This window comes from Pinus tabuliformis, chromosome X (assembly GCF_031772625.1).
Source record: "Pinus tabuliformis cultivar Carrire ecotype Pingquan chromosome X, CPIR1, whole genome shotgun sequence".
NCBI lineage: Eukaryota > Viridiplantae > Streptophyta > Pinopsida > Pinales > Pinaceae > Pinus > Pinus tabuliformis.
This window is the reverse complement of record NC_142308.1, coordinates 1,659,863,655-1,660,007,833: the sequence shown is the minus strand read 5'-3', so window position 1 is coordinate 1,660,007,833 and position 144,179 is coordinate 1,659,863,655. Positions and strand designations below refer to the sequence as shown.

General features: G+C 39.2%; 1 protein-coding gene across 1 annotated transcript; it reads left to right on the top strand.

Annotated features, from left to right (window-relative positions):
* The first annotated feature begins 29,038 nt into the window (after positions 1-29,038).
* LOC149146376 (uncharacterized) lies at positions 29,039-142,062 on the top strand. The gene is made up of 5 exons (XM_089446729.1): positions 29,039-29,465; positions 122,616-122,743; positions 123,272-123,384; positions 141,239-141,430; positions 141,638-142,062. The coding sequence occupies exons 1-5, from the start codon at positions 29,164-29,166 to the stop codon at positions 141,665-141,667; spliced, it is 765 nt and encodes a 254-aa protein (XP_089302855.1). The 5' UTR covers positions 29,039-29,163; the 3' UTR covers positions 141,668-142,062.
* Positions 142,063-144,179: the final 2,117 nt, after the last annotated feature.

Sequence of the window (144,179 nt, the reverse complement as noted above, 5' to 3'; positions counted from 1 at the left end):
AGGTTAGGCTAATCCACTGTCCATCTAGGAAATCCTCCATGCCAATGACAGATCATGACCAAGAAACCATGCAACTCGGTACCTGCAAGCAAAACTCATTTTATTTGTTGATCCTGATGTCCTCTTGTGCTTTCCTTCTCTTCCTTTGCCTTTGTTCTCCAAAACTCCAAGTATGCCACACTCTCCAAGAGTGGTCCAAGAAGTGTCCAAGAGTATTAGGAAGAGAGAATAAAGAGAGAGCTCCAAAACTGAACTGGCCTTGCTTACATTGATCAAACCTACTCACTGATCCTTAGAAGCCTTTTTATTAATAAGGCCTCTATTTTCTTCATTTTCCATTATTTTCCTTCAATTTCCTCCTCACATGCAACATGTGACCTTTCACCTTCCTTTTCTCTTAATTTCCATTATTTTCATAAATAAATGTGTCAAAAATGCCATTTTTCCTTTCCAAAGCCTTAGCCATTGCCTTTGCTAATTTCCTTAGCCATTAATAAACCGATGAACACCCACTAGGATGCCTTCCCCACCATTCAGCTTGGAATATGTGTCCCATCACCGTGGCTTTATATATTTTTACATGGATTTTTAATAAGGGTTGTTACAGAACCTCCCCCCCCCCCCCCGGGGGAACACCGTCCTCGGTGTTCAATGACAATTATAACCAACAAGGCTGCTGAAAACAAAACATACTAACCATGGAGCTTTATAACACAGCTCTTTGCAATGACTGTATGCTAAAACATGACAAACATACCATTTACTGGAGCTTTATAACACAACTCATTATGGTATTGACAATAAAAACAACATATACTCATGCACATTTGCTTCACCCAAAAAATAATCATATTGTCTATGGAGCTTTATAAATCTAGCTTGATACAGTATTTACAATAATACACACATATACACATACACACATTTGCTAAACCAACAAATAAAAGGATATTATGCTTGCATCCGCAACAAGGGAATCCAGAGGCTCACACCTCCACCCTCAAAGAAAAAACAAGATTCACCTCCATCCCAGGAAATCCATAATCCATTGTCAAAGTCAAAGTTGCATCCAATGTCCAACGCTACAATCCTGCGCCACTTGTCCTCTCAGTGAACAATTACCGACTCATTATTCCAGGGCACACTCCCAATGTGCATATGATTACATATGGCAATGCTAATGACCAAAACAAATTCATCCCCGACTTTCCCTTCTCTACTACACAATCCCTCGGGCAATCTGGTCACCCCCTTACGTGTAGTCACACACCTTCCAAGTTTTGTGGCACCCCCATCCCGGGCAGTCCATCCTTTGGCAAGGTTTCCTCGCATCAGAAGATACAAAAACCAAGGCATATCCCTTACTTAAAACCATCATATCAGTCATAACATGCTCATGGCAATAAATGGACATTATTGGGTACCAATGTCCCATAATGGCCTTGCTCCTGAATACTTTACCAGCACACTGCTGCAATTTCCTATTCCTTTTGTTGTTGCAAATTCTTGTAGTCAATTTCAACCACCCAACTGGGCATGTTCATGCATTCCTATACCAAGCACATAATTTCCATTAGATTTAAAATAAATTGAAATAAATTCACATCATACCTCATTGGTAGCTCGTCAATAAGGTACACTTGCAATCATGTTTACTTCCTATCACAACAAGTCAAACTAGCATCTTTGACCAAATCAACATGTATAAAAATATCATATCATGTTAGCTCAAAACAAAACCATCATAGATCAAAATTATAAATCACATGTAACCATCATAAACCAGAATCATAGATCACATGTAATCATCATAGACTAGAATCATAAATCTCATGCATAATGAAACTGAAATAAAATATTGATACTTATCCTTTAATCAATCCTTAGATTTTACCTTTGTCCTTATTCTGTATGCGCATCGGATTGGTTGCAACACCAGATAAACACCCATTGCCTTATCCTCAACCATGTGCACATACACATAGTGTGCATCACACACATACAACCACACATGATATACAACACCATGCAATACATGCATCTACACCTGACACACAACGCAAACACAGACACCTAGTGTACAACGCAACACAATACATGCGCCTACACCGGTGTACACCACCGCACAATACATACACCTACACCCGATGTACAACACAATACATACATCTATACCCAATGTACAACCCCACACAATACATATACATACACATAGTACAACATAAAGAATACACATGCCACAATACCATGACTACACAATGCAAATGCATAGTACCGCATGCTCGCAACACAACATGTACGACATGCACACAATACCACATGTACACTTGTACCATAGGTACAACACGTACACAATACCACTTGTACAAAGCACCACTTGCACAACGTGTGCACAACATCACATGTACACAACACCACCTACACAACGCCACATGTACATCGTACCACCTATACAATGTGTATGCAACACCAGATGTACACAACACCACATGCACGATATGTACACAACACCACATGTAGAAAACACCATATGCATGACATGTACACATCACCACTTGCACACAACACCATATGTACAACATGTACACAACACCACATGTACAATCATGCACACAACACCATATGTACATAGTACCAAATGTACAACATGCACACAACACCATGTACATAGCACTGCATATAAAACATGTACATAACACTGATCCAGGTGGATATTGGTGGCCACCCGCTAATTCCACTTGGATCCCCTCTTGTGCTTCTTACAGTTTTTTTCAGTTTCCTTAATTATAGCACAGTTTACTATTTTTAGCAGTTTTTCGGGTCCTAAACTTCCGAAGCCGTTTTGAGGCCTTAAACGACATTTTTTGGGAAATCCACCGCCAGCGGTTTTTTTGATAAAAATCGTCTTTTCCGTCGTATTCCTCGGAGAGATCTTTCCAACGGGCTATCATGCACGTCAAACGGAGATAGTACGACCAATTCGCGACCCCGGGAAGTTGATGTACCAACTTACCCAAAAACGGGGCCCACAATTTGGCGTTTCATCTTCTAGGGTTAGGTTTTGGAATGTGAAGGGTTTTCCATTGTTTCTCAACAATAAATAGACCTTCGAGCCTCATTGTAAGACAGTTCAGAGGCATGTAGCCACCACATCTCTTCTTAGAGATAAGCTACCATCGCCCTAGCTGGTTTATTTCCATTTCTGTTTGTAAGCATATTTCAGTATTTTACAGTAATGAATTGAGGTATTATTTCCGTTGCATATCTGTCTTTATGGTTATCTCTGTATTTTATTGCGTTCCTGTTTAAATCCGGATCAAACACCCTATGTACACAACACCATATGCACACAACATCGCATATCCATCATGCGCACAGTACAATATGTACACAACACTGCATATCCAACATTTACATAGCACCATCTATACCCATCACTGCGTATGAAATATTCACACAGCACTATCTGTATCACCCTGTACATAACATTGCATAAACAACATGTACACACACTATATATACACAACACCACATGCGCACAACATCACATATGCAACATGTACAACATATACAACATACGCTTAACAATAGTACCACACATCCAAAACTACATTGTTTCTATCAAGAAACCTTGCTTCTAGTATCTTATATCCATGCTTGTCCCAACATGTCGCAGACCACACTGCTTTCATTTCACTGATGTATCCCTCGGTATAGCCTGCCCATAACATAGACATAATATAATCACATAATATCAACTCATAACCACATGATACTGACCTCATATATTTTTCAGGGCTACTCCTCCCAATTGATTCCTTGTAAGACCCAAAACCTCTTCATGCCATTCACCTACATAAGCAATGATTCTTCCACAAGAATGATCCCTGATGACCCCGTCGGACGGTGACATAGATACATGGATACATACGTGCATATACATAAACATTAGCATAAACAATCATGATCCTGTCAGACAACGATAAGCATGCATACACATACATACATATAAACATCAACATAAAATAATAATGATCTAGTTAGTCAATGACATACATAGATACATATGTACATATAAACATTAGCATAAAATAATCATTATCCATGATGACCCCGTCAGACATAACATACATACATACATGTATACACATATAAACATTAGCATAATCATGATCACAATGTAATTATTAGATATCATAAGGTAAAGGTTAAGAGAACTCCCTTTATGCGTGCAACACATGTGCAACATCGAGAACAACAGTTCCCAACATAGCCAAGGCATCTAACACCTCAGATCCATTTTGTTAGGTCCATATACTACTAGTGTAAACCCTTATTTTTATTAGTGCAACCCCCTTATTGTATTATTGTACCCATATAGTCCCCATGTTGTTATTATTGTACCCCATAGAAGCCCACAATTGTTATTGTTGTACCCCTACAATATTATTGTTATGTAGGCTTTGATTGTATTGGGACCGCTTAAACTCCTATATATAGAAAGGAGGTCTTTTCATTTGTATCATCCAAAAAAAATTCATTTGCATAATGTAAAGAAGGTTTCCCCATTAAAGATGTTGATTTCTAAGTCATTGATCTATCTTTTCTATCTTTTTGTGAGTTGGTTTCATAGCATTTGGTATTAGAGCTTTAGATTCTAGGGTTTCACTGCTCTAAAATAGGTCATCGTGGAATTTTCGCTATAACTTTTTTTTATGCGACGTTTCAGAAGCTAAAAAAACACATTTGATCTGAAATCTCGATGATCCTTGGGTCTGAATTTCAGATCTTGTCTCACTATATTTTCAGAGATATGATTTGAGGAAGTTATGGTTTTTGCAAGCTCCAAAATTCCATCCCAAACAGGCCATCGTGGAATTTTCGCCATAAGTTTTTTTCTACGAAGGTTCAAACACGAAAATTAAAACCCATTTGAGCTGAAATCTTAATTAAGCTCGGGTCTGAATTTTAGATCTTGTTTCGCTATATTTTTGAAGATATGGTTCAAGACATTTAGGGTTTTTGCAGGCTCCCGAATTACATCCCAAACAGGTGACCTTGGGAAAATCATCATAACTTTCTCTTTGAGTATCATATTGAAATTTTGTAAGAAGTTACAAATATAGGATGGACTGTAGTTTTCTGAGCATTTTTTTCAAGTCCGAAGGTTGAAACAATGACACATGACACTTCATACAAGTCCACTCTACTGAAAAAGTGTATAATCAGGTCATCTTGGGAGATTGGGCATAACACTTTCTTGGAGAATCAAATTTCGATCAGACTGGTGGTGTTGGAAATAGGACTCAGAGAGCTACCACAGTTCACAATTTCAAACCTTGGAGATCCGAAATTTCAGAGATACATTAGATTCAATATCGAGCTCCTACAAAGTGAAAAAAGGTGTGTAGTTTTTTCAAATTTTGCATAAGTCTGGTTTGAAAAATTAGTTTGAAGGAATTCAAAGGGCATATTGAAGCATAATTATCATTAATTGATGCCCCGAAGAAATAAAATGGAAACAACTAGTAAGCAACCTGAAAGCTCTAGCATGACTCATGAAGAAGAGGAAGAAATGCAACATGATATATCAAAATTACGAGACCAAGTGCAACAAATTTCACTCTCACAAAAAGTAACAAAAGTTAAGATGGATGGTTTAAAGAAAGATGTGGAAGATAATATGGATGGTTTAAAGAATGTGTGGAAGCTAAGATGGATGGTATGAAAGACAACATTGAAGATTGGAAGAAGGACATGGAAAGTTGGAAGGAAGGTTTGACAAAGTTGCTACAAGAAAGGTTTCCTAATGGCGAAAAGGTAGTAGAGAAAACTCAGAATGAGAACAAAATAAATGTTAATCATGATTCAAAGAATGACAACATTGAAGATTTGAAGAAAGACGTGGAAGGTTTGAAGGAAGGTTTGACAAATTTGCTACAAGAAAGGCTTCCTAATGGTGAAAAGGTAGTAGAGAAAACTCATGATGAGAACAAAATAAATGTTAATCATGATTTCATAGACTCTAACGTTGGAATAAAGACCCACCACATTCCAAATATTGATATGAGGAAGTTTGATGGCAAGGATCTCGTAACATGGATACTACAGATGGAACAATATTTCGATCTCCATAATGTGAAAAACACACAAAAGGTACGCATTGCAACTTTATATTTGGAACCCAATCAGTTTGTATGGTATCGATGGCTTTGCTCCCATAAACAAATTGTCACTTGGTCAATTTTTACGGACGAAATGATAGCACATTATGAGGATACAAAGAGAAACACCTTCTTTAGCCAATTGATAAATCTCAAACAAAAGGGTTCAGTGGAAGAGCACACTGGGGACTTCCAAAAATTGAATATAAGGTAAATGATATTCCAGAGAAGCAAAGGATTGATGTCTTCAGGGAATTTAAAGGATAACATTCAACATGAGGTTCGTCTTTCGGAACCTGATTGATTGGAGAAGGCATTCACGTTGGCGAGAAAAATGGAAAGCAAAATTTTGGCAATAAGGAAGCCTACCACTCACAACTATAAAGATGGAAGTGTTGTTGCCCCTAGCCTTCCACAACCTACAAGGTTGACACCAAAACAATTGGAAAGAAAAAAGAGCAAAAGGGCTTTGTTACAGTTGTGATAGCAAATACACTAAAGGTCATAAGTGTGCTGAGAATAAATTATTTTACATAGATTTTGCAGAGGAGGCAGAAAAGGAACAAGAAATGTCAAAGGAAGAGGATATACACCAGGAACAAACCCTAGAGAAAGAAGAAATGAATCCGACCATATCTTGTAATGCATTGGCCAGAATTACCACTCCTCAAACTATCAAGATAGAAGGAGATATCAAGAAGAAAAAGGTAATAGTGTTGATTGATTCGGGTAGTACCCATAATTTTATTCATTGTAAGATAGCCAAGGAATTGAACTGCTTCCTATATCCAGCACTAGAGTGTCAAGTGACGGTTGCAAGTGGAGGAACCATAAATTGCTTTGGAAAGTGCCATAATATCAAGCTATCCATGGGAGAATATGTATTGAATAGCCCAATGCTTTCCATTCCAATGGGTGGCGCTGATGTTGTACTAGGAGTCCAATGGCTACAGTCCTTGGGTACAATAACTTTTAATTTTCAAGAACTTTTCATGATTTTTTTCAAAAGGAAAGGAAGTTGAATTAAGGGGTATCGCACAGAAACTGGAAAGATAATCAGCTCTAATGGAATGACAAAGCTTCTAAACAAATAACAATGAGGCATAATTGCACAATTATGTTTGCTAGAGGTTCCCACATCGAAATCATCTATTTCTCTAGTTCTCCAAAAAGTCTTGGACAATCATTCCAAGGTATTTGAGACTCCCAAAGGCCTCCCACCTATTCGTGATCATGATCATGCTATTCATTTGATTCCAGGAAGTGTTCGTCCAAACGCTAGACCTTACGTAATGGGAAGACACTTCAAGGTAAAAATGGATCATGATAGTCTTAAATACTTTTTAGAACAAATATGATCTTTAGAATAACAACAAAAATGGGTCACAAAGATGTTGGGTTATGACTTTGAAATCATCTACAAAAAAGGGAAGCAAAATGTTGTTGTAGACGCACTCTCAAGAAAGGAAGAGGATGTGGAAGCATTGTTTTGTGCCATTTCTATTATCGAACGAGATTGGATAAATGAAGCAAAGGATGAATGGAATAATGAGGAAGAAGTGTGGGCACTCATTCAAAAGTTGTAGAAGGTCCCAGTTCAAACAATATTGCCAGAACTTGACGAAGAAGGAAAAATCATATTGGAACCCGAAGCAATCACAGAAACAAGGAATCGACGGTTACGGAATCGAGCAATTTCAGAGTATCTCATCAAGTGGAAGAACTGACCTACTGAAGATTCCTACATAAGCATCCAGAACTACTCAAGCGTTGAGGACAACATTTTTTGAAGGAGAGGGGCATGCTAGGTCCCTATACTACTAGTGTAAACCCTTATTGTTATTAGCGAAACCCCCTTATTGTATTATAGTGCCCATATAGTCCCCATGTTGTTATTATTGTACCCCATAGAATACCACTATTGTTATTGTTGTGCCCCTACAATATTATTGTTATGTAGGCTCTGATTGTATTAGGACCGCTTAGACTCATATATATATAAAATTTGTATCATCCAAGAATTGTTCATTTGTATAATGTAAAGGAGGTTTCCCCCTCGAAGAGGTTGATTTCTAAGTCGTTGATCTATATTTTCTATCTTTTTGTGAATTGGTTTCATAACACATCTACTTCACCTTTCTTGATAACCCTTCCCATGATTGTCTCGTCTTCGTATATTTACACCAATGGAGCCAACCAGTCCAACCGGTTGTCATACTCTTACCTTCAACTTCCTTTATACACGCACCGACTTCATCTGAGTCTTACATTGCCTACTGGATTTCATTAAGCTCTCTCTGAGCTCCATTAACTTCCTCATTCCCCAACCAATTCCCAAGACTCTCAAAACAATAAACGCAAGACTGAGAAGAAAACAAGAAGAAAACCATGGAAAACCAACAACAATACGACACCACAAACAAAGTGGCATGGCCATGCACAAGATGCAAACAAAACCGCAATCAAGCTCAACAAATCACAAAATACCAAAGGCACAAAACTAATAATAAACACCATGAATCAATCCCCATGGTTCCCAAGGAAAGATCAACCCGAGCCTTCTTCAAGATTTCATGGCAACCTCTCTTTTCCATGCAATCCCCTACGTCATATTACCATCAACACATAACTATCAGTGCTTAAATAAACATAACAATACATTGGTTACCTTACCTTGTTATGCCAAGCACGTTGCTTGCAACTAAACACATCCACACCATCTCTCAAGGGACTTAAATTCCCTTAACAGATCCTGTAACTAGAGACTAGCTATTATACTTGTGAAATACAAGTTCATGATTCTAGCACATATCCAGATAATGTCAAACAAAATCAAGGTTAAAAAGACTTCTGGTATGCAAAGCACTCATTCATTTGGAATTAGGGATTCCAATCATAGCTAAAGTAATTCTTGCCCAATTCATTTCTTTTACCTTTTTACCTTGAAGCAATTGAGGCTTACTAAGTACTATCACATCACCCAACCGTTAGTTATATAAACACATCAATTGTTACCTTGTCATGCTAATACCAAGCATGTTTCTTACAACTATTTACACATGTCAACCACATGTTCCAAATATCAAGACAATCATATCTATCGACTTGAAATCAACCTTTACCAAGACTAACAATCCTGTCATAATCCATAGTCAACTCATAATCTTTAGGCATAATGCTACAACTGTCACCTACTACACTCAAGTACATATCAACTGTCTCAACACATATGTGTTAGTACAATCATCTTAAAACGAGATCATTTGAACACACCCATATCATGTGATTAATAAAACATTCAAGAACAGATAGACAACATAATAGACACCAAATAAACGACATAATTAAACATTCAAGCACAAAGTAGACAGCATAAGCAAGCTCATACCTTAATGTATCTCAGGGGAGGCTATCTTGTATGCACAATTAATCTAGTTAGCATGATATAACTTTACAACAAATCAACTCAAACATAAATAAGGCCATGATATCCATAATAGTCACTAGCTAACATGTTCACATCATAAACTCATAAACAATTATCACTTATGCATAATAATGACATCTTCACAGTCAATCTATATTAGTATGACGTAATATCACAACATCTTAACTCATACCTAAATGTCACAACCCTAACCATTTGCATATACCAATCCAACTTAGTAAGATACATATAACATCAAGATCTTTGTAATAACCATAATCATCAAGTCACTAGCATATAACAACAACAAGTTAACCTATAACATACTTATCAACAACATATAACATAATCATCAAGTTATCTAACCTAAAACAACAATTGCAATGCATACAACCACAAGTTACTATCATTCATGACTATTCGACGCCTGTGCACATGACTACACAAATCAAATAACATCTATCATGTATATAACCATAACATCAATAGAATGAAAGGCACACACATAACCATAATGCATATAACAATGCTTAACCTACATACCTACATGCTCAACATACAACACGTATGAAAACATGCTCTTGCCTCAAGTTCCAATGCTGCAACTTCACTTTGATGGTCCGCATCTCCTACTCTATCTTAGTCAACACATCAACATCATAACATACAAATATCATCATGATGACCTAATTGCATGAAATGACTTCAAAATGTATGTCTAAACTACCATACAAGCATAACCATAACCACGACAATGGATGCATAACAAATGCATTTACAACGATACCCTCACGACGACACATTCCATAACAACACCATCAACCTTCACATGGCAACATCACTACAACCATGATCAACACCATGAAAATGTAACAAGCACATGGACTATAAGCATAAGGAACACATTTATGAAACCCACATGAATGCATGACCAACACACAACCCATCTAGTCTAAGGGGTGAAACATGCTCTGATACCACTCTGTAACACCCTCCTCCCACATCTACCCAAGCAACCGGCCAGCCAAGGTAAACACGCGATGAGAGGCCACTATGATATGGTTCGACCTCCTAAGTCACTTTAAGGAAGTGGAACCGACGGAAACACACCATACAGACCTTGAACATCAGCGTAGGACCCTGAGGAACCATCCTAGCCTTTCTGCCAACTAGCCCATGGGTCCCACTGAGATTTTGGAACATTTGACGCCTAGACGCTCCCATGCTATAGGACTACCAGTGACCAGAAGGCTCTAGAAACTCCCATGCTATAGGCACAACAACATCTAGGGACTATTTTTCTCAGTGTTGCGCCAACGTCCCCGAGATATGAGCCACTTTTTCAAGCCCAGCGCCCAGGTCACTAGCCAGAATTGAATGACAGCCTCAAAATAGTAAGATAACAGGGAAATGACAGTGCAAATGCAATTACTTTAATAAGACCTTGATTGGACCACTACTAGCCATGATAGACATTTCATCAAACATATCACGGATATGTAATCTACAGGTGTAAATGACAAATCTAAGCATAGGGGTCTCATACTTATCTGAGATTCACTACGAGGCATTGTTTCCTTATCACTTTAGCTACAGTTTCATCCATTAGGTCATAGATACATTGTTCATTCATTTACAAGTAAAAACATGATGAGAGACATACATAGCCACTGTCATAATACATATTTATAACCAGTGTAATAACAACATAAATACCAAGGAAACAAAAACCATGTAATCCACATATAAACCAGTCTAATCCTCATGAGATAATAAGGAGAAATAACCTCATATTTATGATGCAAAATCCAAACCCAGGATGGGACTTCCATGTTCCACCCAATTGTATAATGGCTGAGCCAAATCTCTCTTCAACCATTCATCTCCGTGCCATATTCCAAGCATGAATGTGGGATCTCATAGAACACATCAATCCAAAACCATTCAGGGCTTCCAGAGGCCAACCACCTCACCCCATAAAACAGTGATTCCACCTCAAGATCGGACATCACAAAAACATCATCAGATTGGTCTCTATCCAAGACTCCAGAGCGTTTGTTCCAAACTGAATTCCAAGACTAGTAACTCAACTCACGGCTGCTACAGGGCTCCAGAGCATTTGTCCAGCCAAGGCTCCAGGACTAGTAACTCAACCCAAGCTAATGGAAACATGAGAACCAACCAAAAAAACAAAGAAATAAACCCACAACAACATGACTATCAGATTTTTGGACTGAGAGCGCGACCAGGCTCCTGCTACGAGCCTCGGCTCCTGGACCTGCCCCCTGCGGGCCCTTATCCCAGCAATCCACCTCTTCTCTCGGCTCCTTGATCCAAGATCAGATCGGATCCTTGTTATCAGTTCTGATCGGATCTTGACTTCGCTGAGGAGAGCGTGCCCAGACTCCCGCTTCGAGCCTCGGCTCCTGGACCTGCCCCCTGCGGGCCCTTATCCCAGCGATCCTCCTTGATTCTTTGTCGGCTCCTCGACCTCAGATCGGATCGGATCCTGCCAGATTGATTCAGACCTGATCGGATCTTGAAAGTTAACCGTCCCTCTGGCTAGGGGGCGATCTCTGCTGCGCTGCCCCTGTGGCGGCCGGCTTCAAGTCTGATGGAGCCCCAGGGCCAAGATCCACCCCCCGGACCTACCGCTGAGGCTTTTAACCAGCTCCTAGCAGGCTTGCCACCGAAGAAAAGAAATGAAGCCTCCAGATTCGTCAAGAAAATAGATGAGATTCCAGAGATCTCTCTGCCCCCGGAGACTCCCATGCAGGTCGCTCTGTCACTGGCGGAGCGGGGTCTCATTGGCCAATTCACAGGACTGTGGCCATCCCCGAAAACTACAGAGCAATGGGTAAACAGGAACTGGGCACCTCTGATCAGCCAAAGCGTTACCTCTTACTTTCTAGGGCGAGGGTTTTTCCTTTTCGAATTCACCTCCAGAGAAGACAAAGACCTGATCTTTAGAAATGGACCGTATTTCATGGGTCCTCAGGGTCTCTACCTGAATAAATGGACACCGGATTTCGACCCAGCAGTAGATGTCCCCAAGGCTGTTCCAGTATGGGTTCGTCTCCCAAATCTGTCGGTTCACTGTTGGAACTGGGACTCCTTGAAACACATCGGCAACTCCCTCGGGAAATTCATTGATCGGGCAAGCAACAAGGATCAGTACGATTGTGCCAGGATCTGCGTGGAGGTAGATCTAGAGGAAGGCTTACCAGAAGCAGTCAAAATCAAAGTAGGCAGCTGGTCCCACGTGCAGATCTTGGATTATGAACAACTGCCTTTCAAATGCAGGAAATGTCATGTGTATGGGCACTTCGCTAGAAACTGCCCGACCAACCCAGAGCCAGAGAAAGGAAACGAAGAAGGATGGAATCAAGTAAGATGTACTAGAGCCAATCACAAGGGACAGAAGAAGGGTGGGCTAACCGGAAAATCTAATGCCCAGAAATCCCCTACAAAAAAGACGCAAGAAAACAAATTTATCCTCCTAAGCCAACCGACAGAAGACACTCCAGAGGCAGAGACCCAAAAGCCAGAATCCTCAAGGAAAATCTCACCTCCAACTTCTCCAAAAGAAGCTGAGAACCCCAAAGACACGGACCCAGAAGACGAAGAAGAAGATCAAGAAATATAGGAGTCAGAAGAAGAAGGCGAAATAGGAGATTCCCAAACCTCGGTAAGAAGATCAGCAAGAGGGCGCAAAACAGATAAAGAGAAAAGAGAGCAGCAGACCTACAAAGACAAGCTACAGGGCAGCCAACCAACGCTGGAAAAGCTCCTCGCTTCAAAGCCCAAAATGATGAAAAATCAGCCCCAAGGCTCCAAGGGAGCCCACCAGAAACATAAATAATGAAGGTCATCTCCTGGAACTGTAGAGGCATGGGGAGCAAAGTCAAGGAAGAAGCCATAAGAAATCTAGCAAGAACAGAAGCCCCAGACATACTTCTCATCCAGGAGACCAAACTGGAAGACAAACTCTTCCTGCAAATTAGCAAAAATTTATGGCCCAGAAGCGAAGCAAGAGCAATCTCAGCCAGGGGTGCTTCAGGAGGGATCAGAATTCTATGGAACCCCAACAAATATGCACTCAGCTATGAAGCAAGCAACACTCACTGGTTGATGCAAAAAATGCAGAATCTCGACACAAAGGAAATCATTACTCTCTTCAATGTATATTCTCCAGTCAACATAAGGGAGAAAAAGGAATGCTGGGAAACTATAAAACACCAGGCAGATCTGATAAGTATGGAAAATGTAATCATTGCTGGAGACCTCAATCTCACTCTCCACTCATCTGAGAAAAGGGGAGGAAGCATAGTTCGAGATCCGGCAAGAGAATGGGCGGAGGATCTTCTGCAAGATTGGGACTTGCTAGACATCAAACCCTCATCAGGTAAGTACTCTTGGTCTAACAAAAGAGTAGGTCCTGGACATATAGCTGCCAGACTTGATAGATTTTTCATCCAAAGCTCCTTTCTGCTACTTGGTCTAGAACCTAGAATGCATATTCTTCCTTGCAGCATCTTTGATCATAGGCCGGTAAAGCTAGAGCTGTTTGCCCACTCAGATCTGGGACCCATCCCCTTCCGATTCATCCCCCTCTGGGTAATGGAGCCCCTCTTCATGCAAACAATCAAAGACTGCTGGAGCCAACCAGTTAAAGGCTCACCTTCCTTCATTTGGGAGGAAAAACTCAAAAGGGTAAAAGGAGTCTTGAAACGCTGGGCAAAAACCCTTTCAAATCCAGCATCAAAAAGGAAAGTCATCAAATCCTCCCTTGCCTCTCATCAAACTTGCATGGAGAGCGCCATAATTACAAAGGAGATGATGGACCAGGAAATTAATCTTCAGCAGCGCTACCATAAAGCCTGCTTGGCCGAAGAAGAATATTGGAGACTAAAATCGCGGAACCTCTGGCTAAAAGCAGGAGATAGGAATACGAGCTTTTTCCATAAGCAAGCCCAAGCTAGGAAATGCTTCAACACTATTTCTGAGATCAAGGAAGATAATGATACGCACAAGGAATTTCCAGACATCAAAAGGGCTGCCTATTTACATTTCCAAAAGCTTTTTACAGAAGATCAGGAGCCGCTCCAGCACCAAGAGCTGCTAGGCATTATCCCGCAAGCAATCTCTCCTCGTATGAACAGGGTTCTAGAGGCCAAAATCACAAAAGAGGAAGTTAAAAAAGCCCTCTTTGACATGGAGCCGGACAAGGCCCCGGGGCCAGATGGCTTCTCAGCCAGATTTCTCCAAGTCTGCTGGCCAATTGTGGAAAAGGACCTTCTTAAAATGGTTCAAAAGTCTCAAAATTCTCAGAAAATAGGAGGCAGCACAAATTCCGCTTTCCTAGCACTCATACCAAAGGAAAAAGGAGCCAACAATTTCAGCAGATTTCGTCCGATCTCGCTTTGCAACATTGGGTACAAATTAATTACCAAGGTCATTGCAAACAGGCTGAAGCCCATCCTGCCAAAAATAATCCCGGAAAACCAAGGAGGCTTCATTCAGGGAAGGCAAATCGTGGACAACTACACACTCGTTCAAGAGGCAATACATTCAAGTCTCCACCGAAAGGAACAAGGTATGGTGATCAAACTCGACCTAGCAAATGCCTTTGATCGAGTCAATCATAGATTCCTATTGAAAGTCATGTATAAATTTGGTTTTGGGGAAAAATTTATAAAGTGGGTCCAGGCTGCCATTTCAGAGCCTTGGATTGCCCCCCTAGTAAACGGAAGAGCCACAGAATTTTTCAAAGCCTCGAGGGGCCTCAGGCAGGGATGCCCTCTCTCCCCCCTGCTCTTTGTCATCCAAGCCTCGGTCCTCAGTTTCCTGTTAGATAAAAAAATGCATGATCAAGAAATCAATGGCTTGTGTATAGCTAGAGGAGTCAAAAGTTTAAACCATGCCTTATTTGCTGATGATACCCTGCTGTTAGGCAGCGCCACCTTTTCCACCGCCTCCAAGTTCAAAGCTGCCCTGGATGTCTCCATCAAGGCCTCTGGCAGTGCCCTCAATAAGAATAAATGTCACATTTATAGCTGGAATACCCCGCCAAGGGTTCTCTCTGCTATATCTAGGTGTCTTGACTTTGCTGCCTCATCCTCCTGGACCTCTTTTAAATATCTGGGCCTTCCGGTCAGCCATAAAAGGCTCACTGTCAAAGACTGGCATCCACAGCTTGAAAATTTCAAAACTAAAATTCAATCCTGGGGCTTCCGCTGGCTCAACGCAGCTGGCAAGACTGTTCTAGTGAAATCTGTGCTCTCCAGTCTACCCATATTCCATTTTGCAGGTCTCATTGCCCCTCTAACCATTTTGAACAAGATGGAGGAGCTCATGCGCAAATTTTTCTGGAAGGGCGGAAAGCAAAATGAAAGGAAAATCCCCCTCATCAGCTGGGAAACAATAGCCAAGCCACTGTGGGAAGGTGGCCTGAATTTCAAAAGCATTGATCACCAGAACGTGGCCATGGCTACAAAGATCATTTGGAGGATCATTGCACCCAAACCAGGTTGGGCACAGATCGCCTTATGGAAGAAGTACTTCAGGGGATCTCGTCTAAGATGTCTAGAAAATGAATCTCACGCTCAAAACTCTCCTCTCATCAAACAGAACTCAACATTCCACAAAATTCTCGCTAAAGCAGGCCCCCTAATCAGAGAGCACTCTTATTGGGTCCCCGGAAACGGCAGAAGGATAAACATATGGACAGATCGGATTATGAATAAGGAGCCTCTGGAATTTAGGCTGGTCTCCAGGGAACTGCGCAGGTGGATGGAATACAACGGGCTGCGCACACTCTGGGATATCTCACGGTGGCAAGACGAGAACTGGGCGGGCTGGAAAAGTGAGACGGTGCCAGATCATCTACGAATAGATTGGAATGCGCTGACAGAGCACCTTCACGGTTTGGCCCCCACGCAGTTGAGCAGGCAGGATAAAAAGGGATGGGGGACGAACGACAAAGGGTACACAGTCGCCATTGGATACAGAAAATTACTTGAGAAACCTCATGTGCCGCCCGATCCAGCACCGTGGCATGGAGTATGGCGCACTCCCTCTTGGCCGAAGACTGATATATTTGCATGGCAGCTCTGCCATGAACGCATTCTCACGCAGGACATACTGCAAAGAAAAGGGATCTACGGTCCCTCTATTTGCCACCTATGCAAGGAAAATTCTGAGACAGCAGTGCATATAATGCTGGAATGTAAATTTGCCAAGCAAATCTGGAGCTCCTTCGTGCAGAACCTGAGCTGCACCTTCTTAATGCCAAACACCATTGTGGAGATGTTCTCAAAATGGACAGCCAGATATCCAGGTCAGCCGCCAAGAAACCAGGTAATTAAAACAGCCTGGGGCATTCTACCAAAGATAATTTGCTGGCAAATTTGGCTAGAACGAAATAGAAGATTATTCAGGGGCACAAACCAGAACAACAAGGTTATAGAGAGCAAAGTTAAAAGCCAAATTAAGGAATGCCTTGCTGACATTAAAGATGATTCAAATCTCAGTCTTCAAGATATCTCCTGGGGTTCAAACATTGGCTTACAATTTCATCCAGCGAACAGAGCTGCCCCACCTCACAAAAACTGGCATATAAGGAAATCAGAAGATGAATTTAAAGAATGGCTCAAAGCGATTTCAAGACATACCCTCTTCTTTGACGGGGCAGCAAAGGGAAACCCGGGCAAAGCTGGTGCAGGAGGAGTCATAGTAAACCCAAAAGGGGAAATAATTCACTCCTTCGCATGGGGGCTTGGTCATACAACCAGCGTGCAAGCTGAGGCTCTAGCTCTATACCAAGGCCTCAAGATCCTCCAAGACACAAGTATTGAGACAGCCAATGTAATCGGAGACTCCCAAGTTATAATAGATGCATTGAAAACCAGCACTAAAGTGAAGGATCTTAAACTTTCTAGACTGATAACCAGAATCAAGGGAATTGGAAAATGCTTCCAGAGTTTAGACTATTTTCATGTGCTAAGAGCCCTCAATAAAGAGGCGGACAAAGAGGCCAATAAGGCCACTCTCCTCTCAGCAGGAATCAAGCAGAAAGACAAAGAAGATTCATGGGATCCCATTCCCTAACCTGCAGGCTCCAATGTTTTATTGCCTTATTTTAAAGAAATTCGTCTGTATCTCCAAGTGGGGGAAAACAATAAAAATCATACACCCTAGATCAAGGAAGAACTTTGTAAGAATAAGATGCAGGCTTACTCACAAAAGTGACCCGCATCAGAATACAGGTGACCTCAATGTAATCAGTTTACTGGCTTTCAGTCCAACAGGAATATAAATATCCCATACTCGTTTTCGTAAAAAAAAAAAAAAACATGACTATCTAGGAAATGGCAAGGCTAGGCTAATCCACTGTCCATCAAGGAAATCCTCCATGCCAATGAAAGATCAGGACCAAGAGACCACTTTCATGTGCCATGCATGCCAAAACTACTGAGGAAAACATACATGCAACTCGATATCTGCAAGAAAAACCCGTTGTAGCTACTGATCCCAATGTCCTCTTGCGCTTTCCTGCTCTTCCTTTGTCTTCATTCTCCAAAACTCCAAGTATGCCACACCCTCCAAGAGTGTTCCAAGAAAACTCTAAGTGTCCAAGAGTATGAGAGAGAGAGCTCCAAAACTGAACTTACCAAGCTTACACTAATCAAACCTACCCACTGATCCTCAAAAGCCTTTTTATTAATGAGGTCTCTATTTTATTTGTTTTCCATTATTTTCCTTCAATTTCCTCCTCACATGCAACCTGTTACCTTTCACCTTCCTTTTCTCCTAATTTCCATTATTTTCATAAATAAATGTGCAAAAAATGGCATTTTGCCTTTCCAAAGCCTTAGCCATTGCATTTGCCAATTTCCTTAGCCATTAATAAACCAATGAACACTCGCTAGGATGTCTTCCCCACCATTCAACTTGGAATACATGTCCCATCACCGTGGCATTATATATTTTTACATGGATTTTTAACCAGGTTTGTTACACAAGCACATTCGCTGCAATGAACATACTAAGAAACCAATTCAAACTAAGATTCTAGAAGAATGCACTTAAACTAACTCTCATTTATTGTCCATCCTTCCAACCTATTTCTACTAATATCCTACCTTGCATGCAAAAAGGGACATAACTCAAGATGGGTGATAAATTCCACACTTCACAACCCAAAGCTTGTGTCCTTGAAAATTGTTTCCACCTCCTTGTATGTAATCCCTTCACATGCCAATCCACATGGTTTTTAATTACAATGCTACATGTCTCCAAGGTCTATTGAATGATAAACATTATAGATTGTGGATGAAGTTAGACCCCCTATTTTTTAGTATTATAAAATTCTATGTGTTAAATGGATATCTTCATTTGCTAATCCATCAACTAGCTCATTGTGTTCTTTTAACATAATATAGTATGAAACCTTAACAACAATTAAGCGACTTTGCTTATTCGAAAAATAATAAAGACTAGATAATTATCTCCTGAAAATGTGTGATAAACCCAAGTATTATTGATGACTCTAAAGTATAATAACACTGTTAAAACTTGAAGCAATGGATAAGTTTCAACTTCATTATTCATAAATACTCTAATTCCTTAAATAAAAGATGTTCATCTCAAGATAAAAAATGAATCCCTCCCTTTGTCGCCCAAAAGTAGTTCTTAACCATGTGAGCTAAAATGACCATAATTTCCTTATAGAGATACATTCTACTTAAACTTTGCTTAGACATGTACAACACATAAAAACCATGACTTTTTTAGATGTTTGCATATAATTGACAAAATGATTAAAAGATCAGAGTGTGTTGGTGATCTCAATTTAAAAAAGCAAAAAAATAACAAATGTAATATGCAACGTTGCTTCTTAGTACCTGCCTTTTATACAAAAAGTAATTGGTAACTAAGTTTTTGTATCTCATTTTCAGAATATTTATATATTCGAAAAATGAGATACTAAAACTTATTTACCAATCCAAAATGTGTGACGCAAGGGCCATTGCCAAGATCGGTGAAGTACGGGAATACGTTATTGCGTTGAACATAAGTCCACGAGATAATGGTCTGTTAAATATGGGAGTAGTTTATTGCACTTGGCATAAATCCACGAGATAGTTCTCCATGGGTACAAGCATTTAAAAACCTCTAGCACAAGGTTTAGGGTGTACATACATCCAGTACTAGCATTCCTCATATGTTCTTTAAGCCTTTGATTGTTTCTGATACAAGCATCCATGGTAGATTTTTTGGGGCTGTTTTTGATACAAGCATCCATGGTGGATTTTTTGGGGCTGTTTCTGGTACAAACATCCATGGTGGATTTTTTGGGGCTGTTTCTGATACAAACATCCATGGTGGATTTTTTGGGGCTGTTTCTGATACAAGCATCTATGGTGGATTTTCGGTCCCCAGAAGAGCTGCGGAGGATTGATTTCTTCCCCTTGTAAGAAAATTTCCCCTTTTAGTATTGGAAGCACTTTTATTTTTGTTATATTATGGTGGGAAAGCACTTTTATTTTTGTTATATTATGGTGGGAAAGGCTTCAAAGAGTTATAGAATGCCACTCTTGGCACGCAGGCCTTTTGTTACTTCTCAGCAAGTACAACTGACCTCAAAATGTTTCCATAGGTGGAAACATATAAGATTTAATCAATTACTATAGGTGAATGAGGTCAGTGAAAGCGGAAAGATGTTATGGTCTCCGCTAAGGTTTGGATGTACCTAAAAAAATATGTTTTCCAGAGCTTACGCCATCTCAGGGATGCGGGGAAGATGGGGCATTACTCTTAGGTATTTTTGCAGCAATTTTTTTTAGTTTAGTTTTAATATAAATCTTTGCTTCAAAGTAGTGATTCGGTTCTATTCCTTACTGCCTTTTGTGTTTTAGATTTCTGATTGAGGTATGATATCATGAAATTTATACTGTAAAGTACAAAAAGTTTAGACTGTAAAAGTACAAAAAATTACAAAAAAATAATAGTAAGATTCTAAGGTATTAAAAAAAAATTAATATAGTAAATTTACCAGTATATGCAGACAACGATGAGGAGTATGCAAACAAAGCTGAGGAGGCTTCAGTATATGCAGACAACAATGAGGAGTATGCAGACTGAGCTGAGGAGGCTTTAGATAGAGCTGAGGATGCAGACTGACTGAGGAATTAAAATAAAAATCTACTCCAAAATTGTGTTGGAGGAATTAGAATAAATGAGGAATATGGAAGGAGGAATTTGATGCAACCCTAAGGCTGCACAATCAATATAACTTATCGGGACTTAACTTTCCCTTATTAACAACCCTTTAAAGTTCTATGCCGCATATATGCATCGGAAGTGTTTTACAGGCATCCAGCCTTAAAACCTCCAAATGGATAAAAAATGATCCATCCAATCACCCTGCTGAACACCCATGTTCCTTTACAATTATGCCTTTTCATATCGGAAGTGAAAAGCCTTCGAAAAATCTTAAACCATGCCTTTTCCCTTTAGGGACCAAATACTCTTCAAAAGGCCGAAACAAAGCCTTTCTGCCTTTTTACACAGTTATGCGTGTTATCGCTGTAGATCTAGATTTGGCCAATCGGACGGCTCAAATTAGATCACAATATCGACAGTCAGGGTACTAATGGCCCATAACTATCGGCACTATTCCTTGCGGAGGTCCGATGCGATAAAGTTTATCGTTATCGCGATTGCAATATGCCCGGTTTACGATACACTGTCACCACTTCCAAGCCCCGATGCGATCTGTCGCAATGGGCAATCACAGAAGGTCGGGTCTAGGCCTTTGACATACACCGCTCCGATGGTGCTATGCGATTATGCATCCAGACCCGATAGGTTCCAAAACCCCTATGCATAGATTTTCACATCCGCTTCCTTGAATCGCTAAGTGTTAGCGTGATTATCCTTGTAAATGGCTTTCGATGATGCAACAAGGCAATACACAGGGCAATGCGATTTGGGGTTCCTACAAACCCAATAACACTAAAACTCCCATCTATAACAATTTGAAGTTCGGATGCTTCAATTTGACTATGGTTTTCGCAATACTTAGTGTATTTTGGGTTTCTTGCCTGCGAAGCCAGAACAATGGAATGCTCTCGCCCAACGATCCTTTAACACCCGGTCTCCATTAAAAAGCATGAAAAACCACAGGCCGACATCAATATTATCCTAATATATATAAAAACAAGCATTTAAGGTCTCCACGGCTGGTTATACAATTATGCATGCAACAATGGTTTTATTCGCAGTAAACAACTAATAGAGCCTTCGGCCTTGCCCAGATTACACTTTAAACACCTCTGTCACAAAAGCAATGCAATCCTTTACATAGTTCTACTCTCAAAATCAATTCTCTATGCAAAAATATAAATACAAAACTATATTTGAGGCTCTCACCCTTCTCTGGCCTGATTTCTCTAGTTACTGGGCTTTTCCTCCTATGGTGCCCGTAGGCTACAATTCGTCTTCAATCCTCTCCCTCTCTGTCTCTCCTCTCGTGTCTCCCTTTAGAAAATAAAGGAAATTTCATATATGTCATACCTAACAATTTCCTTCCACAAATGAAGGAATATACTATACATATAGAAACCAAATCCTATCCTAATCTAAACAAACTAGACTACTTGGCTTGATCTCCACGCGGGGAGGATCACTTGCCATTTAATTCCCAATTCTGTTTAGAATTAGGCAACAAATTAACCACTTACATAATTGAAATTAATAATAATTTAACAACCAAGTCTTCCTCCAAACTTGTATTAGCCACAACATGTGACCACTTCATCACATTGTTGGCTAGGTCTAGATGCTCCTGCATCAGACTCTCAAAGTTTAAATTAATCATGATCTCCTAATCATGCACTTCTGATCTGTGTCCTCCTGGATCCCATACTTGGTTTGGTAGTCTGTCCTTGATTACTGTTGTTGTTGTTTGTCCCTCAAGTCTCCATCCTTTATGTTGTAATGCCCCATTTGCTATGCTCTCACTGTTTGTTGCTATCCTTTTCACATATTTTGCTACTATTTTGCTCACTCTAATTCGCAGTTTTCCATTCCCTTCACCTGTACCATTCCTTCTAGCCAATCTTCCTTTCTTCTTTTGTCCTGTATTTGTTTTATTGGAATGTTGTTGTATGAGTTTCCACAACTCATCCAATTTTTTGTCCACTTCAATTCTCATATGTTGAATACTATTCTCCTGCATCTAATTGTGTTCTTGAATAAGAACATCATAATCTCTGTGTCCATAACCTTCCATATACATTTCTGAAATGTACAAATGCCTTCTCCATTTATTCTCTGCAATAATTCCAGGTCCTTCTTCTGGTTTCTCATTCATGACTTCATCATTCCTTACTTCAAATTCCAACATACCTGTAACTCCACAAATTTCTTGAAATCTCAGAATTTTTCTTACTTGTTTAGCTACTTGGAATATTTCTTCTTCCAGTAACTTCATTTATGCACTCTTAAGGATTATGGCATCATATTCGTCTACATCTGAAATGTCATCTTCAGCCTTTTCTCCATCAATAAATCCCTGTAGTATAATAGTAATTCTGTTACTATCATCTATTGACCTCATTTCTAGTTCAACACCCCCATACTGTAGATTCAACACCATTTCATTTTTCTGAGACGTTCTGATCTCGCCCTTCATTAATTTGATCTGTTCTTCAGAATTAACTTCTTGGTTCAAATTGACTTCACATTTCCTTTTTCCTGCATATAAATCTTCATCAGATTCAAGCAATTCATTAAACACAGATACTTTACCTTGCTTCCTCTTCAAAGGACTTGACTTATGCCACAAATCTGCCATCTCATCTGGAAGTTATCTCAAAAGTTCTACGCAATCTTCACTAACTGCATTGTCTGCAATATCTGTCTTTAATCCTTCTTTACTCTGGCTTCCTTCAAGCTCAATGATCTTCAATGACTGTTTAATATCTACATAGTTTACTACAGCTGTGTTTAACAGCTACTCTTCCCCCTCAATGTATCCTTTGATTTCAATAATTCTTTTTCCATCCTCCTTTTGACTTATCCTTTGGATGTCATCTGACTGGACATATTCCTACACTTGGTTGTAACTTCCCTCCTTATTCTGCATATGACTATGAGTATTCATCTCTCCACTTGTTAATATAACAGTTTCCAATAATTGCTTGTCTTTCCTCAAGTTTATATGACCTGCAAACACACAACAACTTTCAATTTTCAAGATACAATACCCTTGATTTTCTTTTGATACTTCAAGCACCAATCCTCCATCATAAATCTTTTGGATTTTAGCATATTCTTCTTGCTGTGACTCTATTTCTCTGAGTCCTTCCTCCTTTAACAAATCAATATGAATTTGTTCAAGTTCTTTGAACTCGTTTATCAGCTTGCCATTCCACCTCTGTTGCAATAGCTTCCACTTGACTCTTTTCTTCATTTTCCATATGTATCTTCGGTCTTCACTTGTTTTTCTTTGTATTGCAAGACTAATCTCTGGTTCTTCATTTTGCTGCCAGTTGCTATACTTATGCAATCTAATGCCTTCCTCAAATTCACTTTCATGTAGCTGATCATCCCTTTCAAGTTGCTGGTTCTTTCCATCTTCATCTTGCTGAATTAATACTTCTGTCTCCTTCATGTCTCTGAGGACATAACTTCCTTGTTGCTCTTGATCTTTCATCTCACCTTCAAATAATCTCTGCTCAATTTCCTTGATTTCAGCATCATATTTATTAATGCTGTCTTCCACACCTTTTTCTCCATCAGGTTTTGCAAGCTTCATTTCTCCTTCAGGTTCCTTGAGCAATCTCTCCAAGAATTCTATTTCCTTATGAAATCTCTCCAGTAGCTCATCACAATTTCCATTCTCAACTTCATTCTTTTCCTAGCAATCCTCCTGAGTTGTCCTGTTTTCTACACTATCATATTTCAAGCATCTTTCATCAATTCCATTAAACAAATTCATTGGTTTACCTTCTTGTAGTACCACTATGGCATTGTCATTAGACTTCTGGTCTATATCAACCTCATCTCACTGTTTCACACCAAACAGAATTTCATCTATGAACTCCTTCTGTTGCAATAGATCAACACCTTCTTCCTCTAAAAGGGATTCCCCATCATACTTCACCTTAGGAGCTTCATTCCTATTTGTGACAGTTTCACCAGACTGTCCATCATCCTCTGCATATCCTGCAAACATAGACAAACTATGAGAATTAAAATCACAAGGCTTCATTGCCTCATTTGCTTCCCTTGTCAACATATCTTCGAGTTGTTATGAACTATGCCAATAGTCCATGAGATCTTTAGTTGATCTCTCATTATCCTATTCACCCAACATTTCACCTTGTTTTGGTCTACAAATGGAAACTTCCATTTCTGCTTCTGCTTCTTTGAGTTCCTCTGATTCCTCTTGAGCACTGAATATCTGCTTAATCTTCCTCAACTCTTTTGCTATCTCTAAATTCACTTGCTGATTTCTCTTCTCTTGTAGCCTCTGCGACTTTACTCTCCTCCTCATGGTCCAACAATGCTTCTGGTCTTCAACACTTCTCTGCAACATCTCCATCAATATTCCAATTTGGAAATCTATCTCAACTTTCTCTCTGTCAAACTCTTCTTGACTCATCCTCATGCCATTTGCTTTGGCATCTTTCCTTCTATTGTGGCTTCTTTCTGAACCTCTGCTACGACTATCTGTAGTCATCTTCTTCTCCTCTCTTTCCATGAGCTCCTCACTCCTCTGCAACAAGCCTCTGCAACAACAAGTCCTCCTTACTGCAATCTTACCTCACTAAGCTCTCCTCACTCAGTCTTTTGGTAAGCATGGTCCTCTATCTAGAACCCCCTCTTGAGCAACACCTTTGCTCCTTCTAGGCTTATGCAATCTCTCAATCCCTCTTGAGAACACTTCAACTATCCTCTCTTTCCAATCTCTTGTTGGATTCTTCAGGTTCACTGCCACTTCAGGGTGCTTTCCTTGCTATGCTTTTAAGAACACATATGGTTCTCTTCTCACAACCTCTCTTGTTCTATTGTGCTGCAGTCTTCACACTTTCTTATGCTGTCACCTGTGTTTTGAATGGATTTCCTTTGTCTCTTGCATCTGCAAGTTCTGCTACAATCTCTAAGAACTTCTCAAAAGTTCTCTACAGTTTCACTGCTATAATTTGGTGCCAAACTTCATTCATTCAACATGCTGCTTTTTCCATACCTCTATAGTCTTAAATCTTCATAAGAAAACATCTCTTCGCAAGAAATTTCTTCCTTTTCCTGCTCTGATACCAAAAACGATGCAACCCTAACGCTGCACAATCAATATAACTTATCGGGACTTAACTTTCCCTTATTAACGACCCTTTAAAGTTCTATGCCACATATATGCATCAGAAGCGTTTTATAGGTATCTAGCCTTAAAACCTCCAAATGGATAAAAAATGATCCATCCAATCACCCCGCCAAACACCCCTGTTCCTTTACAACTATGCCTTTTCATATCGGAAGTGAAAAGCCTTCGAAAAAGCTTAAACCATGCCTTTTCCCTTTTGGGACCAAATACTCTTCAAAAGGCCAAAACAAAGCCTTTCTGCCTTTTTACACAGTTATGCGTGTTATTGCCGCAAATCTAGATTTGGCCGATCAGACGGCTCAGATTAGATTGCAATATCGGTGGTCGGGGTTCCAACGGCCCATAACTATCGGCGCTATTCCTTGTGGAGGTCCGATCCAATAAAGTTTATCGCTATCGCGATTGCGATATGCCCGGTTTACGACACACTGTCGCCACTTCCAAGCCCCGATGCGATATGTTGCAATCGGCAATCGCAGAAGGTCGGGTCTAGGCCTTTGACATACACCACTCCGATGGTGCGATGCGATTATGCATCCAGACCCGATAAGTTCCAAAACCCTTATGCATATATTTTCACATATGCTTCCTTGAATCCGCTAAGTGTTAGCGTGATTTTCCTTGTAAATGGATTTCGGTGATGCGACAAGGCAATACACGGGGCAATGCGATTTGGGGTTCCTACAGACCCGATAACACTAAAACTCCCGTCTATAACGATTTGAAGTCCAGATGCTTCAATTTGATTGTGGTTTTCGTAGTACTTAATGTATTTTAGGTTTCTTACCTGTGAAGCCAGAACGATGGAATGCTCTCGCCCAACAATCCTTTAACACCCAGTCTCCATTAAAAAGCACGAAAAACCATAGGCCGGCATCAATATTATCCTAATATATATAAAAACAAGCATTTAAGGTCTCCACGGTTGGTTATACAATTATGCATGCAACATTGGTTTTATTCGCAGTAAATAACTAACAGAGCCTTCAACCTTGCCCAAATTACACTTTAAACACCTCTGTCACAAAAGCAATGCAATCCTTTACATAGTTCTACTCTCAAAATCAATTCTCTGTGCACAAATATAAATACAAAACTATATTTGAGGCTCTCACCCTTCTCTAGCTTGATTTCTCTAGTTACTGGCCTTTTCGTCCTATGCTGCCCATAGGCTAGTTACTGGCCTTTTCATTTTCAATCCTCTCCCTCTCTGTCTCTCCTCTTGCATCTCCCTTTAGTAAACAAAGGAAATTGCATATATGTCATACCTAATAGTTTCCTTCCACAAATGAAGGAATAGACTATACATTTAGAAACCAAATCCTATCCTAATCTAAACAAACTAGACTACTTGGCTTGATCTCCACGCAGGGAGGATCACTTGCCATTTTATTCTCAATTCTGTTCAGAATTAGGCAACAAATTAACTACTTACGTAACTGAAATTAATAATAATTTAACAACCAAGTCTTCCTCCAAACTTGTATTAGCCACAACATGTGACCACTTCATCACATTGCTGGCTAGGTCTAGATGCTCTTGCATCAGAATTAAAGGAGCTGAAAAATTATGTCTCTACACATAGCGTAGAAAAGAAACTAGAACATGGAAAGATAAAGAGAACATGTTTCCAGGCAATTGAGAAGCCGCGTGTAATCATGCTATGAACGGGGGCATGCCCATGTAATCATGCTATAAACGTGTAATTTGGAAGATAAAGCCTCGTATAATCATGCTATGAACGTGTAATCTAGGAGACATTCCATATGTTATGAACGTGTAATCTAGTTGCTTGACAATATTTTTCTTTGGTATTTTAACCAAATATTTTGATCTAATATGGGCCTCTCGCCTTGAAAGGAGGCCAAATAAGAACACAAACTTATTCATTGGCTGCCAGAATGTGTTGTCAATCTCTTAGAGGGTGGACAAAAAGTGTTTGTATTAAAACTTTAGGTTTATGGCCTTTGATGTCTTGAGTACTAATATGAAAGACACACATTTCAAGGCAACCTGCATGCAGATGGTCTCATAACATTTAATTTCAACCCAGCATTACTCCATTATGCCATAAATAAAAAAAAAAAATCAATAAATCTCATTTTAAGCCAAAGTTTCGTGGTCGTCGACCTCGGGAAGAGGCCAAATAAGAACTCAAAACATTTGATTGGTTAACATAAAACAATCACAGTGTTTAATAGGCTGAGAAGAAGGCGAGGAAAAAGCGAGAAACACATGTACAACAAAAGTTTGGCTAATTTAAATTTAAACCTCAGTTTTTTTAATGTCTGCACATTTTCCAAAGCATTTCGATTACAAGAGTCCATGCTCGCGCTTTGGGCAGAGACTAAAAATAAGATAAATCATTCAGAAGATGAATAATTACACGGATCTTAACCTATTATCTAGACAATAAACCCTAAATAATTAATGTAAAATATTAATTTTTAATATATTTTTATTTCTAACAAAGAGTTTTCAACCTAAATAAAAATAATCATTGAATTGGGGTTGCTGTGATCCATATCAAGTTTATGAGAAAAAGTTTTTCGGTGTAAATCACATGATATTTCATTTGTTGACGCATTTCGAATCAACTTGTCCTCAGGATAAATCACACTGGTTGGTTCGAAACGCGTCGACAAATGAAATTTCATGTGATTTACGCCAAAATTTTTTTTCTCATAAAAAAAAAATCATATCAATTCACTTAACTGAAGAAAAAAAATGTAATAAATTTGAAAAAAATTAAAAAAATTATTTTTATAATTATTAAATATTCAATTTAATATATCTATTTTTTAAACCAACTAATTGATTTAATTACAATATAAAGGCAGATATAAAAATAGGATTAATTTGTTTTTGATGTAAGCGAATGCATGCTTTACTACTCGCTGCTCCCTCACACCCAAAAGTAGTACTTAATAGCTAAGTGACCCAAAAGACACGCATATGACCTTTATTTCCCTTAAGGATACTTTCTAAGCGAAAACTTTGATTAGACGCGTACAGCACGTAAAACCACGACTTTTCGAAGTTTCTGCAGCATTTGTGGACGAGCTTAATTCTTGGAAAAAACCCAAAATATTTTAGATATATATTTGTACATGTTGGATCGCAGGGGTTCTGTTTTTATTTTTTAATGTCATTAGCTACAAGGACGAAGTAGGGGGAAGATGTCAGCCAATGCGTGCTTTGCAGCCTTGCCACGCCACTCCTACCCCTCGCTGCATTCTTCCCATCAGCAGAGGTTACCCACTACAAAATTTAGAACAGGTTCTGTATCTATTAGCAGGCAAAATTCCACCAGAATTAACGGAATAGTCAGGGCAGTGGTGGATGGTGAAGTATCCGCTCAGAGGCGCCCTGTTGCCAAAGAGGAGAAGCCTTTACAGACTGTACCAGTTGAAGACGATGGAGTGCCCGTCGAGGGAGTCATTAAATTCGACAAATTCGATATTCCTCGGCCATATTGGAGGTAAAATTGTTGCATTAATTACAGGTTACGCAGGCTTGCAATATACTATATAGAATTTTCTTGAACTAAATGAATGCCTACATGAAGGTTTTATATTTTGGTGGGAAGATGTAACTCTTATTATTATTATTCTTTGGAGTTGTCTATAATGCGACTTTTTGGAGATTCTGGTGACGGAATCCGGCGGAAGAAATTGAGGTTAAATCTTGATTTGTTGCAGTTAAAATGGTTTTTTAACTGCATATTTGGATTCAGCACCCTGGAAAATCCCTGGGACGCTTTTATTGTGCAGAAACTAGCTATCAAACTTGCGATTCCAATAAATTCCTGCCGGATTTCGACCGGAAAAGCCCGCCGAAAAGGCTTTCAAAAAGTCGCGTTATAGACAACTGCTTATTCTTTCATTTGGCCGTGATGCTGGGTATGACATTTTGGTAAATGACCCATATCCCAGTGTGCCTGATTTTAGTTTCAAATTTTCCAGTGATTTCATACAGCTTATGGATGAAGGTCACTTCAACCCCAACCAAATAAAAAATAATGATGAGAATATTTCAGTTGGACGGTTATAAAAGACGAGAAATCGAAATGTAGGGGAGCCTTGGTATCATTACTTAGTTACTGGTCATCAAACCTGCCCTGAGGCGCTGCACTGTAAAAACGGGACTTTTTTCAGCTTAGGTGCTAGGTCTGAAGGGTATCTATGGGTATTTTTGGCTTAAATATTAGTTAACATCACCAGTGAACGCCAAGTTGATGCGATAGCATCTTACTTTAGCACCAGTATCACTTTGATATAATAACAATCACTCACTATAGAACTAGCATCTCTTTGATGTACTAAGTTCTAACATCTTCTCTTATTCTAGTACTAATATCTCTTTGGCGTGATAACATCTTTTCTCACTTTGGCATTTTAAAAAATCCACGAAATTCTGCAACTGCTAATATGAACAATCTGAAACTAATTTCTTTTCATATATACACATAATTTCTGTACTTATTTTGCAGCGGAATAGGAACAGAAATAAATCACAGTCACACAGTAGCAAAACACAATATTTTTCTAGGGAAGCCAACTGGGAAAACTCTCGCTTGCTTGAGAATATTATTGAAGAAGAATAAGCTACAAATCTCTGACAAATAACCCTACTCCAATAGAGAATAGAAACTTGCACTAGTCAAACTGCTTGTTGAACTTGTCCACATCACTGGAACTTGTACATGACTAAGGAGAACACAAATTCGATTCCTTGTATTAAGGCACAAATCCAGGAATCCATTCCTTCGCTATTTTTCAGCACTCCCTCTTAGCGAGGAAGGAATTTTGTACAACTCCCAACTTATCTCTAGGATGAACAAAATTGTTTCTTGCCAATGCCTTGGTCAAGATGTCTGCTCCCCTGCTCCCCTGTTGGAATGTATGATAGCTTCACTATTTGCTTCTGCACACAATCTCTAATATGATGATACCGGATCTCGATATGCTTTGAGCGATCATGAAACACTGGGTTCTCAGAGAGCTTAATGCAACTCTGATTATCACAATGTATCATGGTAGGCTCCATCCTCTGTCTGAAAAGTCCCACAAGCAACTTCCTCATCCAAATAGCCTTGCAAGCTGCTTGACTAGCAACCATGTACTCGACCTCTGTTGAACTGAGTGCAACTGATATTTGCTTCTTGCTGTACTAGGAAACAACTGCTGACCCAATGTTGAAGATGCCACATGAAGTACTCTTCCTGTCTGTGGAGCTCCCTGCTCAATCTGCATCTGTGAAGACCTCAAGCCTCACTCCATCAACCTGTCCGTACCACAATCCGTAGTCCGCTGTGCCTCTGAGATATCTCGATTCTCAACACATGCTTTATAGCAACCCAATGCACTCTGGTTAGTTCCACCATGAACTAACTCACTTGGTTGACATCAAAACAAATATCAGGTCATGTGTTGACCAAGTACATCCATGACCCAATGAGCTTCTTGTATACTATAGGATCCACTCGCTCTCCTCTGCTAGCATCCACCTTCCTCCAATTTGTGACTAGAGGCATGACCATGGGCCAACAATCCTGCATATGAGATCATCGGAGAATCTTTGCAGTGTACTTGCCCTGTCCCACAAAGATCTCATAGTCTCCCTACCAAACCTCCAAGCCAAGGAAATAGTGCATAAGCTCCATATCCTTCATCTCAAACTCCTTTGCAAGGTCTTCCTTGCAATCCTAGATCAAGCTCTCATGTCCAATCAGTATAAGGTCGCCGAGATAGAGAACTAAAATGAGCAGAAGTCCTCCAACCATGATGTAATACAGGTTGGCATCCGCCTCACTCTTAGTGAAGCCCAATCTTCGAAGGTAGTTGTCAATCCAAGTGTACCATGCTCTCGGCGCCTGCTTGAGCCCATAAAGAGCTCTCTTCAGCCTGCACACATGTGTGTCTTTCTGAACTGCTCAAATCCATCTGCCTGCTCCATATAGATCTCCTCCTCAACTACTCCATTGAGAAAGGCTGTCTTCATGTCCATTTGGTGGATCTTCCACCCCATCTGTGCTACAAGTGCTAGAATAGTCATGATGGATGAATACCGTGTTATTGGGGCAAAAGTATCCTCATTGTCTATGCCCTAAATCTATGAGAAGCCCTTGGCCACAAACTTGGCCTTGTACTTCTCCACACTCCCATCTGCTCCATGCTTCACCCTGTACACCCATTTGAACCCAACTACTGATTTCCCCTCTGGTTGTGGAACAATATCTCAGACATAATTCTTCATGATAGAGGAATGCTCCTCCACCATGCCATCCTGCCAAACCTGCTGAGAAGCTGCTTCCTTATAAGAAGGAGGCTCAATGTCCACCAACTATATCGTCAGTGCCATATAACCTATGTACCTCCGTGGTTGTTTACTCTGCCTAAACATGGTGCTAGGAGCCTCGACCTGCTCCTGAGCTTCCTGAATCAACCTCTTGGCCCACTTGGCCTTCTTCCTCTCTGTGGTGGGTGGCTGTGGCTGCCCTGTCTATTCTTGGCTTGGTTTTTCCTCCTCATCCTGTTGCGCTACCCTCTTGCCACTAGACTGTGACTGTGATTGTGGCTGACTCTGAGGTGCTGGCTATGTCCCCTGTTTGGGAGCGAGTAACTCCTCCTCAAGTATTGCAATCTGCTCACGCTCTAAGGAAACTCTCAGAGCGTGATCCTCCTGAAATCTCACATCTTGCCTGAGAATTGTTTTCCTGAGTCCTAGAGGATACACCCTGTACTCCTGAGCTGTCTCACTATATCGCACAAAAATTCACTTTTTTGCTGTGGGATCTAGCTTCTTCTTGTTAAAATTTGGGTGCCAGAGGACAAGTGGTTCCCTAAGGCTTTGATCTTTAGCCTAGGGAAAAGTGTCCAAATTTATTTTTTACTTTTTTCCTAAAGTGACTTTATAAGTGGTAAAGTCAATTTAATTTAAAAGTGATTTTATAAGTGGTAAAGTTGCTTTCTAATTTAAAAGTGATTTTATAAGTGGTAAAGTTACATTCTAATTTAAAGGTGATTTTATTAAAGTCAATGAAGAATTAGAAAGTGAAAAAATGACTATGGAAATAAAAGGCTAAGTGGGTCTTTATTTAAGTGGGTGAGTTAAAAAATGGAAAGTGAGAATTAAATGCACATTTATTCTCATCCCTAGATCTAAATGAATCTCAGCCATTAGATCTTAAGGTAACCCAAAAGGTCATTTAGAGAATAAAATGAGAAGAGAAGAGGAAAAATCAATTCATTATTTCATGAGCATTTGAGAGAAAGAGAAGAGAGAGCAAGGAGAAAATTTCTGAGTAGTGAGGAAGTGAAGGAGAGCAGCAAGAAGGCATTTCAGCGAATCTGGGAAGCAACATTTATTGGCACACATCCCAAGGCAAAACCGTACAGTAGGAGAAAGGCACAGAAATCGAGGAAGAGGGACAACAAAAAGGGCACGAATCTTGAGGCATCCGTACTGCTGAAATCCGTACGGTCCGTACAACAAGTTTTGGGCACGATTTTCGAGGCATACCGTACGACATTCAATGCTGTTTTATTGCTGGAAAATTTTTGTTTTGGCTGTTTGCTAATTGGCACGATTTTCAAGGTGGAGTTCAAGCACGAAAATCGAGATAAGTTGTAATTTGTGGTTGTTGGAATTTTTACTATGTATTTCAGTTTCTCTGTAAAATCATTTTCAGAAATAAAGAAGAGCTCTCAAACTGGTTTTCCGCAAGAGTTGTAGGGGGTTTTTCCAGGGTCACATTGACAAAAAATCACTTTGTTATTTTCTGTGTGTGGCTGTCATAATTTTACTGTGTTTTATTTCTGCAATTTCAACAGTTGTGAAATCTCTAAATTTGTGTTTTCAGAAAATATTGTCATTTCCAGATTTTAGAATTTTTATCATGCTTGGATTTAAAACTAAATGTATGGAGTGATAAGGAAAACTGATAACCGGAGTGGGGGTTGAAATTTCTTCATGGTATCAGAGCTTGGTTGGCTGAAAAGTGTAGTTTGGGACAACAAAGTGAAAATTACAGCAAGCTGATTTTTACACAGAAAATAGAAACCTTTACCATAGATTTGAAAATTTCAGTTTGGTAGAACAGTGAAATATATCTTTGGGTTTGAGAGTTGAAGACAGGTAGGAAGATCAAGATCCTCAGGGCAGACAATGGAGGGGAGTATACCCTTGGCGAGTTTGTTGATTTTTGTGCTGAGGCAGGCATTAGGAGGGAGTTCACAGTTCCTTACAACCTCCAACGGAATGGGGTTGCGGAGAGGAAGAACAAATCCATTGGAGGGGCTGCTAAAGCCATGCTTCATGATCAAGGGTTACCTTTATTTTTGTGGGTAGAGGCCTGCACCACTGCTGTGTACTTGCAGAACAGGAGTCCACATCGAGCCTTGGGGAGTGTGACGCCAGAGGAGGCTTTTTCTGGGAAGAAGCCTGATTTTGGGCACTTTCGTATCTTTGGGTGGCTTACATATTCCTATGTCCCCAAGGAGAACAGGACCAAGCTAGAGCCCACAACATACAAGGGCATCTTTGTGGGTTATAGCGAGACTTCGAAAGCTTATTGGATTTATATTCCTGCGTAGAGGAAAGTGGTTGTCAGGAGGGATGTGAAGTTCGAGGAGAGAGCTTTCGAGAGGTCATGGGAGTTAGAGTATCCAGAATCACCAGACCCTCAAGAGCAATTGAGTCAGTCACAGGGATCCAGTGGTCAGGGATCAGGAGGTACATCGATTACAGTGTTAGTTCCATCAATGAACAGTGGCTCTCAGAGTCAGTGGGTGGTTCTTCGGGCAGCATGCAGGGCAGTCCGCAGAGTAGTTCACAGGGTAGTCCACTAATGGACAGTTCGCACGGTAGTTCAACATCTACAGGCATAGATTCAGGCATGAGGTCAGTTGGCAGGCCTTCAGGAGTTCAGGCTTCTGATGGTGATGATGATTCTTTCACTTCGGTGGGAGAAGTATGTTCAGGGAAGAGGAAGCCCAAGTGGCTTCAAGATACCTTGCGCGAGGCCACATAAGTTGCTGGGCCAAAGAGATAGGGTAGAGAGAGTAAACCACCTGACCGATTCTGTAGTTACATGGCATTGGTAACAAGCATTGTTGACTCCGAGCCTTCTAGTTATGAGGAGGCAACCAGCCAGCAAGTCTGGAGAGAGGCCATGATGGAGGAGTATTCTTCTATTATGAAGAACGATGTTTGGGAGGTAGTGCCGAGGCCTGAAGGTAAATCAATTGTTACTTCCAGATGTCTCTACAAGATAAAGCATGTTGCAGATGGCAGCATCGAGAAGTTCAAGGCTCTATTTGTGGCGAGAGGGTTCTCACAGGTAGAGGGAGTTGACTATGAGGAGACCTTTGCTCCTGAAGCTCGGTATACATCTATTTGCTCCATTATATCGATTGCAACAGAGATGGGTTGGAAGATCCACCAGATGGATGTGAAGACCGCATTTCTCAGTGGCTTCATTCAGGAGGAGGTTTAAATTGAGCAGCCGCAGGGCTTTGAGGTGCATGGGAAGGAGTCACATGTATGCAGATTGAAAAAGGCACTCTATGGCTTGAAGCAAGCTCCTAGAGCTTGGTACTCGAGGATTGATACATACTTGCAGCAGTTGGGTTTCACAAAGAGTGAGGCTGATTCGAACCTATACTTCATTGTGGTGGGTGAGGAGCCTCTCATTCTGGTGTTGTATGTTGATGACTTGATCATCGCTGGTGTAGAGAGACTCATTGAGGGCTGCAAGAGAGATCTTGCTTCAGAGTTTGAGATGAAGGATATTGGCTTGATGCATTATTTTCTGGGATTGGAGGTGTGGCAGGAGGAGGGGCATTTCTTCCTAGGATAAGGGAAGTACATTGTGGATATTCTCAACAGATTTCACATGGAGGATTGCAAACCCATGTCTACACCTATGATCACTAACTAGAAGAAGCTTCATGCTTCTGATTAGGAGTTGGTGGATCCTACTCTATACCAATGTTCTAACAATCGGAACCGGTCGAACCGGGACTGGTCAGGTCTAAACGAACCGATTTTTCAAAAATACATTAAATAACTAATTTTTAATGAAAAGAAACTATTTTTAAGATTTAAAACCATGATTCCAAGCCAATAGAAACAAAATATGCAAGGTTTGCTCATCTATATACCATGTAAAGGTGAATATATCAAAATGGCATCGAGTGCAATACATATCCGAACAAAATACATAATCAATGAGGCTCTAAATGGCCTCTAGAGTCCGAAAACAATGCTCTAAGCTATGGGGTCACTAACCTACTACAAGTCTACATATCAATGATCAACAACATGATCACTCATCATGATCAAACTCATCCCCACTACTAGACAAGAGGTCATCAACATGAGCTACATAAATAATATGGCTCAGAGTTTGAGGACTCCTAAAGCTCCTCTACAACTTATATAGTGGTAGCAAAAATAGACATTAAAACTACAAATCACTGATCAACATGGTCACTCATGAAACTCATCATTGATTCAACGCTACTTGAAATACATAAACATCATCAATAAGAGATACATAAACATCATCTAGCTCAAAGTCTTTAGACTTGGATTGCTCAACCTTATAACATGATAGAAATTGAAAAAGGTTTAACATGCCTAACCAATGATTTTGGTTTGAGTGAAGGGTTCATCTTCTCAACCTTATAATGTGGTAGAAAAAGATTAACATGCCTAACCAGTTGTTTTCCTTTGAGTGAAGAGTGCATTCTTGTTAAGGACATGGTAGAGGAGTTCAACAATCAATACCACCAACATCAACAAAGTTCAACAATCAATGCCACCAACATCAAGGTTATTAAAGGGCTTCATGCTCTTGATCAAATGCCAATCTCAGACCCTCACGCATGATAGAATCAAATGGAAACATTGCAAACCCCCAAACTATGAAATCCTGAAAACCATTAAGTTTGCTGAATTTTGAGTGAAATCTAAAATTCTAGTTTCTCCATTTGAAATCCAATGAGGTGAAAACCACTCTCAAACATCCTGAGTCATTTCATGGTAATGTTAAAAATTTAAGTAAAATGATGAAAATGAAAATTAAAGGAAATGTCACTTTTACTTTAAGAATTTAACATTACCATTAATTGCCAACATTGCTAGGGTTGAGATGTGTTAGGAAAATGAGAGGGTAGGCATGTTTTTCTTGGAGGGACTATATTTGGAGGAAAACAAACCCAAATTTCTGTCAAAACAACTTCAAAACTAAAAAAAATGCATTTTGTGGGGTTTATGGTTGCCTTGGCAATAAACCGGCTGGTTTATGATGGAACCGGCCTGTTTGACCATAAACTGGTCGGTTCCATCGTAAATCAGTCGGTTAGGATTGGTTTTTCTAATTTTTTGGCGAAGGGAGGGGTCAAACCGGGTTTTTTTGCCGCGGTTTGACCCGGTGGGCTAGTGAATCAGCTGATTTGACCGGTTACCGGTTCAAACCGACAGGTTTTTAAAACATGCTCTATACAGACAGCTGATTGGCAAATTGATGTATTTGGTCAACACTCGACCAGATGTATGTTTTGCAGTTAACACTATGAGTCAGTTCACGTGTGAGCCCAGGAGAGTGCACTAGGTGGCTGCAAAACACATTCTTTGTTACTTGCAGGGGACTGTGGATTCTGGTCTGGATTATAGACAGGGTGATGGAGTGAGACTGGTAGGGTACACGAATTCAGATTGGGCAGGTTGTGCTTCTGATAGGAAGAGTACTTCCGGGTGCTGTTTTGGGTTGGGTTCGATAGTTGTGTCGTGGATCAGCTAGAAACAACAGTCAGTTGCATTGAGCTCAGTTGAGGCAGAGTATATGGCTGCTAGTTTGGCTAGTTGTGAGGCCATATGGCTTCGCAAGATGTTGTTTGGTCTATTTGGTCAGTGATTGAGACCTTCAGTAATTTACTGTGATAATCATAGTTGCATAAAACTCACGAAGAATCCAGTTTTTCATGACAGGTCAAAGCATATTGAGATCAAGCATCACTTCATTAGAGACTATGTCCAAAAGGGAACTGTCAAGCTTGAGTACATTTCCACAAATGAGCAGGTAGCGGACATTTTCATTAAAGCCTTACCACGGGGCAAGCATGTCTAATTCAGAGACAAGATGGGAGTGGTGAGGAACACTTTCCTCAGTAAGAGGGAGTGTTAAAATTTGGGTACCAGAGGACAAGTGGTTCCCTAAGGCTTTGATCTTTGGCCTAGGGAAAAGTGTCCAAATTTATTTTTTACTTTTCTCCTAAAGTGACTTTATAAGTGGTAAAGTCAGTTTAATTTAAAAGTGACTTTATAAATGGTAAAGTTACATTCTAATTTAAAGGTGACTTTATTAAAGTCAATGAAGAATTAGAAAGTGGAAAAGTGACTATGGAAATAAAAGGCTATGTGGGTCTTTATTTAAATGGGTGAGTTAAAAAATAGAAAGTGAGAATTAAATGCACATTTATTCTCATCCCTAGATCTAAATGAATATCAACCATTAGATTTTAGGGTAACCCAAAAAGTCATTTAGAGAATAAAATGAGAAGAGACGAGGAAAAGATCAATTCATTCTTTCATGAGCATTTAAGAGAAAGAGAAGAGAGAGCAAGGAGAAAATTTCTGAGTAGTGAGGAAGTGAAGGAGAGCAATAAGAAGACATTTCAACAAATTTGGGCAACAACATTTATTGGCACGCATCCCAAGGCAAAACCGTACAGTAGGAGAAAGACACAGAAATCGAGGAAGAGGGACAACCGAAAGGGCATGAATTTCGAGGCAGCCATACCGCTGAAATCCGTATGGTCCGTACAACAAGTTCCGGAAATGATTTTCGAGGCTAGCTGTACAACATTTAATGTTGTTTCATTGTTGGAAAATTTCTGTTTTGGCTATTTGCTAATTGGCACAATTTTCGAGGTGGAGTTCAAGCACAGAAATCGAGATAAGTTGTAATTTGTGGTTGCTGGAATTTTTACTGTGTATTTCAGTTTCTTTGTAAAAGCATTTTCAGAAATAAAGAAGAGCTCTCAAACTGGTTTTCTCCAAGAGTTGTAGGGGGGTTTTCCACGGTCACATTGACCAAAAATCATTGTGTTATTTTCTATGTGTGACTGTCATAATTTTGCTGTGTTTTATTTTTGCAATTTCAGCAGTTGTGAAATCTCTAAATTTGTGTTTTCAGAAAATATTGTCATTTCCAGATTTTAGAATTTTTATCATGCTTGGATTTAAAACTAAATGCATGGATTGATAAGGAAAACTGATAACCGAAGTGGGGGTTGAAATTTTTTCACTTCTTGCTATCCTTGGACAAATGATAGTAGATCTTTGTGCCAAAGATCCGGAAGTGTGAAACATCAGGCTTCTTGCTTGTGAAAGTCTCCTCTGGTGTAATTCGTCCAATCACCCTGTGTGGACTCATGTTCTGCAGAAATACTACAGCGTTGCATGCTTCTGCCCACAAAAACCTAGGCAGTTTTTGATCATGCAACATAGCCCTAGCTGCTTCAACAATGCTCCTGTTCTTCCTCTCAACGTTGAGGGTTATGAGGTGCTATAAACTCTCTCCTAATAATTTCATTTGCACAAAACTCCTTGAAGGCATTGGAGATATATTCTTCACTATTGTCACTTCTCACTGCCTTGGTTTTCTTCCCAGTCTGCTTCTGTACCAAGGCCTTAAACTCCATGAACCTGTCTAAGACCTCATTTTTCTTTTTCATGAAATAAATCCAAATTTTCTGAGAAAAATCATTAATGAAAGTAACATAATACTTGTGTTTCATTAGTGATGGAGAAGAAAAGGGCTCGCACACCTCTGAAGGCACCAACTCCAAAATCTCTTTGGCTATGATATCCTGGCCATGGAAAGAAGACTTGGCATACTTGCCAAGCGTGCACCCCTTGGACACTCCGCTCTTGTCAAGGCCACCTGCTAGTAATCCTGTGGCAATCTGCTGAAGAATCTTTAGTGCTCCATGATGCAAGTGTCCCGTGCGCCTGTGCCAATGTTCACCAACATCTGCACATCCTGCCTTGCTGCTAAAGGCTGCACAAGTCTCTACTTGCAATTTGTAAGGGTTCTTCATTCTCATACCTATCTGCTTCACTGATCCAGGAGGATCTCATCAGATCAGTTATATAGTCAGTGTCGTCGTCAGCATTCAGTCCGGTGTCGTTCAACTTCGACAGTGTTGGTTTTGGATTAGGTTGTTTAGGTGATGTTTATGGTTTTTCATGGTGTTCAGTTGATCTGAAATGATAATATGTTAAAACTGATGTAGAATTGATTAGTCATTATTGAATTGATTGTTAACTGAAAGTGCGGAAATTGAGGAAACTGCTTGAGAAGAAAGACTTTACGACAGCTGATTAAACATAAGTAAGATGCATAACAGAAATGAAAACAACAAATACACACGATACTAAACAACAAAATTGCTTACGGAGTTCGTTCCTGATGGACTACGTCTCCGGGTCCGCTTTCAAGATGGGCGACTGCTTTATTAGGATTGAAACATAAGAGGTCGATTACATAGAGATTTGACCAAACTGAATGTGCACGTAGGCACTTCTGGTCATTGTCAAAGGATAGCTCTCTGAACCAGCTTTCCAACGCTTGTCACGGTTCCCAATTCCGACTCCGGATGCTCCTGTTACACTGAAAACAAAACAACCTCTAACCTCCAGAATCTGCATACAAAAACCAAAATCACTCTCCCCCTGTTCAATGAACAAAAACTGCCTCTTATAGGCCTGCAGGTACATGTGAACTCCTTTGGACTAAACATGGCATGAATTTACTGAATTGAAGGGTTTTAGGTTTCGGTCTAACCATGAAATCACACTTAGGATCATTAGGCCATGGTCATCGAATTAATTTGTTTTAACAAACTTCGCAAAAAACCCAAATATAACCATACATTAAAAATATAACCACTGGTGGTTAGGTTGACTACGCACTGGCTAACTGTTTTCATGTGAACAGCTGGTTCTCTCGGCAGTCCACTGTCTAACTGCCACCTAGTGGCTTATCCGCCCGACGGTTACGGCTACCATCGCGGTCTTTCCGCAGCATGTGACAACTACCTCCGACCGTTGCGGTTCCAATGCAGTTAGGGATTGCGGTTATCTCCAAGCTGACGGTTAACTCCTTTACTCGCTCACATGTTGTGTTACTTTGCTGCGGTGAGGGCCCGCGGTTAACTCCAAGACAAGCGGCTAATCACATCCCTGCTCACATGTATACTCTGCGGTTTAGAACCCTGCGCGGTCAACCGATAGCGGTTAGGGACTGTTATGTATTTGTAATGTTTTGTTTGTAATTTGAATAGGCCGAGAGGGCAAAGAGCATAGGTTTAGGGTTTATGTGTTAAGTTTAACACATAGTTTGCAATACGATAGGTTTGATAGGTTAGAACATAGGGTTTAGGTCTAGAGCTTAGGTTTTAATGCAATTTTGAATGTTGCATTAGGTTGTAGGTTTAGGTTTGTATTAGGTTTAGGATTTAGGGTTTTAGGATTAGGTTTGGATTAGGTAAAAGAATAACTTTTTACATAAAATTGTCGTAGAGTGACATTTGCGACATTTGTCACATGATGACGACAACCAAACCCTATAATATGGACGAAATACCCACATCGACACAAAATCTTGTAAAGTGGACGACAAGCTCATGTCGACACCAAATCCTGCAAAGGTGAATGAATATCACATGTCGACACAAAAACTCTGCAAGACGAACGACAAACACATGTTGCCTACCAAATCCTGACGACAAACACATGTCGACAGCCAGGTACATAACCATATCAGCTGAACACCATGAAAAACCTGAACCATAAACAACATTGTCGAAACTGAATGACACCGGACTGAATTGCTGACGACGACACTGTACATTGACGATGAACCTGTGCAACTGATCTGACGAGATCCTCCTGGATCAATCCTCTCCACTTGAAAGATTTTGGACCACAAAAGTTTGCCTAAACAAATAGTCGATGAAGGTAGAGCTCCCTCATTTTCCACCTTGCCCTGATGATGTACCAACACCTGCAAGTGATGACCCTGATGATGCTGACCATGGCACATTTTGAATCGGTGACCTGTTCCATCCATCTGCAGTATGAACAACTTGCGACGATGGTCAAACAACCTGTTATGAACATGGCAATTGAATTCTTTCCACGACATACCATGAGTTAGTGATTCATAATCATCTTTGAAAACAGTCTCTATAGGATATTGTTCAATACCATTGACATGTATTAACAATCTATTTTGCGGAATAACAGAGACAATCAAAGATGTTTTTGACATCAAACCAGCTACTTGAGTTGACATACTTTCCTGCTTCCTGATTACTAAGTGAACTTGCTGCCATAAACCCATCAAACTGTAAGGTGAAAATTGCTGCAACTTAGTTTGTCTTTGAAAGTATTGAATTAGCTGTTGATTTGTTTGAATCACTTTTTCCTTATTCATTAAATGATGTTTCCATTGATTAGCACTTTCCCTTGATTTATTAGTTTCCATTAGATCCTTTGACACTGCTTTAGAAAAGGCTTTGATATGAAAACAAATAGGCTTCCTCTCCACTTGAAAAGAGATATCCAAACAGTTCGAAACATGAATTGGTGACATAATACAAGAGAAATTTAACACTGACTTTCCCCAATACTGACCTGTATCCCTGTAACTGTTAATTTCCAAACTTGAACTGAATTGATTCATTCTAACATTAGGAAGAGGAGCTTTAGGCACAAACTATAATTCATGTTGTATTCCCTGCTTATGAGTAAGATGTTTGGTTTTACATAGAACTGAAATAGTTTCTATCTCTTTGATCAAACTATCTTTAAGCTGAGTCTCATAACCTAAACAAGCATCATGTTGTTTCTTATGTTGTTCCTTTACACACATGATTACAAATCTCTTATTTGAACTTATTAATCGCTTCATTTGATTATCATTAATATTCAAATGATTTTTACTTTGATGTGCCTTGACAATAAATTCAACCCCATCTTTCTTAAAGTGATATTTATGCTCTCTCTTGTAAAATATTGCATCACGATCATAAAGATAAGGACTTCCTAAGACAACTCCACATATGTCTACTGGAACCACATCTAATTCCACTTCATCAATGTAATTAGTTGTAATGGCAAATCTTAATCGACACTGTTTTGTGACTTTTATCTGAGTTGATTTATTTAGCCATCCTAATGGGTAAGGTCTTGGATGATTCCGTGTTTGCAAACCCAAACTCTTAACTAAATATTTAGAGATTAAATTCGCCTGTGATCCATTGTCAAACATTGTATCTATCTTTGTATGCTTAGAAGTTATCCTTATGTTAAACAATTCAACTCTTTTATCCTCATTTAAAGGATTTATGTTTGATGAAGATGCAATAGTATTCAAACTTGAACCAGTGTCAGAAGTTTTACCTGTCGTAACCATAGCAGTTATCCTCCTTTCATCACCTGAATCTGAACCTAGATCTTGCTAGACTGCTGTAATTGCCTTCTTTTCATCCTTCTCCTTAAGGAACTTTTTGGGCTTAAGTTCTGGATGAAGTTTCCAACACTTAGATTCATCATGATCAATTCTTTGGCAATGAGAACAAGTAGGTCTTTCCTTCTGAGCTATCGTTGATTTCTTTCTCTTCGAATTGTTCTTCCCCTTACTGTCATTGGAATCTTTGATTTCCAACTCTTTGGATGATTGCGATGAAAACTTGAATGGTCTGCCACCTGATTCAATATGTATGGCCTGAACACACACTTCATCAAAATCATCAGGATTAAACATCAATAATGTATGCTGCAAATATGAATGTAAACTACCGATGTATTTTAATAAAGTTTCACGTGTATCCAATGAAATACCAAGCGCCAATGCTTTCTTTCTGAATTCCTGAGTAAACTCCTGAACACTCTGCCCTTTACCTTGCCTCAGATGCTGCCAATCAATAACAACTTGCTGCATGTATCCCAAAGGATAGAATTGTTTCCTAAGAGCTTTTAAAAACTTAGACCATGAAGAGATGACTTTTCCTTTCCGCTTTACATCTATCTGAGTTTTACTTTCCCACTAGATTAAAGTTGTTCCCCCCATTCTAAGTGTAGCTAACTGAATTTTTGTTTTATCGTCAGAAATGTTCTGAATGCGACAATACACTTCTAACTGCTTAATCCAGTTATCTAGCTTTTTAGGATTCATTTCGCCATCATAAATAGGTAACTCAAATTTTACATCAAGTTTCAAAGAGATGTTTTCTTAGGTTTCTTATCTGTTTCAGATTTTGCATTGGAAGAAGAAGAAGAAGAAGAAGAAGATGATGATAAAGATGATGGAGGTGAAGGTGGTTTATCAGCCTTGCCTTTACCTTTGTCCTTCTTCGATGTCTTTGAAGAAGAAGCTGCATCTCTCGCCTTCTTGTCTTCATAGAGTTCTCCCAACATCTGCTTCATAGCCAAGAATGCTTGCTGAAACTGTTCTTCACTCATCTTAGTTTCAGTGTTTTCACCTGCATCAGATCCTGTCATGGTTGACTTATGAATGACTCATCGTTTTCCAATCTCTGGATCAATCTGCTCAAGGATTCCTTCTCTTTGTTGCGACTTTCACCTGGTTAACATTCAATGGAAAATTCTACAAACGCAACTTGTTCTGATACCAAATTATATGATCTGAAATGATCATATGTTAAAATTGATGTAGAATTGATTAGTCATTATTGACTTGATTATTAAACATAAGTAAGATGCATAACAGAAATGAAAACAACAAATACACAGCGATACCAGACAATAAAATTGATTACGGAGTTCGTCCCTGATGGACTACGTCTCCGGGTCCGCTTTCAAGATGGGCAACCACTTTATTAGGATTGAAACAAAAGAGGTCGATTACACAGGGATTTGACCAAACTGAATGTGAACACAGGCACTTCTGGTCACTGTCAATGGATAGCTCTTTGAACCAGCTTTCCAATGCCCCCAATTCCGACTCTGGATGCTCCTGTTACTTTGAAAACAAAATCAACCTCTAACCTCTAGAATCTGCATACAAAAACCAAGATCACTCTCCCCCTGTTCAATGAACAAAAATTGCCTCTTATAGGCCTGCAGGTACATGTGAACTCCTTTGGACTAAACATGGCATGAATTTACTGAATTGAAGGGTTTTAGGTTTCGGTCTAACCATGAAATGACACTTAGGATCATTAGGCCATGGTCATTGAATTAATTTGTTTTAAGTTTTAACAAACTTCGCAAAAAACCCAAATATAACCATATATTAAAAATAGAACCGCTGGTGGTTAGGTTGACTGCGCGCTGGCTAATTGTTTCCATGTGAACAGCTGGTTCTCTTGGCGGTCGACTGTTTGACTGCCACCTAGTGGCTTATCCGCCCGACAGTTACGGCTACCATCGCAGTCTTTCCGCAGCATGTGACAATTACCACCGACCGTTGCGGTCCCAATGCAGTTAGGGAATGCGGTTATCTCCAAGCCGATGGTTAACTTCTTTACCCGCTCACATGTTGTGTTACTCCGCTGCGGTGAGGACCCACGGTTAACTCCAAGATAGGCGGCTAATGACATCTCCGCTCACATGTATACTTTGCGGTTTAGAACCCCGCGCTGTCAGTCGATAGCGGTTAGGGACTGTTATGTATTTGCAATGTTTTGTTTGTAATTTGAGTACGCCGAGAGGGTAAAGAGCATAAGTTTAGGGTTTATGTGTTAAGTTTAACACATAGTTTGCAATGCGATAGGTTTGATAGGTTAGAATATAGGGTTTAGGTCTAGAGCTTAGGTTTTAATGCAATTTTGAATGTTGCATTAGGTTGTAGGTTTAGGATTTAGGGTTTTAGGATTAGGTTTGGATTAGGTAAAAGAATAACTTTTTACATAAAATTGTCGTAGAGTGACATTTGCGACATTTGTCACATGATGACAACAACCAAACCCTATAATATGGACGAAAAGCCCACGTTGACACAAAATCCTGTAAAGTGGACGACAAACTCATGTCGACACCAAATCTTGCAAAGGTGAATGAATATCACATGTCGACACAAAAACTTTGCAAGACGAACGACAAACACATGTCGCCGACCAAATCCTGTCCTGTAAAGTGGACGACAAACTCATGTCGACACCAAATCCTGCAAAGGTGAATGAATATCACATGTCGACACAAAAACTTTGCAAGACGAACGACAAACACATGTCGCCGACCAAATCCTGACAACAAACACGTCGCCGACCAAATCCTGACGACAAACACATGTCGACAGCTAGGTACAGAACCATATCAACTGAACACCATGAAAAACCTGAACCATAAACAACATTGTCGAAACTGAACGGCACTGCACTGAATTGCTGACGACGACACTGTACATTGACGATGAACCTGTGCAACTGATCTGATGAGATCCTCTTGGATCATCAATTAATATGGTGTTGTACCTGGTTGTCGACAAGTGTTCATCGTCAGTTTCGCTAGGGTTGATCATCGACATGGGTGTGTCGTCCGTTGCAGGTGCTTGATATGGGTTTGTCGTCATATGATGTTTGTCGCAAATGTCACTTTGTGACAATTTGATGTAAGTGGTTGATGTGGTCTTCATGGTCGTCACGACCTTCTTCAGGTTCTTCTGACATGGTGATGGTTTTGGTTTTACAACATTATAATACACCTATTCTAAATGTTGGATCCTAAAATCTAAACCCTAGAACCTATGTCTAAAGACCTAAGACCTAACACATTAACTTAACACCTAATACATCAAATCTAAGTACTACACCATACATAAGTCCTACACCTATCAAAACCATGTATCAAATACATATACACCTAAGACCTAAACCTATATTACATTTCTATGTATTAAACACAAAAAACCTAAGTTGGAACAACTCTCGGCTGTATTGAAATCAATACAAAACATTGTAAAACAATATAAATAAACCATATCAGTCCTAACTGCGGTTAAGAGACTGCAGCGGGACTGTGGCTCATGTGAGCGGAGTTAGCCGGCGGGGTTAGCAATTAACCGTCGCATCAAACCTTAATCGTAGTGGCATCGAGACTGTGGTTATGTGACCAGTGTGTAAGCCGTAAGGGTTAGCGCTGGGAGTTTGACTGCAGCGGAACCGTCAGCGTCAACCGTGACATGTGAACCAGAACCGTCAGAGGTTATGCCACGGTGTCAGAACCGCCAGGGAAAGCCGCAACGGTCAGAGGTAACATGGTCATATGCAAAACCGTCGGAGCGTTGTTAGCCGGAACTATTGGAGGAAGACTGCAGAGGTGGCAACTTGCGGTTAGACTGCGGCAGTCACATGCTGACTGCCTCCCCTTCGCCTAGTCAACAACCCGTTTACGGTTTTGGTTTTAATGTAAAGTTATTTGTGGGTTTTTTTGGTTGCTATTTGACATTAAACTAATGCGATGACCAAACAAACTTATCCTAGGTGTCAAGACATGGTAAGACCGAGACTTAACCAAAACCTAATTTCAATCTATTCACTCCTACACTCAGCAGAAAGGAGTTAGAGTGTACCTAGAAGGCTATAAAGCTAGTTTTGTTCTCATTGAGAAAGGGGAGTGGTTTTGAGTTTCATGTGCAGGTTCTGGAGGGATAGAGGTTGTTTTGTTTTTAGTGTAACAGGAGCATCCGGAGTCAGAATTGGGAACCGTGACAGGTGTTGGAACGCTAGTTCAGAGATCTATCTTTTGACAGTGACCAGAAGTGCCTGTGTGCACATTCAGTTCGGTCAAATTGCTGTGTAATCGGCCTCCTTAGTTTCAATCCCAATAAAGCGGTCGCCCATCTTGAAAGCGGACCCGGAGACGTAGTCCATTAGGGACAAACTCCATAATCAATATTGCTGTTTGGTATCCTTGTGTATTAACTGTTTTCATTACTGTTTTGCATCTTATTTATGTTTTCTCATCTGTCGTAAAGTCTTCTTCTCGAGCAGTTCTCTTGGTTTCTGCACTTTCAGTTAACATTCTATTCATTAATGGCATAATCAATTCTACATCAGTTTTAACATATGATCATTTTAGATCATATAATTTGGTATTGGAGCAGGTTGCGTTTGTAGAATTTTCCATTGAATGTTAACCAGGTCAAAGTTGCAACGTGGAGAAGGAATCCTTGAGCAAATTGATCCAGAGATTGGAAAGCGACGAGTCATTCATAAGTCAACCATGACAGGATCTGATGCAGGTGAAAATACTGAAACTAAGATGAGTGATGAACAGTTTCAGCAAGCATTCTTGACTATGCAGCAGATGTTGGGAGAACTTTACAAAGACAAGAAGGCGAGAGATGTAACTTCTTCTTCAAAGACATCGAAGAAGGACAAAGGTAAAGGCAAGGCTGATAAACCACCTTCACCTCCATCATCTCCATCATCATCTTCTTTGTCCAGTGCAGAATCTGAAACAGAAAAGAAACCTAAGAAAACATCTCTTTTGAAACTTGATGTAAAATTTGAGTTACCTATTTATGATGGTGAAATGAATCTTGAAAAGCTAGATAACTGGATTAAGCAGTTAGAAGTGTATTGTCGTATTCAGAACATTTCTGATGATAAAACGAAAATTCAGTTAGTTACACTTAGAATGGGGGGAACAACTTTAATCTGGTGGGAAAGTAAAACTCAGATAGATGTAAAGCAGAAAGGTAAAGTCATCTCTTCATGGTCTAAGTTTTTAAAAGCTCTTAGGAAACAATTCTATCCTTTAGGATACATGTAACAAGCTGTTATTGATTGGCAGCATTTGAGGCAAGGTAAAGGGTAGAGTGTTAAGGAGTTTATTCAGGAGTTCAGAAAGAAATCATTGGCGCTTGGTATTTCATTGGATATACGTGAAACTTTATTAAAATATATCGACAGTTTACATTCATATTTGCAGCATACATTATTGATGTTTAATCCTGATGATTTTGATGAAGTGTGTGTTCAAGCCATACATATTGAATCAGGTGGCAGACCATTCAAGTTTTCACCGCAATCATCCAAAGAGTTGGAAATCAAAGATTTCAATGACAATAAGGGAAAGAACAATTCAAAGAGAAAGAAATCAGCGAAAGCTCAGAAGGAAAGACCTACTTGTTTTCATTGCCAAAGAATCAGTCATGATGAATCTAAGTGTTGGAAACTACATCCAGAACTTAAGCCCAAAAAGTTCCTTAAGGAGAAGGATGAAAAGAAGGCAATTGCAGCAATCCAACAAGATCTAGGTTCAGATTTAGGTGATGAAAGGAGGATCATGGTTACGACAGGTAAAACTTCTGACACTGGTTCAAGTATGAATACTATTGCATATTCATCAAACATAAATCCTTCAAATGAGGATAAAAGAGTTGAATTATTTAACATAAGGATAACTTCTAAGCACACAAAGATAGATACAATGTTTGATAGTGGATCACAGGCCAATTTAATATCTGAATATTTAGTTAAGAATTTGGGTTTGGAAACACCGAATCGTCCAAGACCTTACCCATTAGGATGGCTAAATAAATCAACTCATATAAAAGTCACAAAACAGTGTCGATTAAGATTTGCCATTACAACTAATTATATTGATGAAGTGGAATTAGATGTGGTTCCAGTAGACATGTGGAGTTGTCTTAGGAAGTCCTTATCTTTATGATCGTGATGCAGTATTTTACAGAAGAGAGCATAAATATCACCTTAAGAAAGATGGGGTTGAATTTATTGTCAGGGCACATCAAAAGAAAGATCACTTGAATTTTGTTGTTGCTAATCAGATGAAGTGATTAATAAGTTCAAATAAGAGATTTGTAATCATGTGTGTAAAGGAACAACATAAGAATCAACATGATGTTTGTTCAAGTTATGAGTCTCAGCTTAAAGATAATTTGATCAAAGATGTATAAACTTTTCCAGTTCTATTTAAAGAAACCAAACATCTTACTCATAAGCAGGGAATACAACATGAATTACAGTCTGTGCCTAAAGCTCTTCTTCCTAATGTTAGAATGAATCAATTCAGCCCAAGTTTGGAAAATTACAGTCACCGGGATGCAGGTCAGTATTGGGGAAAGTCAGTGTTAAATTTCTCTTGTATTTTGTCACCATTTCATGTTTCAAACAGTTTGGAAGCCTCTTTTCAAGTGGAGAGGAAGCCCATTTGTTTTCATATCAAAGCCTTTTCTAAAGCAGTGTCAAAGCATTTAAGGGAAACTTATGCATCAGGGGAAAGTGCTAATCAATGGAAACATCATTTAATGAATGAAGAAACCATTCAACAGCTAATTCAATACTTTCAAAGACAAACTAAGTTGCAACAGTTTTCACCTTATAGTTTGATGGGTTTATGGCAAGAAGTTCACTTAGTAATCAAGAATCAAGAAAGTATCACAAGTCAAGTAGCTGGTTTGATGTCAAAAACATCTTTGATTGTCTCTGTTATTCCGCAAAATAGATTGTTAATACATGTCAAAAGTATTGAACAATATCCTGTAGAGACTGTTTTCAAAGATGATTATGAATCACTAACTCATGGTATTTCATGGAAAGAAATCAATTGCCATGTTCATAACAGGTTGTTTGACCATCGTCGCAAGTTGTACATATTGCAGATGGAGGGAACAGGTCACCGATTCAAAATGTGCCATGGTCAACATCATCAAGGTCATCACTTGCAGGTGATTGATCGAATGTATTGGTACATCATAAGGGCAAGGTGGAAAATGAGGGAACTCTACCCTCATTGACTATTTGTTTAATCAAACTTTTGTGGTCCAAAAGCTTTCAAGTGGAGAGGATTGATTAAGGAGGATGTCGTCAGATCAGGGATACAGTCAGTGTCGTCGTCAGCGTTCAGTCCGATGTCGTTCAACTTCGACAGTGTTGGTTATGGATCAGGTTGTTCAAGTGATGTTTATGGTTTTTCATGGTGTTCAGTTGATATGGTGTTGTACCTGGTTGTCAAGTGTTCATCGTCAGTTCCGCCAGGGTTGATCATCGACATGGTCGTCCATTGCAGGGGTTTGATATGGGTTCGTCGTCATATGATGTTTGTCGCAAATGTCACTTTGTGACAATTTGATGTAAGTGGTTGATGTGGTCTTCATGGTCGTCACGACCTTCTTAAGGTTCTTCTGATATGGTGATAGTTCTGGTTTTACAACATTATAATACACCTATTCTAAATGTTGGATCCTAAAACCTAAACCCTAGATCCTATATCTAAAGACCTAAGACCTAACACATTAACCTAACACCTAATACATCAAACCTAAGTCTACACCATACATAAGTCCTACACCTATCAAAACCATGTATCAAATACATATACACCTAAGACCTTTTCTATGTATTAAACACATAAAACCTAAGCTGGAACAACTCTCGGCCATATTGAAATCAATACAAAAACATTGTAAAACAATATAAATAAACCATATTAGTCCTAACCGCGGTTAAGAGACCGTAGCGGGACCGTGACTCATGTGAGCGGAGTCAACCGGTGGGGTTAGCAATTAACCGTCGCATCAAACCTTAACTGTATTGGCATCGAGACTGTGGTTATGTGATTAGTGTATAAGCCGTGAGGGTTAGCGCCGGGAGTCTGACCGCAGCGGAACCGTCAGCATCAACAGTGACATGTGAACCAGAACCGCCGGAGGTTATGTCACCACATCGGAATCGCTAGGGAAAGCCGCAACGGTCGGAGGTAACATGGTCATATGCAAAATCGTCGGAGCGTTGTTAGCCAGAACTGCTGGATGAAGACTGTGGAGGTGGCAGCTTGCGGTTAGATCGCGACAGTCACATGCTAACTGCCTCCCCTCCGCACGGTCAACAAACCGTTTACGGTTTTGGTTTTTAATGTAAAGTTATTTGTGGGGTTTTTTGGTTGCTATTTGACATTAAACTAATGCGATGACCAAACAAACTTATCCTAGGTGTCAAGACATGGTAAGACTGTTATGAAACTAGCTCACAAAAAGATAGAAAAGATAGATGAACGCCTTAGAAATAAACCTCTTTGTGGGGGCAACCTCCTTTACATTACACAAATGAACAATTCTTTGATGATACAAATGAAAAGACCTCCTTTCTATATATAGGAGTCTAAGGGGTCATAATATAATCAGAGCCAACATAACAATAATAACAATAGTGGGCTTCTATGGGGCACAATAGTAACAATATGGGGACTACATGGGTACAACAATATAATAAGGGGGTTGTACTAATAATAATAAGGGGTTACACTAGTAGTATAGGGGCCTAAAGTGCCCCTCCTTCAAAAAGTGTTTTCCTCAACGCTTGAGTAGTTCTTGATGCTTCTGTATAAAATTCTTGTCCTTCCATGTGGAATCTTCAGCGGGTAAGTTCTTCCACTCGATGAGATACTCTGAAATTGATTGATTTCGTAGCTGTCAGGTTCTTGTTTCTGTGACTGCTCCAGGTTCCAATATGATTTTTCCTTCCTCTTCAAGTTGTGGCAATATTGTTTGAATTGGGATCTTCTGCAACTTTTGAATGAGTGGCCATACTTCTTCGTCCTTCTTCCATTCATCCCTTGCTTCGTTTATCCAATCTGGTTGGATAATAGAAATAGCACAAAACAATGCTTCCACATCCTCATCCTTTCTTGAGAGTGCATCTGCAACAAAAATTTGCTTCCCTTTTCTATAGATGATGTCAAAGTCATAACCCAACATATTTGTGACCCATTTTTTCTGTTCTTCTAAAGATAATAATTGTTCTAAAAAGTATTTAAGACTATCATGATCCATTTTTACCTTGAAGTGTCTTCCCATTCGGTAAGGTCACCATTTCTTAAGTGCATATAGTATTGCCAACGTTTCCTTCTCATAAATAGCTTGCTTGAGATGTAGCAGTAAAAATACCCAATCACCTACATCAAAACATTTTTCACTACGATGTTGATCTACCTGTTGTTTCATTCGATTTTTCACCAAAGTGGCGTTATCCTTTAAAATTTGGAGAACTTCTTGTTGATGCTCGATGTGATCTTTCACTGCTTGAACCTTTTTCTTCTTGATATGTCCTTCTATCTTGAGAGTTTGAGGAGTGGTAATTTCTAACAATAATTTACAAGATATGGTCGGATTCATTTCTTGATACTCTATGTAATCTTTCACTTCTTGAACATTTTTTTTCTTGATATGTCCTTCTATCTGGATAGTTTGAGGAGTGGTAATTCCGGCCAATGCATTACAAGATATGGTTGGATTCATTTCTTCTTTCTTGATGTGTTCTTTCACTTCTTGAACCTTTTTCTTCTTGATATGTCCTTCTATCTTGAGAGTTTGAGGAGTGGTAATTCTTGCCAATGCTTTACAAGATATGGTCGGATTCATTTCTTCTTTCTCTGGGGTTGGGTCCTGGCGTATATCCTCTTTTTTTGATGTTTCTTGATCATTTTTCTCCTCCTCTTCATACTCTATGTAAAATAATTTCTTCTCAGCACACTTATGACCTTTAGTGCATTTGCTATCATAATTGTAACAAAGACCTTTTTTTCTTTTTTCTTCCAATTGTGGTGGTGTAACCCTTGTAGGTTGTGGAAGGCTAGGAGAAACAACACTTCCATCTTTATAGTTGTGAGGGGTAGAATTCCTTGTTGCCATAATTTTGCTTTCCACTTTGTAACAAAACCCTTTTTCTCTTTTTTTCTTCCAATTGTTGTGGTATTGCTCTTTGTATTCTCATAATGTGCTATAATCTCCTCCGTGAAAATTGACCACGTAACAAGTTGTTTACGAGAACAAAGCCCTTTATACCATAAAAATTGATCTTGTTTTAAATATGAAGATGCAATACATTCCCTATTGTAATAGTGGTACACCATGTAGATCAAAATATTTCTTCATCTGTAGTATCCAATTTACCGGATCTTTGCCATCAAACTTCCTCATCTCGTCTTTTCTTGATTTTAAGAGCTCGATCTTGAAATGACTGTAACTCTGTACTTTCGGATCTTTAAGTTCTAAAATCGCGACCTCCAGTAGCCCTCTGCGTCCTCTTTCCAATGCCACCAGTCTGATCAAATTTAGATTCTCCAAGAAAGAGTTATGCACAATCTCCCAAGACGACCTGATTATATACCTTTTCAAAATAGCGAACTTGTGAAGTTCCACGTGTCACTGTTTTGACTTTAGGATCTGAAAAATATACAGGAAACTCCAGTTCGTCCTCTTTCTGTAACTTCTTATGAAATTTCAATTTAATGCTCAAAACAAAAGTTATGACTATTTTCCGTAGGTCACCTGTTTGGAATGTAATGCAGGAGTTTGCAAAAAGGCCAACTTCTTCAGATCATATCTCCGAAAATATAGCACAAAAAGCTCTGAAATTCGAACCCAAGGTTCAGAACGATTTCAACCCAAATGGGTTTTTTTTAAGCGTCTGAAACGTCGCATAAAAAAGGTTATAGGAAAATGCCACGATGACTTGTTTGGAGTAGCAAAACCTTAGAATCCAAAGCTCTGATACCAAATGTTATGAAACCAGCGCACAAAAAGATAGAAAAGATAGATGAACGCCTTAGAAATAAGCCTCTTCAAGGGGGCAACCTCCTTTACATTACACAAATGAACAATTATTTGATGATACAAATGAAAAGACCTCCTTTCTATATATAGGAGTCTAAGGGGTCATAATATAATTAGAGCTGACATAACAATAATAATATAAGGGCACAATAATAACAATAGTGGGCTTCTATGGGGCACAATAGTAACAATATGGGGACTACATGGGTACAACGATATAATAAGGGGGTTGTACTAATAACAATAAGGGGTTACACTAGTAGTATAGGAGCCTAACATGCCCCTCTCCTTCAAAAAGTGTTTTCCTCAACGCTTGAGTAGTTTTTGATGCTTCTGTATAAAATTCTTGTCCTCCCATGTGGAATTTTTAGCGGGTAAGTTCTTCCACTTGATGAGATACTCTGAAATTGATCGATTTCGTCGCTGTCAGGTTCTTGTTTCTGTGACTGCTCCCGGTTCCAATATGATTTTTCCTTCCTCTTCAAGTTCTGGCAATATTGTTTGAATTGGGATCTTCTACAACTTTTGAATGAGTGGCCATACTTCTTCGTCCTTCTTCCATTCATCCCTTGCTTTGTTTATCCAATCTGGTTGGATAATAGAAATAGCACAAAACAATGTTTCCACATCCTCATCCTTTCTTGAGAGTGCATCTGCAACAAAAATTTGCTTCCCTTTTCTATAGATGATGTCAAAGTCATAACCCAACATATTTGTGACCCATTTTTTCTGTTCTTCTAAAGATAATAGTTGTTCTAAAAAGTATTTAAGACTATCATGATCCATTTTTACCTTGAAGTGTCTTCCCATTCAGTAAGGTCGCCATTTCTTAAGTGCATGTAGTATTGCCAACATTTCCTTCTCATAAATAGCTTGCTTGAGATGTAGCAGTAAAAATACCCAATCACCTACATCAAAACATTTTTCACTACGATGTTGATTTACTTGTTGTTTCATTCAATTTTGCTCCGAAGTGGCATTATCCTTCAAAAGTTGGAGAACTTGTTGTTGATGCTCGATGTGATCTTTCACTGCTTGAACCTTTTTCTTCTTGATATGTCCTTCTATCTTGAGAGTTTGTGGAGTGGTAATTTCTAACAATAATTTACAAGATATGGTCGGATTCATTTCTTGATGCTCGATGTAATCTTTCACTTTGTGAACCTTTTTTCTTTGATATGTCTTTCTATCTGGATAGTTTGAGGAGTGGTAATTCCGGCCAATGCATTACAAGATATGGTTGAATTCATTTATTCTTTCTTGATGTGATCTTTCACTTCTTGAATCTTTTTCTTCTTGATATGTCCTTCTATCTTGAGAGTTTGAGGAGCGGTAATTCTTGCCAATGCTTTACAAGATATGGTCGGGTTCATTTCTTCTTTCTCTGGGGTTGGGTCCTGGCGTATATCCTCTTCTTTTGATGTTTCTTGATCATTTTCTTCTTCCTCTTCATACTCTATGTAAAATAATTTATTCTTAGCACACTTATGACCTTTAGTGCATTTTCTATCACAATTGTAACAAAACCCTTTTTCTCTTTTTTCTTCCAATTGTTGTGGTGTAACCCTTGTAGGTTGTGGAAGGCTAGGAGAAACAACACTTCCATCTTTATAGTTATGAGGGTAGAATTCTTGTTGCCATAATTTTGCTTTCCACTTTGTAACAAAGCCCTTTTTCTCTTTTTTCTTCCAATTGTTATGGTGTTGCTCTAAAGAAGGTGTTGCTCTTTGTATTCTCATAAGGTGCTATAATTTCCTCCGTGAAAATTGACCACGTAACAAGTTGTTTACGAGAACAAAGCCCTTTATACCATAAAAATTGATCTTGTTCTAAATATGAAGATGCAATACATACCTTTTGTAATAGTGGTACACCATGTAGATCAAAATATTTTTCCATCTGTTGTATCCAATTTACCGGATCCTTGCCATCAAACTTCCTTATCTCGCATTTTTTTGATTTTAGGAGCTTGATCTTGAAACGACTGTAACTCTGTACTTTCGGATATTTAAGTTCTAAAATTGCGACCTGCAGTAGCCCTCTGCGTCCTCTTTCCAATGCCACCAGTCTGATCGAATTTAGATTCTCCAAGAAAGAGTTATGAACAATCTCCCAAGATGACCTGATTATATACTCTTTCAAAAGAGCGAACTTGTATGAAGTTCCACGTGTCATTGTTTTGACCTTAGGATTTGAAAAATATACACAGGAAACTACAGTTCGTCCTCTTTCTGTAACTTCTTACGAAATTTCAATCTGATGCTCAAAACAAAAGTTATGACTATTTTCCCCAGGTCACCTGTTTGGAATGTAATTCGGGAGTTTGCAAAAAGGCCAACTTCCTCAGATCATATCTCTGAAAATATAGTACAAAAAGCTCTGAAATTCGAACCCAAGGTTCAGAACGATTTTAACCCAAATGGGTTTTTTTTAGCGTCTAAAACGTCGCATAAAAAAACGTATAGCGAAAATGCCACGATGACCCGTTTGGAGCAGCGAAACCCTAGAATCCAAAGCTTTAATACCAAATGTTATGAAACCGGCTCACAAAAAGATATAAAAGATAGATGAACGCCTTAGAAATAAGCCTCTTCAAGGGGGCAACCTCCTTTACATTACACAAATGAACAATTCTTTGATGATACAAATGAAAAAACCTCCTTTCTATAAATAGGAGTCTAAGGGGTCATAATATAATCAGAGCCTACATAACAATAATAATGTAAGGGCACAATAATAACAATAGTGGGCTTCTATGGGGCACAATAGTAACAGTATGGGGACTACATGGGTACAACAATATAATAAGGGGGTTGTACTAATAACAATAAGGGGTTACACTAGTAGTATAGGGGCCTAACAAAGACCGAGACTTAACCAAAACCTAATTTCAGCCTAGTCACTCCTACACTCAGCAGAAAGGAGTTAGAGTGTACTTGTAAGGCTATAAAGCCAGTTTTGTTCTCATTGAGAAAGGGGAGTGGTTTTGAGTTTCATGTGCAGGTTCTAGAGGGATAGAGGCTGTTTTTTTTTTTTCAGTTTAACAGGAGCATCTGGAGTCGGAATTGGGAACCGTGACAGGCGTTGGAAGGCTGGTTCAAAGAGCTATCTTTTGACAGTGACCAGAAGTGCCTGTGTGCACATTCAATTCGGTCAAATTGCTGTGTAATCGACCTCCTTGGTTTCAATCCTAATAAAGCAGTCGCCCATCTTGAAAGCGGACCCAGAGACGTAGTCCATTAGGGACGAACTCCGTAATCAATATTGTTGTCTGGTATCGCTGTGTATTTGCTGTTTTCATTACTGTTTTGCATATTAATTATGTTTTCTCATTTGTTGTAAAGTCTTCTTCTCGAGCAGTTCTCTTGGTTTCCGCACTTTCAGTTAACATTCTATTCATTAATGGCGTAATCAATTTTACATCAGTTTTAACATATGATCATTTCAGATCATTCACTGCTCCTGAAGCTAGATGCTTGAGGTAAGCCTTACCTCTACTGAAGATGACATCATATCCTTTATCCACAAGGAGAAGTATTGAAACCAGAGTCTCCTTTAGCCCTGGGACATAAAGAACATCTTTGAGATGAAGAGAATACTTGACTCCCTCTCAAAGCTGATAATACCAACTCCCTTGGTAGCATACTTTCCATTGTCTCCAAGCTCAATATTCACCTACATATCCTTCTCATCCAGCTCGTTGAAATACTCCCTGTTCCTAGTCATATGGAAAGAGGCTTCTGAATCAATATACCACATACTGCTCTCGAGTCTCCACTGAGCTTGCCATGCAAGTTATCAATGAAAAATCCTTCTCAAATTGAGAGGCAAACTCATCTACCTCAACCGTTGTAGCTACGTGCTCCTTATTCGACCCCTTCTTATTTCGGTTAGGACACTTAGAAGCATAGTTTCCAAAAAATTGGCAATGGAAGCATTTGATCTTACTTAGATCTGTCTTCTTCTTGTCACCCATTTGACTATTCTCGCTCTCCTCTTTGCCTTTCTTTCCTTTGATTTTGCCTGCAAGAGTAAGATTCTCCTCCTTCTCAACCATGGAACCCTTGCCACTGCTGTTAGAAGTCTCAACTAGTCTGAGCCTTAGCTCCTCCTGAGTGAAGTAACTCCATAGGCGTTCCCAATCTGGCAATTGCTCTCGTCCAGTAATACTTTGAACGAAGATATGTTAATATTTGGTAAAACCCATTCAGAGCCACATGCACTAGCTCTATGCCCGCTGACTTTTCTCCAACAACTGCTAACTCATCACGAACTTCCTGAATTTTGGTGAGATAGGCAATTACACTCACCCTTTTGCATATTGATTGTCCTCAACTTCTCTTTGAGGACCATCTTCCGATTCTCAAAAGGATTTTTGGTAGAGCTGGGCTAAGGCATCCCACATTTCCTTAGTTGTATCTTTACATGTAACATGTGGGACTACATGATCTCGAAGTCCATCCAGGATCATCCTCTTGGCTTGGCCATCTGCCTTTGGAAAAGCCTCAACTTGTCTGGATCTAAAGGTGCTGCAACATCTTTCTCAACGGATTCCTTTAGCCAAAACTCGTCAGCAAGAACAATATTCAGACCTTCCAAACACCAAAATTTGAGGCGCCATCCAGTCTATCCTGCTCTCGCAATCCTAATCTCGTGTGAGTTTTCATCTTTCAAACTTGAAGATTGTGTGCTTGTTGATTCCTGTTCAGAACTCTGATACCGTGTAGTAAATCCACGAAATTTTGTAGCTGCTAATATGAACAATCTTAAATAATTTCTTTTCATATAGACACATAATTTCTCTACTTATTTTGCAGCGAAATAAGAATAGAAATTGTTGTTGCACAGAATGTCTAGGCACCGCAACAACGACTCAGATTGGGGGCTGTCACCCTGATCCCCAATCTCTCTGTTTAAGTTGTCTCCCAACAACAGGCTAAGGGGGGTAGACCCTACAAAAATGGAATGAAGGAGAACTAGTTGGGGACCAACTAGTTTGAGAGACATAGTTAAGCGACCAAGTACTTGATTTAGATTTAGCAAGACATATAGGATTCGATTAGATTTAGACGATTGATACCAGTTCCTTATGAAGTCAACTATCTTGCTAGGAAATTTAGGACCAAGTAATTGATGAGCAACTGTTGCGTGGATGAATAACTATCTTTTATGAAATGCAAATCCTAAAACTAATATGAGATACAAGAATCTTGGTTAATTTTAGTTAAATGCGTATCTAAGTTTTAACCCTTCAATCCTTTCTATATCGAGCCTGATTTCGTAGTAAGTGGCAAAGAAAAGATAAGGTGAAACACACTAAGGTGTGATTAACGATACCTCTCCTGAAAATCTACCATACCCAGTGCCTCCAGCGTTGCAGAGAGCTGTGGCTCTGAGAACTGCAAGGTCACCGTTTTAAGTACTATTAAAACTAGGCTTCTCAGGGGAAGATGGATGGGTACCTATATTTCTATCGACTAAACTTATGCTTGGAAGTAAATTTTACTTATGCAAGACTAACTTAATATGCAAGTGCACAAGATGATTAAAAGATGGAGCGAGATGAAGTTAGATTCAAGGGGTGAAAGTGCTTATGCCACGATCTATTTCTGAATTATAAGCCAAAGACTTTAATCGCTCAAATAAATATTCACTTCACTATACAAAGACTAAAAGATAAACTTCTCAGCAATGATATCACAGTATAATGCCCAATTAAATCACAAGCTTAAATTCTTTCCAATGCAAACAAATTATTTCTGAGATAAGATTTTGCCCTCCAGGGCCTAGATTTGTCTTGGATCTTAAAAAATTTCCTTGAAAAACCTTCAGATCAACACCTGCAAAATGGGAAACAAAGATACCTAGATCCCGATATACAAAAATAAATTAAGCCCCAAGACCCCAAATTAGAAAAAAAAATCTCAGATCTATACAAAATATCTACAAATCTATGCACAAGAGTTGCGGATCTGTAAGATTTGAGGAGTATGAGTCCAACTCCGCTTCCGTATCTTAAGATCTAAGACTCTTAATAGGCAGAGCTATCAAAATTTCCACAAAATATTTAAAAGATAAATTTTGGTTTTTTTAAAGAGGTACTAGCTCAAAAACATTCTACAGAAAAAAATAATCGTTAGATAAATCCTGAAGCTTATATGAGGTAGGCTCTTAAAAAAATATGTGTTTAGAGTTGGCTGGTCCAACCGAGGACTATCCCCAAACACTCAATGAAAACCTGAGAGATATTTTGTAAACACTAGATCAACCATCAAACCAAGTAGAGAAATAGAATAACAATAAAATTATGAAGAAATAGAGATACTTGCTAATTCAATCAAAATTAAAAATGTTACCCTAGATCCAACAAACTGAATAAGATACCTGTATTTAGATTATTCTAAGAGAGCTATTGATTGATAGTTTTCACATAATATTAAGTAGAAATTAAAACAATGTTACCATAGATTCATGAAGAGGAACACCACCACAAGTTGAAACCCCAAAGACTTTTGCATTTATTCCAGAAAATAGACAAGAGAGCTTGAGAGCTTAGTACACGATTCAAAGATCGGATGAAAAATAGACTGACATTGACTTCTAATTTATAAATAATTTTTCCAACAACTAGTTCGCTTGATCCCTGTCAAAGTAATCTTGACTGTTGAAAATATTTGATTATCTTTTACTCTCGTCCGTCAAAATTATTTATTTTTTGAGGAATTTCGAATTTTTCATTTAATTCCTTTTTAATTAACTCAAAAATAATAATTTTGAGTTAATTACCTCAAAAAATTATTTTTGACTTAACTACCAAGGCCCAAGGGTCTAAAATTTCTTTATTTCTTCAATATTCCCTTGGCCGGGGACCTCCAAAAATTTTCTTCTTTAAAACCCACAAATTTCGCCATTTGAGAATTTAATTTTACCTAAGACACAAAATTAATTAAATTTCTGGCTTAGGATTTTAATTTAATTTTGCCAGAAAATTTAATTAATTGACTTATGAGGGGATTAATAATTTTCCCAACCCTCTAATATTTAGCCATGGTGTCTAATTATGAGGACCATGCACTAAATATTTTTTACATGAAGATTTTACAATTTAATACATGAAGGGGGAAAACCCATTCGTTATAGACCCTCAATTTTTACCCATTTCTGTGATACAAAATATAATCTAGTAGACCAAGTGACTTGTAATAAAATAATTTAGCCAATTGACTAAAATTATTCCCAAGTCATTTTTACAAAGACCCTATCTAAAACACTAGGACTCGCTTAAGATCTCGACGACAAAATCCACTAGGGTGAGAGTGGAGGGAAAAACTCTGCTGATCATTTGTGTCTAGAGACAGATGAATCAGTGAGACAAAAAATCTCCTAGAATGGAGATCGTCACCAAAACCATAGGTTTACCTAGGCTGTTACATACAGACGCGGTCATACTAGGATTATTACATTATACATATGCAAAATGGGTTGACATCTTTACAAAATTGCCGATTGATGATGAAATTTGTAAGGCGCGAACACTCAAACATGATAGATCCCTTTTGCAAAAAAAGGGGTGTATTGCTATGGGGTCATTGACATAGAGTGGTCAACAGAAATAAAGCACAATCATACAGTAGAAAAACACAATATTTTTCTAGGGAAGCCAATTGGGGAAACCCTCGCTTGCTTGAGAATATTATTGAAGAAGAATAAGCTACAGATCTCTTACAAATTACCTTGTTTCAATAGAGAATACAAACTGATCTCCCAGCCTTGAACTAGGCTTGAAACAAACATGCAAGAATGTTGATCAACTTCCCTCAACCAACCCACGCTAAGGCCCGAAATCCTTGCACATTCCTTATGAAATAGGCCCCTATTTCCTAGCACATTTGATCTCCTAAAAATAGGAATTTCCTCATATTTTTGTGCATACTTCCCAAGGGAAATTCTCCTCCAATAATTTGCACAAGGAAACCTTCTTGGCTTGTTCCTCTCACAAGCTCACAAACTCGTACTCAAGAATGAATACAAGGTGTGCCTTCAATCTCCTTATAAGCACTTCAAATAGGCTATTGTTAGTAAGTTCTATGTTTGGAAAGTCGAACTTGTGCTTTTCTAGTTAATAGTAGTTAACATAGTTGTTAACTAGTTCCTTTTAAAATTTAGGAGGCTAACTCCACAAATTCTTTTAGTTCCCAAACCAACTTAGACTAGAAGACAATTAACTCGGTCTTCCACAAACTCGCACTAGTCAAAGTGCTTCTTAAAGTTGTCCACATCATTGGAACTCGTACATGACTAAGGAGAACACAAATTCGATTCCTTGAATTAAGGCACAAATCAAGGAATCCATTCCCTTGCTACTTTTCAACAAGCACTAACATTGCTCTGAAGTAGTAGCATTTTCCCCAGTTCCATACTGACATCTTCCACCACTTCAGTTCTAACATTGCTTGCAAGTGCTTGTGTGCTTTGTGGCTCCCTTGCTTGTGATGTCTTTCAAAATGCAAGCTTAATAAATCACAACGGCATATCCCTTGTTCAACATTTCATTTCACATTAGTTAGACTGCTTCTTTCGTGAAAAATCAAATAAAAATAGAAAATGGTTTTTGCAAATTTAGAAGTTAGCTTTAGGGCACAATTCCCAAGGTTTAGTTGTAGCATCCTTATTTATTGGGGTACATGTTACCACTCAAACTAGCAAGGGACCTAAAGGGGATTCCTAAAGGGTCAAATGCTAGACCAAGGGCAACAAATGGAGACTTAGCCCACTGTCACCTTAGCTAAGGCTCCCTACTATTTACGGACTTTCACCGATGGGAGGAGACCCGATATATATGGAGTCACAAATGAAGGATAAATCAACAAGTGGATATAAAGTGACCCAAATAATCCCTTTCCAAAAGAGGTGGAGCTTGCTTGCTTTCTAATCAAGGTACAATATCTTCTAGGAGAAGGATGTGGGGATTTAAGGGCTAGGTTTATGGGATATGAATTGTGAAGGAGTTTCCCAATCCCTAAAATCCTTATTGAAATGGTATCCCAGATGGTTCTTAAATAATTTTCCTTTCAAAGGAGTGGGACCATACGAGACCCGGTGGGCCCAACCTAGGTCAATAGGCAAGGATTTAGCAACAAATGATGTTCTTAGCCCATACAAGGAGGGGGGAAGGATCATAGAAAGAATTTTCACTTAAAGGTGTTGAATTGATCCTATGAGAGACTAGCCTTGAGGATACTAGGGCAAAGTTCGATCTCAGAGCTAGGGTTTGGCTTTTCTCACAACTCCACCGTTGGAATGGCCTCAAAATTGGAGGAGGCCTAGAAGACACACCAACGCAACAGAGTCTAGGAGATCGAACTTTTTGGAGGGTTACTTTTCCGGGAAAATGATACCCTAGGTGACCCAACTTGGCTAAACCTAGGAAAAGGTGAAAAGGAGTTAAGTTTTGAGTGTCCACCTCTTGGTAGATCAGTGCCTTAATCTTGGGAGAATGTAGTCTATGATAGATATGAATGAGGACCTTGTTTCTTAGTCAAGGAGGCCTTAAGACTACCTTGCTAGCCTTCTAAGGCAAAAGGGAAGCAACCTTATAGCTTTTATACTTTGACTTGGAAAAGGTGATGGCTTATCAAAATGAATTCGTTGATAGATTTATCCCTAGGAAATTTTATTCAAATTACATGGCCCATACATTGAGAGATGCTAATATAGAGACAAAATTCCACAATTTAAGCAGTAAATGCATGCAACAGTTAGCCCTAAAAATAGTGAAAATCCCAATCCAATGTAAATGACAAAGTAAAACAAGAATAACATTAAAAACTGTTAGGCCAGGAGGTAACTCCTCAAAAACTAATTGCTTATTTATTAAGATTACTCATGGTTATATACAGGAGGGAGAGACTCTTGGGCTTCACCTCCCGATGTCTCTTCATTTTCCATTATTTACTATTTACATTATTTACAAATGTTCACCCAATCCCAATGATTAGGTGTCAACATCCCCCCCCTAATTTGAAGGGATGTTGGTGAGTCCAAACATCGATTTGAATCTTTCGAACTTTTCTCTTCTAAGGGCTTTGGTGAAGATGTCCACAATTTGCTCATTAGTGGAATAATGGCGTAGATGGATTGTCTTGGCCTCAATATGATGTTGAATCAGATGGTATTTTGTATTGATGTGCTTCGTTCGATCATGGAACTTTGGGTTCTTGGCCAACTTTATTGCAGAGGTGTTGTCAATCATGAGTGGAGTTGAATGTACTTGTTTTACCTACATATCTTCCAGAATTTTCCTAAGCAACACAATTTCTTTTGTTGCCTCAGCTGCTGCCACATATTCTGCTTCTGTTGTGGAATCTATTGGAACTGATTGTTTTTGTGATCTCCAGGAGACAGCTCCTGACCCAAAACTCCTAGCATAACTTGAAGTAGATACCCCAGTTTCTTTGTCTCCATCGAAGTTTGAATCAGAGTATCTGATCAAGCTGAAGTCGCCTACCTGTGTATGCTTGAGTCCAAAGTCTTGGGTTCCCTTCAAGTAATTTAGAACTCTTTTTGCAACAGACCAATGTCCCTCACAAGGATTTTGCATAAACCTGGAGAGGGTTCCAACAACAAATGAAATATCCGGTCTAGTAGTAGTCAGGTAGTTGAGACTTCCTACAAGCTGTCTATACCTTGTTGCACCTTCAAATTCTTTTCCTTAAATGGATGTGAGTTTTAAGTTCTGTTCCATTGGAGTAGTCAAAAGATTGCACTCAACCATGCCAAACCTGTTTAACAGATCTCCAATGTACTTCTTTTGAGAGAGGAATATATACTTCGGAAGTTGAGTTACTTCAATACCAAGATAGTAGTGAACGTAGCCCAAGTCAGTCATTTCAAAACCTTTCCTTAATTCCTTCTTTATGGATGCAATGTGGCTCTCATTGTTTCCTGTCATCAAAAGATCATCTACATATACCACAATATATACAACTGTTTTGCCAACTTTTTTGGCAAACAAAGTTGCATCATCAAGATCATAATGTTTGAAGTTGAGTTTCAGAAGATGCTCAATTAACTTTTCATACCAGGCTCCTGGTGTTTGCTTGAGGCCATACAAGGATTTCACAAGTTTGCATATTTTATGTTCATGTCCCTTCACAACAAATCCTTCTGGTTGGGACATAAAAACATTTTCTTTCAGATTTCCATTCAAGAAAGCAATTTTTACATCCATTTGATGGACTTTCCAATCGTTCTGAGCTGCCAAGGCAAAGAGTGTCCGGATGGTAGCCCATTTTGCTGTGGGGGCAAAAGTCTCCTCTTAATCGACCCCTTCCTTCTGTGCAAAACCTTTTGCCACAAGCTTGGCTTTGTGTTTGTCAAACGAGCCATCAACTTTATACTTGTTCTTGTAGACCCACTTGCAATCAATTGGTTTGGTTCCCAATGGAGGATCAACCAGCTTCCAAGTGCCATTCTTTATCAAGGCATCATACTCCTTTTGCATCGCTTCTTTCCATTCATCATGAGAAGTGACTTCTTTGAAGGAAGTTGGTTCAAAATATGTAGACAAATTCAGTTCACAATCATAAGAAACATCCATATCAACAGGTGAGTCAGAATCATCTACATCACCTCCATTTTGCCTGGTTGAATTTCTTGTTCCTGTCTTTCCAACCTCATTAGGATGAACACTTTCAAGTGTCTTTGTTAGCCATTTTGGAGGACCTTTCTGAGATGGTCTAGGTTGCTCAGTTGACTGAGTTGGGATTGAATCAAGATTGAGTCTCCTAATTCTGTCAATCACATCACTCAAGTATCATCAGTGGTTGGAGCTTCATGTGGGGGAGAGAGTGCTTCAGAAGAAGATTCCACAAATTGATCCAGTATAGGAGTCCCCCCTTAAAGTTGTTGAATGTGATTATCAAAATGATTTTTGCATGTTCGAATCTATCCAAGCGATCAAGCTACTGCTCAACAACATTGTCAACTTTGGAAGATTTAAGAAAGATTACATCTCTAGATACAACAAACTTCTTATTAACTTCATCATAGAGACTGTATGCTTTGGAGGTATTTGAATACCCCAAGAAGATACACTTACGACTCCTTGCACCAAGTTTGTTTCTTTGTACCTTTGGTATCAAGGCATAACAGGTGGAACCAAAGACCCTGAGATGCTTTACTGAAGGAACATGGCCATACCACATTTCATAAGGAGTCTTGTTTCTAATAAAATTAGATGGACATCTATTCTTTACATATACAACACATAGAACTGCATCAACCCAAAACATCAATTTTACATTCTTGAAAAACATCATGGAATGTACCATATTTAAGATTGCCCTATTCATTCTTTTAGCTACTTCGTTCTATTGGGGATTATAAGGCACAATTATTTGATGTTTGATCCCATGCCGACAAAGATAATTTTCAAATTCATTTGAAGTGTATTCTTTCCCATTATCAATGCGAATAGAGCCAATATGAGATTGTGCATCATTTTCCATCCATGTACGAAAGTTCTTGAATGTTTGAAAAGCATTAGATTTTTTCTTCAATGAATAAACCCAACACATTCTGGTGTAGTCATCAATAAATGTCATCATATATTTATTTCCATTTGCAAAAGGAACAAGCATTGGACCACATAAATCTGAATGAATGAGTTCAAGTTTTCTATGTGCTCTGGAATGTGAATCATGAAAAGACCATTTTCTATGCTTTCCTAGAATACAAGCATCACATTGCTTAAGTTTCCTAGGAATTGTAGGCAAACCAGTGACACCATTTTTCTTCAACAAGGGAAGGCTGTCATAGTTCAAGTGTCTAAATCTAGCATGCCAAAAAAGACTTCGTGGAAATGAACCTTCATCATAATGAGAACTGTATGAGAATTTTTGTGCAACAGAGGTACCTTGCAGCTTCAGAAGTCTTTCTTCTTCTATCTCCATCATGACAAGTGAGTGATCTGATGCTTTTCTGACCTCAACCTTGCCATCAAACATATGAATGGAGTGTCCTCGCTGGCAGATGTGGACCAAGGACAACAAGTTTCTCCTCGGCTGTGGTAGATATAAAACATCATGCAGAAGAAAGTCTGGAAGACCAGGCAGTTTGAGCCTAATTATGCCAAGCCCTGATGGCTTGAGTTTTGATTTGTCTGCAAAGTATATTGCTCCATCAATATTTTCAGTAAATTCTTCAAAACAATGTCTTCTAAAAGTCATGTGGCAAGTTTCTCTTGAATCAAACAACCAATCATTTTTCCAAAAAGCAAGTGAAGCATTAAACAAGTCTTCAGTTACTCCAATATTACAATGTGCCACAACATAGTGAGCGGATTCAGGTGCTTTACCTTTCACTTTGTCATTGGTTTTAACTTTGGCTTGATTTCTTTCCTGCTCAATTTGGTCCCGAGGCAACTTGCATGTGGATGCATCATGTGATCCATCTCTATTGCAACGTATGCAATGAAGATCATATTTTTCTCCTTGAGAGTGTCTGCTTCGCCTCCCTTTGAAATTTCTTCTTCCTCTTCCTCTTCGACCACCTCTTCCTTTGGAAGAATCTTGAGCATGATTCTTCTCTCTATGCGCAAGACACACAACTCCTTCAGAAGATTGAGGAGTTGTCTTCTTCCAAAAAACTTTCTCTCTCTCCACAAATTTCTTCACGAGGGAGTCAAAGGTAATCTCTTTGAGGTTTCCATTTGCTTGTAATGACTCAAGATAATTTGAATAAGTAGGATAAAGTGCCTTGACAATAGCTATAAGAAGAATGTCTAGTTCAACATTAGTGACTTTGATATCATGCATAATAGATCTTACTTCAACATTAGTGACTTTGATATCATGCATAATAGATCTTACTTCTGATGCTAGAACAAGAGGATCATCATTTTGTAATTCAAGATTGAACAATTTAATTATTAGTCGGACAACTTCAAGTTCAGAGTGTAAGTCATAGAGTTCCTTCAACTTCTGTAAGGCTTCAAAAGCATTTGAAAATGGTGAAATATGACGACTCACCTCTTCATTTACAGATGCTGCGATCAGGGCATAAGCCTTGTTGTTTTTTTTCCCAATTGGTGAACTCCTTATCTGAAGTGGGCTTTACGGGTGCATCGTCTCCTACACCTTGACAGACTCGTTTCCACAACTCATTAAAAATGAGAGTGTGTTTGATCTTCCGAGACCACTCAAGATAGTTCTCCTTGCCTGTGAGAACCACTCCCACGATAGATATCAATGAATGCATTTTAAAATCCTTGTACTTAAAAAAAATGTACTTCTGCTGGCAAAAATGCACTTCTGGTGGTAATGTGTAAAAAAATACAATTTTGGTTTACATATATGACAAAATTACTATTTGGGGAAGATGTTATATGGGGAGGGTGTATGTGGGTAAATGGGTTGGGGGGGTGGTATATATGGGGGAGGGGTTTTATATGGAGGAGTCAACGTATGATCGGTGCGTTGTTTAAGACAACGGAGGGGAGGTGGTATTCGCTGTGCGGGATTATGGAGCGGTATTCGGGTCCAGTGGAGCAGTGTGATGCCACACCACAATATCGCAACACGGGAGGCGAATACATAGTCACGTGGTATCGCAGTGGTATAGCGGATGGGTTGGTAACCAGGAGTCTCGTTGTTTGCAGAGTGTGGTATGGCAGGTGATACCATATGGTTCTGTTGCGCAGTGGAGAGGAGTTTAAAACTGGTGAGGCAGTATGGGAACATAATACATGAGGGCGATGCAAAGCCAACGTTCCACAAGTCGACAATTCGAACTCGGATTTCACAATAATGGCTAATGAACAGTCAATTTACCAACACAAACACAGTCACTCCAGCATACATGCCATTCAATCGACTATCAAAAAAACTTTATGCATTCACCATATATGCCATTGACCATCAATCTTCTTCAATGTATGAACTTGTTAATGGATTCCAATCATTGAAATCACTTACCAAATGCCATCAGTATTTGAACGCAGTCGACACAAAATGCACATTGCAGTCTCACTATTCAACGCAACACCTCCAGGTTTCGACCAAGCTCACAGTCTTTTAATGCACAGGTTCCATCTCTCAGCACCAAGGCTTCAACGACTGTTTGCAGGTCCGCTCCAAACAACTTCTATGAGAGTTATTCAGCTAGAGGTTAACTCAGCAATCCTTGCAATCATCACAAAGATAATTCAAAAACGCATTCAGCTAGAGGTTAACTCAACAATCCTTGCAATCATCGCAAAGATAATTCAAAAACGCATTGAATGCAGAGGATGGTCTGTCCAAATGCAGAGATTTGACAGAGAACAGAGGCAGAGGGCAGGAAACTGACAAGAGTTACAATGCGGAAAAATAAAAATAGAGGTTGGTTCTGTTACCATCTCAGGGCAGGAGGTAACTCCTCAAAAACGAATGGTTTATTCATTAAGATTACTCATGGTTATATATAGGAGGGAGAGACTCTTCACCTCCCGATGTTTCTTCATTTTTCATTATTTACTATTTACAATATTTACAAATGTTCACCTAATCCCAATGATTAGGTGTCAACAAAAGCATGTACTTACATGTAATAGAACATATCCAACCATCCACAATTTGACAATAGAGAAGCTCCAAGATAAGATAAACCAAATCTAAACATCAAAATTCATCCATAAAGCTCCAATTCACCCTCCAAGAAAAAGTGCGAAATTCTCAAGAGAGAGAAGAGATCCAATCCAAAGTGATTATGAGCAAATGAACTCATCTCACTTGTATTTATACACTAATGAGGAGTTCGAATTAGTCTCCTAGGCCTACATAAGCCGCAAAAATAAAATAATGCGCTAATAATCTAACTTTTGGTGACAAGCCCACCAAACTAGCTCACAAATGAAATAATAAGCCTCTTAAGAGGCTAGATGATGAATAACACATGTCGTAGGGCCCTCCAAGTGGCCTGATGAGGTCCACAGGTGCCATAATGAAGAATAGGACCCTCAAAAGTGATGGACAAGGGGTTGACCCCTTGTTCTCCAAACAATAGATTTGTGGTGCTCCTAGTGGGTGTGGGGGCACAATAATAACCTCATGGGTCTCCATGTGAGTCAAAGATGCCTATAGATCATCTGCAAGGGCTCTAATAATGGTGTAGGGGATGCCACATCATACTACAAGTCTTGGGTTAGCTGCCATGTGTTTGGTACATCTGTGGGGTCCGCTGGGCAAAGGTGAGCCGAGCACATCTTCCTCATCCAATAGGTGAACCTCGAGCATCTTTGAACATCCTCGGGGATCCATGGAGTGCTATTTACTACTGTGGAGGCCCATGGTTCTCAACACACAACTTATATGTGCCAATGTAGCCCTCTGGAGGATTAGGGCTTCGTATAGGGAGACCAAACCCAAGATGGAGACCATCTGCAATCCCACATAAGATCCAATACATCCCCTAGCTTTCCAATACAATAAGTCATTAGAGAAATCAAGTAAATGAGCTTACCAAACCATGGACCACAGGTGGGGATTTCATAATGGCCTGCCCTTCCATAATGGGCTTTGGGATATGCCAATGTCTCACAAACTCCATATGGGGTTAACCAAGTATCCTATTAAGTGGTTTCTACTTCTAAAAGGGATAATATGCTCAAGGTACATCCTTTAAAAAGGTGATGGTATGTGATAGATAGGGAGTGAAGTAGGGGATGAGAAGGGGCAACCCTGGGCCACACGCTGAGGTGCAAGGGTAGCTAATAAAAGGGGAGCCCACACTTGGGTTTATAATGTATAGGAGGGAGCAATCTTGGTGCATGAGGTGCCCCGACCTTGATTTTTCCACCCTTCTTATATGCCTTTTGCCTTTTTATGATTTTTCTTTGATTTACTACTCGGGGCTCAAGGGTTAAGAGCATGATGTGTGAAATGTAGTAGTGGATACCCCCTTTTAAGGTAGGGCGGTTCATTTCCCACCAGGGGTTGGGACAATCATGGGTTCCTATATGATGAAGGAGGTTCATAGAACCTGTAGGAACCAGGGTGATGGCCATGATGATGGGGTAGAGCTCATGTATTGGCTTTTGCCCACTTGCTAAATGTGTTTGCCCCGACCATCTTTTGCAATTTATTGTGCATTTTCCTGTTGAATGTGGCCAATTATGCTTTTATCTTTCTTTTTCGCTGCATCAACCTTTGGGGCATCATTCCAGGCTTGACCCAAGGTGTGGGCGAGGGGAAAGGGTGAGCTAGCCCTATGTGGACTCAGGTGGGAGAACTGATGAATGGGGAAATAATGAATGGAAAGGGGGTAGTACATGCGGATAAGGGAGTGTGACCATGCAACCAAAATTAGGGTTTCCTATGAAATACCATCCCTAAAGCCAAATGGTCAATAAAAGAGATCCCATGGGACTAGAATCCAAGGTTAATATCCAAAAGGGGTCTAGGGGACAAGAACACAGACCTAGCCTATTTATTCCGCCGATTCACTCCATTAATCCATGTCCAGAAGTGTCCATGATAAGCAAACTACAATACTCAAATACCAAATGACAAGGCATACCTTTAGGTTCGAGAGGCCCACCTTCAAACATATGATCATGGCGGATGGGTGAGGGACCACATGGCTGGATCAGGTGGCAGAGAAATGGCACAATGAGCTAGCTAGTGGCTGCAAGGGGCTGCTGGCAGCAGCTGGCTGCCGGTTGAGGACCATCACGGAGAAAAAATTTCTCCTAGGGATATCACCCACAAAATGGTGGGTAACAGTACGAACATCACTTAGAGGTGCCTATGTGCTTTTTGGCTCCCCTGGATTGTGGTTGTATCTTGGTGATATCTTAGATGTAAGCTTAGTAAATCATAGTGGCATATCCCTCTAAGATTTTGTTCCATGTTGATATGACTGCTTCTTCCTATGTAAATAATCAAGTGAAATGAAACAAAAGTGTGATTGTGAGTGTAACAACTCCACATCAGCAACCATTGTAAGACAATGGTAGTTTATGAAAGTGTTGCACACACCAAAAGCTTCATCAACCAGGGAGTTAGCTTTGGCATTTTTTTAATACTTTTGTGTTGACAAAGCTCAAGATACCAATGTAACTCCTTGCTTACCCCCCCCATCCACATCATACCGACCTCTTACAGATATTTGATCATTGTGATTCACTTGCTTACGGTTTCAGTCACAGTAGTCCCGATTATCCAGGGAACTCTCCAAATCACCTCCCTTAAGGAGGGGGTGATCAATAAATCCTATTAGTTTGCCTCTATGTGTTGATGTTTGTATCTTAGGTAGGTACTTCTGCACAGGACTAAGTGACAAGGCATGTGGAAGTCACCTAATTGACTATTAACCTTAGAAATTACTATTAAAGTAGTTTCTTTTTATGAGAAAAGTGAGTTAATCTAATGAAATACCAATGTTATTTGCATTAGTGAATTAGATAAACTCTAATTGTTGATCTAAATTACAGTTGAGATTTATTTTCAACCATTAACCACTTTGGAGATTAGGGTTGTTGATTTAGTCCTAACTCAAACTTATAAAAAGAATGTTAGGCTAAGGGAGAAGACATATCAGTGAGCACATGACACAATGAGAGAATGAGGATCTCAGTGATTGAGTGGAGTACATTAAGCCAGAGAAAGAAAACAAGGAGCAACGAGAGAAAGAGAAATATTCAACAAGTGATTTTGCAGCAGAGAGGCACATGTGAGCTGAAGATCGAACCCAGGAGGCCATACAATGTAGGCAGGGACAGGAAATAGTTTGGGCATGTCTATAGCAGCAAAAAAGGCATGGTACAGACCACACGTGCACAGGCAGGAGGCTGTACAAGGTTGTACGGTCTGCACTGTGTGTAGGCAGGCTCAACAAATCACCCATATTTCCTCACACATGCGTGGGCATACTGTAATAGTGCCCGGGTACGCAGAAAGGAGGCTCAGGCAGCAAGCTGTACAGTTGCAGAATTCAGGGCTGAAGAGAATATTCTTAGCTCGAAGTTTCCAAGTTTTGCTGTGTGTGATATTTTCCTCGGGTCATTTATTTTCCTTGTTGGGAAAGCCCTTGGAAGAAATCTGAATGAAAAGCTGAATTTTGAAGGGCAAGTATCACTGTATTTTCTGTCAAAATTGGCTGTCTTTGTTTCCGCTATTTTATTTATTTATCAGTTAAAAATTCCTATGGTAGTTTTTATTCAACAAAGCTGAAAATTTAATTAAAACCAGCAAGGAAGTTTACTAGGAAATAATCACACGTTTATTGGGGTTAGAAAATTTAACACTAAGTGCATTGAGGAGAATGAAGGCCCTACTTGTTAGATTGAAAGTCCCCATGTCAATATGACAACACTTCAATACTAACATTGCTTGAAGTTGCCTGTGTGTTTTGTGGCTTCCTTCTTAAATGCGAACTTAGTTGCTTACAATGGCATATCTCTTGTTGATTGGTTTTGGTGGCTTCCTTCTTAAATGCGAACTTAGTTGCTTACAATGGCATATCTCTTGTTGATTGGTTTTGGTATATAATTCTTATTTTTTACATAAATCACTTCCAATTGCATTTCTCAGTATTACTTGTAAAAGTTTGTTGAATTTTGTCTCTGGGCAATGGTTACCAACAGCCTTAGAATTAGTGCAAAACTTGAATATGTTATATCAATATGTAGAAAGTAAACACACAAAACATTCAAATGGTTATAAGAAGATAACATATTATTTCTTAAAGCCAGTTTCTAGAAATGGCTATTTGCTATATGGTATAGAGTTACTTAGTAATAGTTTGTAAACATAACCTCTAGGATTAGATTATATCTCATATTTGCCAAGGAAGTATATGCTAATTGTGTGACCAAGAAGACAAGTTAAACAACTTGTTTTTCCAACAAGTTATTTTTCAAAAGATTCATTGAGAATAATAATTGTCTGAGGAAAATATAATTGTTGAAGATGGCTAGGAGAAATCTCTAAGGGCAATATAATCAAGTTGTGACCTAACAAGCATCAAAATACACAAGTAAAATTATCTTAGATCTAGTTTAGGTCTATCCCGAAGTGGACATCTTCTATTGGAGGCAAATAATCCCTGTTTGAAGCAGATCCACTTAACTAGTATCATTTCCAATGAATAGTTGATGCCAGTGAATAAAGTTGAGGTGTATTTCATCCCACACCTAATTGGATTGGTCTGTAGGGGTTCAAAGTCAAGTAGGGTCAGCCCAAGGTCCTAAATAGTTTTGATGGTCAGTTTGTTATACATACAAAATCTCACACATTTTTTACTTACCAAATTTTGCTACTTTCTTTTGCATATGTACAATTAAAGTCTTCAAAGTACAACTAGTTAAGAATGTGTTAATTTTAGGTATGTTCTATGCTAGAGCAATTTATTTCAATTTCTTTTCTACATTAGCAATCACATCAGCATAAAGTAAACTGCAGATGGAACATAAATATAAATCGCAGAAGACAAGCCAAGACAAGAGGACACAAGATGTGGCGCTAGCCAGGGACAAACCCCACAATGTGGGGAAACCCTTGATCAATTCTCCTTTTATGTTCTTCAAAGTTCATCAGAGAAAGTGAGAGAGATAGTACATTTACAATAGAAGTCAATCACTTTGACTTTTGATATCGGCATGAGATCAGTTGAAGACATATTATTCAATTGATTCTCTAAGGTGACTCGTTCACCTATCATAGCGCTACATCTCGTCTATTTGCTGCACATTACCGTGTGACACCTTGCTGTACTGTCACATGTGTTGAACCTTGATGACTGAGCTGCTCTCATCTTCATGCTGCTCATCCTGCGGCATCTTCCATGGTCTTATTCATCATCAAGCTGCCCATGCTCATGATCTCATTCATCATTATGCTGCCCATACTCATATCATCATGCATCATTATGCTGCCCATGCTCATATCATCATGCTGCCCATGATCTCATACATCATGCTGCCTTCCTTCGGAGACAGATGCTCCGGTTGTTTCGGCAGTTCCCGGTAGTTCCGGCTTTTCTGGCAGTTCCGACATTTTCGACATTTCCCGCTTTTTTGGCATTTCCGACTTTTCCGGCAGTTCCAGCTTTTCCGGCTATTCCGGCTTTTTCATCAGTTCCGGCAGTTCCGACTTTTCCGGTAGTTCTGGCTTTTCTGGCTTTTCCTTAGGATCTCTCCTCCTACTAAAACCCAAAGACAAGTAGAGAGAGGAAGAGATCCAAGTGTGTGTAGAAATGACTTGAAGTCCTCTTCTATTTATACTAAAACGTAGAGGTTTAATAGACATGACTGTTGGGCTTCTGAGCCTACATAAGTTGCTGGCCGACTTAACAATTTGTCCATAACATAAATAAATTCATAACTTCATAAATACTTATCGGAATCGGATGATCTTTAGATCAATACTACACCTCTCAATGAGAGGGATCCAATAAAAATATCAGCTGCCATAAATAATATGACCCACATGGAGTTTGGCCCTACTTGCCAATTTTAACAGAATCCCATGTTTAGAGTTGCTAGTTAAGTAAGAGAATTTCCTAATGAAGGTGTGCACATGTCAATGGCACATACTTCAAAATATTTGTGAGATAAGATGGAACTTAAGGAGAGCGGGTGCTTTGCATGTCCTTCATTAATGTTGCTACCTTTTCAAAATTCATATCCTTGTAGTCCTTATCCATAATAATTGGTTGTACTTGTAGGCCAAAGTTCCCTTGTCTTTTGGAACCATGGCTTTTAATTAGGATCACACCTTGCACGTTGTTGGAGGCCTTGAGGATAATGGTGCTCTTGGACTCTTGAAGCAATCAAGTATGTTTGATGTGAAGGTGTATTGCAGGGTGGCGATTTTGAATTTAATGTTGAGCTTCTAAAAGTTGTAAGAGTTAATGATCTGATGCGGTGTGTTCTAACTTCTAAGTTCTAACTTTTGAAACTAATCTAATTTTATTTGCTTGTATACTTGTGAGTTACGTTCCCTTAAAAATATGATTAGGACCTAGCTTAAGAGTTCTTCGGGCCTTACGGTTGGTTCATCAAAGGAATCCAAAACTTGACTATTGGCTTTTCTTTGTTCACTTTTTGCAATACCAATACTTGTTTGGAATTCATTAGTGGCAATTTGTGTGTATGCCTAAATGTTGATTGGGTTGCACTATTTGGTCTAGCTTGAATTTCTAGGCATGCCCATTCAACTCCACTTTTCTTGGATTGGTTAAGTAATCCAAACTTATAGGCAACTTTTTGTGCCATGATCTCGTTGTTGCAAAATCTAGTAGACCTTGTGGAGGGGTAACCTTCAAGGCAGTCACTAGACCAAGTGACAACAATAAGGTAGTAGCCCATTGTCACCATAGCTACTACCCCCTGCTCTTTATGGATTTTCCTCAATGGGAGTAGTCCTAGTATATAGGTCACCTAAGTGATATTCTAGGTTTATAGGTATAGTGTGATGCAAAAGGCTTCTAAGGGATGACACAACTTAGGAACAAGGCTTAGGAAATATCAGAGAGGCAATTCACATCCCTTGGAGAGGCCAAACTAGGGCACACTAGACCTAGGGTTTGAGGAATAACGTGGAATATGGAATGTTCCGAGGTCAAGGTGCAAAGAAAAGGTTCCCGACTATGAATTCCAACAAGGCAAAGACACATGAACCATCAACAAGCCCTCAAGTTGAAGCTTTAACCAAGCTACGGTTCCTCCTAGGGCAAATACATTAGGGAAGGAGAAATTATGGAGGAAAACGGAAAATTAGCCACAAAGAGGAATGATTTTGAGGCAACCACTACAACCCTTAATGTTGAATCCTTCTAGGGCCCAAAATTCCCCTTCCAAGTAAATTTGCACTTAGCCCTAATTGGGCCACTTGGCCTTAAGAGGGCTGAAATAGAGAAGAGAGAGAAAGTGGAATTCAATTTGTGGATAAAAATGACTTGATCATCAAAAGACATGGAAAGTGCCTATTCCTAGGGTTGGAGTCTATGGATTCTTAAAATTGGCTAAAATTTGCAAAGGAGTAAGGATGTCTTGATGCCCTAGCAACAAAACCCTAACTATTACCTTTGTGAGGGATCAAAATTCACTTGGGAGAGCTAATGTAAGATTCACCAAGGGGATTATCATTCACATATCATACATGAGTAATGCATGCAATAATGAGACCTAGCTTCCATACAATTTATCTTCAATAACAATAGTGCAATAGAAAACCCTAGATCATCAATTTATTCCATACATTAGACATAAAATCAGAAATTTTCAATAGTAAAGCACTTACAAGACAATATGCATGAACAATCCAATTATTGATCCAAGGAAACTTCTCCAAAGATAAGAATATAACTCCAATACACAAAATTCTCCATAGATCACATCTCTCCAAAGGTACAAGAAGGCCGAAATTCTCCAAGAGAGGTTAAATTGTCACAAGTGATGTTGATGAATAACAATGGTCCTCTCCTCTATTTATATGAGGAGGATGAGTTCTAATTATTAGCCTACAAGCCCTAGTAACAAGTAAAATCACAAAAATGCCTTGGGTTACAAGCCAACCCACTAGCTTTTGACATAAATGCTAAGAAAATCCCACACGCATGAGTCATGAGGCTTCTAAAATCGACGTCATCCATGAAAGAGGCTCCAAAAGCCAAGTGTTAGTGCTACAAGGTGCCAAATGTGATGTAGTAGCATCCTAAAGTCATGATTTGAGGGTTGATCCTCAAATCAACCTCAATATCTCTCTGTGGTCCCAAAATCTAGTTGGGGCACCACAAAGGGGTCTCCATGGGTCTCCAACTACTCATAATGTCCATCTCTGCTCCAACGTTGAGGGCTTTCTAGGTGCTACTAGCCCTACCAAGTCTCTGAAGGTGAGACCATCCTCATTTGAGCCCTGGATTAACTGCCATCCCTTGTATGGTGCTAACGCTGACCTCGGGGCATGCTGAGTCCAGGTGTATCATTCTAAAAACTCATCAAATGAAGTGCAAAGTGGCAAAACGTCGTGGGTGTAGGAAGTGCCCAGGGTCATGTATGATGTAGTACTGTTACTTGGAGGCCTAAGGCTCTCAACGCTTCACTTGTGAGTGCCAAAATACTTCTCTAATGGCCTGGGTACCTATGGGTAAGGTACCCAAGACATGGGATGCTGAACCCACCTGACAATCACAACATAAGGTCTAGTGAAAGCAACCAGTCATTAGGGACAATAATCATTGTTGCATCTTAGTGAACCAAGCTTGAATGTAATGGGATATTTAACACTTCAAATAAGGATTCCCTTCCAAAATCATGGTCTTGAGCTCGTAATGTGTTTCCTCCCTAGGTAGGAGTGGCTAAAGGACAATGTTATTAGGTGTTTCCAGTCCCTAAGGGGAAGTAATATTTCCTTAGTCCACCCTTCAATTGATAAGTGTTAGTGAATAATAGTGATGGAATGAAGGGGAGAAGACTTCATGGCCAAGTGACATGGTCAAAGGGACCAACATGATGGGAATCCACATCCTGAGTGTATAGATGTCAGGAGGGAGCAATCGAGGATGCATGAGTTACCAACTTGGCCTTTGGTTTTCCATCCCTCTTGTGTGCCTTTTACTTTTGCTTGATTTTTGTTTATATTACTTCTCATAGATCAAAGTGTTAGAGCTTGCTTGGAATGATGATGCAGTTGTATTACCCCTTAAGGATGAGTCATTTCATTGCTCATCGGGGTTGGGACATGCAAAGGTTCCTTTTTATGTTGTAAGGGAGCAACATGTGCTTAGGAATCGGGTGATGGCCATAAGGAGTAAGGTAGAGCTCATGCTAGGCTTTTGCCCATGTGCTAATGTGTATGCCCTGACCATCTTTTGCATTTTGATATTCTTTCCTTTGATTTTGTTTTGTGGCCATGATATGCTCTTTTCTTTTTCTTTTAGCTGCATCAACCTCCTAGGGCAAAGTTCTTGGCCCTACCTAGGTATGAGGATTTATGGGTGCTAAATCTTAGAGAACCAATGGTCAGTTGAACTTGAAGAATGGACGTGAGGTAAGGGCTTGTAATGTAGGATGGAAAGTGGTAAATATGGGATAGGGATAGATGGAACTATGCTATCTCAATTTAGGCTTTCCAAGTAGTGCCTCTCCTATACTCATGGGGCCATTATGGGAGGTCCCATTGGACTAGGATCAAGATTAACCCCCCATTTAAGGTGAGGGAACAAGATCACGATCAACACTCCTCTTTCTTCCAGTTCACCCCATAATCCATATCAAATGCCCAAATACAAACAAGCGTAAGGACCTGATCACAAATGAATAAAGTACCTTTTGATTAGAAGCCCACCTTCGTCCATGCGCTCTTACTAAATGGGTGAGAAGCATATTCCTGATATAGGTGGCAGAGATATAATGGCATGTCATCAGCTAGTGGTGGCTATTAGGGGCTGTATAGATGGCCAAATGGATGTGATCAATAGGAGAAAAGTTTTCTCCTATGGGGTTACCCATTTTGGTGGGTAATAGAGGCTAAGAGGAATTTTCAACTCTAAGTTGCAAGAGAGATTATATTTGTAGGTTGACTGGTCTAACGACTTGGAAGATTTCATTAACATCCACATTTATGTTAATTTTTTTGTTAATATGTCTGATATAAAAATCTCCTCAATACTTGCTTTTGATGTAAAAGGCTCGATCATAGGATTAGGTACTATCCACCTTTTTGTTTTGTTTTGATGATTTATAAAGAGTGAATGTTTATTTATAAACACACAAGAGCATGGTCAACGAGGGATTGGTTGGTTGATAAATTAGGGATGTTGTTGTTTCCCCTAATAAGGTTGAAATCCACCTAGAGACATGTTCACCCCATGGCCATCTTACCTGTGTAAACAGGTGTTACCGGTGTTATCAAAGCTAGTCGGTTTGACTGGTTTGGAGGAAAAACCGGTCTGAATCAGTGGTTGAATCAGGGATATTGGGATAAAGGTCTGCCCATTGGTTATGTCTAGTGCTGCTTTGGAATGTCTCAGAAAATTTCGGTTTGTCACATCTTGGTCTACCTCATTATCACCTTAGTCTACCTCAGATACATTTTGGCCTACCTCAGTATAACTCGCTCTTCCTTAGATCAGTTCAGTTTGCAATTTGCCTCAGGAATTCATCCTTCTTCATCACCAAAACAACACCTTAGAAAACACACCCCTCTTCATTAGATATTCGACCTTCTTCTTCAACAGGAATGTACCTCATCAACAACATCTTTGTTGAAGCTTACCTTATCAATGTCAGTATCAACCAACTTGTCAGCCTTATGAGTGTCACTGCACCTTGTAATCATCAACTTCTTTCTCTTTGGTTCTAACTTGGTTCTTTCTCAGCTAGAATCCAAGTGTAGGCAGTGTGTTGCAAAATCTAGCAAGTCTTGGAGAGGGAAACCCTACAAAGCTTAAGCTAGACCAAGAAGCAACAATGGGGTGGTGGTCCACTATCACCACAGCCAAAACCCCTTGCTCTTTACAAATTTTCACAGATGGGAGTAGTCCTAGTAGGAGAGGGATCACTTATAATAGATATTTTATGGTTAATGTGTGAAATGATCTCGCTAGGAGCTCGTCAAGAAAGACACAATTTAGGTTCAAGGTTTCATAAGGAAGCAATTCACACTTTATGATGAGACCTAGAAAAGAGGACACAAGGCCTAGTGTTTGATAAACTTGACGAGTGTGGAGTAACCAAAGGTCAAGGCTAGGAGAAAACGTTTCTTACAATGTATACCAGCTATGCCAAGGTTCATGAAACCTTCACGGTCATGCAACCTTCAAGGAAGCCCTTATGTTGAAGGAAGGAGAACTAAGGTTTCCCTCTTAGGCAAACAACTAGGGTAAGGACATTTATGGATGAAATTGAAGTTGATGCCCATTGCCCACCAGAAGGATAAATTTGGTTGAAAATACTATCCTCTTGATGTTTATGCTCTCCGACCATAGAAATTTCTCTTGCTTAGGGATTCACACCAAGCCCTACTTTCGTAACTTAGCCTTGAAGTTGAAAGGGCTGAATTTAGGGAGATAAAATATGGATAAAATTTGAGAATGATCACCAACTAATTAGACCAGTGGCTGGTCCCTTGGTAATATGGAGTCCTGGACAATGTTGCACGAAGCGAGGACGAAGCGGGGATGTTTTTTGGGAGCAGATCCCTGGAAGTGTTCTTTCCCAAAAATCTAGGAAGTGAAGCATCTACTATATATATATATATATATATTTGCATTTATATTAAAAAAGCTTCTAAAATACCAAATTAGTTGTAGAAGATATGGAAACATGCATATTTGTACATAAATCAAGATAGAGATGACATCCATTTTATATTAATGATTAATTATTCGAGCATCAACCATCTAGAATCTAGATTCTTCTCCTCTTGTCTTGCCTTTGCCTCTACCTCGATTGTCTAGGGATATTAGTCAACATTGCCCAATTTTGATCAAACTACCTAATCCAAGCCTTAAAATATGGTAGAAAAAGCTCAACATGCTTGATCGATGATTTTGACTTGATTGAAAGGCAATTTTTTGCTAAGGGCCTAACAAAGGAGTTCAACAATTAACACCACCAACACTAGGCTACATATAGGGCTTGGTGATCTTGATTAAATGCCAATCACATACCATAATACATGATATAATCTAATGAAATGCCACAATGCCATTGATCCCGAATTCCTGAAAACTATAAAGTCTGCTGAATTTTTAATAGAATATGAAATTTTATTTTCTCCTTATGAAGTCTGATGAGGCTGGAACCACTCTCAAACATCCTGAGTCATTTCACGGTAATTATCTTTCATTTTTATCCTTTTACTTTAAGAATTTAACATTTTACCATGAGGGAGCATCAAGGGAGCACCTTGGGAGTGTCCGAGAAGCCCCAACCCAACTTAAGTCAAAGTAAAAATAAAATAAAAATTTAGAACCCTGTGGAACCGCCTATCTCCCTTCGGATCCACTTGGGATCCGTCATGGATCCGTTGTCGGATCCGCGTATTGGGCCGACACAGTTTCGAATTTCCAGGAACAGTCTTTGCCAGCCTGATCCACGATTCCAGATTTCCAAACCGTGGATTCGACGATGGATCACCCACGAAACTGTACGAGATGCGGTTCTCGGTTTGGAACCTTCAAGGGGGGTTAGGGCATTTCCTGCAATTATGGTCTAGGATGTCAAAGATTAGATAAAATTGTTCCTAAGGAGGGTGAAATTTGATGCCCTAGCAATCAAATTTCAAGCATTTACCCACTCAATGGAAAAATGGAGTTTTATGGGAGAGCTACTAGGAGTTCACCACTAGGACAATTCATTACATGTTATGTATGAGTAATGCATGCAATATTCATCTAGATAGCAAATTAATTAATCTTCAACAAATTAGGGCACAATTTAACATAACCTAGAATCAATAATTCCATACATTAGACATCAAGAAATAGATATTCAACAATAGAGTGCACTTACAAGATAACATGCAAGATTTCCATCCATTAGACCAAAGAATAGCTCCAAAGAATATCCAAGATCAACTCCAAATATCAAAATGCATCCAAAGATCTCCAAACATCCACAAGAAAGCAAGTGCGAGTTCCTCTAAAGAGGCCGAAATTCCAATGTGTGATGATGAGAGATCACAATGACATGATCTCTAATTTATATGTGTCCTACTAAGGCCTATTTTAGCCTACAATCCCCTCAAATAATAAAATAATGGGCAAACTACAAGCAAGGTCACAAGTTGACCTTGTAGCTCTCAATAAAACATAAAAATCTCCACACGTGTGAACCAAAGTGAGGTAATTGCTGATGTCATGCTAGCAAATTGTCCTTCTAGGGCTTGCGTTGCAGGCCTTGAGTGCCATGACAAGTGTAGAGGCCCTCTAAAATCATGCTATAGGGGTTGACTGCTATATCTCTAGTAAAATCCTCCATGGGCACTAGTTTTGGGCTTGGGGCACAAACATGGGTCTCCAAGTGGTAAATATGCTCGGCTCTGCTCTAACTTTGAGGGCATTGAAGATAGTGCTAGCCCTCCCATGTCTCAAGACATGAGACAAACCTCATCTGGGCCCTGGATCAACTGCTTGACCCTGTAGGATTGCTAAGCCGGCCGGGGGCATGCTGGTCTAGGTGCCTCATTCCACGAATAATAAAGAAAAATGCAGGAACGCTGTGGGTGCTAAAGGTTCCCATGAATAGAAATGATGCTCTACAATTGTCCGGAGTCCCATGGCTCTCAATGCATCACCTGTGGGTGTCAATATGTCCCTCTAGAGGACCTGAACCCCAGTTAAGTTGCCCAAACCTATAGATGGAACCACTTGCCAATTACACATAATATTTAGTGCTGCAACTTTCACCATTAGGTACATTAATCATTATTGCATCTAAGTGAACCAAGCTTGAAAGAAATGGGCAAATTAACACTTCATATAAGGCTTCTCTTCCAAAATTGGGACCTTGGTCACGTAATGGTGTTACCTCCCTAGGTAGGAATGGTTAATAGACTATCCTATTAGGTGTTCTCAACCCCCACGGGTAGTTGACATGTCCTTGGTTCATCCTTCAATTGATAGGTGCCACGTGAATAACGATGGAACAGAGGGGAAAAGACTTCATGGCCAAGTGCCATGGTCAAAGGGATCGACTATGATAGAGTACCTCATCTTGGGTGTATAGATGTGAGGAGGGAGCAATCGTGGATGCATGAGTTACCTCAGCCTTTGTTTTTCCACCCCTCTAAATGCCTTTTACTTTTTCTTGATTTTTTCCTTGTAATTACTACTTGTAGCTCAAGGAACGAGAGGTTGTGTTTGTATGATGTATAGCAATTATTACCCCCTTAAGGATGGGGCAATTCATCGCCCATCAGGGGTTGGCATAATGGTTCCATGTCTTCTATGAGATAGGGCAACACTGGCCCAAGACCCGGGTGATGGCTGTTGAAGTTTGTAGCTAGGGTCGATCTTCATATTGAAATGTTATCATTGTTGTACATGTAAAGCATGATTTTCATGCTCTTTTGTAAAACCAAAATTGTTTTTATCTATTAAAAGTGAAAATTAAATTTTATTTGGAGCCCCAAGTGTCCAAGTCGACTCTCTTATCCTCAAGTCGGCTCAATGTCCTTTGGCACCTATTTGACCTCTTGATTGACTATAAATTGAATTCATTCGTCCTCCTCTCACAAGTCAATTCATTTGAGCATACATAAGACTATTCTTGGGCACATGAATTAAGTTTAGAGGCAGATCAAAGTGACATATTATTCAATGATTTGTTTCTTGGAGAAAGATCCAAACTATGTGACATATTGCCTATGCAAAAGAGATTCGACCTGTGGATGAGTATGAATAGAAGACCGAACCTGTGGATGTCTATAATCCGAGCCTGTGGATGAGTATGAACAGGAGACAAAACTTGTGGATGTCTATAATTCGAGCTTGTGGATAAGTGTGATAGAAGAGCGAATCTTGTGATGTATGACCTGTGTAAGTGAGCCAAGTTTTGTCATTAATACACTGTGCTAGAAGCTGAAAATTGTGATTCGTTTTTGATAAGAAAGGTCTTAATCCCGTGGATCATAACCTAACCAAGGATGCCGAAGTTTGTGATTTGCTCGTGGCAGAGGTCCGAACTTCTGAGGTCTACACTTGTGACAAAGGGCCGAAATCTCTGAGATACATCTCTGTGGAGGAGATAGTTAAGTCTTCTATGAATTATGAGGAAGATTATTGATTATAGCACTTGTTTGCGTATTCACTTCGAATCTCATTAAGCCATTCGGGAATAACCACTGACATTGCGAGTAACAATGGTTCTTCGTCTCTCCTCGACAAGGCATCGACTACTACGTTATCTTTCCCTTTCTTGTGTAATATATCCATGTCAAAGGTAGCAATTTTTTCTATCCATTTTTGTTGTTTTGTAGATAGCGTTTTCTGCTGGAGGAGATGTTGAAGACTATTATGATCAGTTCGTATTAAGAACTTACTTCCCAAAAGATATTGTTTCCATTTGGCTAATGCGTGCATAATAGCAAGCATTTCCTTGTTGTATGTAGACTTGAGACGTTCATGCTTATTGAGCTTTCTGCTTTTGAACGCGATTGGATGACCATCCTGCATTAGTACTGCTCCTATGCCAAAACCCAAAGCATCACATTCAATTACAAATGGTTTTGAGAAGTTTGGAGTTGCTAATACAGGGGCATTAGACATAACTTCCTTCAAATCTTCAAAACACTTTCTTGCTTCATCATTCCATCAAAATGAGTTCTTCTTTAGAAGGTTTGATAGGGGTGCGGTTATATGGGTGTAGTTTTTAATAAATCTTCGATAATATCCGGTCAACCCTAAGAATCCTCTTAGCTTGGAGATATTAGCTGGTTTGGGCCACTCCCTTATAGCCTTGATCTTGTTAGGATCTACTTTAACTCCTTTGGATATTATATGTCTGAGATATTCTACTTCTTCCTTCCCAAAGGTACATTTGGACTTCTTGGCATAGAACTGATGCTCTTCCAATAATGTAAGAACTTTCTCCAAATGTTGTAGGTGCTCTTTCCAAGTTTTACTATAAATTAAAATGTCATCAAAAAACACTAACACGAACTTCCTTAGATATGGACGGAATAACTCGTTCATAGTGGCTTGGAATGTAGCTGGTGCATTGGTTAACCCAAAAGGCATTACTTTAAATTTGTAGTGACCTTCATGTGTTCAGAATGTAGTTTTTGATATGTCTCCCAACCTTATTCTGATTTGATAATACCCTGACCTTAAGTCCAATTTTGAGAATTATTTAGCGCCATGTAGTTCATCCAACATTTCATTGATGAAGGGAATTGGAACTTGTTTTTAATTGTTATTTTGTTTAGTCCTCGATAATCGATGCATAACCTAAACGATCCATCTTTCTTCCACACCAATACAACTGGAGCAGCATACAAACTTTTACTTTTTGAGATGATGCCACTTTAAAGGATTGTGGAGTAATCTCTCAATTTCCGTTTTTTGATGATGTGGATATCGATACGATTTGATGTTGACGAGGTTTGATCCTGCTTTGACTTCTATTGTATGCCCGATTTCTCTATTAGGAGGCATTTTCATGGGCAGGTCTTGGAATACTTTTTCGTGCTTCTGAATTAGCTCATTTACTTCTGGTGCTTCTTTGCTGATCAATTTTGAAGTTAACATTTCTAATTGGTGACGTTGTACTACATAGGCTGGTGCTCCTCTTCGAACCATTTTCATCATTTGGGATGATGATATGATTTGATTCTCAGGTGCTTGGAATCCATATAACTTGTATTTTTGCCCTTCCCATTTAAATTTTATAAACTGTTTTTGATGGTTGGCAGAGTAAGTATCTAGGGTTTGTAACCATTGGATACCTAAGACCACATCTACTCCTAATGGTCCAATGTAGAACGAAGATTCTAAATTAAAGTTTTGAATCTACAATTCGACTTTACGGCATTTCCCTACCTTTTCAATCTTCTTACTGTCGGCTACCATCACCTTCATGTTGGGCATGGGAAATGTGAAAATGTTGAGTCCGTTCGCCATGGTTGAGTCCAAAAAATTGTGGGTGCTACTGGTGTTGATGAGAACCATTACATTGTTCTTCTTGATATGTCCTTTTAATTTTAATGATTGTGATATACCTGTCATAGCCAATAGTGACTTGCGGAATGCTTTCGTCGTCTATTTATGGAGAGAATTTTGGGGCATCTTTGATTTCTTCTACGTCTGATTCATCACTGTCTGAATCATCAATTGCTTCATAGCTATACAGATTCTTGGTCTCTTTTCTTTTAGCACACCTATGTTTAGGGTCCCACTTTTCGCCACAATGTTTGCACTTGCCTTCTCTCATCCTTTGCATTTCCACGTTAGGTTTTTCTCCTTCACGAAGATGTGGTGGAACATATTTTGTCTTATCCGTATTCGTAGACTGGGGAAATCTTCGTCTCGAATATATTTTTTCAGCCTTTGACCACAACATCTTTTCAAATTTCTTTTCAGCAGATTTTTCTTTTTGTCTTGCTATTTCTATCGACATAATGTCATGAAGCTCAAGTTCTGCCGTAGATGGGTTTTAAGTTCGGAGGTGTATGATTGGATTAGACGAGTTTATGATAATCCAGGTACTCGTGTTGCTAAAGTCTCCCATTCTCGAGTGTATTTATCCACATCTCCTTTTTGTCGTAATCTGGTGAGTGTTGAGAAGAACTCATCTTCCTTGACACCTTGGAACCTTTTAAAGAACGCATCTTTAAATTTCCTCCAAATGATAGCAAGTGTCGTCTTCTTCCACCACATATACCAATTATATGCTTCGCCTTCCATTTTCATGGATGTCAATATCATAAATCTCGAAATATTCTTTTGCTTTATTGAGCCAAGCAATGCTGCATTTTTTGTTACTGTCAAATTTGGGTAGCTCGATTTTTGCTCTTCATTGATATGTCGCTAACGGTGGAGCGAAAAAGGGGTATTGATTTGAAAACGACATATTGGTGAATGGATTCCAGAGCTGCTTATTTTGAAAGTTTGTGTTACTATTTTCTTGATTAAGCGTGGAAGATGTCTTCAGAGATTCGGGTTTCTCATGTGCGTCTGATGATTTTGACGAATCTGGAGAATTGAGATGTTGAGTAGCCTCATTATTTTGGAGCATTTGATCGGGTGTAATCTTCAGGCTGGTACAAATACAACCCAACATCACCATAGCTTGATCCACCTTAACTGAAAGGTCTGCCTGATCCTTTTTAAATTCATTCTTGTTCTCCTCGAGCTGACTCTTTATTCCATTTGTTGTGTCCTGCAGTGTCTCGATTTTGTCGCCATGTTCGGTCACCTTAGCCTCAAGTTCTATCAATTTTTTTATTGAAATCGACCATCGACATTGATGCAACCATTGATCTGGTATGCGATGGAATATACTTATCTAGCGTAATTTTTTTTTGGAACTAAGAATTATAATTAATGTATAATGACTAATAATTAATTTAATAATTACAAACTTACTGTAACGAATCACTAAGGTTTACGAATTAAACAAATGATTGATTAAACTAATGGTCGGGTTAGAAAGGAAAATGTGAAAGTCGATAGTGTCATGGTAGTGGAGCGGGCAGGGTGTCTGATTGTCGAGAATGGCAACAAGAAGCGGTGGTTGGTTGGGAAGAATGGTAGCGGGGATACGAATGAGAGTAGAGACAATGGAAGACAACGAAGATGGCAGTAAGGAATTAGACGGCAACAACGGTAATAAGACGTAAGACGGTGAAAGTTCACTGCATTGTCAAGGATTGAGGGAGATACCAAACTTGGCGTCGGTGAGGGCAGCGATACAGGGAGTAACAAAAGCGTAGGTGTGATGGTCAAAGAACAATACAATGACTCAGGTGAAGAATAAGACGACTAATGACACAACAGGGACAACGTGTGGGGAAGCGTGAGACAGTCAAACGAGGTGTATGGAAGGTTGGAAATCATGACAGTACAAACTCTGTATAAGTTGAACATGAGAGGATGCCCAACACGGCTTCGATACCAGATGGAGTAGACTAACTTAGAAATTTATCATAAGATATAATAATAATAATAATAATAATAATAATAATGAATGTAGGATGATTTACAAAGTGAGAGGCTCAGGCTTAAATACAGCCCTACGTGCCTCTTGGTGAATGGGCATGATCTTTGATCATGCTCTATGCCCTAATTAACTAATAGTTTTACTGAATACTAATTTTTTTATATAACAGAAATTGAGAAATAAGACTATTTGGACCATAAATCAAAATTTTATGCACTTTTTCAAGCAATTCTGTATGGATCCTGTCTGATTGCATTGTTTTACGTTATGGTTGTTTCATACAACATCTGAAAATGATGGCTGAAAACAATGATTGAAAAGCATTGTATGGTGGTTGAAATAAAAATAAAAGTAAAAATAAAATAAAAATAAATAAATAAAGTAACCTTGCTTCGAAGAAAAGAAACAATACTTGGTTTCAATGAAACCCTTTTGGTTCTTTAATGTGCTTTGCTCGCCGTCCCTCGAACCATCTCTGCTGGCAACAGTCCCTAGGTCTTCACACTCTCACACACATCAATCTAATCCTTTTCTGATTCTTTGGATCATCATACTATGCAAGAGAGGAGGATACTTGGCAAATTAAATTGGCTCTCAAAAAGAGTTCTTCGTATTGTATTTATAAATGAGAAAGGCTTTCCCGTATAGGGCTACAATCAAATAGAGTTGATCCACTTTATGAATGTGGGACAAACTAAGAAAGTGAAATAAGACATAAAAGCATAAATTAATCTAAAGTCGAATTGATTTTATTAATGACTAAGTTTAATTTCCAATTGACCATTTTAAACTAACATTTAGTTTATAATATACCACTGTATCATCTGGCCACAAGTGGGTCCATTGTAGTGTGAACCATCCCTCGGAACCATGCCTGGTAAATCTGAAGGGAATATCTCATGTGCTAGTGGGGGTGTCACTCCTGCGCTAATCATCTACTCCCCTGGAACCCAATCCACCAAATGGAGAGCATCCTCACCATACCATGCCCGACACTGTGTCATACCAATGCCATTCCACTTGAAAAGATCTTGCCAATGCACATTGGAGATCTTGCTAGTTTGGACGCTGAAAGTATGCCTGTCATTCTGTAGGTGTCCATACTTCAACTCAGAGGCAAACCTGTTCCCTGAATGCTCCATTCCCAAGTGAAATACCCAATCTTTGCATGCTGCTGGTCTCCTGGATAAAATACCTGTAACAATGTCATCCACACTCTCCATAAACTTGATAGTGCGCTTCACCACTCTGTCAAAACTATTTATCTAATTTTGCTGCCCTTGATATCCTATTCAGATTAAATCTAAGAAATCGCAGCTGCATCAAATGACCCTTGACTCCTTGTCAAGCTCTTCCATGTGATAACGTGAACCATCTGGCTCCCATTGCTTATTTGGGAGTCTGCCATCCCAAATATGCAGTGACTCTTACTGTGCTACGCCTCTAGAAGTATCCTCCTAGGAAACATTAAATCATTGGGATACCAACTCATAATCTCCCTCCATTCCAACTGAAATGGACTTTGAAATAGGAAGTATCCATAGCCTCCCATGGAATGTGCCTTCCATCATCTTTAGTTATCAACAACGCCTGAAAAAGATCTCGTGTACAGATGCCAACTCAAGGAATATTGCCACCATGTTGATGCTGTGCCACTCTGATTTCAACTGGAATGCTCATATACTGAAGCTCTATCTCATGACCCTGGTCAACCTGTAAAAGCAATTGAAAATAGTTTTATCCTTCTTCCTCATACCCACTCACCTCCCCATTATGCAATTGTGGATTCATGGTATTGCAAGCCTTGTCTATGTACTCTTGAAGAGGGCTGCTCCACAACTCCAGAGTAGGCTTCTTTTGCTGCCTCATTAGAAACTTTTAACTGTTTCCCAACACAGGTAAGATTGGCAGCTGACCTAGCACACCTAACTCCAAGGAGCTTAAGCTCATTGCCCCGCTGTAATATGATGTCCTTGAGCATTTTGGTTCTCCTTCATTTCTAGGAGGCCTTCTTTAAGATGTTTATGTTGGTTTGTGTAGCTCGGATAGGTGTTCTAGTCTCAAGTGGTGTCTATGAGGCTAGAAACACAGATGGATTAATTATCTCCAATACCCAGAAAAAGTTTCTAAGGAAAATTGTCTTAATTAGATTTAATTAGCTAGTTTAATTATTTTCCCAAGTCTAACTTAGGAAAAGTGGTTAATTAATCAATATTAATTGAGAGAAGTTGATTTCTCTCTATTGACTTCTAGAAAAGTGATTGAATGAAGTCAAGATGATCTTAGCCATCGATTGGAGATAGATCGTGGCCATGGATTGCTCAATGAGAGATTATAAGAGAAGATCGATGGGGCCTTTGGAGATCATTCGAACAAGCAAAATTGCAGTGATAGCAAATGCACATTGATAGCGTGGAGGATACCAGTGGTTGGGTTCAACAGTGATTGAAGATCGAGTTGCCGGAGAGAGATTTCTTCACAACGATTTCTAGATTCTCTGTGACAGAGGGAGATCGATTTTATTTGTAGAGGCCGAGTTTCTGTGTAATGCGAATTGGTTCATTGAGACTGTGTTGACGGAGCAAGTGAGAATTTGTCAGAGTGATCTATTTGTAGAGGAGAAGCTGAGTTTTCCAGTGAGGGTAGAATTTTCGGAGGAAGCCAAGTTAATTCCCTAGTCTGTGCAAGTTGCTAGAGGAGGCCGAGTTATGTGCTAGGGCCGCACGTGTGGGTCGATTTAGGGTCACAGAGGACGGCTGAATTGAATCAGAGGAGCTGAGTTGCTTCCATGAGCTCAGAGCATCAAGCAAAAGTGAAGAAAATAAATTGCCGGAGGTTTGCTAATTTTATGGCAAACAATGTATGTAATTTCAATTACGAAATTGCTAAAGAATAATAAAACTCTCATCTACAAAACTTTTCCCCACACTGGGGTTCTTCCAAGGACAATTTGTCCAAAAATATCAGTCTATTATTTTTTTGTGTGTGATATTTTCTTAGTTCCTGTGATTTAATTTTGGTGAAGTTGCAATAGTGTTTCATTCAGTATTTGCCGTGTATAATTTACATAAGACAAATAATCTATTGAAGGTAGGTGAATAATAATTAGATTAACTGCAACAGTTCTAAAAATTTCACAGTTTAATCTCTTCTCGAGTATGTTCTTGCTGACTGTCATTGGAAAGTCCTGTAGAAGAGATCGGTGAAGTGATACAATTGTCCTCCTCATGGGTTGTGGCTGCCATAAAAGATTGAGTTTCCACACAAGGCTCATCCATCTCCTCTAGTCGAACCCTAGCAACTCCTCATCAAGCAAGGGTTTAGTTTCCCTTCACATTGTTTGATAACATCCTATACCAAGTTACAAGCAAGTGTAGAAGTGACATGCTTTTGTTTTCAGACAACCAATAATAAAGATATGATGGGCTGGAAAATAACATCACCTTCATCACACTTATCAATAATTGTACCCATGATGATTCTCATGTGCTGATGAATGGATTTTCCATGGTTTTTATTGATAACATCAAGGAAATAATGAAATAGTCGTAAAACAAGATCATGACAAACCATAGTCAAGCATAATGACACATGACCTTACCTCTGCCATTAATTTTAGAATCTTGGCCCTTTTGCCAAAAGATGGACTGTCCATTTGATCTAGCGCTTGGAAGCTTCCCACAATCAGCTGAAATATTTCATGCATTATATTCCCCTCATAACCAGCGAGAAGAAGGAGAGAAAGATCGAACTCATTAGGCACTGTTTTTGGGTTTATGTCTTCACACGTGTGGCAGAAACTAGGGTTTCTGCTGTAGGGTTACATCTGCCCTGATAAAACACAAACAAAGGGTCTCCACTCAATCATCATTGCTATCCGAAACAACAAGGAATAGTCCTCAAAGTAAGCGAAGGAGAAGCACACCAAGAAGAACCATAATTCAACCCACAGGTGTGTCTTTGCAGTGATTTCAGGCAGCTGAAATTGCAGATCTGTGGAGGAAGGCCGAAACTTCAGAGTTGCTGAGATTAATAGTGCATGAAGGCAGTTTGAATTGTGTTGACTTGTGCAAGGAGAAGAAGCAGTGAAGAAGGATCTTGTGACTTGGTCTTGGAGAGGTTGTTGTGTCAAGGCTCTAGGTCTTGGTCATGGTATTCGTCAATTGAAGTCTCTATAAGAATAAGAATTCGTTTGGGTTTTCCTCTCAAGTTGGAGAGGGTTTGGCCTTGGTTGATCGCCTACATTTTGTGTCTCTTGTCTCTTCATTGTTTATGCTTTGGTAGCAGTTTGATGAAGAACAACACTATAATAATCTAACTAAAGAGAAGATCCTAGTCTATTGAAATAAAAAGCATTCACAAGCAGTGATCATTAATAGAGAAATCACCTATCCCTTAGATTTCTCAACAACCACTTACCAATTACACACAATATCTAGTGTTGCAACTTTGTGAAAGAGTGCAACTAGTAGCTAATTCCCCTTCCTAGAAACCCCTCCTTTGATGGCTCATCACTCCATTAGACTACCCTCGATGGCATCTCCCTTCATCTCAAAAATCCAAATTTTTGGACACTTCCAAATGCCTCATTTTTAAGTCGTCCTCATCTCCACAAGTCTGCCCCTCTTCAAGTCGACCCCATTGGTGAATAGACACGACTCCTCACCCCATGTCAACCACTATAAATATAAGTCTAGTTCACCTCTTTTTGGCATCATCTCACTCACACATCTTCTCTCTCATGTTCTGATTGGTTCGTAGAACCTAAGGCAACTTCTTCTTTCCACACATGTGAAGGGTCCCTTGGGAGTTTTGTTTTCCCTGCGTTGACCTTTCTACAACTGACTTTGACCAGTGTTGACTTAGGACTTTGAGAGACTGTTTGACTGCGATTTGACTTGTAGAAATTATGTTTGGGCAGGCTACATTCATTGGCACACAAAACGAGGAATTCTGGGCAGGTTGACCAAGTTGACTGCAGGCATAATTATAGGCTTTGACTGCAGAGCATTGACTTTATTTGACTGGTTTTTCATCTTTGTTTTGGGCTGACTTTGACTTGGTCAAGAGGCTGAGTTCCTTTATGGTTTGTCCGAATTGATTGGAGGTTGTTTGACTACAGTTTAACCACTGTTGACTAGACTGGTTAGGGCAAGTTGACTGCTGTTGACAAACTTCAGAATTGCAGATTTGACAGAGACAGATTTGGATCAGATTGGGTTTCTTGTTTTGGATATTGGTTGGTCATCATTGTACTAAATTGGATATTCTCTCTTTGCTGAACATTTGTTATTAATCAATAAGAAGGATTGGTTGGGTTTTCCCCCTTGTGGGTTTTTTTTCCCAAGCGTTAGCCTAAATATCTGTGTTCATTGTCTTGGTTTGTCTTCTTGTGCATATTGTTGATGATGTTCTATCTACAATTACTGTCAATAATGATCTAAAGTAAATGCTAAGTGATTGTTACTGAAATCTATAGTGATTGCTATTGGAATCTGAAGTGGAATTGCTATTGGGCTAATAAGAGATTGAAGTAATTGTTGCAAGCATAGAACATACCATAAAAATTAACAAACTTTCACCATTAGGTATTTAATCATTATTGCATCTAAGTGAACCAATTTTTAAAGTAATGGGCGAATTAACACATCATACAAGGCTTCCCTTCCAAAATTGTGGCTTTGCTCACACAATGGTGTTACCTCCCTAGGTAGGAGAGGTTAACAAACAACCCTATTAGATGTTCTCAACCCCCAAGGGGAAGTGACATGTCCTTGGTGCACCTTTCAATCGATAGGTGCCATGTGAATAATGATGGAATGGAGGGGAAAAGAATTCATGGCCAAGTGCCATGGTCAAAGGGACTAGCCTGAGGGGGGTCCTTATCCTAGGTGTATAGATGTGAGGACGGAGCAATCGTGGATGAATGGGTTACCAACTTGGCCTTTTTTTTCCACCCCTCTTATGCCTTTTACTTTTTCTTGATTCTTTTTTGTATGCTCATAGCTCAAGGAATGAGAGCTTGCTTTATATGATGTATAACAATTATTTACCCCCTTGATGATGGGGCTATTCATCGCTCATCAAGGGTTGGGACATGCAAGGGTTCTTTTTCTTATGATGAAGGGAAACATTGGTCCATAAACCGGGTGATGGCCATAATGAGTAAGGTAGAGCTCATGTTTGGATTTTGCCCACGTGCCAATTTAATGTCCCAACCATCTTTTGCATTTTGATTTTTCTTTTGTTTTTCTTGTGGCGATCATATTTTCTTTCTGTTTCTTTTGGTTGCATGATGCATCAACCTCCCAAGGCAAATTTCTAGGCCCTACCCAGGTACGAGGATATGTGGGAGCCAAATCCCAATGAACTAATGGTTGGTTGAACTCGAAGGGTGGAGATGGAATGGGGGCTTGTAATGTACAATGGAAAGTGGTAAGTATGGAATAGGGAGCGATGGGGCTACAATATCTCAATCATGGCTTCCCAAGTAGTGCTCCTTCTATACCTGTTGGGCCATTAAGGGAGGTCCTATTGGACTAGGATTGGAAATTAACCCCCAATTTAAGGTGAGGGAACAAGACCATGGCTAGGACCTTTCTTTATTCCAAGTTACCGCATAATCCTTGTCAAATGCCCAAATACAAACAAGCATAAACACTCGATTGCAAAATGAATAAAGTAACTTTTGGTCAGAAGCCCACCTTCCAACATGCACTCTTGCCATATGGGCGAGGAAACATGACTGATGCAAGTGGCGGAGATATAAATGACACGTCGTCATTAGCTACTAGTGGCTGTTAGCTGGCCGACTGAAGAGATGATAGGAGAAAAATTGCTCGTATGGGGTCACCTACTTTGGGAGGGTAACACATCCAATTTCTCTTCAAACTTGAGATTGGTAGCTTCCATTTCTAGATCTGACAAATACTACCTTATGCTAATACCTTATAGCACCCACAAGAATAAATAAAGTTGTTGGTTTGTAGATCTACTAGGATAACCTTGTGGATTTATGTTTTGGTTGTTTAAAATCACCCACGAAATTAATTTTCTGCCAAACTCTTGACTGGTATTGTCTCCCTCTCTCCCTCTAAAGGATGATCTCTGCCAATCACTATTGGCTACAATCTACAAATTTTCTTTTCATAAGCTTGCAAATTTTTTGGCTGGTCTAACTTGAGTTGCCCCCTACACTTTATGCAACTTGTGTTACCTCTCATATGACAATGGACAAATCTGACTGCCATTGTCATATTTGTACAACTGTGTACATATCTATGGTGGCTACACTCTTGTGTGCATGTGCTATTGTATCTTTTGTATGACAACTTCTACTCTGTCGTGTGTACACTTGCGTACGACCTGCCTGTCACTTGGGGATTGCATCTTTGTGACTTTCCTAGCAGTTGCAAAACTTAGTGTATGACCCAAAATTCTTAATTCATTGTGGATTGTGCTTCTTGGCAACCTTTTATAATCGAATTTCCTTTTAACTCTGATGGCCGACTTTCTTTTCTTTTCCCTTGCGATACTTTTTAGATGGTGGCTTCAACCTTTTCTTGGGGTGACTACGACAACTTATTGCTATCGCTGGTTGGCTCCCTTTTTAATCTTTAACTCTTGTCTTCAATCGATGGCTTGATGCAACTTTACCGTTTGCTTGCTTGGATGACTTATGATCTACATATGGTCCTTTTATACTATGACTACCCTTTGCTATGTATTATCACAATCTTAGTTAATAGTTTTGAGGAGCTGACGGTTTTATTGTCAGCGCCAATTTGTAAAAAATAGTATAAAAGCGCTGGCAGATAAAATGTGTGGGTTTGTAAAATAAAAATGCGTTGACAATCAAAGTAGCAGTGCAAATCTGTAAAATTGGCAAATTAAAAGGAAATTTTAAGTTTGGATGGTCAAGATTAAAAGGCGCTAATGGAGCACACGTCAGCGAAGGAGCGGGCACTTGATCAAGCGAGCGCTGACAATTAATCTGTCAGCGACAAAACTCTGTTTTTTCCTGTAAAACACAGTGCTTTGGGCACAAATTCCGAACATTTGGAAACGAAATTTTAAAAACCAAAAGAGGTTTTTGTTGGTAACATGCTTATTTAAAAAAGCCTCTTTCAGTTTTTACACTTGTAATGGTTTGAGAGATTCAAAGGAATCTTTGAGGCCTATTTTTCCAGATTTTGCAATTTAGTTTTTTCCTGTTTTAGTCACTGTTTTAAAAATCAGTTTCTGAACAACTGGGGATGAATTTTTGAAAACCCAAAGAGGCTTTTGGAGGGAACAAACTAATTAACAAAAACCCTCAGTTTTTACACAACTATCATGGTTTGAGAGTTTCGAATGGATATTTGAAGCCTATTTTTCAGGAATTCGCCAAGAATTAATTTTTTCTATTTTTAGAAAAAATGTCCAATCAATTGGAGAGCCACCTCATCAATTCGACTTGGGGTCAAATCTTATCTCCTTGATTATTTGATTTAGTAAGCTATAGATAGATCAAGAGGTTTGAGATCCATTATTTTTGGATCTTGAATAGTTTGTAAGTAGTCTATAAAGACTATCATTTCTGTAATGTACAGGGTTGGAAATTTTTGAAGAAGATTGTGTTCAACTCTGATATCAATATATTGCTATATACAGTGTTATGTATACAATTTTGCAGAGATTCATGTGTATATAACTTCTTGTCTATCTTTCCTCATGTTTTTAATTTCTCCTCATATTACATCTTTGAATCATTAAGTCTTCAGTGTTTGGATAAAGTGTTATGAACTAGAATTCTTCATGTATGCTCTAATTCAAGTTATCCGAATACTTTATATGTTTTTTGCTTAAATATTTATAACAAAATTCTTATTGCTCTGTTGTGATATTTATTTTCTGTATTCTGTCTCCACATCTTGATGGTTATTTATCTAAGAAGTTGTGTCCTACCTTGCCTCTGTTAAGAATTGTTTATGTATCCTGTGGTTAGCAGTTTTTTCCACTAGACTCCATGCCCAATGGTCCTTGTTCTCTTCTTTCCCAACCAATTTCATCCTACAAACTAAATCTGGCCAATAAGCTTACAAGCCTACTGCTAAGGTGACAGTGAGTGGTAGAGTTTTAAAGAGAGATCCCTCTCTGACTCGGAAGGGCTAGCTTCCAAGTCTAAAGTGGTTAGAGGTTACCTTAGTCTTTTCCCTTCACAGCCGAGGTTTTTTCTAAGTGATAACACTATGCATCCAAATCTTCTTTGCTACCTACTGTCTCATCACATGTACAACTAACTCTTTGCATCAACGACCGACACTCTGTGGTGTGTATGGCCCGGTTGCTACACGTACTCCTCCCAGTGTTTCTTTTGCATACCAAATTTGGCTCCTATGTGCAATACTTAGAAATTGGCTTCTTAGAAACTGTTTTGATACCATGGTAATTTTCTAACCCCAACAACTTGGCTAATTATTTCCTAGCATATTACTACGCATATCTACTGAATAAAAAACATGGTTGAGGTTTTAACATGCAAATGAAATAGATAACATTGGCAGCGAACATTAACCAATCTCATACACATGCACACATAAATTACTACCCTTTAAATCTAATGTTTTATTAACAATAATCTACAACATACAAGGGCTCCCTTCTTGGGATAATGGCCCTTTGAGGAAAAATACAAATACAACAAGAACTTGGAGTTATACCAACCGATCGACTCTCTGCAGATTTGTCCTTTGATCGTGCTTGGCTGATTTGGATCCTTCTCCCTTGCTGCCCTTTGCACTCTTCCTCAAACCTTGCACACTTGGATGAAAGTTCTTCTTTACCTAATCATTGAGATCTCACCATCTCTCTATGTCTTGTGCTAAAAGATGTGTCTTTTCCCTTATTTTAGTTTCCCTTTTATAAGTTTGAGTTATTGACTAAATCCACAACCCTAATCTCCAACGTGATTGAGAGTTGAGATTAGATCTCAACAACACTTGATATCAATGGTTGAGATTCATCTAATTCACTAATGCAAACAATTTTTGCATTTCATTAGATTAACTCACTTTATCTTATAAAATCAATTACTATAATAATTAAAGTAATTGCTAAGTTTAAAGGGTGATTAGGTGAATTTTGCACGTCTAGACACTTAGACTTGTGTAGAAGTACCTGCATGATGCTACAAACATCAAAACTGTTGAATTTTCTAAGTCTTTCTGTTAGAAAATTAATTTGTATTCTGCTGGTTTATTTCTTCTACTTGTAAATTTTGAACAAGTTATTTAAAACATTTAAATACCGAAATAAACACAATACAATCACAACATCTACAGATCATCAACTGAAAGGAAACAAACACACAAGTGACACTGTTATTTTTGGACAAATGTCCCCAGAAAAACCCAATGCGGGAAAACCAGTGCAGCTATTATGAGGATATATTATTATGCAGTATTTCCTTGAGTACAACTGGGTGTCTAACCGGCTCAACCGATAAAGAAAAATACACGGCAACAATACCTCTCTATTCGGAAACAGGTATTCAGAAAACCTGTCTCACAAAACCCTCTCTGGCACAACTGAAGCTTAGCGTTGGCCCTTCTGGCCTCTGCGTCAGCCTCTTGCTGACCTGCGTCAGCCCCAGGACCCTCTGCGTCAGCCCTCTGAGGCACTGCACAGCCTTTGGGACCCTTTGCGTCACTCTAGCAGCCTCTGCGTGGATGCCGCAGTCCCTCTGGCCTTTGTGCTGTCTCTGCTGGGCTCTGCGTGGCCTGAATTGGCTTCTGCTCTCACTCTCTCTACTTCTGCGCTGGTCTCTTAGTACTGTCTCTGCCTTTTTGTCCAGTACTCACTGCCCCTTGCTGCTGATCACTGATTCACTTTTGCTTAGCAACCCCACTCTAGCAAAAAGAATGACTAATCACTTTGGTGTGTTCTCCAACTGACCCTCAAGCCTCCTCTTATACTTTTCTCGTTGGTCCATCGACGACTGAGATTAAATCTCTAATCAACGCCTAAGATTAGAGTTGGCTTGATCCATGAGTTTTGGAACCTTCTAACCCAGTTTTATATTAATACCCATTAATATTTTATTTTTCCTAAGTTTAGACTTAGGAACTCCATTAAATATATTAATTATTTTAATATCTCCCAAACCGGCTACAATCTATCCAAACCATTTCTGCGTCTTGGAGATCTCATGTGCTTTAGCCTCTCCACCAATTTTCATGGCTAGAGCACATCCGATGCTACCCCAAATCAACACTCCCTCTTAGTGAGGACTGTGCTCTAGTAATACTCCTCACTGAGCATCACTCTGATTATCCGACACCGGTACCTGTGCTAATGCTAGGCCTCCCCGTGCAATATCCTCTGCACTGCTGCATCCTGTATTGCTGCCCATGGCCTTGCCACTACCACTGCTGCATCCGTATGGCAGCTCCCTCTGCATCAGTGCTGCTGCTGGTCCATACTCCCAGCACTGCATCTACACTGCATCCCCCTCTCATCATGTTGCATTGTGCTACTGCTACTGCACTGAAACTCTAAGAAGTAAGTAATTGATCCACCCAACTTCTGACATCACTGTCAGGCTAGAAACACACCTGATGCTGAAGCTCTCTCTGTCGATAACAAGTGCTCCCTCTACTGACCTCTGCGCTGCTGCAACAACTCCCTGCATCTCGCACCGTTGCAAACCTCTCTATGCCATCCTACACCGTTGCAACACTCCCGTGCCTCTCGCATTGTTGCAGCTTGCTAGCCTTGCGCTACCCGGGGACTCCTACACTATAGCACTCTCTGCCGCTCCATCCGCATTCGTCTCTATCGACATCCACCAGTCCTGCTACTTCTCCTTCGGGGCTCCCGTAGCAAGGTATAATCCAAGAGGTTGGGTACCTCAAGGATCCTGCCCCTTATCTCCTGTAGTCTTTCTGACTACAACTCGATGTCTCCCCACTTCTTCTTAAGTGGCACATGAGCACTCATGGCACAATCATCATCCTCCTTGACTTCTTTCTCCGCCTTTGCTGGCGCTGCCTTGGACTCAGAAGCCTCTCCCTTGTTCTTCTTTCTCAGACACTGGTTCGCATAGTGACCTAGTTCCCCACAATGGAAGCACTTGACCTTGGAGAGGTCCTTCTTCTTTCTCTTCTCTTGCTTTCTCGCAGATGCTAGGGCCGCATCCTCTTCCTCCTCCTTCTTGATCCTGACCCCTTTGTTGCTACTCCCCATCTTGGTCAGCTGTCTGATCTCTTCTTAACGAAGAGCCACCCACAGTTCTTCCCAATCTGGAAGACTCGCCCCACCCAATATGCTCTGGACAAACGTCTCCCAATCCTCGGAGACTGCGTTAAGTGTGGTCCTTACCATCAACTCTTGATCCGACGTGGCCCCTATGGAAGTCAATTGGTCACGGATCTCCTTCAACCGACTGAGGAAGACATCTATCTGCTCTCCCTTTTGCATCTGGTATGACCTTAGCTGATTCTCCAGGAGCATCTTCCTCTGCACAGAAGTATGTTGGTACAATGTCTTCAAAGTGTCCCACATCTCCTTTGCCGTTTCCTTCTCGGCAATATGTGGGACCACATGATCCTTGACCCCATCAAGGATGATACACTTTGCCTTAGCCATTGCCTCCTCATACCTTTCATTAGCTATCAGGTCAACTGGGATAGCCATCACTCTCAAGGCGAAGCCCTTGATACGATGTCTGTCTAGAATGGACAAGATCCTGGCCTTCTAGACCACAAAGTTGGATGCTCCGTCCAGCCTGTCCTGATCTCTCAGCCCATTCACGACCATCTCGCTGCTCTTCTGTGTCGACTCCTCCGAGTCTCTCTACTTCCTGCCTGGAAGTTCTCAGTTCGACTCCTGCTGAGTCTCTCTACCTCTCGTATGGAAGTTCTCAGTTCGACTCCTGCTGGGTCTCTCTACTTCCCGTCTGGAAGTTCTCGGTTCGACTCTTCCGAGTCTCTCTACTTCCCGTTTGGAAGTTATCTTCTGGCCTCCCTCTGAGTCCCGATTTCCCTCCTGGAAATCCTTTTGCCAAGGCCCCTCTCCAATCGTTTGTGCAACTGCAACACTGATCCAGATTCCTTGGCTAGAAATCTGCCTCGACAATAACTCCCTCTACCTTTGTCTTGCCCTGTTAGGTACTGTTCTAACCACAGTACCCCACCAGCTTTGCTCCCGCAAACTACCCACAACTTCCTTCGCCCCAGTAACTGAAGGATTGAGCCTCTTGGCTTTGCGCAATCCTGACACTGGGAAAACATCTCCCTCAGGCAACTGCGTCAGCCCTCCTGGCCTCTGCGTGGCTCTACATGAGCCTCTCTCTACCCTCCTCAGCCTCTGCGCTGGCCTCTCTGTGGCCCAGACTGATGACGCAATCCCTCTGTGTCAACCCTTCCGCTATCGCTTTTGCAAGGATCAACTATTTTCAGTCGGGATAGCTGATTCTGCTGCAAATACTCTGCTCAGTTGATGCCTTCAACTCTCCTGTGATCTGCAACCACGCTCTGATACCATGTTGAATTTTCTAAGTCTCTCCGTTAGAATATTAATCTGTATTTTGCTAGTTTATTTCTTCTACTTGTAAATTCTGAACAAGTTATTTAAAACATTTAGATACCGAAATAAACCCAATACAGTGACAACATCTATAGATCATCAACTTAAAGAAAACAAACACACAAGTGACACTGTTATTTTTGGACAAATGCCCCCAGAAAAACCCAATGCGGGAAAACTAGTGCAACTATTCTGAGGGTATATTTTTATGTAGTATTTCTTGAGTACAACTGGGTGTCTAACTGGCTCACCCGATAGAGAAAATTACACGGCAACAATACCTCTCTATTCAGAAACAGGTATTCAGAAAACCTGTCCCACGAAACCCTCTCTGGCATAACTGAAGCTCAGCGTTGGCCCTTCTGGCCTCTGTGTCAGCTACCTAACTGCCCTCAAAGTTGGCCTACAAGTAAGAGGACAAGTCGGCCTAAAAGAAGCTAGTCAAGTCGGCCTATAAGTCGGCTTAAATGGAGGGACAATCCTCTATTTATAGAGGCTGTCCACTCCAAATATAATGCATCAATTGTGCTTTGAAATCCGCAAGAAAAAGAGAACAAGAAGGACGAATAAAGCCAAGGTAAAGGTCTACAAGGGCAGCGAAGCAAGGAGGAAGAACAATGAAGTTTAAAGGGATTGTTTCTAGGGTATACACAGTCACACATGCGAGGCAATGAAATACAGGTTGCGGCCATAACAACAGTAAGATCACAGTTGTATATTTCTCTTTGTTTGGGGCTAAAACTAGGCCTACAAGGCCTCCTACTCCAGCGTGGAAGAAAAACTCTCAAGCGAAGTAAGAAAGCATAAGACCGAAGTATAAAGGATTGTTTCTAGGGCTAGAAACAATCACACGTGCGAGGTGCAGTAAGGTTATGTCTGAGCCATAACAACAGCTGGTGAATAGTCCATTGTTTGGGTAAGAGATCAAGCCTACAAGGACTCCCAAGCCTAGTGGAGGAGCCTATCTCTCTAGCAAAGATGAAAGGCCTATAATTGAAAGACAAAGTGTTGAAAGACAAAGTGCCGAGACATAAGGTGCAGAAAGGAGTGAAGACTTGACTTGTGCCCGGAGGATCCCTTTGTTAGGGGTCTAGGGTTTGGCATTGATCAATAGAAGCTTCAATAAGAGAAATTCATTAAAGGGTTTTCCTCTCAAGAGAAGAGAGTTTTTGGCCCTTGGCAGAGAGCCAACATCTTGTGTTCTTGTTCTTATGTTTTGGTAGCAGTTTGATGAAGTACACACACATGCATTAATAATAATAATAAGAAAATTAAGCTAACAAGAAAAGTAAAAAGACTCCACAAATTGTTATTAAGTAGCGAAGAATCACACTACACCAATGTTGCACGAAGCGGGGATGAAACGGGGACGTTTTTTGGAAGCGGGGACGCGGAAGCATCATTTTCCAAAAATCTAGGAAGCGAAGCGTCTCGGAAGTGTCTACTATATATATATATATTATTTTTTTGCATTTATATTTAAAAAAATTCCAAAATACCAAATTAGTTGTAGAAGACATGAAAACATGCATATTTTTATATGAATCAAGATAGATATGGCATCCATTGTACATCAATGATTAATTATTCTAGCATCAACCATCTATAGTCTAGATTCCTCTTCTCTTGTCTAGCCTTTGCCTCTACTTCAATTCTATAGGGATTTTAGTCAACATTGCCTAATTTTGATCAAACAACTTAATCCAAGCCTATAATATGGTAAAGAAAGCTTAACATGCGTGATCAATGATTTTGACTTGAGTGAAGGGTACATAATTATTAAGGCCATGACAAAGGAGTTCAACAATCAATAACACCGACATTGGGGGGGGGTACATATAGGGCTTGTTGCTCTTGATCAAATGCCAATCACATGCCCTCATACATGATATAATCCAATGAAACACCACAATCCCATTGATTCTGAAAACTGTTAAGTCTGCTGAATTTTGAATGGGATATGAGATTCTATTTTCTCCGTATGAAGTCCGATGAGGTTGGAACCACTCTCAAACATCTTGAGTCATTTCATGGTAATGTTCTTTCATTTCCATCCTTTTACTTTAAGAATTTAACATTACCATTAGGGAGCACCTTGGGAGTATTTAGAAAGTCTAGTCCTCACAGAACAGTTCAAAATTTCCAAAAACAAAAAAAGCCTCGTGGAACCATCCACCTTCTCTTGGATCCGCTCGCGATCCGTGGTGGATACACGCCCGAACCTCCACAGATCCTCACTCGATCCTTTCTGGATCCGCAGATCGGGCAGTAGGAGCCGCGGATCGGGGCCCCACGAATCCATTTTTGCAGGAACCGCCAAAAAATAGATGATTCGCGGATCCGATTTTCCGATTTGCGGTTCCGCTGAAGGATCGGTGGCGGATCCGTACGGGATGCAGATCTGCCTTTGGATCCTTGGGGGAAGGGACTGTTCCTGCAACACTGCACTACACTACTTTGCCCTAGATTCTTCAACATGGTATCAGAGCTAAGGTGACACATCAAGGATAGGGCAACTCAAGAACACTCATTAAGGAGGAGCATCTACAGGTTGAAGCATCAAGCCTAGAAGTCTCAATCACTGCAAGGTCAAGAAGGGTATACAATCCATCATTCATCAAGGAGGTCTACAAAGCTAGAAGAAGAGCCTTACATAAAGGCATATACAAAGAAGAGCAGATTGAAGCAGGACCTACATCAAGCTACAAGTCATCAAGCAAGTCCATTTGGAGAAGGCAACTTGAAGAACATCAAGATCCAGGGAAGACAAGCCATCAAGCCTTCAAGGAGGAAGCAAATCCATTACATCTCAAAATCTATCAAGTAAGTACATGTCCCCTTCTGAATATACATAAATGTCTTTTTGCAAGGAAATCAATAAATTGGTAGGTACCAATAACTTTCTTGCATGGAAGAAGAGGACTGATCTACTACTCAAGGATAATGAACTCCTAGAGCATGTCAAAGGGAATATCGCTATCCCTGCTAAGGAACAGACTCAAGCCTTAGCCAAGTACAATAAGGATGAGACAAGAGCTCAAAGGATTCTGATATAATCAATCAAAGACTCTCTCATTCTCTATGTCTCCAAGTTTGAGACATCAAAAGAAATTTATGATAATCTAGTAGCGATATTCTTGGTATCCATAATCGAAGAAGTAATGTCTCTGAGAAATGAATTATACAAGATGATGATAACAAAGGAAGGAATAGCTCCCTACTTCATGAAAATCTCTGAAATGAGAGATCAACTTCAAGAGCTTGGGGAAGTCATGTCTGACAGAGAGATGACAACTATAGTACTCAATGCTCTACTTGGGGAGTGGGGAAACTTCACATCAAGCATATATGCCAAGAAGGAAGCAACCACTCTCAGTGAAATGTGGTCTCTATGCAGTACATAGGAAACAAGACTTAAAGCAAAAGAAGATTTGGGATCAAAGGAGCAAGCATTTTCTACCATGGCCAAAAGAAAGGGTAAATTTGATAAGTTTGGTCCACGAAGAACAAACAATAAAGACATGTCCAAAATCCAATGTTTTGGATGCCAAGAATACAGACACTACAAAAGGGATTGTCCTAATCTTAAGAAGGACAACAACAACAAAAAGAAGAGGGAAGAAGCTCACATAACTCGAGACGAAAGAAGAAGGAAAGAAGCAAAAGAAGGAAGATCTTCCAGATCTCTACTATGACTAGGTCAAACTCTTTACTTCTAGACTTCATTCAAAGTTTTGGAGTAGGATAGGAGCATGTAGGAATAAATTAAAATTGCATGGCTAGAAACATCCTCTAGAATCTAGCAGCATGATGTACATAGAGTTCTAGATACTCATGTAGATGTAGTATTATGATAAGAACAAAAATTCATAAGTAGAATTATCTTCTAGAATATATGAGCATGGCAAATATAGCTCAAGATATTCATGTAGAAGAAGCATACCTAGTATAGGACCTCGTACACGATGAAAGGAAAATTGATCATGATTAAGAATCTTAGAAGACCTCCATCATCAAAAGAAAGCAAACATTTGCAAGGCAAGGATCTTTAAGATCCTATGATGGAATCTTCAAAAGAAGGTTCATAAACCAAGGAAGATGTCTCATTGGGAATCCCGTTCATGAACCAAGGAAGATGTCTCATTGGGAATCCCATTCATGGGTTTCAAGAAAAGAATGATATGCAGGCAAGCTAAGATGAAGCAAGAAGGGCCACACCAAAGGATGATCAAAGGAGAATCAAGATGAGGTATGTATGCATCAAAGTTTAAGTCATGTTATCATTTGTATATTATTAAGTCATGGGTATAGTTCTATAACATGATCTAGCATGAAAGAATCTCTTTCACCAAGAACATGCTCGAAGGCATGTACCACAATGCAATGAAGGTCAACAAAAGAATATGCTCACATAAGGAGCATAAGATTGCTGACTAAGAAGCAAGAAGAAATGCTAACAAGTCCAGAAAGCAAGCAATAAAAGGAATGCTCTCACAAGAAGCATTAGATGGTTGACCTATCTAATAAGAAGCAAATGAAGAAAGAGATCAAGCATGTGGAAGAACACCATGATTACCGAGAATCACTATCTGACAAGATGCTTTAAAGATATCTCCCGAAAGAAGGCAAGACAACTCTGATAAAGGAAGAAAGGACCCTTGACACCTATGAAGGCCTTGGAGATATAAAAGATACAGATAACTGATTCTACTCTACGAAGATGTCGTGATGAAGAAACCATCCAACAAAAGGCAATGTTGAAGCAATATCAGGATGAAGTCATAATGGGCTACTAGGTCGAAGCATGTAAACAAGCAAGTACAATGAAGCATCCATGAGAAGAATATTTCGAAGCATGGACAAGATGACAAAGGAGTAGCCAAGATGACAAGAAAACCTGATGTATGATATGAAAGCCACTTTCCTCGAAGGAAGTAATGACATGAAAAATTAGGGAGGAAAGTGATCAATGGATGGTGCCCTACCTAGAAGAAGTTCGAACAAAGACTTCATGACATCAAGAAAGGAAGGAGATCAAGCAATTGAAGGATCCACGAAGAAGAAGCTGCTGATGAAGGAAAGAGTCCCCAATTAAGAGGGAGCTCTGACAGGTCCCCGATCAAGAGGGAGTTTTGGATCACCCCTAATTACAAAGGAGTGACAATTGTGTTTCCATTTCATGGGTCATGCACTAGACCAAGACTAATAGCCGTAAGTCTAGTTGAAGGCCATGAATGGAAATGTAGACACAAGATAAACACCGCATTCTTGTCTTCACTTGGGATGAAAGAATGGGAGGATTGGGTAATCATCTGACATCCGAAACTCTTTGAGGATGTGTAGGGCATCCAAGACAAGAGTAGGCAAGAGGACCGATATTCTTTGAAGTCTGGGAACCCAAGGCAAGAATAGTCTTAGAAGGTCATACTCAGAGAACACCCGGGTGGGTATGTACCCTGAGAGACAATGATGAAGGTGTCTATAAATCATTGGTCTTGCCATCATTGTAGCTCATGATCTCATGAAGAGATGGAGTTGTTAGTTAAGGCCTTGCACTATGGCAATGCTAATTGATATGCTGCTATAACAGATGGATTGCTAATCCGGTTTCTCTTATGAATTCTTCAAGATTGATAATAACCAAACACCTTGTAATGTTGTATGAATACCTCCCTAGTTAAGAGGGAGTGTTGAAGGAAGTGTAACTAGGTTCGGTCTTCATAAATGTACTTTTGATATTTGTACTTATTCAAGAAAAGAAATATTATTTTTATAATATATGTTAATGAGTTTCTTGCTCATTGAAGTAGGTTTAACACATGTCAAAGTGCTATAGGTGAGTCAAATAGTCAAGAGAAAATATTGAAGGCCTTAAGGGCATGTTACACTATGTATAAATATATATTAAAGTCAAAGGGAAAACCTCCAAGCAAAGTCAAGTCTACTCCTATGCAATGGCACCTTCAAGAAGCTCCTTCAAGCATGCTACAACACCATGGAAACTATCCGAAGTTTGCTCAACAAATCAGCCACCTAACTGCCCTCAAAGTCGACCTATAAGTAAGAGGACAAGTCGGCCTAAAAGCAGCTAGTCAAGTCGGCCTACAAGTCTGCTTAAATGGAGGGACAATCCTTTATTTATAGAGGCTGTCCACTCCAAATCGAACACATCAATTGTGCTCTGAAATCTGCAAGAAAAAGAGAATAAGAAGGACAAAGAAAGCCAAGGTAAAGGTTTACAAGGGCAGCGAAGCAAGGAGGAAGAACAACGAAGTTTAAAGGGACTGTTTCTAGGGTATACACAGTCACACGTGCAAGGGAATGAAAGACAGTCTGCGGCCATGACAACATTAAGATCACAGTTGTATATTTCTCTTTGTTTGGGGCTAAAACTAGGCCTACAAGGCCTCCTACTCCAACGTGGAAGAAAGACTCTCAAGCGAAGTAAGAAAGCAGAAGACCAAAGTATAAAGGACTGTTTCTAGGGCTAGAATCAGTCACACGTGCGAGGTGCAGTAAGGTTATGTCTGAGCCATAACAACAACTGGTGAACAGTCCATTGTTTGGGTAAGAGATCAAGTCTACAAGGGCTCCCAAGCCTAGCGGAGGAGCCTATCTCTGTAGTAAAGGTGAAAGGCCTATAATTGGAAGACGAAGTGCTGAAAGACAAAGTGCCAGAAGAAGTGCTGAGACATAAGGTGCAGAAAGGAGTGAAGACTTGACTTGTGCTTCGACAATCCCTTTGTCAGGGGTCTAGGGTTTGGCATTGATCAATAGAAGCTTCAATAAGAGAAATTCACTAAAGGGTTTTCCTCTCAAGAGAAGAGAGGTTTTGGCTCTCTCATGTTTGGCTTTTTCCCACGTGCTTAATTTTAATGTCTTGACCATCTTTTTGCATTTTGTTGTATTGTTTCCTTTTCTATGTGGCCATATTATGCTTTTATCTTTTTTGTTTAGCTGCATTGACCTTCGGGGCATCGTTCGAGGCTCGATCCAAGCATGTGGACAAGGGGAGGGGGTACTAGAGCTTTGTGGACCTAGTGGTCATGTGGACCCAGAGATGGAAGATGAAAAAAAAGGGCATGTAATGTGCGGAGGGGAGTGAAAAATGTGGAACGGGAAAACAAGACCGTGCTACGAAAATCAGGGTTTCCCAAGTAATGCCCATCTAAAGTTGTAAGCCAATAGGGGAGATCCCATTGAACTAGGGTTGAGGATTAACCCCCCAGTTAAGGTGAGGGAACAAGACTATAGTCGAAACCCTTCCTCCTGCTAAGTCACCCAATAATCCATCCTGTTGACCCTGCCACCTACACCTACCTACAAGTCAGTGAGAAAAGCCTTCAACCCCACAAGGTGTGGTTGGTGGCAGGGAACTCAGAGAAGGGGCTGTCGCACTGAATCCCTTCTCTCTCCGTTTAAGCTATCTCCTAGGTTAGCTAGGTGGGGTGGTCCCTAATGTAAGCTAAGTTAAAAAGAGATGTGAGTTTCTAGGAGAATTGTTAGAGTTAAATAGATTATTTCTTTAAGATTTATAAGCAAAAACTGATATGAGCAATAACCATCATAAGATAAACATGAAATACATAAACAACCAATGCCTTCCAAATATTTGCTTTTTAAGAAATGAAATTGTATTTTGCTTAAAACAAAAGTAGAATGCTTCAAAAATTGAAAGCAAAGCAATCCTGAAATGGAGACAAAGATGACATGAAATAGTCAAAATGATAATCTACAATTAATGTACAAGAATTAGATCAAGACATGCAAGTAGAACTCCATACTTGTCTAGTTAAAACAATGCTCTAGGTAGCAAATAAAATCCTTCAAAGCACAAGATATTGATCAAGAAAAATATTTAATTTAAATTTATGTGATCTTAATAAGCTAGAGGAAAGGAAACTCCCTCTTTCAAAATCGTTTAATGAGATCCTTGAGGCAAACCGATTGGGTCCTATTCTTGATCTTGGGAGTTAGTTCGTCTATTGGAGAGCTACCCCACGCCCAAGTAAATCCTTCAACCAAATCTAAAGATCTCTACACACTTGGAAAAAGATGTCAGCAATCATAAGGGATTATATTATACAATGGAGGAGAAGGCTAGAGATTTCATTAAAAATCTTCTAGTGCTCCTCTTGCTAAAGTATTTCTCTAACCCAAAAACCATACAAGATAGCTTGCATGTGTTAATTCAAACAAGTGGCAAAATGATAACTAGCATAATCCAACATACATGTAGAATGTAAAACACAACAATTGAAATAACATCACTTCAAGAAATGGAAGGAGAACACCAACACAATAGTACCCCAAAATCTCTTTTATTATATGAAAAATGAATATAAAATCCAGCAGAGTCTCCGCAAGCCCAACAACTCGTTCTCTATCATACAAATGACAGCTCAAGACTTGTATAAATAAGAAAATGGGAGATGATCCCTAGGGAAATTCCAAAGACAAGTGGAGATGGATTGACAATCCCAATGTAGAAAATCAAATCACAAGTGGCAAGATGACTGGATGTAGGTGGCAACCTTGACTCCTTGACTGTCCATCGAATATCTCCAAATCTGCTGTAGGTGGCATTAAAATGGGCAGCGTATGCCTTTGCTGGCCTGTGTGTGCATCTTATTATTGCCAAGTGTGAAATCTGTGGAAATGAATGGGAGCAATATCCCACTAAATTAGCCATAAATCAAATACAACGATCATGTGCCCCACGTGTACCAAATCAATGCCAATCAGATCTGTGTGTTATCATCAACATATGGCTGCCTCTAACTGCTGCGTATGATTTAATTTGCTGGCAGCGTATGTCTTTGGTGTGCATGGAATGGAGGGGGACAAGAACTGTCCCATGTGGCAGAGCTGTCCCCACTAAAACTGATATCAAAACATGTGCTGCGTTATTAACTTTAGTTGCTCGCTGAGTGGAGTTTCTTTGCTGGCAGCGTACATGAGACAGTGCTTTGACTTTGAATTTTATGGCATGTGCATATTTGCCTTTGATAAACCATACTTAGAGTTGGAGGGTGAGGTGGGGTCCACTCCCCACTCACACTTTTAACACAAGACTTTGGCTTAAATCAAATCCATTAATTTGAATTAAATCACATGTAAATTATTAGCCATACATAGCATTTCACGCACCTTACGTGATGCCTTTGACCATTGTTTTGACTTGCTTTGACTTGAATTTTTGACATGAGCCTGTTGTACCTTATGAGGTGGGCCCCACATGTTTGCCACATCACCCTTGACTCTCCACATAATTCCTGTGTCAAAATTTGACTTATTTTGACTTTCTAATCATTTATTTTTTTGAATTTTTTCCTCATTTTTGCTATTGTCATTTGAAAAATCGGCTTTTGAGAGACTATAAGTCATTTTTTGACCCTCAAAGTGGGTCCTAGAATAATGCTGGGTCTCTGAGAATGAATTTTGAGTAGTCACACGCCCTAGACATTTCCTGAGACCACTTATTTACATCATTACATAGAAAATAATTAAATAATCCCGTTTTGTGGGAAATTTTTAATTATTAAAAAATCCTACTTAGGCCTAGCCAAATTCCACGAAATTTTTTGTGTGATCTAGTATGGTAATATACATCGACTCTAGACACTAGGATGTGTTAAGGGCTCAACCTTCAAACCGTCACCCCGACTTTGGGGTAAAAAGTGAGTGAAAAAACCCAGAAAATTATCCGCCTCTGAAAAAGAAGGGATAATTAACCGTATAAAAAAACATTCCAAGGTGTACTCATTTGTTGATCGAGTCCCAACATCCTAGGCTTGTTACAGACTCAAAAACTCATCATTATTAGGATCACTTATTACAATTCCCCCAGGGTGTGGAATCTGGGTACAAGAAAGATGATGAGAAGATAGAAGTAGAGTTAAAAAACTTTGTTGACTGATGATATCTGATGGTACAAGTGTTCTCTGGATCATCCTTGGGCATGGAGTCTTCATATAATCATCAGGTGCCACTCCAGTGGTCAACACATCCCAAGTGTGTCCAAGGAAAACAAGCATAAGCACCTGTTTGCACAACGAAAGACATACATTTAGGATTGGATGGCCCACCTTAAAAAGTGCGATCTCGACAGATGGGCAAGGGGACATATGACTGGCTCAAGGAGTAGAGACATTTGGCACAACATCGACTACATTGGTGGCTCTGAGGGGCTGCTGGCTGAAGGAAAATCTAGGAGAAAATTTTCCCCTATGGGGTCACCCACTGGTGGTGGGTAACACATGCTAAGTGCGATCATCCTTACAGGGCTAACTTACAAATAGTGTGGTCCTTTGTCAAAAATATTGGGGCACCCCTGCTGAAAGGGGGTAACACAACCATATAAAGATAATGTCTCGACTCTCAACAAAGACATCACTCAACTATAAAAAGTCTTATTTACTATTCTGTGAGGACAAAACATCTTGATGGAGACACAATGTTATGTATATAAAATAACTTATTAATTCAATTAACAAATATTAGGCTATAGGATGCAGCAACATATGACATATAATTTGGATGTAATTGTTTTTAAAAGGTGCATCACATAAAATCACAACTATACATGAAAGGTCACAGTCAGGCATATTAATGCCATAAACATTCATTGTTGTAAATCTTCGTTCATCTTTAATATATAGATATTATTTTCCTATTGGAATATTTTTGCATTATAAACTTAATGTTTATAACTTCCTCTCTCATCACCTTGTTCAACTCTTGCTTGAAAGGCAAGAGGTGACCAAAAGCATAAAGAGAGTATCTGAAAGGTGTTGAAATATGTAACTAGGTTCAGTCTTCATAATGACATGTGTAATCATGATTTTATGTAGTTAATGTAAAGAAGAAAAAAAAATTATTTTATGCTTGAGACATGGGTTTCATGCTCAACTAACTTTATTTTTATAGATCAAGCTCCCAATGTGAGCTATTAGGATTGGTCATTACGTCATAAAGTCAATTGAGTCATTGTCATGTATTGAAGACCCATTTGGGCATGTTACATATTGTAAAAGATAATTTATTTGAGTCATCATAACGGTCAAAGGCCCTCCAAGACCTTGTCACAAGTACTCAAACAAGTTGGCCTTCAAAATAATATATAGATCGTTCTAGAAGGAGATATCGGCCTAGGCATGAGGACAAGTCGACTTATTTACATGGGCAGATCACTATATAAAGGAGGGCTCGGCCTCACTTGGGAGATCATCCATTCAAGCATCTGAAATAGAAGAAGTGCGAGTAAAGGGTAGAAAGAAGCCTCTCATCTAGCAAAGGAAAAGAGAAGAAGATCGAAGTATTTTGGCATTGTTTTTGGGTCATCTTCCTCACACGTGTGACTACAGTTAGGGTTTCTGTAGTAAGGTCATAGTAAGGTCACATCAGTCCTTGAAGAAGCCAAGAAAAGGGTCACCAAACAAGCATTCTTGCTAGCTGAGATCACAAGGAGAAGTGTCCAAGTCAAGCGAAGGGAAGGAACTATTGAAGTTTCTAAGTTTACTTTGTTAGAAACCCTCCATGCACTTCATCTGATTTATTCCTACCTACTTGTTATTTTTCTTAACAAGTTATTTACAATGTAAATACTGAAAATAAACACTAGTGCATGCTCAACATATTACAGATCAACAACTAAAAGAAACAGAAACAAACACACCATATGACACCATTATTTTTGGACCAATGTCCCCAAAAAACCCCATGTGGGAAAATGTTGGGTCCCTATAATACTAGTGATTACCCCATTACTATTGTAGTTATACCCCTTATTTATATTGTTGTGCCCCTATTACCCCCATATTGTTATTTCTGTGCCCCATAGAATCCCTCTATTGTTATTTTTGTGGCTTTATATTATTATTGTTAGGTCGCTGGATTATATTGTGACTCCTTAGACTCCTATATATAGAAAGGAGGTTTTGTCATTTGTATCATCCAAGAATTGTTCATTTATGTAATGTAAAGGAGGTTGCCCCCTCGAAGAGGCTGAATTCTAAGGCGTGGATCTCTCTTTTCTATCTTTTTGTGAGCTGGTTTCATAACATTTGGTATCAGAGCTTTGGATTCTAGGGTTTCGCTGCTCCAAACAGGTCATCGTGGCATTTTCGCTATAAATTTTTTTCTGTGATGTTTCAGAAGTCACAAAAAAAACCCATTTGAGAAGAAATCGCGCTGAACCTTGGGTCCGAATTTCAGAGCTTTTTGCGCGATATTTGCGGAGATATGATCTGAGGAAGTTGGTCTTTTTGCAGACTCCTGAATTACATTCAAAACAGGTGACCTGGGGAAAATCGTCATAACTTTCTCTCTGGGGATCGGATTGAAATTTCGTAAGAAGGTACAGAAAGAGGACGGACTGTAGTTTCTTGTGTGTGTGTTTCAGATTCAAAGGTTGAAACAGTGACTCGTGGCACGTCGTACAAGTTCGCTCTACTGAACCAGTCTAAAAGCAAGTCACTGTGGGAGATTTCACATAACTCTTCCTTGGAGAATCCAATTTGGCTCAGACTTGTGGCATTGGAAAGAGGACGCAGAAGGCTACTACAGTAGCAATTTCAGAACTGGATGATCCGAAATTACAGAGATACATCAGATTCAATATCAGGCTTCTATAAAGTGAAAAAAGGTGTGTAGTTTTTTTTAAATTTTTGTGTAAGCTTGGTTTAACGGAATTCAAAGGGCATAGTAAAGCATTATTATCGGTAACTGATGCCCCGAGGAAAGAAAATGCAAACACCTAGTAAGGAACCTGAAAGCTCTAGCATGACTCATGAAGAAGAGGAAGAAATGCTACATGATATATCAAAATTACAAGAACAAGTGCAACAAATGTCACGCTCACAAAAGCTAACAGAAGCTAAGATAAGTGGCGTGGAATCTAAGATAAATGGCGTGGAATCTAAGATAAAGGGCATGGAAGCTAAGATGGAGGATTCGATGGCAGATTTGAAGATAGATTTGAAGACAGACATGGAAGAATTGAAGAAGTTGCTACAAGAAAGGGTCACTAATGGTGAAAAGGTAGTAAAGGAAACTCATGATGAGAACAAAAGAAATGTTAATCATGATTCCATAGATGCTAATGTTGGATCGAAGAATCACCATATTCCAAAAATCGATATGAGGAAGTTTGATGGCAAGGATCCCGCCACATGGATATTACAGATGGAGCAATTCTTCGATCTCAATAATGTGCAAAACACACAAAAGGTACGTATGGCAACTGTATATTTGGAACCAAATCAGTTTGTATGGTATCAATGGCTTTGCTCTCGTAAACAATTTATCACTTGGGCAATTTTTACGGAAGAATTGATAGCACATTATGAGATACAAAAAGCAACACTTTTTTTAGCCAATTGATAAGTCTCAAACAAAAGGGTTCAATAATGGAGCACATTGAGGAGTTCCAAAAATTGAACATAAGGGTAAAAGATATTCCAGAGGAGCATAGGATTGATGTGTTCATAGGGTCTTTAAAGGATAATATCCAACATGATGTTCGCCTTTGGGAACCTGATTCATTAGAGAAGGCATTCAGGTTAGCAAGAAAAATGGAAAGCAAAATTATGGCAACCAGGAAGCATACCACTCACAACTATAAAGACGGAAGTGTTGTTGCCCCTAGTCTTCCACAACCTATAAGGTTGACACCACAACAATTGGAAGAAAAAAGAGCAAAAGGGCTTTGTTACAGTTGTGATAGCAAATACACTAAAGGTCATAAGTGTGCTGAGAAGAAATTATTCTACATAGATTGTGAAGAGGAAGAAGAAAAGGAGCAAGAAAGGTCAAAAGAAGAAGATATACTCCAGGAACAAAGCCTAGATGAAGAACAAATAAATCCGACCATATCTTGTAATGCATTGGCGGGAATTACCACTCCTCAAACCATCAAGATAGAAGGACAAATCAAGAAGAAAAAGGTAATAGTGTTGATTGATTCAGGAAGCACCCACAATTTTATTCATTGTAGGGTAGCAAAAGAATTGAATTGCTTCCTATATCCAGCACCAGAGTGTCAAGTGATGATTGCAAATGGAGGAACAATAAATTGCTCTGGAAAGTGCCATAATATCAAGCTATCCATGGGAGAATATGTATTGACTAGCCCAATGCTTTCCATTCCAATGGGAGGTGCTGATGTTGTACTAGGAGTCCAATGGCTACAATCCTTGGGTACAATAGCTTTTAATTTTCAAGAACTTTTCATCAAATTTTCTACGGAAGGAAAGGAAGTTGAATTAAGGGGTATTGCAGGGAAACCAGGAAAGATAATCAGCTCTAATGGCATGACAAAGCTTCTAAAAAAGGAGCAAAGAGGTGTAATTGCACAATTATGTTCGCTAGATGTTTCCACATTGGAATCATCTATTTCTCCAGATCTCCAAAAAGTCCTGGACAATCATTCCAAGGTATTTGAGACTCCCAAAGGTCTCCCACCTATGCGTGATCATGATCATGCTATTCATCTGATTCCAGGAAGTGTTCCTCCAAACATCAGGCCGTACAGATATCCCTATGTCCAAAAAAGTGAAATTGAACGTATGGTTGCAGAAATGCTAGAGGCTGGTATAATTCAACCGAGTCAAAGTTCTTTCTCAGCTCCAGTAGTATTGGTGCACAAGAAGGATGGATCATGGCGCATGTGTCCGGATTATAGGGAGCTCAACAAGCTCACTATTAAAGATAAGTTCCCCATTCCTGTTATTGATGAATTACTGGATGAATTGCATGGATCAATTTACTTCACCAAGTTGGATCTTCGTTCGGGATATCATCAAATCAGAATGAAGATTGAAGACATTCCGAAAACGGCATTTAGAACTCATGAGGGTCATTATGAATTTTTGGTCATGCCTTTTGGCCTTACCAATGCACCTTCAACATTTCAAGGTTTGATGAATTCAATTTTCAAACCATTCCTTAGAAAATTTGTGTTAGTATTTTTTGATGATATACTAATCTACAACAAGTCTTGGAAGGATCATGTTGAACATGTTGACAGGGTGCTACAACTATTGGAGGAGAAACAATTATATGCAAAAAGATCCAAATGTTTCTTTGGAGTCCAGGAGGTGGAATATTTGGGTCATATTGTATCTCATGAAGGAGTTAAGGTAGACCCTAGCAAAATTAAAGCCATTAAGGAATGGAAAATCCCCACATCCATAAAGCATCTGCGAGGATTTCTTGGGTTGACAGGGTATTATCGCAAGTTTGTTAAGAATTATGGGAGAATAGCAGCACCTCTAACAACATTATTGAAGAAAGATTCATTTTCATGGACTCCGGAAGCAACAAAGGCCTTTGAACATCTTAAAGAGGCAATGTGCCAAGCACCGGTCTTAGCTACACCGGACTTCACAAAAACCTTTATTGTGGAATGTGATGCTTCAGGAAATGGAATTGGTGCTGTTCTAATGCAAGATGAAAGACCCATTGCTTTTGAAAGTCGTCCAATCAAGGGAAAGTTTTTAAGCAAAGCTATTTATGAGAAGGAAATGTTGGCAATACTCCATGCACTTAAGAAATGGCGACCCTACCTAATGGGAAGACACTTCAAGGTAAAAACGGATCATGATAGCCTTAAATACTTTTTAGAACAAAGATTATCCTCTGAAGAGCAACAAAAGTGGGTCACAAAGATGTTGGGTTATGACTTTGAAATCATCTACAAAAAAGGGAAGCAAAATGTGGTGGCAGATGCACTCTCAAGAAAGGATGAGGATGTGGAAGCATTGTTGTGTGCCATTTCTATTATCCAACCAGATTGGATAAACGAAGCAAGGGAGGAATGGAAGAATGACGAAGAAGTGTGGGCACTTATTCGAAAGCTACAACAAGATTCCAGTACTTCTGATACATTTAGCTGGCAAAATGATTCGTTATGGTACAAAGATCGCTTATACCTCTGTAAGAATTCCCAGCTAAAACAAAAGATTCTTATGGAATTGCACACTTCTCCCTTAGGAGGGCACTCAGGATTTTTAAAAACTTACCACAGGGTTAAGAAGGAATTTTTTTGGGATGGCCTTAAATCAGATATTCAAAAGTTTGTGGCGGAATGTTTGGTTTGCCAGCAAAATAAAGTTGAAACAATTAAGACACCGGGTCTATTACAACCTTTATCCATTCCAAGCCAACGTTGGGAGGAGGTTTCAATGGATTTTATCACAGGTTTACCCAAGTCTGAGGGAAAGAGTGTCATCATGGTGGTAGTTGACAGACTTACCAAGTATGCACACTTTTGTGCATTATCACATCCATTTAAAGCCAGTACAGTTTCTACTGCATTTATGGAAACAGTTCAAAAGCTACATGGAAACCCAAAGATTATTGTAAGTGACAGAGATCCCATTTTCACTGGAAATTTTTGGACAGAATTATTTTCTTGTCTTGGTACTCAGTTAGCTCATAGCTCATCTTATCATCCTCAATCTGATGGGCAAACTGAGATAGTAAACAAATGTTTGGAAGGATATCTTCGTTGCTTTGTATCTGATAAACAGACACAATGGGTCAAATGGTTGCCTCTGGCTGAATGGTGGTATAACACTTCCTTCCATACAGCAACAAAAATGACCCCATTTATGGCACTTTATGGGTATCAACCACCATCCATCACATCATATTTAAGAGAAAATTCTAAGGTTCAGGCAGTGGAACATCACATCGAACATCAACAACAAGTCCTCCAACTCTTAAAGGATAACCTCGTGTTGGCACAAAATAGAATGAAACAACAGGCAGATCAACATCGCAGTGAAAGAAGTTTTGATGTAGGTGATTGGGTATTCCTACGGCTACAACCATATAAGCAAATGTCCCTAAAGCAAGCTAAGAAGGATAATAAATTATCACCAAAGTATTATGGTCCGTACAAGGTGTTGCAAAAGATTGGTACTATGGCATACAAATTGGAGCTTCCTGCAGCTTCTCGATTGCACCCAGTTTTCCATGTTTCATGTTTAAAGAAGGTTATAGGTGACAAGCTCCCAATTCAAACAATATTGCCAGAACTTGACGAGGAAGGAAAAATTATATTGGAACCGGAAGCAGTCACAGAAACAAGAACTCGACAGCTACGAAATCGATCAATTTCAGAGTATCTTATCAAGTGGAAGAACTTATCCGCTGAAGATTCCACATGGGAGGATGAGAATTTTATGCAGAAGTATCCAGAACTACTCAAGCGTTGAGGACAACACTTTTTTGAAGGAGAGGGGCATGTTGGGTCCCTATAATACTAGTGATTACCCCATTACTATTGTAGTTATACCCCTTATTTATATTGTTGTGCCCCTATTACCCCCATATTGTTATTTCTGTGCCCCATAGAATCCCTCTATTGTTATTTTTGTGGCTTTATATTATTATTGTTAGGTCGGCTGGATTATATTGTGACTCCTTAGACTCCTATATATAGAAAGGAGGTTTTGTCATTTGTATCATCCAAGAATTGTTCATTTATGTAATGTAAAGGAGGTTGCCCCCTCGAAGAGGCTGAATTCTAAGGCGTGGATCTCTCTTTTCTATCTTTTTGTGAGCTGGTTTCATAACAGAAAACCGGTGCAGCTATCTGAGGGTTTTCTTATTAAGCAATATCAGAGTACAATCTGGGTGCCGAAACTGGCCTACCCAACAGAGAATTTCCTTGGCAGTAATACCTCTCAGTTTGAGGCAAATCTCTTGGCTGAAACCCCGGATAATCCTTCCGGAAACTACTCAGCACAAATCTGCCCCTGAAACCCCAATGTCAACCTCTCTCTGGATTGCGTCAGCCCCTCTCTGCCTCACGCTGGCCTTGCGTCACCCCGGATGGGTCTGCGTTAGCCCTGGGAGGCCCTGCGTCAGCCCTCTGGCCCTCTATGTCAGCAACGCTGGCCTCTCTGAGGCTCTGCTCAGCTCCCGACTGCCTCTGCGTGAGCCCTGGCGGGCTCTGGGTCACTCTCGTTGGCTACTGCGCTGCTCTCCCGACACTCTCCCTGCCTCTTTGTACTCAAATGCCCCTCAGCTGCAACTCCCAATCACTAATTCTATCTCTCTTAGCAGACCCCGCTCTAGAGAATAGAATGACTGATCACTTTGGTGTGTTCTCCAAGTGCCCCTCAAGCCTCCTCTTATACTTTTCCTGTTGACATATCAACGATCGAGATTAAGTCCCCGGACCCTAATCAATGGCTAAGGTTATATCTGGCTTGATCCATGTCCTTTAGACCATTCTAACACAGTTTCATATTAATACACATTAATATTTTATTTTCCCTAGGGACTCCATCAAAAATATTAATTATTTTAATATCTTCTGAACTGTTTAGAAACTGTCCAAACCCTTTCTGGGTATTGGAGATCTCATGTGCTCCAACATTTCCACCAAATTTTGTGTCTAGAGCACATCCGATGTACCCCAAATCAACAGCTCACCAAATTCCACCAATCAGCTCACACGTGCGAAATTGCAGTGTTTTCAGGCAGGTCGAAAATTGCAGGTCTGTGTAAAGAGGCCGAATTTCAGAGAAGCCGAGATCAGAAGTGTAAGAAGCCAGTTTGTCAAGCATTGACTTGGAAGAGAAGAAGAAGTTGTTCAAAAGGTCTTGTGACTTGATCTTGGAGAGGTTAGTAGGTCAAGGGTCTTGGTCTTGGAATTCATCAATTGAAGGTTCTATAAGAAGAAGAATTTGGTGGGTTTTCCTCTCAAGATTGGAGAGGTTTTGGCCTTGGCTGATCGCCTATATCTTGTGTCCCTTGTCTCATTATTGTTTACATTTTGATAGTTGTTTGATGAAAAGATCACAATATTAATCAAGCTAAAGAAGAACCTAATCAAAAGAAGTAAAAAGTATTCACAGGCAGTTACCATAACTTGGGAAATCATCTCTCTGCCCTAGATTTCTCAACAAAAGGCTGGAGGCAATCAGTAGAAATTCCAATGGTTGGAGGAGTAGAGATGTCTTAGAGAATCATCGTCATTGTCACCCCTAGGTAAGGCCTACAGAAGCAAATGAAATCTCCTTAGAGGAGCAAAGTGGCAGGTAATGGTGCTGCCCTTGTGCCGCAGTTGAGTCACAAATAGGTCATACTTTATGGAGAAAGGAGACCAATCTGAAGATGGTCTCAAGTTGCATATTGGGGATAAGGGGCATATTTACGTTGCTCATCAATCACAGGCAGGATTAATTGTCTAAACTGGTGGGATTCCAAAACTACACAAAACTACAGGAAAAGGATAACAGAAGGAAGTGAAAAATAAATTGGACTATGCCTTTTGTTTAGTGTCGGAAGAACTGTGGAATTAAGGGGTGCAATAGTTCCTTCTATAAAAGTTGATACAGCTCCATATGATAATTAAGGCACTACAAGTTATGTTACCGTTTCCTTGTAATTGTTTGACAGTTTGCTTATTATGAATGTTTTGAATCATGGAAGAATACAAAATTACTTATGGGTGAGTCTGATGGCTGGTGTGTTATTTCTTCTATTTCTTGATTTGGATTATCCATTTGCTACTCGTGCCTGTCCTTTTGTGCCAGTTTCAAATCTTTGATTTGATAGATAAAGATGTTCTAACTTATTATGGAGAAAGGCTCATAATAGTTGACGGATTACAAACCAATGTCAGAAATATAATTCTCAGTGATGATAGAACAACGTTGTACAATGTTAATGCTGTATCATAGACTCAGACATAAATCTGTTTTCTGCTATTAATGTCATTGAAGTTTTTGACAATTGGTATAGTGATGTTAGGTGTAATCTCATGATTTTGGTATTTGTAGGCGAGTTGCTATTCTGGTAGGGGGTGATGTGTTGGCATTGTTGACATTTTCTGCCATCGGAAGGCTAAGCCATGGCATGCCAGTCTTAGACTGGGAGACACTTCATACTGCTGATCCTTTTATTGCAGGTAATTTTCAACTTTCACTGATGCTCACATGGTATCAGCAAAAATATCATCTTGCTAAATGATGATGAGAAACATAACTGTTGCAAAAACGTTATTTTACATTCATTTGTAATTGTTTCTGATGTGGTGGAAAACCTGAAGGTATTAGTTGTCTGAATAATATTCGGTTAAGAAAAACATTTTTCTGAGAAAAATATTTAACTGAATTTACAACTAAAACAAGAAGAATAGGTTTTGTTCAACTGTTACTGAAAAGATATAATTGTCACTACGGGTCAGTAAACAGCATGCAGTGTGAAGTTTGAACACAATACCACATATGGTATTCACACATCAGATAGTGATTCATTTTACATGTGTGGGGGAACACTTGACTTTACGGATGATGTTTAATGGAGATTTTTGTTAAAACTTCCCAGTAGTTTATCAAATAGTTTTCTTGCTGATCTTATCAGATCCAGAATATGTCAGATATTTTACTAAATTCTTTGTTTACTCAATCTTAAAATTAGGATGACCATGCTGCAGGATGGCTGCTGGGCGCATATTTCCTTGGTGGCTTTGAATCTGAAGGTTTGGGAATCAATGGTGTAATGAAAGCTGTGTTTGCTGCAACCAAGTCCTGGGTTGTGGGTATTCTGGTAAGAGTAGTTTCTTGCAGAAAATGTTGATAGCAAACTAGCACCAAATGTTACAATTTCAGCCTTCAACGATTTCAATGATTTCTAGCAATGGCCATTAATAGAATCACATTTTATGGAACTTTTGTGTTGAGACTCAAACAATTGATACGTACACAATACTGCAAATTTTGTGTGGACACTCAAACCACTGATTAGGGAAGGTATTCCTTCCAAATGATATAATCCCTTCTATCAATATTGAGCTATTCATAACCACCAAATTAATTGGAATGTAACAGGTAAATATGCATTCTGAACTGAAAAGATGAAGTTTCAGTTTTTGTCAGAACTATTATTGCTGGGAAGCTCAAGATAAGAACTAGCAGAACCTGCTAGGTTCCTAACTCTTCCAATGACCATTTATAGTACCATATCAGTGATGAAAACAATTTTACATGTTATTTTACCAATCCAATAAACACTTTCAAACCAATAACTTCCAGATGTCCTTAGTTGGCTTTTGAAGTTTTGAACACGTTCCTGCAGTTGTTAGCTCACTAAGATATAGTGCAGTTCCTATTCACTCAAGACAGCAAACTTTTCCCATTTTATATTTAAAATGCTATTTAGTATTTATATATTTAATTTCAATACACCAAGTGGCAAGAAAAATCCGCAAATCACCTGAGCATGCTTAGAACAAAGTAAGTAATTTAATGGCTGATACAATGAATGCAGATGAGCATTTATTTGTTTCCCGAAAAATGGAACTGTCCCATTATATTTGGATGAAAGGGATAAATTCTGCTTGTTCTTGTATGTGGTAGATCCCTAAGTTCCATTGCTTTTGATGAACATATATAGAGAACATCCTTGTTTGGATGAGCACAAGAGACACATGACATGGTCAACATACACTTCCTGACATGATTGATATGCAGAAAAGGCATTAAATGGCCTTTATGAAGGCAGCGCTCATGTTTAAGGAAGGTAAAACTACCCTTTGAAGCTTATCTTTCTGTTGTTTAAGGGTTGGCTGACCTAGATTATGAGAAGTGAATATACGTTAGAATTCAAAGGGGAAAAAGATCATTAATTGTATCACTTGCATGGAGGAAATATAGTGCGCTAGGGATGAAATGAATGCTTAGGAGGTGTGCCCTTGTGTCGGGAGTTGGCAAATATCCTTCTGGGTAATTCCCAAGGAAATGAAGGGGCTGTTTGGAGGAATACCTTAACTGGGGATTAAGCTATGATGGAAGCACATAAATAGTAGAGTATGTAAGGGCAAAAGGCTGTGGAAGAGTGAAGAAATTCTAAGGGTCTTAGTTGAAGATCTATCTGAAGCAATGGAAGTTTAAGGGCATCTTTTATGTGAGATTCATTATTTTCTCTCTTTTATGGCTAAAGTTGATTGCTGAAGTGTCTGCTGTAAGGATTTTTGAAGGACAGTTTTGTTTCATAACAATGTTATTAGAACCAATGGAACTGGTCAATCCATTTGGTTTGGAGGCCAAACTGGTCCAACCAGTTGGCCCAAATCGGAAAAGTCTGGTTTGGTATTGAATTGACCTTTTTACACCGAATTGGCTGGTTTTGTACAGGACCAACTGGTGCCGTATAACATGGCTAATGACCTATGAAACTCAATTTTTTTAGAAAAAACAATAATTTATGAGTAGGGAAGCTTAATACTCAACCCTAGGGTCACTTTTACTGTTAAGTCCTATATACGCTCCATGTTAACCCTAAAACCTCTTATTAAGCTCTAGGGCCTAGATATGAAGTTATTGCATTTTTATTGTTACGTTGGCTAGAACTGTTCATTGTACTATTATAATTATGCCCTTTGTCTCCTATATGTATACTAAAGGAGACCTAGTCTTAGGATCATGAAATCTTGTCTTATGCATTGCATTCATTTTAAAAGGAGGTTTCCCCCTCGAAATGGACTATAGTTATTGGTTTCTTATCATTTTTAAGGCATAAAGTTCATAAGATTTGGTATCAGAGCATATGCACCTAGGGCTTTGCTGCTTCAAATAGGTCATCTTGGAATTTTCGCTATAACATTTTGTCTAGGACGTTTCAAATGGTGAAATTTTGAGCATATTGAGGAGAGATCTCGGAGAACATCTTGTTAAAATTACGGATTTTGGCTTGCTACACTTTTTGAGATATAAGCTGTGGAAAATTAGGGTTGGTGATTGATATTGAAATATGTTTCAAATGAGTCATCTCATAGTTTTTGCTATAATTATTTTCTTGCGATGTTTCATACTATGGATTTTTGAGGTGATTGAGAAGAAATTGCAAGGTACATCTAGTAAAAATTTTAGATCCTGGTTTGCTATTATTTCTAAGATATACCTTGTGGAAGTTAAGGTTTGTGAATGGTCTTGAAATCAGTTTTAAATGAATAATCATAGCATTTTTGCTATAAATTGTTTTTTGGGTGCTTCAGATGGTGAAATTTTAGGGATTTGAGAAGACACATTGAAATACCTCAGGTAAAAATTTTAGACTCATATTTCAAGAATTGGATAAGTCACATGCCATACAAGCTTGCTCTTGGGAAGAGACCAAAATTCAACAAGTTTGTGGAAAGTTACCATAACTTTTACTTGGCACATCAAATTTTGGTCTGAGTTGTGGAAATATAAAGAAGACATATCAGAGTATTATAGGTCAAAATTTCAAATTCAGAAGAGCCCAAATCTCTGAGATATATCAAGAAAATGGTTAGCCATTCAAATATTCTCCAAATTAAGGTTTTAAAGGTATGTAACTTACAGGTGAGGAGCAACATTGCATCTGCAAGGTCATCACTTCTCTATATATCAAGAAAATGATTAGCCATTCAAATATTCTCCAAATTAAGGTTTTAAAGGTATGTAACTTACAGGTGAGGAGCAACATTGCATCTGCAAGGTCATCACTTCTCTCTAGAAGGTGCAAAATGGCATGGGCATGCTGTGCAATGAGGTGATGTAAGGTGCCATCAAAGGACTTTGCTGCGGTGTAAAGAAACCCTTGACAAAACCATCTCAAGATCAAGTGAAAGTGACCAATCTGTTGAGAAATATAGGGCATAATAGATTAGGGTTTTTATAAACTTGATTTCTCTTTATTCTTGACACTTGTTTGTGATGTTAGATTAGTGCTTCATTATTATTATGTTGTTTTGTTCATCATCAAGACAAATGCCAATAATGCAAACAAGAAGACATTAGAAATAGGCTCCAAGTCAAGGCAAAACCCACAAAGGGGAAAACCCAAAATCTCCTTATAGAATCAATTCAATGAAGACTTCCAAGACCTTGACCTAAGACCAACCACCAAAAGATAAGCCAACCACCCTTCAACGAATTCTCTGCAAAAACGGATCTGAGCAGACTCACACGTGTGAACTAGAGATGCCAAAGACAGAAATTCGGTTCCTCCTCTTCTTCGCTGCTTCTCCTAGAAATTTCGTTCTTCCTTCTTGGTTCAGATCAGATCAGAAATTTGATGTGTTATTTTTTTCTTCTAATGAGTTTGAGCTTCTCTTTTATAGGCTTCTTGATGGGAAGATTAGGCCTCTTCTAGGCCGACTTGAAGGGTTGGCTGACTTACCTTTTGTTGGGCTTCTAGACTCATATTTTACACAATAATATTTTTCTTTCTTTGATTCTTGAGCCACACACGAGCTATTACATCATGACTTTGACTCTTTTGACACGACTCAACAAATCCTAAAGCACACAATGGGTGCTTGACCTACAATGGGCAAGAAACCCATTTCATAATATTTTTTTTTTTTTTTACAAATAAATATTTTTCTTTCTTTCTTTTTACAAGTACAATGATGACATAATTATGAAGACTGACACTAGTTACATCTTCAATGCTCCCTCTTAACTAGGGAAGTATTCATAATTGACTATTGGTACAAGGACAATACTTTCATTGAATTATTCTCATAAGAAGAGTCAGATTGGTAAGCCATCTCATAAGCTATCTTTTCAGCTTATGTCAGTGCATCTCATCATATCAACCAACATTGTCATATAACAAGGCCTTGACTAACAACTCTATCTCTCCACTAGATTAGAGCACAATGCTGGGGAGACAATGATTTATAGACACCTTCATTATTGTCTCTCAAGGCACATACCCAATCTGGATGTTTGCAAGGTATGTCCTTTTAGGACCATTTTTGTCTTGGATTTACGCATCCTCAAGGAATCTCCTCTTTGACTACTCTTGCCTATTGGATGCCCTACCTCATCCCTAAAGAGTATCAATGTTGGTCTTAGATGCTTACCCAATCCTCCATTCTTTCTTCATGATGTGAAGACAAGAATGATGTGTTTATGTTATGTAAATAATTAATTAATTAGTAGTTATTAGGCAAGGGATTCACCAAGAGGCACCCAAGGTAGTATAAAGCAAGGGGCCTCCCACAAATTGTAATAATCTTCTATATGTTTAATAATAATAAATATGAATTTGCTGAATATCTGAGCTTGTCTGTGCCATCTAGTATCAGAGCAGTCGATCCTTGGCCTGCAATAGCATTGTTCTGCTATTGTCATTGTCATCCGCTGCAAGAAATTGCGTCCAGAATCGTCCTCTGTTGTCTTAAAATTCTGTTGTCATTCTTTTTCCACTACATCTTTGTGAAGGTGAAAATCCAATGTGGAAATGCAAAGGATGAAAGAAGGCAAGTGCAAACGCTGTGGCGAAAAGTGGGACCCTAAACATAGGTGTGCTAAAGGAAAAGAGACAAGGAACCTATATAACTGTGAAGCAACTAATGATTCAAACAATGATGATTCAAAGATAAAAGGAATAGAAGATGCCTCGTAATCCTCTCTAGAATTAGATTTCGGAAGCATTCCGCAAGTGTCATTATCGGCTATGACAGGTATATCACAACTTAGAAGGACATATAAGGAAGAACAATGTAGTGGTTCTCATCGACTCCGGTAGCACCCACAATTTTTTAGACTCAACCATGGCAAAGATTTCACATTTCCCATGCCTAACATGAAGGTGATGGTAGCCGATGGTAAGAAGATTGAAAAGGTAGGGAAATGCCATAAGGTCAAATTGCAGATTCAAGTCTTTAATTTAGAATCTCTGTTCTACACTGTACCATTAGGAGGAGTAGATGTGGTCTTAGGTATCCAATGGCTACGAACCCAGGCACTTACTTTGCCAACCATCAAGAGCAGTTTATAAGTTAATTGGGAAGGGCAGAGGTATAAGTTATACAGATTCCAAGCACCAGAAAATCAAATCGTGTCATCATCCCAGATGATGAAAATGATTAGGAAAGGAGCACCAGCTTATGTAGTACAATGTGACCAATTAGAAATGTTATCTACAAAAGTGATCAGTGAAGAGTCACCAGAAGTACAAGACCTAATTTAGAAGCATGAAAAAGTATTCCAAGACTTGCCCATGAAAATGCCTCCTAACAGGGAAATCGAGCATTAAATAGAAGTCAAAGCAGGATCAAACCCCATCAACATCAAACTGTATTGATATCTGCATCACCAGAAGACTGAAATTGAGAGATTAATCCAAGACCTTTTAAAATGTGGGATCATCTCGAAAAGTAAGAGTTCGTATGCTGCTCGAGTGGTATTGGTAAGGAAGAAGGATGGATCATGTAGGCTATGCACATTGATTATAGAGGATTAACCAAAATAACGATTAAAAACAAATTCCCAATTCCCTTTATCGATGAAATGTTGGATGAACTACATGGTGCAAAATACTTCTCAAAAATGGACTTAAGGCCAGGCTATTACCAAATCAGAATCAGGTTGGAAGACATACCAAAAACTGCGTTCCAAACACACGAACGTCACTACGAATTTAAAGTAATGACCTTTGGGTTAGCCAATGCACCAGCAACATTCCAAGCCACTATGAATGAGTTATTCCGTCTATATCTTAGGAAGTTTGTATTAGTATTCTTTGATGATATTTTAATTTACAGTAAAACTTGGAAGGAGCACCTACAACATTTGGATAAAGTTCTTACACTATTAAAAGAGCATCAGTTCTACACCAAGAGATCCAAATGCACCTTTGGGAAGGAAGAAGTAGAATATCTCGGACACATAATATCCCAGGAAGGAGTAAAAGTGGACCCTAATAAAATCAAGGCTATAAAGGAATGGACCAAACCTGTTACTATATCCAAGCTAAGAGGGTTCTTAGGATTGACTGGATATTACCGAAGATTTATTAAAAACTATGCACATATAACTGCACCTCTAACAAACCTTTTAAAGAAGAATCCATTTCAATGGAATGAGGAAGCAAGAAGGTATTTTGAAGAACTGAAGGAACTTATGTCTAATGCCCCAGTATTGGCAACTCCAGATTTCTCTAAACCATTTATCATCGAGTGTGATGCTTCCGGGTTCAGTATAGGTGCAGTGTTAATGCAAGAAGGGCATCCAATAGCTTTTGAAAGTAGGAAGCTCAATAAATGAGAACGTCTTAAGTCCACATACAACAAGGAAATGCTCACTATTATGCACGCACTGGCCAAGTGGAGACAATATCTTTTGGGAAGTAGGTTCTCTATTCGAACAGACCATAAAAGTCTCCAACATCTCTTTCAACAAAAAACGCTTTCCGAAGAACAACAAAAATGGATTGAAAAAATTGCCGCCTTTGACATGGAGATACTACATAAAAAGGGAAAAGACAATGTAGTAGCAGATGCCCTGTCTAGGAAGGACGAAGAACCAACATTACTTGCAGTCTCGATTGTTGTTCTTGAATGGCTTAGTGAGATTTGAAGTGAGTATGCCAAGGATCCATAAATAACTGTGATAATCAATAACCTTCCAGACAACTCAAAATTTGAATGGAAGAACAATATTCTATGGTACAAAGGAAGAATCTATCTGAATTCAAACTCCAAGTTTAAATCCAAGATACTCAAGGAGTCACATGATTCATTGTCAACCGGACATGTAGGATTCTTTAAAACTTACTACAATGCACGTCAATCATTCTTTTGGAAGGGGATGAGTCACGATATTCAGAAATATGTAGCAGAATGTGACAAATGTCAAAGAAATAAAAGTGAAAATATTATGACACCTAGATTACTTCACCCCTTAAACATTCCGAATCAGAAATGGGAAGAAATATCAATGGACTTTATTGAGGGATTACCTGTATCTGAGGGCAAGGATAAGATTTTCGTAGTAGTCGATAGACTCACCAAATATGCTCACTTTATTGCAATGAAGAAATCAGACTTAGCTAAACAAATCGTTGAGATATTTTGCAAAAATATTTATAAATTACACGGTTTTTCGAAAGTCATTGTGAGTGATAGAGATGCCAAATTTAAGGGTAATTTCTGGAAGGAATTGTTCAACCACATAGGAACCTACCTAAATATGAGTTCCGCTTACCACCCTCAAACAAATGGACAAACGAAGGTTGTCAATAAATGTTTGGAAGCCTACCTACGTTGTTACGCTACAGAAAAACAAAATAAGTGGGCTCAGTGGTTGCATCTTGCTAAATGGTGGTATAATTCTACTTATCATACGTCAGCAAAAATGACTCCATTCCAAGCTTTGTATGGGTACGAACCTCTGAAATGGAAGGATCTAGCTACCGTCCAGACAAATCTACCAGTTGTTAAAAACCAACTAGAAGAAACCCAAAAAATCGTCCAAACCCTAAAAGAAAATTTAAATAATGCAAGAAATCGTATGAAGCAACAAGCTGACCAAAACAGAACTGAGAGAGAATTTGAAGTTGGAGAATGGGTATTTGTCAAGCTCCAGCCATACAAACAGTTGTCCTTGAAACAAAAAGGAAAAAATAAATTGGCACCGAAGTTCTATGGACCATACCAGATCAACAAAAAGATCAGCCAAGTTGCATATAGTTTAAGCCTTTCAGATAAAAGTCGTGTTCACAACGTCTTCCATGTATCCTGCCTTAAAAGGGCACTGGGCGACCATCAATCAACACAAACAACGCTTCCATCCTTAGATGATGAAGGAAGGGTCATTTTAGAACCAGAAGGTATCATATCCACTAGAGAAAAGAAGCTTCGATCTCGTGTAATCAAGGAATACTTGATCAAGTGGAAGGACTTACCAGAAGAAGAAGCTTCTTGGGAGATTGAAGCATTTCGTCAACAACATCCGTCGTTACGTATGCTTTGAGGACAAAGCATTTTTTTGGGAGAAGGCAATGTTATATACAAAATTAATTAATTAGTAGGTATTAGGCAAAGGGCTTGATCAAAGATCATGCCCATTCACCGAGAGGCACCCAAGGCAGTATAAAGCCAGGGGCCTCCCACAAATTGTAATCATCTTCTATATGTTTAATAATAATAAATATGAATTTGCTGAATATTTGAGCTTGTCTGTGCCAGTCTATCTCTCCCTCTCAACCACAGAGGTTCTACTCATTCCTTTACACATGAAAGGAATATATCCAAGCTCCCTCTTAACCAGGGACTTGCTTCCAATATTAGCTGTCTATTCTTCCGTGGAGATCATGGTACCATCAACTACTTGTAGGCGTCCTTCTTCTGCGTCATTAACTTCTATGCACATCGTGGAGCCATCTTCTTTCACAACTTCTCGTAGGGACAAGTCATCAATTTCCATATCATCAATCTTTATCTGCTGCATATTCCTGAACAAGTCAGTATGGAATTTGAACATAGCTCCTTCTGAGCATCGAGAAAGTGATCTACCAAGACATGATTATTGAACCATATGCAACCTGCTACCTTTCCTACCAGTGATATATATCCTTTGGACTTAGAATGCCCAAGTCATCCATTGAATTTCTGCAATCGAATCTCAATCATATCATATCAGTCTGTCACTAAATCTTCCTACAAAGAATCTTATTTTAGTAGCAGAACTATATCAAACCATCAGAGTCATCGAATTATAATAGCTTCTTTTTAGCATGTCATGCCTTGTCTTCATCAGTATCCTTATTCAATCAACATGAAGAGTCATCTTTACATCAGGTCATTTTGTCAGGGATTTTGTAGCTTCCTCTAAAGTCGACAGTCTTTTTCGTATCATATCGGATGTTGATTACCAACTTTTCTTCAACCGGAAGGAACCAAACAAATTCAAAACATGCTGATGCAACTAGGCATATTTTTGTATCCTGCTCTTCCTGCATACTAAAAGCATAAGTTAACTAAGTCAAAGAAGAATTTAAAAAACACTCATACCTCTTACTTCAATTGGTCATCTATAAATTTCTTCAAACTGCTCCCTATCTTGGGGATGGGACTTCGCTGCAACTGTATCAACAAAATTCTAGGAAGCTTGCCCCAAATCTGATAGAGTTGTGTTAATTTTGGGTTAACATGTTCTTGCTTAAGATAGATACTTCAAAGCCCATTTGTTAGTCCATTTTCACTTTCATTAGCATTGAATCATTATCACATTGATAGCAACTTAAGAAAGAACATATACGATCGAATCAGAAGACAAGCCAAGACAAGAGAACACAAGGATATGGCACAAGCCAGGGAAAACCCTTGATCAATTCTTCTTCTTATTATAATCAAAATGCTTTAGCAGAGCAAGAGAGAGAGAGTACAATAATTAAAAGGTCGAGATTGGCTTGCCAATTAGGAGATCCATTAACACTGCCTTCCATTACAGTTGTAATTCTGGTGCAGTCAAGACGTACCCTCTTAATCTGGTCACAAACAGTAGAAGAACCTTGTCCTTGCTAGGGCTATTAACAGGTCATCAAGAATCTGTAAGGATCTGTCCAATCGAGACAACTGAATATAACGAGAGCTGTAAATTCACTGCTGTTTGGATGCTGCTCCTGGTTAGGGCATGAGACACAGTTTCAGTCCTCACAAAACCATTCAAAACAGACTTCTATCGCTGTGGTCTCCCTGCAGGATAATTTGTCCTCTTCTTGTCACACATCTGGGCTCAATCCAACCCCAAGCTAGCCTCCATGAATACTTGCCTTCACCAAATTAGGGCTGCAGCCTATCTGAACAGAAACTAACCCTTTCGGTCCACAGATTTGCAAGAAGAGATCTGCAGCCTGCTTGAGAAAGGCTACTAGAAGCTACGACCCATCTATGAGAGAGATTTCACACCATGAAAGTACACCCAGAACACTTTAGCTCTGCGGTCATCTTTAGGAATAGTTCAGACCTGCAATAGGAGAGAGATGCCCAAAAACAGTTCTTGCATAAGCCCAGACCTGATCTAAGAGACTCAACCTTCTTCTCAAGGGACTCGGCCCATCAACCAACCCTGACATGACTCCAGACAAGCCCTTCATCCTTCATTGGAGATACCTTCCTTCTTCGGCCATTTCAGAGAGAGAAGAACATGAGATTGATGTGTCTTAATGAGAATGGAGGACACCTATATAGTATATACATAACGATTTGTTCTCATGGAGGTGAAGCCGACCTTGATACTTGGAGGCAAATTTGAATTTCAAATTTTCAATTTTCTGCCTTAATAAAGTCATGACTTGTAGAATATCTTTTAAATAAATAAATATTTTTCCTTATCCAAATTTGCTGTTCTTTAGGTCGATTTTGGTCCTCTCAAAAATAGGAATTCAATGTCACAATTATCTTCCTCAAAGGAGCTGTCCAAAGTGGGATTTGGCCCTAGTTGCCCATTTTAACAAAATGTTTGCAATATCATCATGGTCCTTCGTTTACCAGGTGAGGAAATCTTCTCATGAATCAATGGAAGATTCTTTAATGACCCTCTCCAATTATTTGCTGCATGAACTTCTTTACTATCATGTGCTAGATGACTGCTATCAATGCATCAGGCTTTCGTATAACAAATTCTTCTAGACGATCTTCTTCACTAGGCATCCATATTCTCATGGCCGATCTTCACATGAATCTTTATATCAGAGTGCCCAAGAATCCAACTTGATTACCAAGTTTACCATTTACAAGGTCCTTATAGTTCCCTCCTCTCATCATGCTTGCCATAGGATGTTCCTTTTCTTTCTTCATGATGCACCTACAACATTTATTGACAAACACAACCAAGCAAAATATACGATAACAAAAGCATGATGTCAATCTTGACAATCTAGGGTTTCCATGGAATCCTAGTGGATGGAATCGTAGGGTTTACAAATGCTAATTATCCTTATTTATTCATATTGTCATATGCTCTATATTGCACACAAACCTTAGAGACCAACGGTTAAGGTTTCTATGAGGGAGCAAGCAAATCAGGGTTAGGGTTTCCAAATAACTAGGGTTTCTTATGTACCATCTAGGGTTTTTCAAAGAAATTGTAGAACCATACAATCGACCAACCCTACAACATTTCATGTTAGACCCTTAATAAATGAAGATTCCATACATACCTTATGATAACATACCTCTGTCATAGTGGCTGCTATAAGGGGCCTGCTCCTCTGGATGCAAGTGTACATCAACTCATGGTGTTCTTTACTACATCTACCAACTTCTCGATTTTTCATAATAGTCTCTAGGTTCATTAACTTTATAAGGTCCTTCTTCATTTCATTATGACAATTGCTCAAATCAAGCAATAACGCTGTTGTTCTGCTACAGGACTTCATGATGGGTTTCAATCAAGGACACAATGCTATAACACTATAGAATTCCAAACCTCTTACTTTTGTGCAACCAATAGGATCTACTAGAAATAATATATTGTTTAGATATTTTTACAATTATCCTTGCTCTGCAGTCTTCTTGAGACAAGGACTTATCCCTATCAATGCAAGATGATCTCTTTCATTGTTTGTAGCTTTCCTTGACAGTCTTTAGGCGATAGAAGGATAGACTTCGAATGCTGCTATGAAGATATGAGACGACCTTTTGGTTCAAATTTCTTCAAAAACACTGAAACAATCAATATATAAATGTTGCTCAGGATTGGACTTTACTCAAATGCAAGTCCTTGCTGTAGGAGAGATCTTCAACACAATATATAAGTGTGAGTGTGCCTTTGAGGAGAAATACTGTTTAGACTTTAAATAATACATATCTATATGCTCAGAATAGATGTCACAAGGTCGTCTTTCTATTGTCTAGGCTCAGATCAAGTATATGTATGCCAATCTCGTCACTATAGCTATGCTTGCACAAAACCTTCACACCTTCGTGGATCTCATACCATAGGCTCTTGGCTTGTACACAAGTCAGCGAATTATAAGGTCGCTGTAGTTTGATGGTAGGCCTAATGTGCCTTCAACCAATACAATCTAGGTTTCCTTAATGTGCAAAATCAAAATAGGAGTCTCGACTCATTTTCTTGAAGATCCAACTTATGTCCTTTTGAAGTATACTTATGCCCAAAATAATAGGAGGTTCCTGCTCCTACTGAAGTGACTCCTTCTAGCCTTCCAATTAGGCTGTCAATTTGGATCTGCTTGATACTATTGTAAGGACTACTTCAAATTTGTAAGATGACTCTTAAACATGAAGTAGGCTTAAAACTTCGTCGAGAAGATGACAATGGCTTGAATGTAGCTTGGTCTTGGGTTTCTGTTAAAATTGGCTACTAGGAGCCAAACTCCACCTTGGGACAGCTCATATGATGGAGATGATTATTGCATTGGATTCCTCTTTTCAAGAGGTCCAAATTTGATATAAAGGTCATCTCATTGGACAAACAGAAGTGGAATTTTGAATTTATTCTCTCTCATGCACAAATTGTTAAGGTCGGCCTCAACTTAATGTAGGCCCAAGAAGCCCAATGGATGTGTCCTTTCACCCTCAACGAATTGTATAAATATGAGTGACCTCTCTCCTCGTTTGGACATCATTCATTCACACATTCTTTTCTCTTCTTCTGATTGGGTTGTACAACTATTGGGCAGCTTCTCTATCTCTCACACGTGTGGCTGGAGGACGAGTTTTCTGGGACAGATTGCAGGCTGAAAATTTCAGAATTCAGGGACAATTTGATTAGCGTTGACCAAGGTGTTTTTGACCAAGTTTGACTTTGATTTTGGGTGGAAAAGTTCGATTTTTGCAGGCCGTACAACTGGGCACAAAAATTGGGAATTTATGGGCTAAATCACAAAATCAAAGTTGCAGAAATTTCAGACTGTTGACCAACATTGACCGAGATCTTCCAGGCACCATTTGACTTCGATCTTTTGGGGAAATTTCTGTCTCAGCAGGCAGCAAATTTTGGCACAGAAACTAAGGTTTTCTGAGCACTTTGACCGCAAACCAAATTGAAGGTTGACCGCAAAAAATTACAGCAGTTTGCTCTCTCTTTTGATCGAGTTTGACTAGACTCTTTTGGGCTGATTTTGACCTTCTAATAAGGCCGAGTTTGATTGGAGAAGATCGAGTTGTTTTGAGGACATTTTATTGCTTCTCTGACTAGCGTTGACTTTCTGGCTAGGGCTGATTTGACTGCAGTTGACTGCAGAATTTGACAGGGCTGATTTGACTGTATATTGGGCAAGTGAATTTGATTTTTGAAATCTCTCTTGCTGCTGAACTATTGAATAATAATAAGAAGATTTGATCAAAGGGCTTTCCCCACATTGGGGTTTTTTCCCTGGCATCTACCAAATCTGGTGTCCTTTTGTCTTGGCTTGTCTTCTGCGTTTGTTTTATGTTCTATCTGCATTTACTGTCAATGTGATTGCTACTGGAAATAATTGGAAATTGTCATTGGGTTGCTAAATGAACGTTGAAGTAAATTGTGCTAAGCATAGAACATAACATTATTATCTAAAATTAACATGGAATCAGAGCTTAGGTGAAGACAAAGCCCAAGCAAGAGTGAGAGAAAGCAATCACTAAGATCTGTTGGACAAGGACCAAGCCTCAATGGCTTCTACATCTTACTTCAAATATGAGGATAAGCTCAATGATAAATCTGATTATCATGCATGGAAGATGCCTTTGGACTTGACTTTGGAAGAAAATGATGTCATGGATTATGTGCAGGGAAGTGTGGTGGAACCTCCTTCAAATGCACCGACTGCTACTAAGACAAAGTGTAACAAAGGTGAAGTCAAAGCTAAGAAGATCATCAGAGACTCAATTCAAAAACATTTGGTTGCTTACATTTCTGATTTGGGCACACCTAAGGAGATGTATGACAAGTTTTGTTATCCATGATAACCCTTGGAGTTAGTTTTTGAGTCAATTGGTTAAGTTAGTTAGGGTTTTGAGTTTTCTTAAAATAAAATTCATGTACAAAAAGTATTTTTGGTCATATAGGCAGTTTGTAGGTTCATTTTGAGTTTAAGTGGGACATCATCATAAAGGTTAAAATCCACTTACATATGTCTCGGGCTTATCTGGTCATGATTAGTTTTTTGACAGTTTAGCATATTTTTGCAGCAACTCCAGTTATGGAAACTGAGGGTTTGCTATGGAAGTTCCTGACACTTCCGTAGCGGATCCATCTCTTCAAACACTTGTCCTGCTACGAAATTCTGTTGCTGTGGTAACGGTATAATTTTTGAAAAGGATTATGGTCAGAGTCATAGTGGGTTATGATTACATGCTATTTGTCTTTATCCATCATTCCCAAAATGCGTACACCATATAACTTCATTCCTATATCGTTTTCTTTCCACTTTAAATTGCTCTTGCTATCATAAACTCGGTCTTATTTCCATTCGAACTGCTTTTGCTGTCAAAAGCTCGGTTTTACTTTCATGTGAGTTGGTCTTGCTGTCCTTAGGATAGGTCTGTTGGTGTCAATAGCTGGTCTAGTTTTCTTTAGGGTAATTTGCAGGTGAGAAGCAGCTCTCAATGTGTTGAAGCTATGGTAGCACATAAAAAACAATATAAAGGAGGCTCAGTTGTGAGATATGAACCAATGGATATGAAACTACTGGAGGAGGACCCTACCTTCACTCAAGCATTTGCCAATGTGGGCTGCCTTCATTTCTGTCAGAAGCTGCAGGGTTACCATGGTCAAATTGCCAAAGACTTTGCTATCAATTTCTCAGGGACAGAATCAAAGGTGGGCATGCTGAACTTTACAGTGTCCCTTGACACCATTGCTCATGCTACAAAAATCCCTAGGTCTAGAGAAATGTGGTTTAAGGTGCAGAAGTTTCAGCTGCTGAATTGTGATGAGTTTCTTAAGGAAGAGCACAAAGGGATTGATATGACTGCAACCATCTCCAGAACTTGCCTCAAAGAACATTATTCTAAACTCCTGATGGTCATTCAGAAGTACTTCACATGTGAAGGCAGGTTCAACATGGTCTACCAATACCATTTCAAATTGCTACTGCACTTCACAGGTAAACAACCCTTAGATATTCCTTTTTATCTGTATAGAAGTTTGGGAAAAATGGCTGACAAGGTCCAAGCCAAGCCTGATGCCAGTAATACCTCTGTTTTCCATCATGGTCTTATTAAATTGCTGGTTGTAGAAGAGTTAAACAGGTTGAACAAAGATTGGCTCACCTTTATATTTTTAAGTGGCTATGAGTTAGATACTGCCACCCCTAGGAAAACTCCAAAGTCCCAATCCATAACCCCTAGGGAGGAGAAGCAGCCTGAGGTAGAGCCTGTAGCTGAGCCTGAAACAGAACCTGTGGCAGTAGTAAAAACTTCTTCAAGCACTGAGAGGAGGATGACTAGAAGGCAGAGGAAAGGGAAGGGTAAGCTGACTGATATCCTAGAGGCCATTGAGATTGAAGAAAGCCCAATTGAGCAGCCTATAGAAGTGACCAAGACTGAAACTAAAAAGAAGAGCAAGAGGGCCAAGAAATTAGATTTTACACAAGAAGAATCAGGTTTTGTTTTCAAACCTAGGAAGCCTGTCACAAGATCACAACAGCCAATTGAAAAGATGCCTGAGCTGTCCTTAAAAAAGACAGAGCCATCAAAGAAAAGGAAAGGCAAGGAGCCTGTACAAGAAAAAAGTGAAATAGAGGTTCTGCAAGAACAATTGAGAGAGGCTAGACAAGAAGTCATTAATGCTAAACTTGAGTTTGAGGAGAAGCAAAGGGAAATGTTAAAGCAGATAGAGTTCTACAAAGAAGCTGCAAGAAAAACCAGAATGATGCTAAAGAGGACTCTACCTTTGCACAAAATGTTGAAGCATATGTACAAAAGGAACAACTGGTTGCAAGCAGACAGGAAAAGATTGCAGGGACAAGTCAAAGCCTTAGAGACTCAAATTGAAATGATCAAAGCTGAGCTTTTAAAGAAAGGTCTCAAGATTTTTGCTGAAATAGATGCCACCCCTTGAAAATCGTAACATCCTTAATTTTTGCCTATGCTATGTTTAACCAATAATTTTAGTAGTATACAGGTTTGTACAGGCTATTAGAACAACATGGATCAAAGAACTTGCACCTAGGGATGGGCTAGATGAACTTGAGTCTTCTGCAACATCCATTTCTCCAGTCTTTGTTGGTCCTCCTAGCTAAGGATTATTCTGATCTTGAGCAAGAATATCTCTTCACTCACACTTTCCAAGTTGGGCAAACATGCAGACAACTCATCATGGACAATGGCAACCAAAAGAATTTAGTTTCTCAGTTGACTTGCTCTAGTTCACTACCACGTTGCTTCCACAACCATATCATCTTGGATGGGTAAAGTAAGCGGGCTTTCTCACACCTATCGCATGTAAGTGTTCTGTCACTTTTTCGATTAAGCTTTACATTGGTACAATTCACTGTGATCTTATACCACTAAATTGTGTTGACATGCTTCTTGACAAGTCCTACCAATTAGACAAAAGGTCGTAATATGATGGGTTTTAACTTTTACAATGCCTACAGAGTTTACAAGGATGGTAAAAGCTATTGGATCACATCTTCTCCACCTCATTTTGGGTGGTGAGTTATCAAACAAGTCAACAACCACAAGTTTAGAACTTTTTGTTCTATTTTGGTGCTCTTGTCTCCTGACCTGCCACAACCTCTCCCACAGGGTTTAGACTTCAATAGGGAGGTGCCACTCCATTACTGGGTCCACATCTCATTCATATTGTGCTCACTTCACCTCTGAAACAAATGACATTGCATCTTCTCAGGAACCCTGTTTTCATGATTCCCTTCCCTGGATCTGCAAGTTGTAACTTCTGCTCCTACCGTTCAAGAGTGCATGGTAAGTACGAATCTTCATGAAGGACATTTCTTCTTCTAGCCAAAGACCCGTGGTTGCACAAGTTCACAATTCAACAAAGGTTTGCCTCAAAGTACTCTACTGGGACATTCCGGCAAACATATAGATCCTACAACCTATGTTGTCTGTTGAATATCAACAGAAGTCAACGATAAGTCAACTATGTAGGTTCTTAGTGAACTTATTTTGGCTGTATGTTATATTTATAATTTGCACCTTTTCACTTTATTTTCCCCATTTCATTGTACATAATTCATAGGATGCTTGGTCACACTGGATCACCCACCTTAATATGCAGATGTTAATTGTAACCCTAGGAGACTTGGTCAAAGATGATCACTATAGACTAATTTTGTACCTCTATAAATAGAGAATATAATGAATAGTGCACCATATGTGTGCATTAGAACAATCTCCTCTACCGAATGCTTCATCTCTTGACTTTTCTGTTCTTTTATGTGAGTGTTTGCATTGCTGTTTTGTGCCCTCCCCGTTTTCCAATGACTTAGTTAATGTGTAGAACTGTGAAGGAGAACTTCCGAAGTAATAAGATACTGACTTCTTTGATTTGTAAGACTTTGTAATAATTTCCCTCTAAAACATGGAGTCCCAACGTGGAACATAGTCCTATTGATATATACTTTTAATTGCATTCTAGAAACAATTCAGGCAACCCTCATGTCTTTGCGTTCCTCTAATATTACAATGCTTGTTGAGGCTTCTTATTGAATTGCTGTTGTGCTGTAATAGCTAGGGCTGGCCATCAGAGGAGTTCAAGCTGGTCATTTTCCGGCATCAGCATTTATATTGGTCTCATTGGGTAGTACTTTTGTTTTGCTTGTTGGATGGAGAGCAGTGTTCACTGCTCTGTTTCCTAATGATGAGCAGAGCAGAAAGAAACGAGAGATTTACAAGAAAGGCAGTCCGCTAGAACTTTTTGAGGTAAACGTGCCTTCCAGGGTTTATTCTCCTTTCCGTTAATAGACTTTTATTCCATTTTGTGGGGGTTACAAGATGCACCATATCTATGCCTTCTGACCTGCATTCAAGCTTTAGAGTATTTGGCAGGCTCTGTAGTCATGGCGGATGAGTTTTTGTTGTTCCACTATTTACCTTTAAGCATGACACTACAAATTCGTTGTTTTGCAGCTTCTGTCGTCTTTAGTGAGGCGGTGGTAAGAGTCTATTTTCAGTCAGGTTGTGTATGGGGTAAGAGTTTTTGGAACTCACAGTAGAAGTTGCCTTGTCGAGTCCTTTTTTATGTTGTATGTATTTATCAGCTATCTAGAGATAGCAAAGACGATTTTTTTTGTAGAATGAATTGTTAAGGTGATATTTCAATGTCTAGCTGCTGCTAGAATGCATCGTTCTGGGTTCTTATCTGTAATTCTGATGTAGTCTCTGGATCCCATGATTTGTAAGTGATGTAAGTACACCGCTAAATGGTGCCAAGGTAAAATGTAAATGTCAACCTTTAGAGGAATAATTCGGAGCGTGACACAAAAAATTGGCAATTGTTTCTTTTTATAGAGATCATACTAGATATTTTATGCGTGCATCTGCAACTTCAGAAATTGGGTCACCTGACATATATTTGCAGTACAACAATTACTATCAAGAGTTTTAAGATTTGTGCCCTACAAAACTGAAAATTTGTAACAGAAGGGTTATATAGTTATCACTCTAATTCAAGTTATTCATTTAGTTATCAGAAAATCTTGCTAATATTTTCACCGCAAATCATTATTTTATGAAAGTATTTATTACTTAAATGTGATAATTTATTTTATGTGGGGTTTCATTGCTTCCATATCACATCTTTAGGGGTCGCATGGACTTCATTTTAGTGGAAGCATATGGAAAGTGGGAGACTAATCTTCAGAGGGTTACATGGATTTGATCTTGATTGGAAGTATATGGAAAGTAGGAAACTATCGACAATCTTAATGCTCGAGGGTATCTTAATACTACATCGAAAATGAACACAAATAGATATACAATGAACACTTTTTGTCAAGTGAGTATGGCACATTTAAAAAATACACTCGTGTGATTGTCTTTGCCAGCCTCAAATGTGTTTAATTGATTTTACAAGAAGCATGGATTTGGAGGTGGTGTCAAACTCGTGTATATATTTTGAATCAATGATACTCGTGGTGATGGGCCAAGGCTCTCGCTTGGATTTTTATAAGAAAATGTTTCTATGCACCCACTTATATTTTTATAAAATTTTACTCAATGTTGTGTCTCCACTTATTGCAAGCCCCATGTTCTCAGTTAGAAGTGTCTTGACAGCACACACACACATATATATCAAAAACAGAGTACAAGAAGATTCGCCATCACCTATCTATACTTTTAGGCAGATTGCTAAGTAGCAGCATAATATATGAAGTGCAGTCCTTTTTGAGGTCGGAAGGGGCATCGGGTGGGTTTCTCAAATTCCTTGTAGAGTGACATATAAATTTTTTCTGATTCGTTTTTGGGGGAGGGGAATTTGGTTTCTCTAATAAAACATGGATTTTGTCTAGTGATATCTTATGCTGCTGAAGTTTTTGGCTTAACTTTGTCTATGGCAGAAACGACTTTGTCATTTCTAGGGATCGTTTATTGTATTTTATGGTTTGGCCTTTCAAGGTTTATGTTGAGAGCTTATACCTCCTTTGAAGGTGTTAATTCCTTATATTTTTTGACTTATAAACTCAGATCTATTTGTTAGCCTCACTTTTTAAAGCTCTTGGTGATAAGCCACAAAATTACAACAATATAACTGTTGTTGAATCATATGAGTTCACTTCAACTTATCAATTTGGGTGTGTTAGCTTTGAGGTGTTGCACACAGTTTATGTCATTTATGTCATTGGAAGGTTCCTAGCTACCAAGATGTGCTACATTAACTTCTATTGGATTTTGTGTAGTCTATAATGCAAGCCACTTAGGACAACTAACTACTCATGAACATTAAAAATCAACACAATTATTCATTATGTGCTTGTTGAATAATTCATTCCATAGCAACTATTTGAAACAAATAATAAATGAAATATAACTATTCATTCAACAATTGTTGAAACTCAAATAGTGTAGGGGAAATTTAAATCATAACAAAACTAGAAGGAAAATAAGTACTAGTGAAAGTAGACACCAAATGAAACTTTGATGTTGGAAAATGCAATTGCTGAATATAATGCAACATGAAAATATACATGGCAAGTACATTCATTGATACACTTCCCTAAGTGGGCCTTGGCTCAAAGAGGAGTGATGAGTCTGTAAATCAAAATCCTAATTCAAATCCATTGTAACAATTGTTTTATAAAGGTTGAAATTATACTAATACTTCAGATCTTATGACTTGAATGCTACTTTGATAGAAAAAGCTAACTCAAATGGAGCACATATAAATATATTGCAGCAATACTTGTGAATCTCATAAGGCTAAGCGAGATAGATATGATTGTTAGCCCGGGTTTATAGCTTTGTTAATATAGAAACAGATTTAAGATTTTGGTCTTGAAATTTGGAAATCACTTTTTGCTTTATATATATATATATATATATATAAAAGCAGAAAACAACTAAAAGAGTAAATGAATGTAATAGAACAATAATTATGCTCAAAGTATAAATGAAATGAATCAACGACAACTCAATTGCCCAATAATCCAAATCTGAAAGAAATCAACAAGTA

Coding starts and splice junctions, on each gene's coding strand:
- LOC149146376 (XM_089446729.1), top strand. CDS start 29,164: ATGTCAGCCAATGCGTGCTTTGCAGCCTTGCCACGCCACTCCTACCCC. Junction 29,466..122,615: donor ATTCCTCGGCCATATTGGAG/GTAAAATTGTTG, acceptor TGGTATTTGTAG/GCGAGTTGCTATTCTGGTAG. Junction 123,385..141,238: donor CCTGGGTTGTGGGTATTCTG/GTAAGAGTAGTT, acceptor GTGCTGTAATAG/CTAGGGCTGGCCATCAGAGG.